At 39.2% G+C, this 144179-nt stretch overlaps 6 protein-coding genes and 1 long non-coding RNA gene across 10 annotated transcripts; 2 read left to right on the forward strand and 5 right to left on the reverse strand.

Annotated features, from left to right (window-relative positions):
• The first annotated feature begins 911 nt into the window (after window positions 1-911).
• Window positions 912-83473, forward strand: LOC148865244 (putative serine/threonine-protein kinase PBL26). 4 transcript variants are annotated; one of them, XM_088978444.1, is made up of 6 exons: window positions 956-1965; window positions 19385-19584; window positions 19697-19886; window positions 20103-20494; window positions 45194-45539; window positions 82779-83473. In XM_088978444.1, the coding sequence occupies exons 1-5, from the start codon at window positions 1818-1820 to the stop codon at window positions 45527-45529; spliced, it is 1266 nt and encodes a 421-aa protein (XP_088834570.1). In that variant the 5' UTR covers window positions 956-1817; the 3' UTR covers window positions 45530-45539; window positions 82779-83473. The 4 variants fall into 4 exon arrangements, with proteins under 4 accessions (XP_088834571.1, XP_088834570.1, XP_088834572.1 ...); XM_088978448.1 differs by having other exon boundaries at window positions 991-1965; window positions 19388-19584; XM_088978445.1 differs by lacking the exon at window positions 82779-83473 and having other exon boundaries at window positions 912-1965; window positions 45194-45840.
• On the forward strand, window positions 71958-73049 carry LOC148865245 (uncharacterized). The gene is made up of 2 exons (XM_088976368.1): window positions 71958-72342; window positions 72475-73049. Exons 1-2 carry the CDS (start codon window positions 71958-71960, stop codon window positions 73047-73049), a joined length of 960 nt encoding a protein of 319 aa, XP_088832494.1.
• LOC148865246 (uncharacterized) lies at window positions 82667-83231 on the reverse strand. The gene has a single exon (XM_088978449.1). The coding sequence runs from the start codon at window positions 83229-83231 to the stop codon at window positions 82959-82961; it is 273 nt and encodes a 90-aa protein (XP_088834575.1). The 3' UTR covers window positions 82667-82958.
• A 3035-nt stretch (window positions 83474-86508) lies between the features above and the next one.
• Window positions 86509-87166, reverse strand: LOC148865247 (uncharacterized). The gene has a single exon (XM_088975274.1). The coding sequence runs from the start codon at window positions 86957-86959 to the stop codon at window positions 86684-86686; it is 276 nt and encodes a 91-aa protein (XP_088831400.1). The 5' UTR covers window positions 86960-87166; the 3' UTR covers window positions 86509-86683.
• Window positions 87167-98787: 11621 nt separating this feature from the next.
• On the reverse strand, window positions 98788-111852 carry LOC148865248 (uncharacterized). Its single transcript, XR_016109122.1, has 4 exons — window positions 111714-111852; window positions 111507-111614; window positions 102733-102830; window positions 98788-99332 (listed from the first exon to the last, which is right to left on the reverse strand). It is a non-coding gene; the product is annotated as an uncharacterized LOC148865248 (long non-coding RNA).
• A 7602-nt stretch (window positions 111853-119454) lies between these two features.
• LOC148865249 (uncharacterized) lies at window positions 119455-120034 on the reverse strand. The gene has a single exon (XM_088981563.1). The coding sequence runs from the start codon at window positions 119942-119944 to the stop codon at window positions 119690-119692; it is 255 nt and encodes an 84-aa protein (XP_088837689.1). The 5' UTR covers window positions 119945-120034; the 3' UTR covers window positions 119455-119689.
• An 18112-nt stretch (window positions 120035-138146) lies between these two features.
• Window positions 138147-139029, reverse strand: LOC148865250 (uncharacterized). The gene has a single exon (XM_088975588.1). It carries the CDS (start codon window positions 138966-138968, stop codon window positions 138480-138482), a length of 489 nt encoding a protein of 162 aa, XP_088831714.1. The 5' UTR covers window positions 138969-139029; the 3' UTR covers window positions 138147-138479.
• Window positions 139030-144179: the final 5150 nt, after the last annotated feature.

Raw genomic sequence — 144179 nt, forward strand, 5'->3', positions numbered from 1 at the left:
CAAATTTGATATTTCATTTTTTCCGTTAGTGTTTAGTAGCGTGTCAATTGTCAAAAAACTTAAGGTACTTTAAGACAATATGTAAACAGTGAGGATAGAGTTAGTCAATTTTGCAAATAGTAGGAATAGTTTAAGAGATTTACCCTATTATAAATAACATAAATAATATTTAATATTTAATATAATGTATATACACATATTTAATCCAATCCTCACCCTGTCTCGCTAACGTAGTTTCCATCCCCATTTCTGCTTGGTCGAGGAGGTTGGATACTCAGGGAGGATAGGGAAAATTGCCATCCCTACCCCCGTGTTGTATAACCCCATAGAACAATAAATTTTAGGGATTTTTAGAATGCACTCCATCTTAGAATTCTGATTTGAGCAATAAATCTACAACAATTCAAATTTATAAACAGCTCTACCTATAACACCCATACCCGCCTGTGAATTGACATCAATTACGAGCTGGCACCTACCCCCAACTGTACCGTAGAGCTAGGATTTCAGAGGTGGACTGAATAATAAAAACCCATAAATTTTAAAGCCAATAAACCCTAATATCTTTTTGCTATATGCATTTATTAATTAGAGATAATTTAGTAGAAAGTGAAATAATCATACCACATAAATAAATATAAAAAATCAACTCTATCTTTCTTTTATCTATTGGTTGTTTGCAAAATTGAAATGAAATAAAATAAAATGTATATATCTATATCTCTATATAAACATTTGACTTTTATAGTTTAAAAACTTTTATCTATTGGTTGTTTGCAAAATTGAGATTAACTAAAATAAAACGTATATATCTATATCTATATATATATACATTTCACTTTTATATTTTTAAAATTTAAAGAAAACCACAACATTCTAAAAAGCATGGGAATCAATACGTCAAATCTGAGGTGGGTTTGCGCCCTATATGAATATTCCAACCTCAGTCACATATATGACAATGGCGGTAAGACTATGCTGGACTATAATGTATATCGTCTCTCCCGTGTCCTCAATCGTCTCGGTCAAATGCGCCCTATATGAATATTCCAACGTCAGTCACATATGTGTTGGACAATGGCGGTAAGACTATACTGGACTAATGTATCTCGTCTCTCCCGTGTCCTCAATCGTCTCGGTCAAATGCGCGTGTATGGTTTTCGCTAGAGTTGGATTTTTTAATTCTGACTACCTTGATTAACCAGAATCTTCAGCGGCAATAACACAATGATTCCTTTCCAAACCCGCAAAATTGGATCCCTCGTTTTCGGTTAGACACCTTCAAAATGGCTCCCTTTTTATCCGGAGGACTCTCCGAAAGAAGAGTATCCCATTTTTTTTTCCTTATTTTCCATGCCCAAAAATGGCTATCTCGGATTCTCGGTTAATGATTTCTTGTTCTGAGTTCCACAATGTTCTTTCGGGGTCATTCATTCTCAGAAGGGCCTCCGCTTTGCTTTCCTCACTTGTTCTTGGTCTCCAGTTTCCGTGGTCGTCTAAAGATTGGTTAACTACAGCAATACATATTGAATATTCATAGCTACAAGGTAGTTTTGGCACCTGGGGTTTGGTGGGTTATGTTTTTCATCTCTTTGAATCGAGTTGCTAATCAGGTGGTCGATGAAATCTTGCCCTGTTTGAGTTCTGGATCACTGTTTGATTTCTCGTGTTCTTTCGGTGGTCGATGAAATCTTCCCCTCAATGTATTAAATGATTCAGAGAAATTGTTCGAAGGTTCCCCTGGTTGGATTGGACTTCCTGGCTTGTGGGGGAAGTGGAGATTGAAAGAGCCACATCAGAGAAATTGGTTATAGTTTATGGGTTTCTGGGTTCACTACTTTCAAGACATGGGTTGCTTCCCTTGTTTTAGGTTCCAACTAAAGAAGGCAGCAAAGAGAGCAAATAGCAGCAGGATAGAACCATCAGTGACTTCTAATAAACAACCTGATCCACCTTCCCAGTCTGGTAAGTATTTGTTTTCGTTCCTTCTTCCTACGGCTTTAATATTCATATGTATGATATTTTCTTGCTTGTCCCCTTAAACAGTCCATCAAATAAATGAAGAAGATCCTTAATAAATTTAGCCATCACAAGTTCATTTGAAAGGGCCCCATAGAATATGCTCAAATGTATTAAGAGGAAATTTATATTTTTGAATCTTGTCAACTCACCTAAATCATTATTCTGTCATCTTATCGAATCCCTCTTCACCTTCAGTCCTCTCAATTCCTAGCCAGCTTTGCAACCCTTGATATAAGACTGAAATTCATGGGCAAACCATGTGACGGTATAGTCTCATAACTAACAGATGTTTTGACAAATTTCCATAAAACAGACGTTTCAAGAGATAACTCAATGTTTATACTTCATACCAAAAAAGGGATAACTCAAAGTAACTTCTTCCCTTGGTTCAATGATTCATAGCAAGGAAGGAGGGATTGAGGATGTTACCCATAGAACTAGGACAGCATGAACAAAGTGGAGAGTTGCATATGGAGTCTTATGTAATAGGCGAATACATTCTTTAAAGAGTAGGACAGAATTGGAAATCCTGGAAACAGTAAAAATAAAAGTAGCACATTGGGTACAGTCAATGGAGGACTTTAAATCTTTCTCACTAAATGATATTCCGAGAAAGTGGAAGGAAGTGGCTATGTCAGCTTAAAACAAGGAAAGAACAATATTCATCAGAAAAAAAAAAGGAAAGAACAATGATGGAATAGAGACACCCAGCAGCCAACTGTGTAAACCTCAACTTCGATGGAAGCTAAATAGGCAATCAGGCAATAGCTGGGATGGGAGGGGTCTTTCGAGACTCAGAAGGGGAGGTGCTTGCATTATATTCAGGACCTATAGCCAATGGTGATGAGTGACAGCAGAGTTGTCTAGTCTACTTCAGGGTCTAAAATTTGCTAAGCAGTTTGGGTTTCTTAACTTGGAAGTGGAAGGGAATTCACAAGTGGTTATCTCATGGACAAGGAATAGTATCCAAATCCCATGGGTTTACAGGCATACAATCCATGAAATAGAATCCTTAGGAAGGGAGATGATGTTACTTTTAGATGGGTGAGAAGAACAGAAAATGGGATGGCGGACACATTGGCTAAACAAGGGACTACAAGACAACATATTTTTTGGGCAAAGATCTAAAGTCTCTTCTGGTGGAGAACTTTCCAACTTGTTCTAATTCCTTCTATTTGAAGTTTAATAAAAATTATCCTTACTGATCAAAACAATTCTTTAAAATGGTTAGCAATTTGTATGGAGCATAGTGTTGGGTGGCCAAAAAACATATCCAAAAAATGTGGTAGAAACATGAATGCTGAACTCGATGATTGGAAAAAGCAGAAAGGACAGGTTCAGAAATGACATCATTTGAAGGAACCTAGTAGTAGCTACACTAGGTGATAGAATGAGAGAAAGTACAGTAAAATTGTTTGATCATGTGTAGAGAAGACCACTTACAGCACCTGTAAGAAGAAGTGATCTGTTACAAGCTGAAGGGGCTAGAAGAGATAGGGAGAGACTGAAAAAGACATGGGTTGAAGTAGTAAATAATGAGTTAAGCTAGGGGTGTTCACAAGAAGAACCAAACTGATTCGATCCAACCCGATCTGGTCAGTTTTTCAAAACTTTTGGTCGGTCTCAGTTTATAAATATCAACAACCCTCGCGTTGGTTTCGGTTTTTCACTCTGAAAATCGAAACCAACTGGAACTGAACCAACTATGGATAGAAGTATGACACTTCTGGTTTTGGTACAGAAACAATGGGACTCTCCACTTTTAAGACTTTACATAATACTTTTTACAAATATAGACAGTTGGACTCCACTTTAATTATTACTTTTTTTACATTAGTCTTGAAGTTGGAGACAATTGGGCTCCCCTTCATTCATTACCTTTTTGTAATAGTCTTGAAGTTGAAGAGACTTACACAAAAATGGCAACTATCTTTGGGTTTGGGGTAGTATAGATGCAGCACTCAGCAGCCTATATGACAGAAAAAGATGGTGTTTGACTCAAATAGACAATGAGACAAATCAGCCAATAAGTATACAAAATAGGAAAAAGAGATTGCAAATCAATAAATCACCCAGGATGACCAATTGGCCATCCCAAAATGGCTTGACCAAACCAAAAAACCGACCCAAACCGACCCTTCATGTTTGGATCGGTTTTCCCTTATAACTGGTTGGTTTCGGGTTAGTTGTTTATCAAACCGACTAGGTCGGTTCGGTTGAGCAAAAAGCCAACAAACGACCCAACCTGACCCATGAACACCCCTAACTTAAGCACTCATAATTTAACAATGGATATTGCATCGAACAGAACAAATGGCGAAGCAGGATCCATGTAGCTGACCCTGTATAGTTAGGACAAGGTTTAGATGATAATAATGATGATATTGGTTTTGGTTCTTTGTTTGTGTATGTTAAAATTTATCCCTGTAAGGGGCATTTTTGTCTTTTTGTAAAAGTCTGTGTAAGGCTCCTGTTAAGAATCATTTAACAGGGGTATTTCTGTATTTTGTGCGACCAATTACAAGAGAAACAAAGTTTAGGTCGACAAAGGAGAAGACTTGTTTGAATCTTAATCCTTAGAGACCCTTTTCACACTTTTCTTCTCTCTCCTCCTCTCCTTGTTCTCTACTGTTACTAAACACTTTTCCTATCACTTTCCTCTCCTTTCTTCCCTTTTTATACTTTATTATAAAATCTAAATTTTCTATATGGTATCAGAGCTGTGAACTTGACTCTCACCGTTTACATCCCTTGTTTGCGCCCTAGGAATATAGAACTTCCTATATTCAATTCAAATAGGAAAAGGGACTTAAAAGACTGGTCGTCCCTTAGGAAAAGAGGCTTTAATGCCTCAAGTTGGTATGTTTGAGGAGTTTGTGGTGGTGTGCTCAGTCCTCACCTTGCTGCAGTCCAAGCAATGAAAGCAGGTATGTGTACTTGGTGCAGTCTCTATGACAGTTTGTAGTGTGTGATTTTGTGTGTTGTCATCTTTCTATGGTGTATTTGTTATTTGGTGCTTTACAAATGCTTGTGTGGCTTGTTATTCAGTTTTAGGGCTGCAAGTTACCGCAACAAGGTGCTTTATTCATCATTTTTGGGCTTAAAATTGCTGTAGCGAGTTGGTTGTCTTGTGTTTGGTGTTTGTAGTTATCTCCCTTGTTGGTTGGTACCATATTTTACCTATGGCTGCTTCCAATGGTAGTTCCAAGTTGGCTATAGTAGTATAATCAGACCTTATGAACACTCAGTTAACTACTGTTAAGCTCAATGGTACAAATTATGTACCATAAATATGTGGGAGTCTCCTTAATTGGAAGAGACAAGTTAAAATATATCAAGGAAGACCAACCTAAATATGGGTATGAAGGGTACAAGGAATGGGTGCAAGAAAACGCACATATTATGACTTTGTTATGGAGCAGTATGGGAAATAACGTCAGTGCTAGTATCATGTTTTTGGATACTGCTACGGAAATTTGGGAGCATGCCAGGTAGTTGTATTTAGGTTAGGACAATCTGACAAGGATCTACAAACTATATCAGGACTATTTTTCCCTTCAATAGGGTGATAAAAGTGTAGAAGAATATTATGCTACATTAAACAGTTTGGGGAATCAGCTGAATGTCTGCTAGCATTTCTCTACTATTTGAAGGTACAAGAAATGCAGAGAGAACATTTGGATATTACTAGATTCTTGTCAGGATTGAGGTCTGAGTTTGAGCATGTGAGAGACCAGATTTTGGGAAGTAGTGATCTTCCTTGCCTTTCTAAGGTGTTTTCTTGTATCCGAAGGACATCCCAACCCCAAAGTGATCATTCTACCGTTTCAGAGAGATTCTCTTTAGCAGCAACCAAGGGTGGTAGTGGTGGTTGAGGTGTTAGGGGAATGATTGCAGTTAGAGGTTCTGGCTGCGCTTTTAGAGGTAATCATGGTGGTATTATGGAAGGAAGAGGTGGTGGTAGAAACAATGGTGGTTGTGGCACTGTTAGAGAGTGTGGCTGTGAGGGCCACACAGGCACACAGTTGTTCAGGCAAATTTCCTCCTTACTACGATATGGAGGGAATTCATTTGTCTCTTAAATGAACTGAATTTTTATTGCCCATATAGAATGATTTTGAGAATTGTTTAGGATTAAAAATATATAATATATATGATGTAAAAAAAATATAAGGCTTGAGGGGCCAGATTGGACAGCTGGCCCACTTAACATAAATTAAAATTTAATTTATTTTACTTATGGGGGGAGTTAAGCAATCCCCACACGTATGAAGAGTGGGGAGGTTGCTCTAACCTCCCTACCCATAACTGTCTCCTCCATATAAGGGTGGGAGGAGAGGAAAAATGGGTGGCAGATAGAGAAAAGGGAGAAGAGAAAGAGATAAAAGAGAGAAAAAAAGGAGAAGAGAGGAAATAGAGGAGGGAACTTATAGTTCTGCCGATTGAAGTGATCAAGGATAAGTGTACACAGGTACAGGTCTTATCTTTTTCTTCTATCCCTTTAAATTTTATCTATTCTCAATCCTTATCTTATCTTACCTTCACTCTCTCTCTAGAGTTCTGTTAGAACTCAAAATCTTATCTCAATTTATATATATATATATATATATATATATATATATATATATATATATATAAACACACACACACACACACACATATATCTGGTGGATCCCATCCACCACAAAAAATGTGATAAAACAGATAAAAAGAAAAGAACCATTGTTATGTTCGGTGGATCCTATCCACCTCAAAAGAACTTTCAATGGATTAATCCAATCAATTGACAAATCTTTAGGTCCCACTGTCAGTGGATCTTATCCACTTAAAAAGGGGACAAATGTATTACTGTTGCAGTCTATATTGCCACTTGTAAATGGCAAACCTCTGGGACTCACTGTCAGTGGATCTTACCCACCTGAATAGGGGACAGATGTGCTGATTACTACCTACCTGTAACAGCACATGTTGCCACCTGTTACTGACAAATTTGGGACCCACTGTTTTCAGTTTGCTGCCAACTGTTACAGAGGAACCCACTGTCATATGATGTGGATCTTATCCACCTTGAGAGGATAAGTTACACTACCACCTGAATAAAAACTAAAATAGTGAAGACTCAGTTATAATAAAATATAATCTTATCCACCTCAGTTATATATATATATATATACCCCACCATTGACAGTTGTGAATTATCATGAATTAGTGGGTCCCACTATCAAATTAGTATAGTGGGGGCCACTGTTAGAACATTTAAGTTTAAAGTGGGCCATGCTCACTACTTAAACAATATATATTAGTGGGGCCCATTGTTTAAATATTTGAGTTCATAATTAGCATAGTGGGTCCCACTTGTCAGTTAAAATATTTAAGTTTAAAACATTAAAGTGGGCCACACCCACTATCAAATCAACCTAGTGGGTGTGGGTCCCACCTGCCAGTGGGGCCCCTTTTAAAATATTCAGTATAAAACATTAAAGTGGGCTACACCCACTATCAAATCAACCTAGTGGGTCCCACCTGTCAGCGGGCCCACTGTTAAAATATTCAAGTATAAAATGTCAAAGTGGGCCACGACCACTATCAAATCAACCTAGTGGGTCCCACCTGTCAATGGGGCCCACTGTTAAAATATTCAAGTATAAAATGTCAAAGTGGGCCATACCCACTAACAAGTCATCATAGTGGCCCCATTGACTATTAAAATGTTCAAGTTTAAAACATTAAGGTGGGCCACACCCACTTGCAAGTTATCATAGTGGGTCCCACCCATCAGTGGGGCCCATTGTTAATCAAAGTGGGTCACATTTATTTGTGGGGCCCATTGTTAAAACATTAAAGTGGGCCATGCCCTCTACCAAATAGGGGTGGATTCGAGCCGAGTCGAGCCAAATAGTACGAGGCTCGAGCTCGGCTCGAGACTGTTTTACAAGGCTTGAGCTCGGCTCTAGACTGTTCTACAAAGCTCGAGTTCGGTTCGAGCCAGAACCTTGAGCTTGAGCTCGGCTCGGCTTGAGTTCGATTTTGAGAAAAAATGTTTTATAAAAATAAAAAATTATATATAAAACTATTTTTTATTTGATATTTAAAAAATTAAGAATCATAATAATTAATAATTATAATATTTTTATTATATATATTGTTTTCTATAATTTATTATATATATATATATCTGTATTCGAACTGGCTTGCGAGCCTCATGAGCCGAGCTCTAGTAGGCTCGAGCTCGACTCCTTTCATAATCGAGCCAGTGAATTGGGCTCGAGCTCGGCTTGAAGCTCGGTTGAAACTGAGTTGAGCCGAGCTCGAGCAGCGCATGAAAAGCTCAGCTCATTGCCACCCCTACTACCAAATCAATATAGTGGGTCCCACTTTTTACCGATTAACGGGACTCACTATTAAGATGTGTAAGTTTAAAATACATAAGTACCCAATGGTGTATGGGTTCTATGACCTATCTATCAATTGTGGGGCCTGCTCATGGGTATAACCCACTAAGAATCCAAGCTGATGGGACTGTTTATACCTGCTATTGGGTTTAACCCTTACAAAGTAAATCTTTCATATAAAATCAAAATCAAAGGGTATTTCCTCTAAGGAATATAATTAAGGGGTTAGTAAACATAGTGTATACTTATACACCCTGAATAGGGAAACCCTAGTTCTACCCAAGTTTTTTTTTTTTTTTTTTGAATTATGATCAAAACAAGCATTTAAGTGAGTAACTGAGTATGTGAAGAACTTAAAATGATATAAGCTTCCTCAAGTGTGTGTTTTGTTGGAATAACACCCTCATTTTATTAGTTTGCTTCTTTTAATTAGCCTGTTATGTGGAGAAGACCTCCTTGTATGCAATTTCTTAAATAATGAGAACTACAACCATTTTCAAAGAAATTAATATTCCTGCTTTTTAGGTATCAAGGATGTATTGAGGTCAGCTGAAAAATTAGCAAACCTACACCAATCATTCTACAAAGTGATATTGCATTCTACAATTCTTATTGTGGGCCTACTTATTTTCTCCTTTTGTTTCTTACTCATATCAATTATGACTTGGCCTCTGGTAATCTATATCTATATCCATATATACTAAAACAAGGAAGTGTCTGCTTTTTTCTCCTTTTATTTGAATTTTTTATTTTTTATTTCATGTCATTTTTACAAAGAACCAATAGATAGTTCAATTTCCTTTTACTCTCTCCAACTGTATCTCCAAAAAACCAGACTTATTATTCTCTCCTAAATTATCTCTAATTCCTATTTATCCTCTCCCTTCACTAGAGCCCCACCCATATTTACACTCTGATTTATACTATAAACTCTTGATTATCTCCAACTCTCCTTTATTCTCTCCACTTTCCCATAAAAATAGGGCCCTACTTAGTAAGGTTTGGTTTAGCAACTAACATGAGGGTCAACTCAACTAATTAATACAACCATTTGTAGTTGTATACATTTTTTCTATTTCAGGTTAATATTTACCCTTTTAAAGACAAATTACTGTCAACCCAATCACCATACAAGTGATCCTTTTGACTATTTTTAATGTATAAACTACATAGTATTCATAAAAAAAATGTATAAACTACTTAGTGAATTAACCATAACATAATTAAGTCATTATTATATAATTCTTCAATTAGTTAACTTAAAAAGGTAACTAAGTTTTAACTCAGTTTATTTCACTGACTTACTTAAAGTCATTACCTTAACTAATTAACTTCACTACCTTAATTAAATTAAATTAATTAACTAAGATTAATTAATTAGTTATTAGTTAACTTTGTGTATGCCTAACATGGACAGGGTATTTAATCAGTTACTTTTGTTTAGTTAACTTTTATTAATTAAAGTAAGAAATTATTATTTTTCTTAATTAAATTAATTAACTTAACAAATTTAGTTAACATAGAAAATGATTTTATAATTAAATTACTAAAGCTTATTTAATTAGTTAACTAATTAATAAATTTGTTAACTAGTTAATTTAATAATGTAATAAAAATTGTAGATAAAAAATAATGTGAATTAATAAAAATGATTTTATTAATTTTTATTAATACAAGTTTTTATTTTAAAAAAGTTAATACAAATTAATACATGTTTAATAATAAAATAACAAAAAAGTAAGAAAATTTTAGTTTTATAATTAAATCATATAATTTGATATCCATTTACATTTCATTTAAAAAAAGTGATACTACAAATTTGTTGATAAAATTAAAAAGGGAAAATTTCTTAAACTACCCCTAGTATTTAGTTAATTAACAAACTGTACCCTTATTGTTTAACTATTGTCTTAAACCATTTCTACTATTTTTGGCAATTGTCATCACCGTTAAATTGCAACAGAAATGATGAAATGTCCCCTTTTCCCTTAATCTCTTCCTCATTTAACCTAATTCAAAATCTCCTCTTCCTCTAGTCCAGCTATTGTTGTCCCCAATCCATAGTTTTCAAGGCGCCAAGCGAGGCTAGGCAATTGGGGGGCACCTAGTCGCCACCTAGGTGATGGATTTTTTATGTTAAAAACATAGACCCTAGGGTAGTTCCCTAGGTACCATAACCATATTTCTTTAATAATTATTCATGATTTTCATAAGAAAAGTATAAATTTCATATTAAAGTATAGAAAACCAACATATTCATGAGAAGAAAAGGAAGAAGGAAAATAAAATTCAAAAAAATATAGGGGCTGAACCCTTATTTTTGTTATAGGAAAAGAAGAAAATAAAAAGTATTGGTAGTAGTAGTAGAAGAAGAAGAAGAAGAAGAAGAAGAAGTAGAAGAAGAATATATGGAAGAGGAAAATGTGCTGATTAGATAAAACTTTTAGTTCTTCCTTACTTATTGGTTCAGGTTTTTTAAGTCTTTGAGGGTTGAATACAGCATTTAGCAATGTTTGTGTTGATTAAACCCTAATAAATAAGAAAATAATAAAAAGGAATTAGTATATAAACACATAAAATGATTATTTTAGTTTAATAATGTCTATTTTATAATTATAATCTCAAAAAAGAATGAATAAAAAAGTTTTTTTATAGTAGGAAGTAGAAAACTGTTGGGCGATTAGGTGAGGCGAGCCTCAAAGGGCACCTTGCTGCCTAGGCGTCGCCTTGACAACTATGCCCCAACCTCACGATGTGAACATTGCATGTCAGCAACTCCTCCGATTTCTTTTCTTCCTCTCCTGAGACCCCCTTTTCTAATTCTTTCTCTCTTCGTTTCTCTCTACATTACCCCCAACTGCCCAACTCAGGTAAACCAACCACGGAGCACCATTGAAAATAGAAGATATCTGTAAAAGGTGAAAGCATTGGAAGCGGGTGAAAGGTTGAATTCTTCTTGGAAATGTCATGCAAAAGAAGTTGAATATTTCATTTAAATATCAAAATAGATTTTTAAATGAAATATTGTAATTTATGTCCGAATGGGGCGGTTCCCGTCCGTTCCTGGTAATGGACGAATCTGCTCTGCGGCCACCGGCATGGATGGAGAAGGCCATCAGTGCTGGTACAACCCTCGAGGGTGAGATCACAGAGGGCGAGGGCTCTTCTTGCAGTGGACGAGTTGGGAACACATGACGACACTCTAACTTGCACACCTGGTTGCTGGCAGCACTCTAACCTGCGCACTTGGTCACCGTCCTTTAGCCTACACAAGCACGTCCATTGAGATAACTACCTTGGTGGCAATGCTCATAAAGATATTTCCTCAGTTGATAAAGCCTTCCATAAATTATTTAATTAAAAATTTAACTTATGTAGCATATTTTTCTTTTATATTTATTTTTGGTAAAATAAGGTTTTACTTTCTCCTAGATTTTGTGTTTACCTAAAATCTTATATGCACTTGTCTCTGTCACTTATATTCTGCATTTTTGTATTTTGATTTTGCTTTCATGGTTGGGTTTTGAAATTGAATAAAGAAATGTGTTATATTTTCAAGCATGTATTTTAGCTGCTTTGCTTTGAACTATCCTATTGATCTTCCAAACCCGTAAAATATGGGCAAGGATCATGGATGATATTGGATTAACGTGCTCCATTTTGGTTGGTAGTCATGAAAAATTTGATGAGAGGGTTTGATTGGTCAAATCTCTTCTGCTGTCATGGTTTTTTTTTTTTTTTGGTGTTATGAATTACTGTATTGGGGGATCAAGGGGTGGGGATAGAGCAGGGTCCACCGACCTTCCAGAGAGCCTGCAACCATGCGGGTTTGATCCCATGCCTCCATAATCGGAGTGATGCTGAGTGACCATCTCAGTTACTGGGTCATTGGCCAGTATCATGGCTTTTCAGCATCGTAGATTTATGTACTCATACCAAATTTTTATTGAATCCCATGCACTGCATGGGTTACCATGCTAGTAGGATTAGATTTTGGGAAGATGTCTGGATTGGGGAGTCTCCCTTGAAAGATGTATTTCAATCTCTGTTTTATATTTCCATTTTTAAAGAAAGACCTGTCTGAATTCTTCCAGTCTCACCCCTTCCTCTCTTTGACTGAATTGGAATTTGGGCTTAACTAGGAACCTTAGAGAGTTTGAAATTTCCTGTGTATAACCTTTAGCCTCTTGGATGGTTTAGTGCTGGATGGTTGTGTGTGGTTTTGTAGCCTCACTGTTCTTTCTTTTTTCTTTTTCATGCAAATATTTTCTTGATGCACTTGTAGCCACATCCTCTTCTCGTTCCTTTCTTGTGAAGGAAGTACGGTGTCTCTTGTAACCCTTGTTTTTTTCATCAGTGTCAGATGGTTGTGTGTGGTCTTGTAGTCCAATAGGTTTTTTTTTTTTTTTTTCTAATCTCTGGATTTATACTGTTAAGTTATTTTTCTTGCTGTCTGCTGTTATGGGAGTTCTGTTTCTGCTTTTGGGTATTGTCTTATCACCTTTCTCTTGTAACCCCTTCTTTTCTTTTTTAATGAATTTTTTTTCTTTTACTCTTCAATAAAAAAATAAGCATAGTGTCTCTCTATCCCCCCCTAAAGTCAATACTTTCTGCTGGGAAGTTTTCATGGATGCATTAGTACTTGTGATTTATTGCAAGAGAAAGGACCAAATTGGGTCTTCTCCCCTAGTTGGTGTTCCTTGTGCAAGTTGAATGGTGAGACTGCTTACCATCTCTTAATATCCTATCCTTTTGTGCTTGGTATTTGGGAATGGTTTTCTTCTCTTTTTGGTTGCAGGTGGAGCCCCCTGTCTGTTTTTGATAGGTTGTTTTGCTCACCTGTTTTGAGGAGCACAAAAAGAAGGGGTAGAATTTTGTGGAGATGTACAAGGGTGGCACTGGTCTGGACAGATTGGGAAGAGAGGAATTTTAGAATACTTGGGGGAAGGAGAGAAGCAAGGAGAAACTAATTGAGTCTATAACAGTTAAGAGTTTCACATTGGGTGAAGACACTGAAACTCTCCTTGGACTTTACAGTAGAGGATTTCTTCAGGAACTGGGGGGCAATGGCCGACTCTTCCTCTAGGAAACAAAAATTCCTTGAGGTTTGGTCACCCCTAAGTGGTGGGTGGATGAAGTTAAATTTTGATGGCAGCAGCTGGGGCAATCCTGGACCTTGGACCTTTAGGAATTGGGGGGGGGGGTGATAAGGGATGAGGATGGAACTATTTGTGCTTTGTTTTTGGGTCCAATTGAAGAAGGTAATTCAGTAAAGGCAGAACTTCTGGAAGAAGTTTTCAGGTGGGAAAAGCTAAGGAAATGGGAATTGTAAGGCTGATCATTGAAGCACGGTTTCAAGTGTTGCGAAATGTCACTAATGTCGCCTGACATATGTCGATGTCGAGGCTCACCGACATGAAAATGGATGGTAATATAAAAATTACATTATTTCGGTTGACATTTCCTATATTTCGGAAATGTCGACCAAATCGGTCCAATTAACCAAAAAAAGTGCAGTTTTTCCTATTATGTCGACAGGATGTCAACTAATTTCGACAAGATGTTGACTAATGTACATTAATAATATTTCCATTAATAATTTCTATTTAATATTTCAAACAAAATATTTATAAAAAAGAATTAACAAAATATAAAAAAAAAGAATAAATTAATTACTTTATAATATAAAACATAAAATATTTTTCAAGTAATAAAATATTAACTAGTTAGTATTTTTTAAAATATGTATTAAAATTAGAAAATGTTTATTAAATTTTATAATAAATCATATTCTACATTTAATATAAAAGATCAGAATAAATTTAATAAATTTTATACTAAATCATAATTTATTATAAATTTAGTACTAAAAATCATAATAAATTCATTAAGTTTTATAAGAAATCAGAATTTATCATAATCTTAATACTACAAAAAGGAGAATCAGTTTATTAAATTTATAATAAAACATAATGTATTATAACTTTCTTTAATATTTAAAAAATCAGAATAAATGTATTTCTATTTACTAGTGTGAAATAAATACATTTGAATTTATAATAATATTTCAGAATTAAAAATAAGAAAAGAAAATATCAGATAACCTTGTAAAAACATCAAAATGCATAATAAATCAGTAAATCATCATTTTCTAATTTGTTATTGATCTTAGTTTCTTAGCTTTATATAATGGTTGGGAATAAGATAATAGTCTAGAAATATGTATTCGTGCTTCTTTTATCATTTTACAAAATATCTTTGCATATTTCCACATATTTCATAATATTTCCACAATGTCTCTAATTTTTACAATATTTCCCCACGACATTTCCGACATTTCCGACATATGTCCTATATTTTGGTAAGCGACATTTCCATTGACATTGACATTTTAAACCTTGCATTGAAGGGGATTCAAAGATAGAAATAGGGTGGGTGAGTAGAGCTAAGGGGGTGGTGTGGCAATTCAGAAATGAAATTAGATGATTTAAGTGGTTCTCAAAAGAGATGAACATTCAAATAAGATGAGTAAGGCCATGTTTGGGAGTGATTATTTGGGCGGAGACCACACCATTAAGCACTTATTAGTGTTTGGGAAATAAGCCCGAAATAAGTGCTTATTTTAAAAATAAGGGCTTATTTTTTAAGCCCAAATTTTCAGCTTTTTTTAAGTGCTCATACAATAAGCACTTATTCAAAAATTTTCTCCCGTAATTGTCCCTGGCAAATTTTTAGAATATCAATTATACCCTTTTATAAAATCACTTTTACAAAGGCACTTTTATAAAAGTAATTTTATGAAAAGTACTTTTATGAAAGCATTTTTATAGAAGTACTTTCACGAAAGCACTTTTAGGAAAGTACTTTTACGACCACACTTTTAGGGAAGTATTTTTACAAAAGCACTTTTATAAAAGTACTTTTTATGAAAACACTTACAAAAATACATTTATGAAAGAACTTTTACAGAAGTACTTTTACAAAAGCACTTTTATAAAGCACTTTTATGCAAGCACTTTTACAAAAGCACTTTTACGAAAGCACTTTTTATGGAAGTACTTTTTATGGAAGTACTTTTTATGGAAGTACTTTTTATGGAAGCACTTTTCTCTTTTCTTTTATTGTCTTAGGAAGGATGGGCTCAAAAGACTTACTACATCTTGTGGGGGAGCCCATCTGCATCCAAAGAGATAACAAACAACATTTCAAATACCAGAAACAAAAGAGCAGGACAAAAGTAAGTGGGTTAGGGTTTCATCACAATCCATACAAAGGACACACACATGAGGAGAGAGGCAATTGTTTGGCCTCTTTTTCTATAGCACACCACAAGTGTTTACCTTCCCTAGAAACACTTCCCAACGGAAAGCTTGTACTTTTGGAGGGATTGGTTTACACCGGATTTCTCTCACTAGGAAGTTCACCCTCATAGGATCAGTGTGAGACGCAAACCGAAGAAAGATGCATAGGAAAATACATCATCGGGAGTTGGGGACCAAACTCTACTCTCGGCTATAGATTGGTCCAAGTAGACCCTCTCAAGTGTTAAGATCAAAAGCACTAGAGACTTGCATTCGTTTTTTTTTAATCAATAACAGTAACTTTTATTAAGAAAAAATATTATAGAAAAATACAATATGAAGGGAGGGGTAAAAGCACTTAACCCTCCCTAACATTAAAGGTCAGATTACAACACAGCCCAAAAGAGATTTGCTCTTCCCACCCCTTGTTTGGCCAAAGAGTCTGGTAGAGAATTGGTACACCTCTTGGCCCATTGAACCTGAATTTGCATGTTTCAAGTAATCTGGTTGATTTTTTATTTTTTTTTTCTTTTCATTTGAGAACTTCCACAGACTAGAATCTTCCTCCTGCAACCAGCTTACTGTCAGCCTAGAATCTCCTTCCACCAACAGATTTCTGATTTTCAATTGCTGGGCTTTTTTGATCCCTTCCAGAGCTGCCAAAATTTCAACCCTCAATGAATCCCCCCAGCCTATAGGTGCTGAGAACATGGCAGTAATTCAACCTTTTTCATCCCTAAACACTCCACCTATACCTGAAGGGCCTGTGTTTCCTTCTTTGCTGCCATCAAAGTTCAATTTAATGAATCCCGAAGCTGGAGGAGTCCAAGCTGGACTAGGGGAAGAAGTCTAGGGAGCAGACCAAGCCACTTGTTTCCATTTTCGAATGATGTCTCCTGCTGAATAACCTTCAAATATCTTCATAGACTTGACCCAGTGAACCACCCTAACATGTATTAATTCAATGACGGCTTCCCTACTTTTTTCTTTCTCATGAAAAGTTCTTTGATTTCTTTCCTCCCACACAGTCCAGCATACAACTGCTCTAGCACATCTCCACAAAATTTTACCTCTCTTTTTTAAACCCCTCACTGATGTAGTACTAAACAAGCTCTGCACACTTGAAGGGAAGGTCTACCTGCAACCAAAAAGAGAGAAAAACCAACACCAGATTTCTGATACAAAGGGGCAAGAAACTAACAAGTGATAACAAATCTCACCCTTCTTCTTACATAAAATGCACCGCTGCAGGGATAAACACCAATTAGGCCTTTTCTTTTGAAGTAGGTCACAAGTGTTATACTTGTCTAGGATAGCTTCCTAGCAAAAAGCACCTACTCTAGGAGTAATTGGTCTACCTCAAACTTCTAAGACTGGGAAAGGAGAACCAAGGACCGGATTGGACTGTGTTAATTCTTTGAAAAAAGAAGAGCAAGAGAAAATATCCGACGGAACAAGAGACCACACCCTACTGTCCACACTGGAGGGGTCAATAACTACCTCCTCCAGAATCTTAAGCAAGTTAGAAATGGAATCCAATTCAGAATCTCTGAGTTCTAAAATCCTTGAGAGAGAAAACATAAGAGGGGAACTGCTCTTTCAAAGGAGTGTCACCCACCCAAATATGTTCCCAGAATCTCATAGACATACTAGAACAGAGGTCATACCTGATAAAAGGAAGAAAAGAAGGAAGGATGGCATGAATAGACTTCCAAGGAGAAGCCCTTGTAGTCCTAGATGAGATCCCCGTATCCCAACCATTTGCCTCTTGCCCATGAATACTTGGGATTATTTTAGCCCACAAATTCTCCCTTTCTTTATTCAATCTCCATAACCATTTCCGCAAAAGAGCTTCATTCTTCTTCTGTAAGTTACCCAAACCCAGTCCACCATCACTTTTGGCTTTTGTAACCAAGTCCCACCTAACTCTATGATCCCTTTTCTCCTCCCTTGGTTCCCATAAGAAATCCCTCTTTAATTTTTTCAAAATCCTACATACTCCCTCAGGAATTCTAGACACAAACAGAAAGTAAACTGAAGGTTTGCCAAGGTTGACTTAATCAGAGTTATCCTACCACCCAAAGATAGATAGTTTTTCTTCCAAGAGGCTAACCTTTTTGTGAATTTGTCAATCACCGGGTTCCAAAAGCTCCTCTTGGTAGGGTTATCCCCTAGTGGAAGCCCCAGATATTTCAATGGCCATTGAGCAGTCTCACAACCCAAAACTTGAGCCCTTTCTTCCACCTCTCTAACACTCATTGATGCCAATCACACAAGTCTTATCAAAGTTTACTTTGAGGTTAGTCACTTGTTCAAACACATTGATCACCAACTTTAAATTTCTAACCCACCTAATCTCCTCCCCACCACAAAACAGAATTGTGTCATCCGCAAATTGTATATGAGTGACTGAAACCCTGTCCCTCCCAACTCTCCAATCACTTATCAAGCCTCTAGAATCTGCTTTCTCAATAAGCTTCCCTAACACTTCAGCAATTAGGGTAAAAAGGAAGGGGGAGAGGGGGTCCCCTAGCCTAATACCCCTAGTAGCTGGAAAATGATCTATCGCCCTACCAGTATAGAATAATGGCATGTTCTGATACACCCTTTTATCCACTTGCACCACTTTTCCCCAAAACCAATGGACTCTAATACTTCTAGCAACAAGGACCAATCAACCAAATCATAAGCCTTTTCCAGATCCAATTTGCACACCAGCCCTTTCTTCCCTCTTCTTTTAAAATCTTCCACACTCTCATTTGCTATTAAGATTTGGTCTACAATTTGTCTATTCTTCACAAAAGCACCTTGATTAGGGGATATGATTGTGGGAAGCACCTCTCTAATTTTTCTGGATAACACCTTAGCAATGATCTAATAGAGGCTATTTACCAAACTGATGGGTCTAAACTCTTTAGGGTGACAAGCTCCCACCTTTTTTGGAATTAAGGCAATAAAGGTAGAGTTCAGGCCTGGATTTATTACCCCTCTTTCAAAGAATTCTGAGAAAACCTGTTTCCTCAACCCTCTTCTAAATCCAAAATCCCAAGAGATACCCAAATCTGAAAGCCAACCAAACCTAGCAATAGGTTTGTTTTTATGGTTTGATAAGGAGTAGAAGTCCGGGAATTTAACCATAAGAGGCACATCCCCAACCCAAAGGTCTTCTTAAAATAAAACATTTTATGAAAGCACTTTTTTAAAAGTACATTTATAAAAGCACTCCTATCAAAGTACATTTATTCATTCACTTTGTATTGGGTATTTTGAAAATTTGAAAGAAAATGAAGGACAAAAGAGTCACAATTGCTTATTGGAGAAAAGGACCACCAAACGCCCAATATGAAATCTGGGTGCCAAATGTAAATAAGTACTTATTCGAATAAGCACTTGTTTTTAAGCACTTATTCAATAAGCACTCCCAAACATGGCCTAAGAAGATCGGCTAATTGTCTGGTGGATGGTTTGGCTAAACAAGGTGTTCACAAACAGCAAATGTATTGGACACAATTGTAACATGGTGGTGGGGTGTGTGTAATTTTTTGTTTTTTGTTTTTTTTTTTTTCCAGTGGCATTTACAGCCTCTTGTATCACCTTTCTCTTTAACCATTTGATGAAATCTTTTCTGTTTTGCTGATAAAAAAATACTTATTTCCTCCATTTATATAGCAGAGAAGCCAAAACCAAAGGCTTCAGTTGAAACCTTTGAAAAAAATGATGCCACTCACAAAGATGGTAGTGGTAATATTGAGGCACTGTCATTTACATTCCGTGAATTAGCTACAGCAACAAAGAATTTCAGGCAGCAATGCTTCCTTGGTCAGGGTGGATTTGGAAGAGTCTATAAGGGGAAGCTTGAGAATGGCCAGGTAAATAATATATCTATTTGGTGCCTACTGTAGGACTTATTTTTTCTTTTCTTTTCTTCCGTTCTTTTTCTGCTAAAAGAACTGTACACTGACTTTGGGACATTGTGATCAGCTGGTGGCTGTGAAGCAATTGGATAGGAATGGATCACAAGGGAACAAAGAATTCCTTGTTGAGGTTTTAATGCTGAGTCTCCTCCACCATGAAAATCTTGTAAATCTCGTAGGATACTGCTCTGATGGAGATCAGAGGCTTCTGGTGTATGAGTACATGCCATTGGGTTCTCTGGAGGACCACCTTCTTGGTACTTTTTCATTTCATTCTAATCATTTTGGCATATTGGTTCAGTTTGAAACAACTTGACATATATGCCTGTGAAAGTAAGCCAGATATTTCTCTATATTTGAAGTTTCTATTCCTTTGAAATAAAAAAAGCCATGTTGGTCCCAGCTATCTGGGCAGCATCTGATAGCCTGATAGTTGTCTTGTCTGTAACTAATATCTCACATATAATTTGCAGTTATTTCACCAAAGCAAAGGCCGTTAAGTTGGTATACGAGAATGAAAATAGCTACAGGTGCTGCCAAAGGCCTGGAATATTTACATGACAAAGCCAACCCTCCTGTTATATATCGCGATTTGAAATCATCTAATATTTTACTGGATGAAGAGTTTAATCCAAAACTCTCTGATTTTGGGCTTGCCAAGCTTGGACCTGTTGGGGATATGGAACATGTATCATCAAGGGTGATGGGAACATATGGGTACTGCGCCCCAGAGTATCTAAGAACTGGTCATTTGACTGCAAAGTCAGATGTTTACAGTTTTGGAGTAGTTTTGTTGGAGCTAATTACAGGGAGAAGAGTCGTAGACACAACCAGGTCGAATGAGGAGCAAAATCTAGTTACTTGGGTAACTTCTTGATTTCCCTTTTCTTTTCAACTCCCTTTGATTGAAGAAGAAATGTTTGCATGAATGCCACTTTAGAGTGTTAGATTTCCCTCTGTGTAGGTTGAAATGACAGAATTGGAATTACAATGAAGTCTTACAGATGATAAAAAGAACATCCACTGTTCTTCATGACTTTTTAGTTATATTGAATGGGTAATTTTGATGAAAACATATCCTGTTTAATGAAAAAGATTAAAATATTCTGGGTCAAGTAAAGAATATCTGGATCATTTTGCTGCCAAAAGATAGAATTTAACTTCTTTATAATATCCTTTGAGAATATGAAAGTTAATTGGTTGGTTGTTTAATTATCAATGGATATCAGAATAGGATTCTGTTAATTACCGTTTTGGAACACAACTTCATCTCAAATGACATTCTTCATAGAAATCTTGGTTACAAGTAAGGTGGATTTTGGGTGATCAAGTCATCTGGGTCCTCCAAAAGTTTTTTTTTTGATAAATAAAAGTTCATTAAAATTTCATTCAAATCAATAAGGATAAACAACTGTTACAAGCATCCCAAGGGAGGTGTGGCGTGCAACCTCCCTCTGAAAGAAAAAGCAGCATAAAATTTACAAGTGTGCCCAGTACAATTGATTCCTCATTACCCCTTAAAGAATCAACTAAAGTATTAGCTTCCCTCCCCACCCACTGTATAACCAGATTCATATGGTTGAAACCTTTTTTTTTTTTCCCGGGTCATGCTTTTCTCCATTTCTTCTGTGGAAAGAAAAATAGGAATCTTTAGTTCAAGACATCTTAATATGATGAATAGCATACAACATGATAGCCAATAGCTCTCTCTCTCTCTTCTTTCTATCTATATGCAGTTGTCCACATCAACCTCTTCTCTCTCCTTTCTTTGCTTCCTGACCCCTTAACATTCTCTCCTTGTTTTTCGTATTTTTGGACAATGAAAACATGAAAGAAATAGACTTAATGATCTCTAATGGACCAATATTATGTACAACCTTTAGGTCCAATGTCCTACTCGCCTCAAGCAATTTGTTTTCCTTTTCCTTTTATTCAGTATCAATTTCCTTTTACTTGAATCAATTTTGTCTCCACTCAAAATCTTCACCCTTCTCAATTGACCTCCATCATCTATTTTATGCAACTCAAATTCCTTGAGCTCTCTCTCTCTCTCTCTCTCTCACACACACACACACACTCTCATTCCTGTCTGGGATTTTGTTTTTATCCTTTATGATTGATTAATACAACTTCTGATTTTTATCTATCCTTTCTGTTTCATTGCAATTTGCATTGATCTTAAACAGCACCTCTCAATTTTCATCTCATCTGTATCTATGTAGAAATTAGTAGTGTAACATCACTATGTTACTACAGCAGATAAACTTCCCCATTTGTATAGGGGTGTAGTAGAAAAGTAGAATCAATGTGTTGGGGCTCAATTAGGTCACGTATTGGAATAAGTCATCTCTTCAATCTTTTCTTGGATCGACCCCCTACCGCTGGGTGAGATAGGTCCTTCCTATTCCTCAAGACACAACTATGTAAACAAACTGGTACTAGATGTTTGCTTGGGTATGTGTATTCAGTTTTTCAGAAAGCAGAACTTGTTCTTTTTCTTGGATTGCATAAAACCAGTTGGCATCCAAAATTTCCTAGGCATTTCAGTGGATACTCCTTTATAGGCCTATATCTGTGGTCAAAATTAGAGAATCCAATAAATAGAATTTTCTTTTCCTTTTCATAGATGAATTAGTATGACATTTATTTTGTTCACCCACCATTAAAACTTGCCAAGGCTATAACAGAAACAAGAAGTCCAATTCGTGGAGAATATTAGAATAGCTTGCAATCTGAAACAATGTCATGTTGACATTAGGCAGGTTGAGAAGATGAGTGAAAGGGTGAAGGTGTTGTAGGCAAGTCTCATTGGTAGATTTGTGGGAGTTGAGTTGGAAGAAAAAAGGTTGAAGCCTAGGCAATGTTAGTCTGGGGGAAGGAGAAGGTGATGGGGGTGAGGAGATTTGTCAGAGGATTATTTTTGTTTATGTTTTACAAGATATTGGATGCAGAGTGGGTTCTTGATTGGGAAAATTCAAAGCCAAGGAATTGCAATCTCATATTGGGTTGGTGGTTTCCGGCGGCAGGAACAATTCACAGAGAAAAGAGGAGTGCGTTGTGGATTGGGGTGGTGGGTATTCTCTTGCTATCAAAGAGATTAGGGTAATGGCCAGACTTCTGCAACTTAGGCTATGTTTGGTTTGATGGAAAAAAGTAGGGAAATGAAAGGAAAGGTAGGGAAACCTTTAGAAACCTTGTATGGATTTCCCTACCTTTTCCCTTCCTTTCCCTACCATTTCCTTCAAACCAAACATAGCCTTAGACTACATTTGCTAGTTCAAGCACTCGTTCTAGTGCTTCTGCAAAATTAGGTACCATGTTTGCTTGCCATGCCTCTTCTCCTAGCTCCTAGATTGTTGATTTTGTAGCTAATGACCACATGAGTGGTATGCCTTCTTCCTACTTCACTTCCTATAAGTTGTTCTTAGGGAAATGTAAAATTAAAGTTGTTTTTTGATCAATAACAGAATTCAATTTTATTAAAAGAAATCAAGAATATGTACAAGATTTCAGGGAGAGAAAAATTACTTAACTCTCCCCCAAAACAACAAGAAGATTACAGAATTGCCCAAAACAATTGACCCCTACCCACCCCCTGTTTTTCCAAGTTATCAGCAAAGGCATTTGCGGTTTGACTCAGAGAAGAGATTTGCTGGAGGCAGAAGTTAAGGCACAAGTGGATTAAGGAGAGGGATGGGAATACTAGGTTCTTTCATGAGTTGGAAAATGGTAGGAGGAAGAACTTAGTGACTAGACTAGAGCTAGAAGGCCAGGTAATTACCAATCAAGAGGATATAGCTAGGACCTTTGTAGATCATTTTAAAGCCATCTTTAGTAGGACTTTGAATGAGGGGATGCCTTTGGAAGGATTGGAATGGCTGAGATTAGATGGAGAAAAAGCAAGGTGGTTAGAAAGGAAAATTGAATAAGAGGAGATCAGAAGGGCAGTGTTTATGATGGATAGATCTAAGGCGCCAGGTCCGGATGGATTTACTATGGATTTCTGCCAAGATTTTTGGGTCATTTTTAAAAGAGGATTTATGTGATGCTGTTGAGGAATTTATTGAGAATCATATAATAAGTCCGGGAGTCAATGCCACCTTTTTGGCCTTAGTCCCTAAGAAATCAGATGCTATCCAACCTAAGGATTTCAGGCCAGTTAGTTTGGTAACTAGCATTTATAAAATCCTGGCTAATGTTGTGGATGCTTTTACAGCCGCTAACAACAGCAGTGATGGACAGCAGCAGTAATGGGCGATTAATTCAGAGTTTAATGGACAACAGCAGTAATGGGTGATTAACTCAGTGTTCTCATCTTATCTAATTCAGTGTACTCATCTTATCTAGCTAGATACAGTTCTATCTTATCTAGTAGGGAGTCTTATCTAGTAGAGAGTCTTATCTGTTCAATGTTCTTATCTAAATTCAGTAGTATAGATCAGTAGGGAGTCCTCCTAAAAGTGGGATTCTTATCTTCTTGTAATCTCCTATTTAAAAGAGCTAATGATATTCAATAGAGGCATCGAAATTCTCAGTCAAGACAGAGTAGAGGATAGTTGGTGATCTCTTGAACAAATCACCATTAAGGCGCCAAGATAGGTTCCTCAAGAAAAGGGAGGAACAAGGGAAAACCTGTTTTCCCTGTGGACCGATCCGTGACGAGATCCTATTCGCGGGTCTATAACAATTTGGTATCAGAGCAAGGCGTCATGGGTGACCTTGAGCAGTTGACGACTAGGGTTCATGAACTGGAGCACAAGCTCGTGGAAAACAGCACGGAGGTGCGCAAGATCAAGGAAGACGTCCGAGAATTAAGGCGCATGATGGAGCTCTATTTTTCTAGCAAGGAGAGGAATCCAGAAGGGGCTGCAACCACAAACGGCCACCGTCCAGACACGACAGAATCATCTGGCGAGCGGCAGGTCGTCGCCCAGGGAGCCGCGATCGTTCCCAAATACAGCAGGATGGAGTTCCCTTCCTATAATGGTGCAGGAGATCCGTTGGGATGGCTGTACAGATGTGAGTAGTTCTTCCGCAACCAACGGGCAAAGGACAGAGACAAGGTAAGCTTAGCCGCATTCCACATGACGGAGGAGGAGCAACTCTGGTTTTATAGATTAGAGTAGGAGGAACCCGGGCTCAGTTGGACCCAATTCAAATCCTACTGCCTTCTCAGATTTGGGCCCCCATTAACAAGCAACCCATTAGGCGAACTAATCAACCTCAAACAGACGGGAACGGTGGCTGAATATCAGCGTCAGTTTTAGACCCTCCTTGCAAGAGCATCATCGGTACGACTAGACCAGCAGGTCGACATGTTCACCGCGGGGTTAGTAGAAACTTTGAGGGTGGATGTGGAGATGCAAAATCCCCCCAATCTAGTTACTGCTATGAATTTGACTTGCACTTTTGAATGCAAGCTGCAACTCAACTGCGAAAGTATCAGTATGGGGAGGCCTCAAACAACATGGGCACCCCCGAAACCACTCGGCATGGCCCCATCTTCTGCAGCTAGCCGGGAACAGAACCACAGCCGAGCCACGATTCCAGATCGGCATCCAGTTTGGGAAGCAGCGTGGTGGCATCCCCTATTAAGCACTTGTCCAGGGCTGAGATGGCAGAACGTAGGGCGAGGAGACAGTGCTTTAATTGTGATGAGCTTTACTCAACAGGGCAGAAGTGCAAGAGACTTTTCTGCCTCCTGGTGGAACAAGAGGAAGATGAGGATGAACCCTCTTCATTGGAACCCGATCCAGGAGGGCAAAATCATTCCACCTATCCTGGATTCCTTTGATTGTGTTTCAAGACACCCATCCTGAATTCGAGCTTGAGGACAAGCTCTTAGTCCAGGAGGGGAGTAATGTTGTGGTTGCTTTTACAGCCGTTAACAACAGCAGTGATGGACAACAGCAGTGATGGACAACAACAGTAATGGGTGATTAATTCAGAGTTTAATGGACAACAACAGTAATGGGCGATTAACTCAGTGTTCTCATCTTATCTAATTCAGTGTACTCATCTCATCTAGCTAGATACAGTTCTATCTTATCTAGTAGGGAGTCTTATCTTATCTAGTAGGGAGTCTTATCTTATCTAAATTCAGTAGTATAGATCAGTAGGGAGACCTCCTAAAAGTGGGATTCTTATCTTCTTGTTATCTCCTATTTAAAGGAGCTAATGATATTCAATAGAGGCATCGAAATTCTCAGTCAAGACAGAGTAGAGGAGAGTTGGTGATCTCTTGAACAAATCACCATTAAGGCGCCAAGATAGGTTCCTCAAGAAAAGTGAGGAACAAGGGAAAACAGGAGGTTTTCCCCGTGGACCGACCTGTAACGAGATCCTATTTGCGGGCCTGTAACAGCTAAGGTGTTGTCTTTGAGGCTTAAAGTAGTTCTCCCATCCCTAATAAGCCAAGCCCAAGGAACCTTTGTACAAGGGAGACAAATAGCAGATCAGATCCTAATTGCTAATGAGTGCGTGGAGGATATGAGAAGATCTAAAAGAAAAGGCTTTGTTCGTAAGTTGGATCTAGAAAAGGCCTATGATTTGGTGGACTGCCATTTTTTGGTACAAGTATTGAGAAATTGTGGATTTGGGAATAAGTGGTGTAGTTGGATTTTTGGATGTATTAGTTCCTGCCATTACTCTGTCCTAGTTAATGGAGTGGTGAAGGTCTTCTTCCCAACCTGTAGAGGTATCAGGCAAGGGGACCCTCTATCACCTTTCCTCTTCACTCTAATAGCAGAGGTGCTTAGTAGAATGATCTCAAAGACTGATAGAGAAGATGTGATTAAAGGGTGGAGAATAGGTAGAGATGGTATTCCGGTCACCCATCTTCAATTTGCAGATGATATTATGATTTTCTGTGACGGGGGTGATATTGAGAAAGTGGGAAATCTCAAGGATCTGGTTAGAAGTTTTGAGAGATTGTCAAATTTGAGTGTCAACTTTGAAAAGAGTTGTGTAGCTGGTGTTAACTTGGAGGATAGGGACATGGAGGTTATAGCAAGAAACTTAGGATGTTCTCTCTCTCCCTGGCCTATGACCTACTTGGGGCTTCCTCTAGGGGCAAACCCTAGGGAGAGTAGCTTTTGGTGTTCAGTGGTAGAGGTTCCAAAAGAAGTTAACATCGTGGAGGAAAAACTATATATCCTCGGGGGGTAGAGTCACGTTGATAAGAGCCACACTTGCTAACTTACCAACCTATTTCTTGTCTGTGTTTAGGATACCACCTAGGGAAGCTAAGAAACTAGAGAAGTTGATGAGAGATTTTCCTTGGGAGTCGGGGGAAAGTAAGAAGGATCACTTGATAAAATAGGAGGTGGTATGCCAAAATAAAGAGGAAGGGGGGTTGGGGTTAGGGAATTTAATTAAAAAAATAAAGCACTACTAGGGAAGTGGCTGTGGAGGTGACCAGTGGAGAGAGAGAGACTTTGGCATGAGGTGGTGGGTAGTATTCACGGTTGCTTGGTAAATGGATGGGATGCTAGAGTATCACGGCCGACAACCTTGGCAACACCTTGGAAAGCTATTCATGGCATTCTTCCTTAGTTTCTCAGTTTTGTCAGGTATGATGTTTGCAATGGTAACTCAGTCCTAATTTGGGAGGATACTTGGGTTGGAGAGGATCCATTGAAGGGCCTTCTCTTCTTTGTTCTCTGTTTCAAGGTATAAAAAGTATGTTGTGTCAAAGTTTTTTTCCGTTATGAATAATCCATTAACACCAAATTGGGATTTTGGGTTTCGTAGAGGTTTAAGGGAAGAGGAAATTGTGTCTCTCACAAATTTGCTAAGTTTACTTGATACAGTATGTTTGGACCCTTCTGAACCTGATAATCGGATTTGGACACCCCAGCGGAATGGATCCTTTTCATGCGCTTCTTTCTTTAAATCCATTACTCAGTCTACCCCCAACCAGCCTTGCCCTTTTAAGGAAATTTGGTGTAGGCCTGTCCCCCCCTAAGGTTATGGCTTTTTCCTGCGAAGTGTATTATGGGAAAATAAACACCTTAGACATTCTACAAAAGAGAAAACCTTTTCTCTATCTCTCACTTTCTTGGTGTATTTTTTGCAGGTCACATGGTGAGGACTGTAGCCATATACTAATATCTTGTTCATGTTATGATTCGGCCTGCCTTGGAGTTCTATTTGTTTGAGATCAGTCATGTAGAAAGGTGGAAGAAAGAGAGAGAGAGAGAGAAAAGGAGAAAGTATGGTTCGAACTGGAAGTCAAAAAACCTAACTCCCATTCGGCCAGACATGTGCTTTTATTATTAAAATAATGGAAAAGACATATGTGCCCTTATTTAAATAAGGAGCACTGGTTCTAACATAATATTACAGATCAGCAACCTTAAAATAAGTATAAAGACAGAAATACTCCTACGCTAACACTCCCCCTCAAGCTGGTGAGTATATATCATATAATCCCAGCTTGTTACATATGTAGTCCACTCTTCCCCGACTCAAGCCTTTTGTAAATAAGTCTGCCCATTGGTTTCCTGTATTAACGTATGCAGTGTCTAGCTCTCCATTCAACACCTTCTCCCTCACAAAGTGATGGTCAACCTCAATGTGCTTGGTTCTTTCATGAAACACCGGATTAGAAGACATATGAACTGCAGCCTGATTGTCACAATAGAGCTTCATTGGAGTATTGATGTTGTACCCTACTTCCTGTAGAAGGTTCCTTAGCCACACTAATTCACAAGCAGTATGCGCCATAGCCCTATATTCTGCTTCTGCACTACTTCTTGCCACGACTGTCTGCTTCTTACTTTTCCATGTCACCAGGTTACTCCCCAAGAAAGTGCAATAGCCTGTGGTAGACCGCCTATCAAACATAGAACCGACCCAATCAACATTAGAATACCCTTCTAGTTCAAGGTTTCCGCCACTTTTGTATATCAAACCGCGACCCAGAGCCCCTTTTAAATACCTCACAATTCTCAGAACTGCATTCCAATGAGGAATCATAGGTTTCTGCATGAATTGACTTACTACACTAACCGCAAATGAGATGTCTGGCCTAGTAATGGTTAGGTAGTTCAGTTTACCTACAAGTCATCGGTATCTGCCGGGGTCTTCAAACACTTCACCCATATCACTGCTTAGCCTAGTATTTGTGTCCATAGGTGTTTCAATTGGTTTAGCACCCAACAAGCCTGTTTCTTCTAGCAAATCAAGCACATATTTCATCTGTCACAGATTAATACCATACTTGGATCTTGCTACCTCTATCCCCAATAAATATTTCAGTTTACCAAGATCCTTTGTCTGAAAATGATCCTGTAGATAAGTTTTCAGCCTGTCAATACCCATGTTATCATTCTCGGTAATAACAATATCATCTACATACACCACCAACAGTATTTTTCCTCTCGGAGAGTCATGACTGAATACAGAATGATCAACTTGGCACTGCTTCATACCAAACTTCTTTACCACCACACTGAACCTACCAAACCATGCTCGAGGAGATTGTTTAAGCCCATATATAGGCTTCCTTAGTCTGCACACCTTACCATCCTCCCTCTGAGCTCCATGTAGACCTCCTCGAGTAAGTCACCATGCAAAAAGGCATTCTTGATATCAAGCTGATATAGCGGCCAATCATACATAGCTGCAAAAGAAATCACAACACGAACTGACCCTATCTTAGCAACTGGTGAGAAGGTCTCTATGTAGTCAATACTATACATAGGTTTGGGAGTACCTTTTTGCAACCAATCGCGCTTTCAGGCGTTCAACACTACCATCAGGCAGATACTTAACTGTATAAACCCATTTACAACCAATAGCTTGCTTCCCAGGAGGAAGAACGGTGAGGTCCCAAGTATGATTATGATGAAGGGCTGAAAGTTCTTCCATCGCACGACACCACCATGGAGAGGCAAGGGCTTCCTGGACATCTTTAGGGACAACAACTGATATAACAAGGTGACAAACTGGCGATGGGAGGCGGAAAGGTGAGTAAGTGAAACATAATTAGAAATAGGATGAAGGGTGCAAGTACGTTTACCTTTCCGCAAGGCAATGGGGAGATCAAGCTCAGATGCAGGGTTCGGGTTTGGAGCCGGATTTGTCGACAGTGATGTAGCCGGAGGAGTAGTAGCTGGTATGCGTGGGCGATGTGTATACACTTGACAGATAGGTGGGCGGTCAACAGGTGGTGGAACTGGAGTCAAGGATTTGGTCACGGCTGGAACAAGGGGAAGAGGGTCGGCAACGGGAAGTGGAAGAGGAGGAGGTGACGAGGAAGAAGAAGCATTACCGGACCCCAAAAAGAACGGAGTAGACTCAAAGAAGGTGACATCAGCACACACAAAGGACTTCGAGAACTGGGATGGTAACACTTATACCCTTTCTAGGTCCGAGAATAGCCAAGAAAGATGCACTTGAGAGAACGGGCATCGAACTTATCATTCCCGGGACCCAGATTATGGACGAAGCAGACACACCCAAATACCCTAAGCGTAAGAGGAAACGGAGACAAGGTGGGAAACAAGATTGTAAACGGAGAATGACCATCAAGGATGGACATGGGCATCCGATTAATCAGAAAGCAAGAAGTAAGCACCGCATCACTCCAAAAGGGTTTGGGAACATTCATGTGATGCATGAGGGATCGTGCTGTTTCCAAGAGATGGCGGTTCTTTCTCTCAGCCACCCCATTTTGTTGTGGGGTGTAGGTACATGAGATCTGATGTATAATGCCGTGTTGGTCCAGGTATTCTTGAAATGATGAGGATAAATATTCACGACCATTATCAGAACGGAAAACTTTAATGTGAATACCAAATTGATTACGAATCTCAGCATAAAATTTCTGAAAAATGGTAAACAGTTCACTTCTTTCTTTCATTAGATAGAGCCACGTCATCCTTGAAAAGTCATCTACAAAAATGACAAAATATCTATATCCATTATATGACATCATTTTATAAGGACCCCAAACATCGGAGTGAATCAAAGAAAAAGGACTTGACACACGATTATCAACCCTAGAACTAAAGGGAACACGATGGTGTTTCCAAAACTGACACGACTCACAATCCAAAACAGAAAGTTGACTCAAAGACGGAACTAAAGACTTCAAAACTTTTAGCGATGGATGACCAAATCGGTAGTGCCATTGGAGAGGAGAAAGGGATGACTAGAGAGCTGTTGAAGTTCTTCCACCACCGTCAAGGTAATACAGTCCACCGACTTCATGCAATCTTCATCTCCGTCTTGAGATCCTGATAAACACACATAGAAGGATAAAAAGTAATGGAGCAGTTAAGTGATTTGGTCAGCTTACTAACAAACATAAGATTAAAAGGCAATTTAGGAACATACAAAACTGATGAGAGGGATACAGGGTCTAGGTCAACATTACCAACACCACAATCTGTCACCATGTAGATCATAACAATAGTTAATGGTATGTCCATCCATACCACAATGAGTGCACCTCCTCGGGCCTGAGCCACGTCCTCTACCACGGGCTCCCCCTGAATCTTTTCCCCCAGTACGACCACCACCATGATTATAAGTAGGCCCACCACTGCCAATTCGGCCATACACCGGACCACTACTACCACCACGGCCAGACTGAGCTCCCCGAGCTCCACCTCTAGCACCACGGCCTCTGAACACTGCAAAGGCAAATCTATCTGAGATATTAGAGTTCTCAGTAGATCCGGTAGAAGTCCTTCGGAGTTGAGCAAATACCTCTTCTAAAGAAGGGAGAGTTGATCCACCTAGTATCTAAACCCGTACTGGTTCATATTCAGATTTCAGTCCCACCAAAAATCGAGTCACATCAAGCTGTTCTCTCTATTGTTGCTGAATTTTGACATCAGAAGTGAGAGGGTGATAGACGCTCAACTCATTACGTATGTTTCTCATATTGGCATAGTACTCCTCAAGACTCTGATTGCCCTGTTGCAGATTAAAGTACTCCTGATACAACTGATACACTCTGGTTGTATTGTTTTGGCCCGAATACAATTTCTTCGCATGGTCCCACACATCTTTGGCAGTGTCAAGAAACATGAAATTTACACTAATCCTGGGTTCCATACTACTCCATAACCATGTGATGATCTGAGCATCCTCTTGCTCCTAGTCTTCATACTCGTGAGATTCAGTGGAGGGTTTCTCCTCTCTTATGTGTTTTACCTTCTTCTTTGCCTTCAGAAAGACTTTGACGGATTTAGCCCAAGCCACATAATTCTCTCCATTTAGTTTAATGGAGGTCATTTGAACATTCAGGTAGTTTGTAGGCACCATTATATTAGGTTTACAATCACTGTTATCTCCCATTCTATTATCACCAATTCTGCACACTTGCTGAATTCTATTATCACTGAATTCTGCACACTGTACACGACTAGATCACACTCATCACACTGATTTCAGCACTTGTTGTTGCTGAAAATTGTACTCTTTAAACCACAAACCCTACTCCTACAGCTACTTGAAATCTCACCACTATATGATCACAACTCTTCCTTCGAAATACACAAAAAACAGCATAAACCCTAGCATGCTACTGGCTGAAACCTCAACATATGATCTGAAACATGCTTCCTAGTTGATCCACAACAGAAATCATGCATAGAAATCTCTTACCTTATCACTGAAGGAACAACCACACGAGAAGAAAATCAGTCCACACAAGACACCCACTGCACCACACGAATCAGCCCTACATTGATTAGGGGAGGGCTTAGAAACCACAACAACCGACCACACAGAACACGACTGGAGGCATAGAAACCTCCAAGGGGAGAGGGCGATCACTCATTTTCAGCCCTTTTCCTTATCTCTAGTTGAATGCAGGAAAAACAAGAGAAACCCTAGATTGGGTGCACAGAGAATAGAAATCTAGGCAGATTCAACCTGCTTTGATACCCTAGATTTCAGCCCTCTATTTGTCTGAGATCAGTCATGTAGAAAGGTGGAAGAAAGAGAGAGAGAGAAAAGGAGAAAGTCTGGTTCTAACTGGAAGTCAAAAAACCTAACTCCCATTCGGCCAGACGTGCTTTTATTATTAAAATAATGGAAAAGACATATATGCCCTTATTTAAGTAAGGAGCACTGGTTCTAACATAATATTACAGATCAGCAACCTTAATATATGTATAAAGACAGAAATACCTCTATGCTAACAGTTCATTTACTGCAGAGTTATGGGAGTGGCTCTTCTCATTGTTTGGGTGTAGGTTGGTTAGGCCAGCAGATGCAAGTTTGATTTTTGATCCTGCTTTCTTCCCTTGGCATCATAGAAGAGGAAGAATTATGTGGAGGTGTGCAAGAGCAGCGCTGATCTGGTCTGTGTGGGAAGAAAGGACCAGAATTTTCCAAGAGAAGGAGAGAAGCCCAGAAGAGATGAAGGATTGCATTCTAAATAGGGTGATCTTGTGGCTAATTGTTCATCCATAAGGACTAAAGTATGGCTTGGGAACCCCTCCTGACTTGAAGCTGAATTTCGACGGAAGTAGTCTTGGTAATCCAGGTCCATTAGGGGTGGGATGGGTACTGAGGAATGAGAGTGGGAACGTGGTTCTTATTTTCTCAGGACCCATAGGAGTTGGAAACTCTACTAGTGCGGAACTTGCTGCCGCTATCCAGGGAGTACAGTAGCAGTGCAAATAGGTGTGGAACAGTTGATAATAGAAGGGGACTTCAATAATCAATTTTTGGATGTTCAGGTGAAGTCAAACTTACCAATTACCTCTCTTTGAGCTCTAGCTTGAGATTAGTTTTTCAAGAAGAATGTAGTGTTGAAGCTTGAGAGAATCAAAGAATTAATGTGTAGAGAGACTGGGCCGAATAGGCCCTAGTCCTTTAGTGTCATTTTTATTAGATCCTTCTTGTTATGTTTTCCTATTGGGCCTTCTTTCTTTATGGGCCTTTAGCTTCTGTTTTGTTTTTTAGGTGTATTGCTGATGTGGACGCCTACTTAAGGGCCTCCTTGTAAATTATGTAACTTAAGTAAGTTTAATAAAAAGATTAGAGTAGGGGAAAGAGGAGATTATCGAACTCCTCCTTTCTTTCTCCTCTATTTTTCCTTCTTCTTCTTGCTGTCTTCCTCTTCTTCCTTCCTTCTTTCTGCTCTAATCTAAATATTTCTGCTAATTTTATTGGTCTGAATCACATCTTGGTATCAAAGCAGGTCCTCCTTCGCTTTTTCCTTTTTTTTTTCCTTTTTTCCCATACACTTTATTCTAATTGAAAGGTGTATGGAGAGATAAATTGATGATCAATCAGAGATCTTGTTTGCCTAGTTGGTAGAGGGTTTGGAGAGTCAGAACCTGACCGAAGATTGCCAAGAGTAGAAGATCAAGACTGTAATCAGTCTTGAATCCTAATAGGTTTTAGGTTTACAAAACAGAAGAAAAAGAGAGAAAAGGAGAGAGAATAGAAGAGAAACATGAGAACACAAGTGGTTGAAAGGAAGGACAGATTCTTACTGGTCTGCTGCCGCCACTTTCTTATTATTTATAGGTTATGTTTAGTACATAATGGAAATGACACATCTGCCCTTAGTACTTACATAATAAATAAAGTAAAAAAAAGCTGAAATAAATAACAACTGAATTAACAAACTAACTCAAACTGACACTACTATAACTGGAACAAATAACTACACATGCTGTCCTATGAACACAGTGGGGACCACTATAGTGGGGCCCACATCAGTGTTCTCTACACTCCCCCTCAAGTTGGGAGTAGATATCTATCGTTCCCAACTTGGATAGGTCTGTCTCTAACTTCTTCCTTGGTACAACCTTGGTGAGGATATCTGCGAGCTGCATATTAGTTGTGATGTACGGAAGACACACTTCTTGTGATGTGACCCTTTCTCGCACAAAATGTCGATCAACTTCGATATGTTTAGTTCTGTCATGTTGCACTAGGTTGTGGGCTATATTAATAGCTGCCTGATTATCACAATACAACATTAAGGGCTTTTCATAGTCAATACCCAACTCTTCAAGTAGTGACCTCAGCCACAAGATTTCAGCCACTCCATTAGCCATTGACCTGTATTCCTCTTCAGCACTGGAGCGAGAAACAACACTCTGCTTCTTACTCCTCCAAGAGACTAGGTTACCTCCCACAAGGGCACAATATCCAGAGGTAGAACTTCTGTCATCAACACTCCCAGCCCAATCGACATTTGTATAGACTTCCACCCTCATGTGATTATTGTTCTTGAGCAGTATACCTCTACCCAGACATCTCCTTCAAGTATGCTAATATTCTCTCTGCCGCAAGAAGATGAGAAGTTCTAGGGGAGTGCATGTACTGGCTAACAACACTAACTGCATAGCTGATATCTAGCCGAGTGAGGTAGAGATATAGGAGCTTTCCAACCAACCGTTGGAACATAACTTTGTCTTCAAGAGGCTCCCCACCCTCTGCACTAATCTTGTGATTTTGTTCGATGGGTGTATCGGCCGGCTTAACACCCAACTTTCCAGTTTCTGCCAACAGATCTAGAACATATTTTCTCTGAGAGATAAAAATCCCCTGCTTGGATCTAGCAACCTCAATACCCAAAAAGTACTATAGTGCACCAAGATCTTTCACCTCAAACTCTTGATGAAGGAACTGTTTGAGGGACTCAATCTCATGACTGTCATTTCCTGTCACCACAATATCATCAACATATACTGCAAGTAGTGTCAGAGAGGACTCCACCCTTTTGATGAATAGTGTATGATCTGACTGGGCCTGTACATAACCAAACTTTCTAAGGGCTAATCTGAACCTATCAAACCAGACTCTAGGTGAATGCTTCAAACCATACAATGCCTTGTTCAGTCAGCAAACCTTCTTACCTGTCTTTGTATCATAGAATCCAGGAGGCAACTGCATGTAAACCTCTTCCTGTAAGTCTCCATTCAGAAAGGCATTTTTAACATCCATCTGAAACAGGGGCCAAGAATGATTTGCTGCAAGGGATAACAGAACTCGAATGGTGGTCATCTTGGCTACTAGGGCAAAGGTCTCCAAGTAGTCTATACCATAAGTCTGAGTGAACCCCTTTGCAACCAGCCGGGCTTTGTACCTTTCAATAGAGCCATCAACATTATGCTTCACAGTGAAACACCCATCTGCATCCCATCGGTTTCTTTCCTTTTGGTGGGTCAACCAGTGCCCAAGTATTATTCTTCAACAGGGCATCCATTTCGACTTGCATTGCATCTTTCCATTCTGGAACTGATAAGACTTCTTGCACTGTTCTTGGAATAGGGACATCGGCAATGGAAGTGAGATAGGATCGGTAAGATGGAGACAAACGATCATAGGATAAGAACTGTGAGATGCTGTGAGCTGTAGAGGTGGTGCAATGTCGTTTCCCTTTGCGAATGGCAATAGGGAGATCAAGGTCATCCACAAGAGGGGAGGTGGCAACAGTGAGAGGTATCTCAGTAGGCTCTGGATCTGGAGCCGCGGAAGGAACTGGAGCTGGCCGGGACTGCCGATGACTAGGATCAACTTGCCTGCATCGCGTAGGCTCTGGATCTGGAGCCGCGAAAGGAACTGGAGCTGGCCGGGATTGCCGATGACTAGGATCAACCTGTTTGCATCGCCTGTGATAAACTCTCAACTCCGGCTCCCTCTGACCACCCTCACCACTACAACCTTCATTATCCAGTGGAATAGGTAAAGGAACAGCCCCACTCAAAACAGCCCCACTTTTACCAGCCCCACTTCCACTCTCACTGCTCTCCCCCCGAGGAAAGAAACTCAAAACAACCCCATTCTCACTGCTCTCCCCTTGAGGAAAGAAACTCAAAACAGCCCCACTCTCACTACTCTCCCCCTGAGGAGAAACCCTAGGATAATAGGGTGTCTCCTCAAAGAAGGTGACATCCATGGAGACAATGTTTCCCTAAAACCGGATCATAGCAGCAATAACCCTTCTGATTTTGTGCATAACCAAGGAAAATGCATTTGGAGGCCTTAGGTTCAAACTTGGAATGATGAGGCCCGAGAAGCTGAACGAAACAGGTACAACCAAAGGTTTTAAGGGGAACAATGAACAACTCCTCATCTGGATATAGAAGGGAAAAGGGGGTTCTCATATCAAGAACCCCAGAAGCGAATAGGTACATTGGAGGTAAACATAATGCTTCTAGCCACCTCCAAAATATGCCCATTCTTCCTTTCGGCAACACCGTTCTGTTGTGGTGTATAAGGGCAAGTGCTCTGGTGAATAACTCCATGGCTAAGAAGGTAGGAGGTCAATGGCTGAGCAAAGTATTCCTTTGCATTATCAGATCTAAGGACTTTGATTTTGGTCCCAAACTGAGTGAGAACCATCTGATGGAAGTTTTGGGTCAGAGCAGGAACCTCATCCCGAGAGCGTATAAGATAGACCCAAGAAAAACGGGTATGGTCATCAACAAACAATAGAAAATATCTGTACCCACCCATAGAAGAGAGATATGATATGCCCCCCAAACATCAGTATGCACAATATCAAAAGAGGAATTACTCATTTTATTACTTAAAGAATAAGAGGTTCTACAATGTTTGGCAAACTCACAACTCTCACACCTCAACTTTGATAACTCAACAAACTCAAATAAAGCGGGAAACTGTCTCTTCAAAGACTTAAAAGACAAATGACCTAATCGGTTATGCCAAAGCATAACCGAACTCACAGACTGGGAAACAAAAGACTTCTTATCCACTAACTCCTCCCGACGAGAACTCTCTCCAAGCAGATAGATCTCGTTCGTCTCACGACCAATCCCAATCACCTTCCTCGTCTCCAAATCCTGAAAAACACATCGGTCAGGGAAAAAGGTTACTGAACAGTTCATGTGTTTGGTAATACTAACTGAAAGCAGGTTAGTATCAAGCTTAGGAACATGCAAGACAGAAGATAAAGAGATAGTATCCGATAGTTTGATGTCCCCTTGCCCGAAATGGGAACAAGGGAGCCATCAGCAATGGATACTCTATCTTGGCCAGAGGACAAGTGATAAGAAGTGAACAAAGATGGCAAGCTAGTCATGTAGTCAGATGCACCTGAATCTATTACCCAGCAGTGGTCAGTATTACCTGGAGTTGAAGCATGGTAAGTTGAGGCTTGAGTACCTGAATGTGCAAATGCAGATGTGGCAGGAGCTGATGGTGACTGAGATGGCTGAATTGAACTCCCAACTTCCTTTTCCAACTGTATGAGGGCAGTCTGAACAGCAACTAAAGTCTCTAGGGATGTGCCTGATGAGGATGCTGAATCATTCTTAGTTTTGCTGGGACCAAGTGAGGATGTAACTTCCAACAAGTATCTTTTGTGTGCTTGGGTTTCTTGTAATGTTCACATGCCAGATCCCGTTTATCTTCCTTCCTCCGGTCCCTTTCTGAGTCACCCCCTGGCTTAGGTTTAATAGCTGTCAAGGCTGGGAAAGAGTGCTGAGGCCGCATCATGACTTTCCTCCTGGTCTCTTCACTATGCACCAGGGACTATGCTTGAGAAAGGGTCACACTATCTCTTGTCAATATCTGTTGTCGCACAATGCCATATTCTAAATTCAAACTAGCTAGAAACTCAAATACCCTATTCGTCTTGACTTGCTTTCTGTGAGTCTGTGCATCTTTGGGACTCTCCCACTCAAGGGTTTCTAGATGGTCAATCTCATGCCACAAGGATTTCAAGGTAATGAAGTAGACAGAAACTGGCTTCTCTCCTTGTTTAAGGCTATTCACCTCACACTTCAGTTCATAGGCTCTAGCAACATTAAGGGGTTGGGAATAGGTTTCTTTCACAACATCCCATATCTCTTTGGTTGTCTTTGCCCACAAGTAATTGTGGCTGATATGTGGCTGCATAGAATTACACAGCCACGCAATAACCAAATAGTTCTCTTGAACCCACTTGGTGTATGTTGGGTCCTCCTTGGAAGGTTCTTTCACATCTCCCAAGAGGTAAGCCAGTTTTCCCCTTCCTCCAATAGCCATCATGGCTGATTGAGCCCACTCCAAATAATTTGATCCATCAAATCTCATAGTTGTAATCTGAAACCCAGATACACTACCATAACTGTGGTTTCCAAAACTACTTTCTACTTGACCCTTAAACTCCATCTTTGATCAAGATTCAGTGGCTACAAACTGTTAGAGTCACTATACCAGAAAACAGAGTCAAACAAGCAGGTCCGAAAACTGATCCGAAACCAACACAAATCTGATCTGATCTGAAACCAACCCAAATCTGATCTGAAATCAATCGCCTATCACAGTATAGGCAAGGAATCAACTCAAATCTGATCTGAAATCAATCGGCATGCATAGTACCAAGCAACCTGTCAATCTGAGATGCTATTTTTTGAAATCACTACTGTGGGGCCCATTGTTGCGAGAGCAAAATTAGGGTTTCAACTGTGGGTCTGAAATAAGTGCTCAGCTGCACTTTCCAAGCAGTCCGCACAAGTGGGACTTGTCGTGGGCAATATGAAACCCTAAAAACTAATCACCTCTAAGAGGGAAGGGGTTCAGCCCAACAGTCAACCCTAGAAACAGACTTGAACACAGTTTGGCCCCTACTTTTAGATAGGTCCAACCTATCTCGACTGATTGCAGTCTCTGAAACTCAATAAAAAAAACTTACTTATGTACCTCGGTTTATTGTCTTCTAGGGTTACCTGAACCCTAACCTTCGTTGCTTCTTCCTGATTACCAACTCTTTGCAAGCTGCGGCAAGTCTTCTACTATTGCGAACCTCTCCTGGTAATCTCCAAGATTCAGCCACCGAATACTTTTGCAAAGCTTCCAGCCCTAGCTAGTCCTCATGTGGTCGGCTGGACTAGACACACATGAGAAGCCCTAGATAGGCTTTGATACCAAGTAGAAGATCAAGACTGTAATCAGTCTTGAATCCTAATGGGTTTTAGGTTTACAAAACAGAAGAAAAAGAGAGAATGAGAGAGAATAGAAGAGAAACAGGAGAACACAAGTGGTTGAAAGGAAGGACAGATTCTTATTGATCTGCTGCCGCCACTTTCTTATTATTTATAGGTTATGTTTAGTACATAATGGAAATGACACATCTGCCCTTACTTACATAATAAATAAAGTAAATAAAAGCTGAAATAAATAACAACTGAATTAACAAATTGACTCAAACTGACACCCACATTAGTGTTCTCTACACCAAGAAAGTGGGACTGCAGATTATTTTCCCAAAACCCTAGCCGACTAGAGAGTTTCCAGTTACTGGTTGAAGAGGTTGTTTCGGTGTAGCACTCAAGGCTTGGAGGGTTCCTTTTTATCTCCAAAAGTGGGTGGCTGCAAATGGAAGTGGTTTGGATTGCTTTGGTTTGAGCAGCTACCTCTTATCTCTTTCTCCCTGGAGGCCAGGTACGGTGAAACCCTAGTTTTGGGACTCTTGAGTGTTTGACTGACCTTAGTTAGGTTTATAAAGGTTGAAAAACATTGTTTTTTGATTTCGTTTGATCGATGGAGCAATCTGGAAGTGAGATGAAGTAGATCCTGGTGTCGGGGGTTGGTTCCATAGATTCCATTTTGACAGTAGTGACTACAATTAAACTTGATGGAACAAATTACTTTGCTTAGGCACAATCCATTAAGATCCAGGTTTGTAGTAGCGTTTAACTAGGGTTTCTCACGGGTAGTAAGGTGATGCCGAAAGAGATTGATCCTACATATGAGAAATGGATGCAGGATACTACATAGTTATTGGGTGGTTGGTAAATTTTATGCAGCCCCACATAAGTCAACACTATCTGTGGATGACTTAAGCCAAAGAGATTTGGGATAGTGTTACAGAAACATACTCTAAAAAATTAAATGTTGCAAGGGCCTACAAACTGAAGAATGATGTGAAAAATTTAAAACAGGGGAGAAGAGTGGCTGTTTACTATTCGATGTTGAAGTCACTATGGCAGGAGATGGATGTTATGGAAGCATTTGTATGGGAAAACACCAAAAATGCAAAAATTTTCAGAAAATTTGTGGAAAGAAATAGTGTTTGAATTCCTTACAGGACTCAATCCTGAATTTGATATTACAAGGCAAAATATTCTGGCCAAGGATGAAGTGTCACTTGCTCAGGCATACTCTATGGTGAGTAGTGAAGAGAGCAGGAGGTAGGTACAACTACAGACCCCACCTCCGCTAAAGCATTTTGCACATGTTGGATTAAAACCAAAGGGGGTAATTGAAAAAAAAGGAGGTGATATGTGAATATTGCAAGAAGCCGAAACATACAAAGGATTCTTGTCGGAAACTTCATCCAGATCTTCTTCTAGAAAGGTTTCGGAACAACAATTTTAAGAAGGGTGGTTAGTCTGCAAAGCGCAAGAATGCAAATGTTGCTACAGTATCTGAAAGTGAAGAAAAATTTGCTGTGGAACAACTGACAACAGTGAAGGTAGATTTTGCTGTGGTTAGTCTTCCTCCTCAGGCACCCCCTTTACATGCCTTTGCCCATTCAGGTATTCGTGCTTTTGCAAATCATGCTACAACCTCATGTAATCGTATAATTCCTTGGATTATAGATTTTGGTGCATCGGACTATATGACTAGCTTACTCAACCTTTTTTGTTCATACCAGCTCCTCTCGGGTAGAGAGAAGATTTCTCTTGCCGATGGGTCTCTTGCTTCCATCTCTTGTAAGGGGGATGTTAGAGCCTCTGACTCACTTGTATTATCCTCTGTCCTTCATGTTCCCAAACTCAGCACTAACCTTTTATCTGTTAGCAGTTTGACAAAAACAATGAACTGCAACATAACCTTCTTTCCTACTTATTGTGTTTTTCAGGATCTGAAATCTCAGCGAACGATTGGGAGTGGCCATTAGGCGAATGGGATTTACTTGCTGGATGTCTCTGATCAAAGTTCTGGATTACCTAGTGCAATAGCTTTGGAGTCTGTTTTATCAGAGTCAGTTGATAGAGTCATGATATGTCATTTTAGATTTGGTCATTTGTCTTTTTCTGCTTTGAGTCATTTGTTTTCAGAAATGTTTAAGGGAATATCCCTATCGAGTCTATCGAGTATTCATTATGAGTCATGTGAACTTGCAAAACATTGTAGACAATCTTTTTCAATGAGTAATAAAAGATCTGTTTCTCCTTTCCATATTGTGCATTCTGATGTGTGGGGGCCATATCATTTACCTATTATGGGGGGTTACAAATATTTCATTCTTTTCATTGATGATTTCTCCCATTACACCTGGATTTACCTCATGAAATCCCATGATGAAGTACCAAATATTGTACAAAAATTTCATGAACTTATACTTACCCAGTATAACACTCGGATCCAAATATTCTGATCTGGTAATGCAAAGGAATATTTTGAGAAGAGTCTTTCCTCCTACTTTGATACCTTTGGAGTTATTCATCAGAGTTCCTGTTCCTACACTCCTCAACAAAATGGAGTGGCAGAAAGGAAGAACAAACATGTGGTTGAGGTTGCAAGGAGCCTCCTTTTTGCTTCCCAAGTTCCTGTTAAGTTTTGGGGGGATGCTGTCCTTACAGCTACATACTTGATAAACTGAATGCCTTCCTGGGTTTTGAGGTTTAAAACTCCCTTTAGCTTGCTTTTCCCAAATGAGGATCTCTTCTCTCTTCCTCTCAGAGTGTTTGGGTGCACTTGCTATGTTCATGTTCACAATCATCAAAGACATAAGTTTGAGCCTAAATCTCACAAGTGTCTTTTTGGGATATGCCTCCATACAGAAGGGATACTGTTGTTTTGATCCGGTTCGTGGCACTCGCTTTGTTTCCAAAGATGTCACATTTGCAGAGTCTGTTCCTTTCTTTGGTACTTCTCCTGAGGGGGAGCATTCAGAGGAGTTGTTTGCATTGTCACCATCTGTGTTTTCTTCCAAGTTCCATTGAATCTTCTATGGAATCTCCTCCAATCGAGTCCTTTATTGACTCTTCTTCTCATGTTCCTGCTCCCCCTCCTCCTCCTGCTCCTCCTCCCACATTTCCTTCCCATCCTATTATCCAAAGGTGGTACTAGAGACAAAGACTCAGAGGCATGCAAGTTGTTTCCACGCCTTTAGATGTGCCTCTTGTTCCTCCCATCACTACTGAGGTAACAGGTCAACCCTCTTCTACCACTTCGAATACCTTCCCTGACCTTGATCTCCCTATTGCCCTTCGCAAAGGCAAACGGAAATGTACAACTTATTGCATTTTCAAACACCTTTCCTACAACCTTCTTTCCACTTCCTACTATTCCTTCCTTGCCTCTATTTCCACACATGTGACTCCCAGATCTGTCCTAGAAGCCTTGTCCAAACCAGAATGGAGGGATGCTATGATGACTGAACTAGATGCTTTGCATAAGAACAATACCTAGGAAATTGTGGATTTGCCTGAGGGAAAGGAACTGGTTGGCTATAAGTGGGTGCTGACTATTAAGTATCATTCTGATGGTACTATTGAGTGATATAAGGCCCGTTTGGTTGCTAAAGGGTATATTCAGATGTATGGTATTGACTACCTGGAAACTTTTGCCCCAGTAGCCAAGATGACTTACAGTTCGAGTTTTGCTCTCTTTAGCTACTGCTTTTGATTGGCCTCTTCATCAATTTGATGTAAAGAATGCTTTCTTGAACGGGGACCTACATGAAGAGGTCTATATGTCTTTACCTCCAGGGGTGTATGGGAAGGAGATGCAACGAAAGGTTTGTAAACTGAAGAATGCTAGGATCTTCCAGGAAAAAGGGGAGAAGCAGTCATGCCTTGAAGGACTGCATTTTGTATAGGGCAATACATTGGTTAAAGACTCTGGATTTGTTTGATCATTTCTCCTTTATTCACTGTTGGAGGGATTGATTATCAGTAGCAAGTTGTTCCTCCTCGAAGATAAAGGTGTAATGACAAGCCGAGTTCCCCCCTCATGGTCCTTTGAAGCTGAATTTTGATGGAAGTAGCCAGGGCAACCTGGGTCCCTCTGGTTTGGGAGGTGTACTGAGGAATGAGACTGGAGAGGCTGTCTTACTATACTCTGGCCCTTTAGGTGTTGGTAACTCTATTAGGGCAGAGCTGTTAGCTGCAATACAAGGAATAATTCTTGCAAAAGAAATGGGTGTGGAGCAGCTTCTGGTTGAAGGGGACTCTAAGTGGTGAACTGGTTAAATAATCCGGAGAATATCACGTGGGACTACAAGAATGAGATAAAGAAATTCAAATGGCTGACAAGGAATATGTCTGTAACAGTACATTGGGTTGGGAGATCAGCTAATGCTTTTGCTGATGTCTTGGCAAAACAGGGGACAAACATGGAAACATTGTTCTGGGCGCAACTGTAATTTGTGTCTTTTGTAACAGCCATGTTTTTTTTTTTATGTAGTTTTTATGTTTTCTGTGTTTTCTGTATGGAGAGGCAGCACCTCACGCCTCTCTAAGGGGATTCTCATGTAACCGATCTTTGAATTAAAGGAATATGACTCTTTACTTATAAAAAATTAGTCTCTTCTTTGATCAGGTTGACGCTTCTTTTACAATGTTTGGTACTGCCTGCTTGAGTTTGGTTGGGCGTTGGTTGGAGTTTGAGTTTGGTAAGATTGGTGGTTTGTTGGGGGTCTTTATGTATTTGGGCCAAGTTGTATTTTTTCTTTTGTGCTTCAGGAGGTTGGTTGGAGGGGGTTTCACTTTTCTTATTTCAGTGACCTTTGGTCGCTTGAATCTTTCTTATTTTTTAATAAAAAATATTTTATTACTAAAAAAATGCGTGTTTCAAACTTTGAATGTCACTGAAATCCCAACCACATAGTACTTTGATATGGAATAATATGGAGTGTCCAACAGCTGTTAAATACTCTATTATGTTAGTTCTGAATACCCTATTTTCATATGAAATACCTCTATTCCAACAACAAGAATAAATCTAAGAAATGATAGCACCACACATATAGAAAATAAAGAAGTAAATGCAAGAACACAATATTTCTGTGATTTATCAAAAAAAAAAAACACTCAAGATTTATGTGGTTTGGCAAACTGTCTACATCCATGGGCGAAGGTGAAACAAATTCAATCTACTAAAACCAAGCAATATTACAGCAATAATACAAACCAGAAAGCTAAAAGACAACCTTCTTCTTCGCAAAAGAAACACTCTTTTAACCTTAAGCAAACCCTTGATAAAGTTTCCAGAAACAGTTATAAAAAATGAGAACCCATGAGCTAAAAACCTCTCACAAAGAGAACCCCAAGAATGGTCTCTCCAAAAGTCTCTCACACACACGTCTCCCTCTCACACTGTTTTTCACACAAAGTGCTCTAACCACACCAACACATGTACTCACATTGGAGACCAAAGAAAAAGACAAAAGGACTACCCAAAAAGAGTTGCTTCCCAAAAAAGATCACCACACTCTAAAAAGGTTACTTTATATTTCTCTCTTTTTTGCTTGGTGTGCTTTTCAAGCCATACCCCAACAAAGCCTAACTTAGAGTGTTTATTACTATGTTATTTTTAATGAATTTATCTCTCCTTTTTTCTTTTGGCTGTTTCTCTATTCATGCTTGATTGTTCAAATGGACGTTCTTGTTTTGTTAAACAGGCACAACCTTTTCTCAATGTCCCAAGTAGGTCTACAGAGCTGGCTGATCCACTTCTTCAAGGGAACTTCCCTGTTAAAGGTTTGAATCAAGCGGTTGCAGTTGCTGCGATGTGCCTTCAAGAGGAAGCAACTGCCCGTCCTTCGATTGGTGATGTTGTCTCTGCTCTAAGTTGCCTATCAGAGGATCCTGATCAGGAGATTTCTTCACACCTTCCTGTTCAGCATCTAGCTTCTCAGGAGAAAAATTCAAGTAAGGATCTAGATATGGACAGTGCAGAAGCACGCAAAAGAGCTGTAGCAGAAGCCATTGAATGGGGTTCAAGGGCAAAACAATAGATCTTAGGGTGTAAGTTGTTCATTCTAACCTCTCTGCTCTGCTCTGTGATCAAGTATATCTAAGTTAGCTTTTACTGAGCCAAAAGTCTTGTGGCCTATGGATATCTTATATATCTGTTCCACATTAAGAATGATAAGATGGCCACAGTGGCATCACATTTAACTGAGGATTACACTATATATGAGGGAAGCTTGATTTTGAATGAGGTTAGTTTCTGAGACTATTTCCTGTTTGTTTAAAGTTGCAGGATTGTTGTCTACCCTTCTTTTATAGTGAATGATTTCAAAATGGCTTGCTTTTTGTATACTAACCAAATGTCCATGGTCCCCAGATACATGTTGTGATGTATCTAATGACATGCATTAGCAGAAAGTTACTGAAATTGGTACTTAAACAGAGTATGAAAACGTTATGATATGATAAATTGCTGATATATGTAAGCTTACTGACAACCAGTTACATAAAGATAAGAAAAACAGTTGATTTCACAAACATCCAATAAAGTAAACTATAATTCTATTCTCATAATGGCATGGCTTAGAACTGAATATCTGGAGATAAATACTCTTAAAGATAAAAAATATATACTCCAAGAATTCTTGGTGAACATCAATTTAAGGTACTTAAGCAATTTGGTGAGCATAGCTTACTTCACTACCTTTGTGCTAGATCAGTCAAGTACTTGCTATATATTAGCTTTAAACAGAGAATTTTAGATCCAATACAGGTATTGGAGTTGCTTGTATGATGACAGTCATCATGCAAAAGCATAAGCATGGATGATGGCTTTTTGAGGAATAGATCAGGCAAGTCCAACGAGAATGTGTTACTTGTACATGTTTGTAAAACATTTATGATTGCTCTAGATCCTTCAAATAGGCTGATAATTTAATACTATTAAACTTGATTACGTCGAATGCAGATTCAGGCCTTGAATTGTTAAGATTGAAAAATTTTCTAATATGCTAGTAATAAGATGAAAAGTTGAACCACCAACTCCTAGCCACTCGTGGCCAAGTTGCATATAAATCCAAGGATAGAAACCACATCTCGTTTTCTTTGTTTCGCCTTTTTCTTGTCTATTTTTTCCCTTTTGACAGGTGGAAGAAGGGATGCCTTGGTACACAAGTAAAAATTAGTAAAGAATTGAAGAACATAAGTGATGTTTTACATTTAAGTTCTTTGAGATAAAGCGACAAGTGGCTGCTCAGATGTTGGAAAGAACAGAAGATGAGTTTGGATATCACATGTTTATTAATATTGACAAGCAGTAGTTGTAGAGAAGATGGGGGTTAATAGTATAACATTGTATTATCATTCTTTTGTATCATAATTCTTGTATACTCTTGTACACTGTTGTATTTTACTTATTCATGTAAGGACAGAATTGTCCATTCACACATTAATATGCATTCCTTCTGTTTGAGTGTGTGGCTCACTGAACACACCCCACCATTGATTTTCTCTCGTTTTCTCACTTTCTCAATTGGAACTTGCATATTATCAGAGCAGGTTGCTCTCTGATCGTTTTTTTCTTTGTTTGGTCATTGTTGAATGCATTAATCCTAATCTCCTACTAAGATTTTGCCCATTTTCTATAAATGCCTCCTCTTCCAACGAGTGGGGGACATTTGGCTAAGGAATTGTGAGTGACCTATAAGCTTGAGAACATAACAAACTTGTATGCAAGGCTTCTTTAAAGGAGAGAATTGCTAGCAAATCCTAGGAAGCTGAAAGAACACCAAGGAACTCTTGCAAGTTGAGTATCGGGTTGACCACATTCTTTAACAGGTAAGCCTTCAACCCCATGTTCTTTTGAGCTAATTTGTGGTGGAATGACACCATTAGTTGTGTAGGTAGTTAGCACATTGCTTGGGAGTAGCCAAGTTCTTATCCTATTCACATATTTCACTGTTTGCGTTCTTAGTTTTTCTTGTTCTTCATAGTGTTTAGTTTCTTTCCTTTCTATTTTCTTGATTTTCATCCTAGTTTCCTAGATCAATTTCACATCAAATTTAGGTCATCCATTAGCCTAGGGAATCATTTTTTTTCATTATATGTTCTGTTTTGCGTGCATCATAACTAGGTTAGATTCTAGCTTCATGTAATTAGTTGTCTTATTTCTTCTCCATCTTCTTGGAAACTAAATTCTTATTTGCATTGAATAGTTTCCACTTGCATTTGTTTTTAGCATTTATGTCACGATTTAGGGCTTTTATAACATCTCATATTAGGTAAAAGTTAAGTTTAGTTGGACAGTCATCCACTCATTTAGGTCGTGCATATATCTGCATTTAAGGTGTTTGCATTACAGTAATCTTGTAGATTTTTGAATTGCATCTAGAATAGCTATCCTTCTCTTAGGTTGTTGATAGTCTTCATATCACTCTTTTTCTCTAGATTTTCCTGCACCTTTTTGCATAAAATTTATCATCTTCTTTATGCCTTAGGAAATTCATTTACCATTAGATCCATTCATAGTGTTTTGCATTGTTCTCTTCTTCTAGTTGTCTTATTTCCCTTTTAGAATTCTGTTTTGCACTTGTTGGAAGTTCTAGGCATAGTCCTTGCATTTAGGCATTTAAGCCATCATTTTTCTTCAATTTCATCATCTAGGTTCATGCTTTTGCAATGTCCATTGTCAGTAGGTGCATTTACAGAAACCTTCTTGCTTATTTTGTTCTTGTTTTCTTCAATTCCTAAAGTTGTAATCATTAGTCCATGCTTAGCCGAGCATTCTTTCGAATATGCTAATTTCCTCTGAACTGCAAGGAGGTGAGTAGTTCTAGGAGAGCATATACTGACTAACTACAATGATTACATAACTGATGTTGGGTCGTGTGAAACAAAGATAGAGAAGTTTTCCAACTAACTGTTGGAACGTAGCTTTATCTTCAAGATGCTCTCCACCCTCTATACTGATCTTGTAGTTCTGTTCAATAGGTGTGTTAGCAAGCTTTAACACCCGACTTTTTTGTTTCTTCTAGCAGGTCAAGAACGTACTTTTTTTGAGAAACAAAAATCCCATGCTTGGACCTAGCTACCTCAATGCCCAAGAAGTATCGTAGTTCTTCCAGATCTTTTACTTGAAACTCTTGATGAAGGAGTTGCTTAAGGGACTCAATCTCACTAATATCACTCTCTGTTACTACAATGTCGTTCACATATACAACAAGCAAGGTTAAGGAAGAATCCACTCTCTTAATAAACAAGGTGTGGTCTGACTAGGCTTATACATATCCGAACCTTTCAAGAGCTTGTCTGAATCTATCAAACCAAGCTCCGGGGGACTGTTTTGCTCCATACAAGGCTTTGTTCAACCGACAAACCTTCTTTCTTGTCTCTATATCATAAAATCCAGGGGGCAACTGCATGTATATTTCTTCTTATAAATCTTCATTGAAAAATGCATTTTTAATATCCATCGGATACAATAGTCAAGAGTAACTGGCTGCAAGAAATAATAGGACTCTGATAATGGTTATCTTTGCTACTGGTGCAAAAGTTTCTAAGTAGTCAATACCATATGTCTGAGTAAATTCTTTTGCAACTAATCGGGCCTTATACCTGTCAATGGAACTATCAGCATTATGTTTTACAATGAACACCCATCTACATCCAATCAATTTCTTTTCTTTAGGATGATCAACTATCTCCCACGTATCGTTTCTGATGAGGGCATCCATTTCTTCTTTTATTGCACCTTTCCACTCAGGAACTAACAATGCCTCCTATACTGATCTGGGAATGAAAATATCATCAATGAATGCAAGAAAAGACTTGTAGGAGGGAGACAAATGATCATAAGATAAGGATTGGGAAATGCAGTGAATTGTGGATGTGGTGTAATGGTGTTTGCCTTTACGAACTGCTATGAGAAGGTCAAGGTCATTCAATGAAGGTGAAGGCTCCATGGTTGGAGGTCTATCATTTGTAGTATCTGGTGAAGAGACTGTGGTACTTGGATCTGGATCTATAGAAGGAATTGGGTTGGCCTGGACTACTGATAACCAAAATCAACCTGCCTCCACCGTCTGTGATAAACTCTCACATCTCTGCACCTTTGACAACCCTCCCCACTACACCCCTCTTCACTTAATGGGATAGGTAAAGGAACTTCTGATGAGTTAATCCCAACCACACTACTCTCCCCTTGAGGAGAAACCCTTGGATAATATGGTACATTTTCAAAGAAAGTGACATCCATTGAAACAAATCTCTTCCAAAAAGTGGATTCATAACAATAATATCCCTTTTGAGTTTGTGCATAACCAAGGAAAATACATTTTGAGGCCTTAGGACCATATTTGGAATGATGAGTTGCACAACTATGTCATTACCAAATAATTCTCCTAAATCCACTTAGCATAAGTGGGATTCTCCTTAGTTGGTTCCTTCATATTCCCCCAACAAATAGTTCTGTTTTCCTTTACCCCCAATGGCCATCATGGCTAATTGGGCCCATTCTAAGTAGTCTGATCCATCAAACTTAACAATTGTAATCTGGAAAGTATTCTCAGTCATGTTACCTGAACCAGTCCCAAAAACGTCCACCCCTTAGCTCTTAAATTCCATTCTTGGTTAGGGGTTAATCAAAAAAAACTTTCTAATTAATGTAACAACAGGCCTATTGGGTCTGAAACTAATAGCAGTAGGTTTAGAAGCAGAATTCAGATACCAAGTAGTAATTAAAAGACACTTTTTAATGTTCCGTAGCCCAATCAAAAAAACCTTCTAATTAATGTAACAACAGGCCTATTGGGTCTGAAACTAATAGCAGTAGGTTTAGAAGCAAAATTCAGATACCAAGTAGTAATTAAAAGACACTTTTTAATGTCCCGTAGCCCATGATTATGCAGTCGTGCTAGAAGGAGGGCTCTCCGATGAAGGGGAGAGGGGGATGAAGGAAAGTGGAAAGGTGAGGGAAGGAAGTTATAGGAGTGAAAAAGTGTGGGAAATCATTGAAAAAGTGTTTAAGGAAGTGAAAGGAAAGCTGATTTAGAGGAAGGGGAGGAAGGAAGAGGGGAGGGGTTAGTGAAGAGGAGGGAAAGGATTGAGGGTAGAGATGGAAGGAAAGGAACAGGGAATGAGGAAAGTAATAGGAGAGGGAGGTTGGATGGAGAGAAAAGAACAGAGGTGGGACCAAGGGAGAGGAAGAACTGGTAGATGGACAGAGTTGGAGGGGTTTCCGTAGGAAGGGTAGGGGTGGAGGACTCGGTGAGTGAAGACTTGTTAGCAAAATTTGTAGAGAAGTTGGGCTGTAGGTTCGAAGATTTAAATGTGTTGAAAGAAAGATTACAGAAGAAGAAGAAGGAGATCAGAACAAAGAAGATGAGATTGAGTGAAGTAGAGAGATTGAAGAGAGATCTAGGAGACAAGATTCTTGGGGTAAAAGGAGATAGGAGGAAAGGGGAAAGTAGTGGAAGGTGGCAAGGGGTTAAAATAAGAAGTGGAATGAAGATTTTTAGTTGGAATGTGAGGGGATTTGGGAGTGCAAGGAAGAGAGCGACAATAAAAGAGGTAATAAAACGGTTTGACTCAGACATTGTGCTGTTGCAAGAGTCTAAGAGAATGGGGTTTAATAACAATTGGGCATGGAGTGTTTGGAAAGTCAGGGGGATTAGTTGGGTGGCTGCCCCCTCTTAGGGTGCATCCGTAGGGATTGTAACAATGTGGAAGAGGGATGTGGTTGAAGGCCTGGAGGAGTTGATCAGAAAATATTCGATATCTGTAAAGTTTAAGCAGCATGAGGGTGATTTTATGTGGGTTCTCACAAATGTTTACGAACCGAATAACTATAGAAAGAGAAAGGAATTGTGGGAGGAATTGGCGGATGTTAAAGGGTTGTGGGATGGGCCTTGGTGCATGGGTAGGGACTTCACTATGATTAGACTCTTGGAGGAATCCAATAAGGTTAACCAGAGGGTGACAAAAAGCATGAGGAAGTTTAACAGCTTTGTGGATGACTTTGAGCTTAAAGATCCCCCTAGCCCGTAAGACATTTACTTTGTCAAATCTCCAATCTAGACCCATTTGCTCTAAACTTGATAGATTCATATTCTCTCTGAATTGGGAAGACCATTGGGGAACCTTGGCTTCTAGAGCTCTTCAAAGGGTGACCTCCGATCATTGGCCCATAGTGTCATGTAAGGGGGAAAGAAGGCGTGGAGGTCCTACCCCCTTCAGATTTGAAATATGTGGTTACTCTACCCAGGGTTTACTAACAAAGTGAGAGAGTAGTGGTATGAGTGTAACCCATTGGTGGAATGGGAGGTGATGAAATTTCATAAGAAACTTTAACTTTTGAAAGCAAAAATCAAGGAGTGGAATCTAATGGAGTTTGGGAGGATAGAAAAAAGAAAGGGAGATCTGTTGGATAAGATTGAAAGCCTGGACTCTAAAGAAGAAGGGAGAAGTTTGAGAGGAAGACAATGAGCTTAGGAGAGATTTAAGAAGACAGTTAGAGGATTGTCTACACAAGGAGGAAGTTAGCTGGATGCAAAAATCTCGGTGTAAATGGGTGCAAGAGGGGGACAAAAACACTAGGTTTTTCCACTCTCTAGCAGATGGCAGGAGAAGGAAGAACCTGATCTCCAAATTGGTAGTAGATGGAGTTGAGCTTGTACATCAAGAAGAGATTGCTGGGGCTTGTGTGGAGCACTTCAAATCTATTCTAAGAAGGCCTGTGTGTAGAAGGGTGTGGGTAGAAGGATTGGATTGGCTAGATGTAGGGGTGGAGAACAGGAGAAGGTTGGAGAGAAGCTTTAGTTTAGAAGAGATCAAGGAGGCTGTATTCTCTATGGATAGAACAAAAGCCCCAGGGCCGGATGGGTTCACAATGGCTTTTTATCAGGAATGTTGGGATATTTTGAAAGGTGATCTTTTGCAGGTGTTTGAGGAGTTTTTTAGGAGAGGAGTTGTCAATTTGGGTGTGAACTCTACATTTATAGCCTTAATTTCAAAAAAGAAAGATGCTTCCCACCTGAAGGATTTTAGGCCAATTATTCATGGGCTAGAAGGAGAAGCTATGGGCTAAAATAGTGGCAAGTATTCATGGGCTGGAGCATAATGGATGGGACGTTGGAATCAGAGCTAGGACCACAAGCAATTCTCCTTGGAAAGCCATTCATGACCTGCTACCAGTTTTCTCCCCTAATATCAGGTATGATTTGAATTCCGGTAACTTCATAAAATTCTGGGAACAAATCTGGGTGGGGAGTGCCCCTCTCAAGGATCGGTTTCCTTCTTTATTTGCTCTTTCTGATCTGAAAAATGAGCCAATCTCGTCTTTTACCACCCCGTCCTCTTCCACTTATGGGATTGGGTGGAACTTGGGTATAATAAAGGATTTGAGGGACGCAGACTTTGACATTATTTTGAGCCTTATTGCAATTCTTGATAACGTTGTCTTAGACCCCACTAGGGCGGATTCTAGAATTTGGACACCTTCTCCCAACGACATTTTTTCTTGTGCTTCTTTCTTCAAAGTCTTAAGTCAATCAACCAGTCCTACCTTCCCTCATTTTCCTATTGATGAGGTTTGGTGCAGCGCAATACCTCATAGGGTTGGTAGTTTTTGTCGAGAAGCTTATCTGGAAAGAATCAACACTGGTGATCTACTCCAAAAGAAGAGACCCAATACTTGTTTGTCACCTCAGTGGTGTGTTCTTTGTAAAGCGGATGGGGAGACTGGTTTTCACCTACTGGTGTTTTGCCATTTTGCGATGTCAATTTGGGAATGGGCTTTGTCCCTATTTGGATGTAGTTGGAATACCCCATCAGACTTGCAAAGCCTTTTTTCCCCTTCTCTTTTCAGGTGGAGGATAAAAAGGGGAAGGACAATGTGGAGAGGACTAAGGGTTGCGGTATGTTGGACACTTTGGGAAGAAAAAAACTTCAGGATATTCTCAGAAGCTTAGAGAGGAGCAGCAGATCTGAGGGCTATCATTCATATTAGGGCGGTACAGTGGCTGAAATCCTTGGAGCTTTTCACAGATTACACTGTAGATGACATGTTGAGGAAGTGGGGTGAAATTGCAAATTGCACACAGACTAAGTCAGTAATGAGTGTGGCTTGGATCCCTCCACCTAGTGGATTCGTGAAACTAAACTTTGATGGGTGTAGCAAGGGAAATCCGACACAATCGGGGATTGGGGCTGTTTTTAGGGATGAAAATGGGGTCATTTCTGCTATGTTCTCAAGCCCAATTGGAGTGGGTGACTCCCTTAGAGCTGAGATCTTTGCAGTTATGAAAGGAGTACAGAAAGCTAAGGAGTTGAACATCAGGAAACTCTTAATTGAAGGGGATTCAGAGGTGGTGATAGGGTGGCTGATTAAAGATCACAATGGCTTATGGAAGTACAATAATGAGAGGAGGAAATTCAAGTGGCTGGTGCGGGAGATGAAAGTTAAGATACTTTGGGTTAAAAGATCGGCTAATTTCCTAGCTGACGGTTTAGCTAAACAAGGGGCAGAAAGGGATTCACTATTTTGGGCTAAGCTGTAATTATAATGTGTTTTCTTTCTTTTTTTTCTTTTCTTGAGGTTCTTTGTTGCTCTTGGATGATAAGCGTGTTTGTCTTCCTATTGTAAATCTTCTTTTGATGAGTTAATGAAAGTGTTATTGATAAAAAAAAAGACACTTTTCAATTCTCTGTATCAGAGTATCAGTCAGCCTACCGAATCTAATAACAGTTGGCCTAGGAATAGAAATCAGATTCAACAGTACTGGTTTTTGAAAGAACAGAGAACAGAACTTCTAAATAGAGAATAAAGAACAAAAATCTGATATACAGTAACAGTCCTGGATCTCAGGGTTTTCTTCTTAAACCCTAAATCAGAAAAAAAAAATTATAGTTGTACCTCTCAGATTAAGCTATCCTTGCTGCCCATCTCAAGAAGGAATAAAACCTTGCTTAGAAATTTCTGAAAAATCTAATCTTGATTCAAAAGTTTTCCTGAAATTCTGATCGCCAACTTCAGTTTTGCTCAAAAAACTGATATTGATTCTGATCAATCCCAGAAACTTCTGAAAACGAATTGATCTTGAGAAAACCCTCTTTGAAAACTTCAATCTTGATCAAAGAACAAAGAAAATCTGATCGGCACCTCCGATCTTGATCAAAGACCTAACCTTGATCACTTAATTCTTCTCCGATTCTTCCTGATTACAAGGAGCAGTCTCCAATCCCTGGACAGTTGCTGAAGTCTTCTTGCAATCTCCAAGAATCAGCTGAATGAAAAAAAAAATTCTAAACTTTCAGCCCTAAATAATTTTCATGTGGTCGACTGATTAATTCCATATGAGAAAACCTAGATCGAGTGCTTTGATACCAAGTAATCGTACAAGATTGCAACTAGTCTTAGGTTTTGAACAGAAACTAAAAGAGAAGAAGAGAAAGAAAGAGAAGAGGGAAGGAGAGAGAGCACGAGAGAGATTTATGAGAAAGAGAGAGTGGGTTGTTATTGAAATAGCCGCCCCAGTCGTTAAATTTATATACATAGTGTTCTAATTGTAAAAAGACATATTTGATTACATGGCAAGATAAGATAAAAGATAAGATAAACATAATTAAAAGACTAATCCTACTAAAAGACTAATCCTAATCCTAATCATAACTTATTGCTGTCATACAAACAGTAATGTAGGGTCCACATTAGTTTTTTCTACACTTACTAAGGCCATACTTGTCTTTGTATTCTCTTTTATTTATGACTTTTTGAATATATAATCTAATGAAAGGGGTGGCCAGACCTAATTATGAGCTTCTCCCATTCTCATCTATCTCTCTTCTCTCTCGATTGAAACCTTTTATTTTCTTTCTTTTTTTCTTTCTTTTACAGTTTTTATATCAAAACGGGTTGTCCAAACTTTTTTACTTGGTATCAAAGCAAGTTTAAAGATTTATTGAGCTGTTTCATCATGCAACCCTAGATCAATCGACTACATGATAAGGTAAAGGGTTGATTGAAGACTTAAGGTAAGCCCAGGTTTTGATTTTATTTGCAATCCCTTGTAGTTGGTTTAGGGTTTTACACCAAAATCAAGAAGAATTGAAGAAAGGACGAGAGTCTTGTTTTAGTAAGACTATTCAATTTTGACCTAGGAAGTGGCACTCTACTTTTCTAGGGTTCCTTGAGGTTTTCTAAAGGGGGTGGTTTAAGTCCCAACCTTTTTGTAGGCCTCTGGAGGGAGCGACAACCATAGTTGTCAAGGCAATGCCTAGGCGGGTGCCTAGGTGACAAGGCGCCCTTTGAGGCTCGCCTTGCCTAATTGCCAAACAGTTTTCTACTCCCTACTATAAAATACTTTTTTGTTCATTCTCTTTTGAGATTATAATTATAAAATAGACATTATTAAACTAAAATAATCATTTTGTGTGTTTATATAATAATTTCCTTTTATTATTTTATTATTTATTAGGGTTTAATCAACACAAACATTCCTAAATGCTGTATTGAACCCTCAAAGACTTAAAAACCCGAACTAATAAGTAAGGAAGAACTTAAAATTTTATCTAATCAACACATTTTCCTCTTCCATATATTCTTGTTCTTCTACTACTACTACTACCAATACTTTTTATTTTTTTCTTTTCCTATAACAAAAATAAGGGTTTAGCCCCTATATTTTTTGAATTTTATTTTCCTTATTCATTTTCTTCTCATGAATATGTTAATTTTCTATACTTTAATATGAAATCTGTACTTTTTTTATGAAAATTATGAATAATTATTAAAGAAATATGGTTATGGTACATACTGAACTACCCTAGGATCTATGTTTTTAACATAAAAAATCCATCGCCTAGTGACTAGGCGACAAAGTGCCCCCTAGTCGCCTAGCCTCACCTTGGCGCCTTGAAAACTATGGCGACAACCCCTTCTCTATCTTTTTCCGCTCTCACGAAAAAATGAATCTTTGGAGGGAGGGGCTTCTAGGGTTTCAGGAGGGTGTTTGAGGTTTCTAAAGGAGATAAATATATATATATATATATATATATATATATATATATATATATATATATATATATATATATATTTTCATTTCAAATAGATTTCCTAATCTATTTTGGGAGTTATTGAGGGTTGTGGAGTTGAAAACAAATTTGTAGGAGAAATGAGATCCTAGTAAGGAGGTGTTAAAGACCTCTTCGGGGTTGAAACTATCATTGTAGTCAAGTTGGATGGTACAAACTACTTAGAATGGTCACAACTTGCAAAGATGGCCCTTGGTGTTCGTGGAAAATTGGGGTATGTCACCGGTGAGGAAAAGAAACTTAAAACCAACCATTCCTGATGGGTATAGGAAAACTACATGGTGATGACTTGGTTGTGTAATTTTATATTGCCCCATATAAGTAAGAACTTTTTATGGGCTAGCATAGCTAAAGAGATTTAGTATGGAATTGTTGGACAATTTTGTATGCCCTTAGCTTCAATCAGAATGATGCATTTTATGAGTTTATTATAAATGAACAAAAGTTCATATTTGATTTATGTTTCCTTGGTATGTTTCTGTATAATACCCTTAAACTGGACACTTAATGAGATTCGTGTTAGTTTAGAATATTCACAGCCAGTGGGTCTCTAGGGAGATCTATCCTTATAAGGCTGACATTGTGGTGCCACAAAGTCGTTGGGGTGGCCTGTCTCAACTTCCAGGGTGAAACCCTAGGCACATACAGTGTATGATTAATTGAATCTATGAACTAGACCAGATTTCTAGTATTGCTCTGGACCTTGGAGATTGATGGAAAAAATTGGAAAGTTACACTCGACTCCTAGACTCGATTATGTACTGTATTTAAGTGTCGGATTGGGCTGTCTTTGATATACCAATCAGTGAGATCCTTAGCAGGAGTCAAAACCTGGGTATGTTGGGACAGTCTTAGAATTCATTTGAGTGGGTGATCATAGTGATAGGATCAACCCCTTTGTCGGACAAAGGTAATGATCGGGGATGCACTCTCACTCATGGAAACCAAGACTACCGGCAGCTGATTTCAATCGTTGATATTTGTTTTGCAAAATATATTTTATATGAGATATAAAAGTATACATTATGGTTTCTAAAATGTTTGCAAAAGGTTTTAATTCCCGGGATCCATATAAGTAGAGAGTGTAACACTATTCCTAGCAGCCGAGGGAGATGTCCTCTCTTGTCGGGCAGTGTATGATCATTATGGGCTGAGAGGTTGTGTGTAAGACCATTTGGAGTAATACCTGATGGGCTAATCTTGCATCTGCCCACAGTCCCTACGTGTTACAAGGTGGTTTGGCGTAGGGACCACTTAGGGTAAGTGTTGGGCCCATAGAGCCCATTTGATGGGTTTCAGAGGGTGCACTGTCCATAGTAGTGTATTCGGACAGGCCTTGTAATAAAGGCTGGGCCAAACCCATGTGACTGATGTGTAGATCAATGATTGGGTCACATGCCATACAAGGAAGCCCAATTGGGTAGCAGTTAGGAAGCTTAAGTGAGCACATAAGCTTAATGGGTTTAAAGCCCATTTCGAACTAGGCTATTTAATTAGTTAATTATGGGACGAATTCTGAGATGGATTAGCAGATAGGATAGGGTATTGACCCTATCCACTCAGAGAGTCCAGATCTGAATGTGATTCAGATCTAGAAATATCCTAATGAGATTAGGAGAAAGCTAATCTAATCTGTAGATAAGATAAAGGTTTATCTTTATCACCTAAAGAGAGGGCTGATCCAAATATGATTTGGATAAGCAGCTCCTAATTGGATTAAGAGCTGATCTTTTAGGTTTACAAAAGAAGGAGGGGGCGACAATGAAATTTTCACATCCTCTTTAGTGCTGAAAAACATAGAAGGAAGAATTAAGCAACCCTGCAAAATTCTTTCTTGTCGCTTCCTTGTTCTTGCCACCTTGTTTGCTAGTTCGATCTTCAGTTGTGGGAGAAGTCAAGATTCGATCTTGACATCAGTTCTTTGAGAAAGAATTGATAGGAAGCTCTGCTCACGTGCCATCCTGTTGTTTTTTACGAAAGACAGAGTTCTTGGAGAAGAACACCGTTGATTCTGCTTCATCCTACACTGTGCCATCTTCAGTGGGAGCAGTCTTTGGATTCTTCATTGGGCGTGAGCACCTTCGTTGGGAGATATTATTTCTCCGTATCAGGTATAATCCTCTCTTTCTTTTGGTTCAGTTTATGGTTCAAGAATGATCATTGAAAATATGATTTTCTAAATAGGGAATGCGATTCCCAGTTGAAGGGAGAGAAAAATTTTTGAAATTCGCCCCCTTTATTCCATAGATTTGGGCATCCATACGACGGATCTCTCATCCCCTCAGTGGTATCTGAGCCATGGTTCAAATCTTGAACCAATTTGTTTCAGATCTGAACCTGCGCAAATGGGTAGAAGGGTTTTGGGAAATTTGTTCCCAAAATTAATGGGTGAATAATATAAAATTAATTTTATATAAGTCTGATTATTATTTAGAATCGTTCTTTATGATTTTCTTGATTTATGGGCTATTCGTATAAGAGGAGATCGAAATCTTGGTTTGCGCAGGGAACCTGCGATTTTGCAGATTTTGGATTGCTTTATTACATTTGGTCTGTAAAATATTTTTTTTAGACTGAATGTATAGGTATTCGATTTGATGTAATTATTAATATAAATTAGGATTTCTATTTATTTTATTTTTGGATCAAAGATGGCGGCGCAGAAAAGCAGATTTCGTAGAGGAGATTTTGCAGATGAGAAAATTACAATCTGCGATTTGTAGTTTATGAAACTGCAAACTGTGATATAACCTTTGTTTTGCAGGATGGATTGTACGAACATCCTTGTTTGATTGATTCTTGATTTTCTTTTATTAGTATTTAATTTTAGATTATTTTCTTGAATTAAAGATTTAATTAAAGATTAAACCCTAGACCCATTCGAACCAAGATTGGTTCTAACTGTTTGGACCAAATCTAGGGTTTAATCGAGGCTGAAAGTCAGCCCTAATTTTCCCACTAATGGGCCTGAGGATTGATATTTAATTAAATGATTAATTCGGCCCAACCTGTAAAGGCTCGGTTTTAAATAGTTAAAACTACTAAAAGCCCACTAAACACAAAACTATATGGGCTGGACCATTTGGCCCATATACCTAGATAATATTAATGGTTAATATTATGGATTCAAATGGGCTTTACAGATAATTAATTGATTGGATCAATTTATCCCTACATGAGATGTATGGATGTGTGATGTGCTATGTACATGGGCCATAAGTGCTTGGCCCATGCTCAATCGACAGTGGCTCTTGCGCACACCATGGCTGAATGCACATCATTGCCATGGTGTCCCTTTTGGTCATTGGGTGACCTTCCTCAGTGGTGGGCCCCACACCTCATCAAGAGGTTACGTGCAGAACCCTATCCGATTTAGGCCCATCGAAATCTGATTTTATGAAAGTCAGTGGGAGTCACTTTGGTTTGACCTAGATCAAACTATGGCGTAATTAACCGTTCCCTCCAGCTAATATGAGTGCATGTGATGGGGAGATTCACATGATGAATTCTCTAAAGGCCTTCCATCATTAGCATGATGATGGGTCATTCAGTAATGAGGAAACACATCAGAAAATGGGCTATTCATTTGCTGTTGGGCTTTTTTAAGTGTTTCATAAGATGATAGGGGCGTCATAGACCTATGTGGGAGGGGTTTCACCAGAAAATGGGAATTTTCTCACGGTACCTTGGCGTCCACAAATATGATGAGTAAGCACTCACTGGACAGAAAGGTTTACCTGAAAACGGTTCTGAACCTTGTCTGACAGAGGCCAAAGGGAAAACTCATATGATGAGTGGATATGATCCTTCACAGAAAGATGGTGGGGGTTATGCAACTGAAGCAGTTGGTTGTATTTACCTTGTGTAATTTCTCACATTTTCAGAGACAACCCGTAGTCTCCGTCACGGAGAAATGAGGGAAATCTCAGAGATGAATAAATGGAAATGGAACGTTGATTAAAATCCATATCTATGAAATGAACATGAATCAAATATGGTTTTGGACTAATGTTTGCTCTTTTATCAAAAAACGGCAAACAAATAATTTGCAAAATTGCTTGATGACAACAAGTTGAAGGGCCCAAACTATGCCGATTGGTACAGAAACTTTATGCTGGTCATAGCTTCTGAAAAGTTAGATAATGTGGCAAAGAATTCTGTCTCGGAGCGTTCGGGACAATCCAATACAGAGGCAGTTCGATCAGATCGAACTTGCCAATGACATATTGGGCAGTCTTAGGACAATGTATGAAGAGTAGAATCATTCTACTCGACAAAAGGTCTTGAAACAGTTCATGATCGCACAAATGACCAAGGGCCAACAAGTTCACGACCATTGTCTTCGGATGATGGGATACATCAACGAATTGGAGGCTTTTAGATCTGGGCTGGACCTTGTGACCCAGATAGATGTTATCCTTAATTTTTTGCATCATTCCTTTAATCCGTTCATCATGAACTATAACATGAACAAACTGAATGTCAGTCTGCAATAGTTCAGCAATATGTTGTAAAGAGCTGAAAATTTGATTAAAAATGATGAACCCGTAGCTATACTTGTTGAACCTAGCAAGACAGGCAAGAGAAAGAGGAAGACAAAGAAGCTTTAGAAGAAATCCACTAAGGGCAAGAAGCAAAAGAAAGACAAAGCATCGGATGCCTGTCACTTCTACAAGAAGACCGGTCATTGGAAAAGGAACTGTCCTTCCTACCTGGAATCCAAGAAAGGTAATTTCAAAACTTGTGTTATAGAAACCAATTTATTGGTAGATTCTGCGAACTGGTGTATTGAATCTAGGGCTTCAACTCATGCGTGTAACTCACTGCAGGGGTTCAAGGTAAGCAAAAATCTGAGTGAAGGGAAGTCACACTCTACTTGGGGATTAATGCAACTGTTGCAGCCGCGATACAGTTAATCCCACGTGTCTATGGCATTACCGACTTGGCCACATCGGTGTTGACCGAATCATATGGTTGGTAAAGGATGGTCTTTTGGATTTTCTAACTGTAGAATATCTTTCCACCTATGAGCCTTGTCTACAAGGCAAGATGACGAAACGACCATTTAACGATAAGCCTGAAATATGTATAGGCACACTTGACCTAATACATACTGATGTATGTAGTCTCCTGAGTGTTAAGACACAGAATCAACACGTGTATTTCATCACCTTCACAGATGATTTTTCACGATATGGTTACGTGTACCTAATGAGACACAAGTCTGAATCATTTGAAAAGTTCAAAGAGTTTAGACAAGAGGTCGAGAAACAATTTGGGAGAGAAATTAATGCCCTTCAATCAGATCGAGGTGGCGAGTATCTCTCTGACGAATTCAGGGACTACTTAAAGGACAATGGGATAGTATCACAATTATCTCCTTCGGCTATACCAAAACTTAACGGTGTTTCAGAGAGGAGGAATATGACCTTTTTGGATATGGTCCGGTCGCTTCCCATACACTCAGAGTTACCCACATCCTTTTGGGGTTACGCATTAGAGATTACAATTTATGTGCTGAATTGAGTTGCAACCAAATTAGTTCCGAATACTCCATATGAACTTTGGACCGGAAAGAAACCAAGTGTCAGACACTTGAAGATTTGGGGTTGTCCAACACACGTTAAAAGAACAAGTGCAGACAAGTTGGAATCCAAGACTAGTCGTTGCGTAGTTGTAGGCTACCCAAAAAGGCTTTGTAGGTTACCTATTCTATGACCCAAATGAGCAGATGGTGTTCTACAGTCGAAATGCACAATTCTTGAAAATCGATTATATCTTGGACACCTATCATCAGGAAGTTCTTGATGAGGAGAGCTCAGGAGTAGTGGGAGATGTCCCACAAGTTCCAGGTAGTGACTAACCTAGAAGATCCACTCGGGTATCCAGGCCACAAGTCCGTTATGGTTATGACCAGGATAGTTACTTGGTGGAAACCTTGACTAGTGAGGAGGATCCCGTGACTTACGTGGAAGATATGTTGGACATACATTCCTAGAAGTGGGTGGAGGCCATGAGAGCAGAGATGAACTCAATGGAGACCAATGGAGTCTGGACTCTAGTAGATCCACCCTCTGGGGTAAAAGCAATCGGTTGCAAATGGATTTACAAGAGGAAGAAGAGCCCCGATGGTAGGGTTGAAACCTTCAAAGCTCGTCTAGTGGCGAAATGGTATACTCAAAAAGGGGGCATCGATTATGAGGAAATCTTTTCGCCTGTGGCCATGCTTAAATCACTTAAGATCCTGCTAGCTGTAGCAGCATACCATGATTATGAGATTTGGCAGATGGATGTCAAAACTGCATTCCTGAATGGAGATTTTACTGAAGATATCTATATGCAGCAGCCGCAAGGCTTCATTGCTGTAGGTCAGGAAAACATGGTATATAAACTTAATAGATCCATTTATGGAATTAAGTAAGCTTCTAGAAGTTGGAACAGTCGTTTTGACTCTGCTATCAAATTGTTTGACTTTGAGCAGAATTCGGATGAACCCTGTGTGTATAGGAAGTCCAGTGGAGATAAGGTTAACTTCTTGGTTCTGTATTTAGATGACATTCTACTCATTAGGATTGATGTAGGAATGTTAATTACGGCGAAAATATGGCTTTCACAGCAATTCTCCATGAAAGATCTTGGAGAAGCCTCCTATATACTAGGTCTTCGACTCTATAGAGATAGATCGAAGCGGATAATAGGATTATCCCAATCTGCTTACATTGACAAAATAGTCAAAAGATATAGCATGAAAAACTCCAAGAAAGGAAATGTTCCTTTCAGGCACGGAGTCACTCTCTCCAAGAAGATGTCTCCCAAGACTTCTGAGGAGATTGATGGCATGAAAGACGTTCTCTATGCCTCTGCCGTAGGGAGCATCATGTATGCCATGCTGTGTACTCATCCTGACATTGCTCAGACAGTGAGTGTAGTAAGCAGATTTCAGGCCAACCTAGAGCAGGAGTATTGGACTACTGTGAAAAACATACTTAAGTACCTTCGAATGACAAAAGAGTTTTGTCTAGTATTCGACGGTAGCTCACTACAGATCCAAGGATATATAGATGTCGATTTCTAGTTGGATCCAAATAATAGAAAGTCTACATCTTAATATGTTTTCACGATAGGATCATGTACTGTTTGCTGGAAAAGCAGCAAACAGGGGTCCATTGCAGACTCCATGACCGAGGCCGAGTACATTGCCGCAAGTGAGACTGCCAAAGAACTCGTGTGGATGAAGAAGTTCATTCATGATTTGGGAGTAGTTTCCATCCAGTACATCACGCATCCCATTTTTGTGTGACAACAATGGAGCCATTGTTTAGGCTAAGGAACCACGAGCCCACTCAAAGTTAAAACACATCAAGAGAAAATACCATGTATTGCGGGAGATTGTTGGTAGAGGGGACGTCCTGATTCAGAAGGTAGCATCAGCAAAAAATGTAGCAGACCCATTGACAAAGCCACTATCACAGAAAGTGTTTGAGAAACACGAGGAAAGCCTGAGATTCTGACTTGTACCTGATTGGACCTAAGTGCAAGTGGGAGCTATTGGACAGTTTTGTATGCCCTTAGCTTCAATCAGAATGATGTACTTTATGAGTTTATTGTAAATGAATTAAAGTGCATAGTTGATTCATGTTCCCTTGGTATGTTTCTATGTGATACTCTTAAGCTGGACAGTTAATGAGACTCGTGTTAGTTTAGGATGTTCACAGCTAGTGGTTCGGTCTGGGGAGGCCTATTCTAATAAGTCTGACATTGTGGTGCCACCAAGTCGGTTGGGGTGGCCTGTCTCAACTGCCAGGGTGAGACCCTAGGCACATACAATGTAGGATTAATTGAATCTATGAACTGGACCAGATTTCCTGTATTGCTCTAGACCTTGGAGATTGATGGGCAAAACTGGAAAGTTACACCCGACCCCTAGACTCGATTATGATACTGCACTAAGTGTCGGATTGGGCTATCTTTGATATACCAATCAGTGAGATCCTTAGCGGGGGTCAAAACCTGGGTATGTTGGGACTGTCTGAGAATTCATCTGAGTGGGTGATCATAGTGACAGGATCAGCCCCTTTGTCGAACAAAGGTAATGATCGGGGATGCACTCTCATGGAAACCAAGACTGCCGGTAGCCGATTTCAATAGTTGAGATTTGTTTTGCAAAATATATTTTATATGAGATATAAAAGTATATATACATTATGGTTTCTAAAATGTTTGCAAAAGGTTTTAATTTCTTTGATCTATATAAGTAGAGTGCAACGCTGTTCCTTGCAGCCGAGGGAGAGGTCCTCTCTTGTTGCATAGTGTATGATCATCATGGGCTGAGAGGTTGCGTGTAAGACCATTAAGAGTAATACCTGATGGGCTAATCTTGCATCTGCCCACAGTCCCTGGGTATTACAAGGTGGCTTAGCCCAGGGACCACTTAGGGTAAGTGTTGGGCCCATAGAGCCCATTTGATGGGTTTCAGGGGTGCACTGTCCATAGTAGTGTATTCGGCCAGGCCTTGTAACAAAGATTGGGCCGAACCCATGTGCTAATGTGTAAATCAATGCTTGGGTCCCATGCCATACAAGGAAGTCCAACTGGGCAGTAGTTTGGAAGGTTTAGTGAGCACATAAGCTTAATGGGTCTAAAGCCCATTTCGAGCTGGGTTATTTAATTAGTTAATTATGGGGCGAATTCTGAGATGGATTAGTAGATAAGATAGGGTCTTGACCCTATCCACTCAGAGAGTCCAGATCTGAAACACATGAGATTAAGAGAAAGTTAATCTAATCTGTAGATAAGATAAGGGTTTATTCTTATCACCTAAAGAGATGGCTGATCCAAATATGATTTGGATAAGGAGCTCCTAATTGGATAAGCCGCTCCTAATGGGATAGTATCATAATTAGGTCATCCTGCTACACCATAACTTAACGGTGTTTCAGAGATGAGGAATATGGCCTTATTGGATATGGTCCGGTCGCTTCTCATACACCCAGAATTACCCACATCCTTTTGGGGTTACGCATTAGAGACTACGATTTATGTTCTTTCCTGGGACAGTGTAACTCTCTCTCAGGCATATGCTTTTGTGTTTGGAGAGGAGAGTAGGAGGAATGTGATGTTGAGGAATATCGGCCTTGAGATTAGTTATGATTAGCACAATGAAGCCTAAGCCGAGTGGGGACAAGGGTGGAAATGAACCAAGGAATGAGGACAAAAGGGATATGGTCTGTGACTACTATAAGAAACGCAAATATACCAGAGATACCTGTTGGAAGCTTTACCCACACCTTGTACTGAGCCGGCTCAAAAATAAGAAGGGAAATGTGAATATGGCAGTGATTGGTGATTTACTAGCCACCCACTACAACCTATCTAGAATTTGTTACAACAGTTGCAATGAGGGCCGAATTGGAGAGATATGGGCAGTTCTTGAATTAGAAGGATACAACTAGTTACAACTCATTATCAGGTGGGCAGCAAGGTGCAGGTGGATCAGGATGTAGTCATTCTACCACCTATGCTCTGGTAGAGGTAGAGTTTCCATAGCTGATGGATCACATGTTCCCATTGCTGGGAAATGATCTGTCAGGATAACTGATATCATTACTTTACCTTATATCCTTCATGTTCCTAGATTGAGCGCTAACCTTTTATCTATTAATAACTTGACAAAGAATTTGAACTATTCTATGATGTTTTCCCTTGGTTATTGTGTTTTGCAGGATCTAGAATCAAAGAGGACAATTGGGAATGGTCTTGAGGTGAATGAAATCTATTTTCTTGATGCGCTTTCCAATCATTAAAGTCATCATGCTAGCATGAGTATTGAGTCATAGTCAATGGGTCAGATTATGCTTTGCCATAATCGATTAGGGCATTTGTCTTTTGCTTCTTTGCGTTTTTTATTTCCCAATTTGTTTGAATCTGTCAGTTTATCCAATTTGGAGTGTGAGGGCTGTCAACTTGGAAATCATTGTAGACATTCCTTTAAAGCAAGTAATAAGAGATGTTTTTTTGTTTTTGATATTGTTCATACTGATTTGTAGGGGCCATACCATGTTTCCTCTATGGGTGGATATTGGTATTTTCTTTTGTTTGTGGATAATTATTCTCGGATATTTGATGAGATCCCATGATGAGGTACCGCCTTTGGTTCAACAATTCCATCAGATGGTGCTGACACAATTTGGGATACGAGTGAAAGTGTTTAGATTACACAATGCTAAATAATACTTTGAAAAAAACCTGTCATTATACCTATTGGAGCATGGAGTTATCCATCAGAGCAGTTGTACATACACTCCACAACAGAATGGTGTAGCAGAAAGGATGAACAAACATATTGTGGAAGTAGCAAGAAGCATGATGTTGAACTCTACAGTTCTAGGTCATTTTTGGGGTGATACAATTCTTACAGCAATATTCTTAATTAATCGGGTGCCTTCTCATGTTCTTGGATATAGCACTCCATTCAGCCTTCTTTTTCCTAAGGGGGAGACATTCTATATTCCTCTAAGGGTGTTTGGATGTGTATGCTTTTGTCCATGTTCTTGGTCCTCACCGCTCAAAGCTGGATCCTAAGGCAAAAAAGTGTCTTGGGTATACAGGAAATCAGAAGGGGTATTGTTGTTATGATGCAGTCTCCGGGAATCGGTATGCTACTATGGATGTCACATTTTTTGAGTACGCATCTTTTTTTTCGGGGGGTTCTTCTCAAGGGGAGTATTTTGGAGAAGGAAGTCATTCCCTATGGAATTGCAAAAACTAGTATTGCACAAGGGTTGAACTAACTCCTTAAGATCATGGAAAGATTGCCAAAATGGACCAAATGGCCCTTGCATTCATCCCACACCAGTCCATTGTTGGACTTGAGAACCACGTCAACCAAGCCCAGTTCCAATGGCATCCATCCAATCCTAACATAATCCATCTTCAGATTGAAAATTCCCCTCCAAACTGTCATTGCCAGTTACTCCTTTTCTATGGTCATCCTCAGAGACATCGTAGAAAAGAAATATGGAGATATCTATTAGACTCACAGGACAGGAGTTCTTTTCCTTGAGTTCTCGGCAACATGTATGGCATTTACTTGTGGCAAGACCAAAAGAATTGAAATAGCAATCCAAAGATGTCCAAACCCATGAGGAACTTTATTACAATCTCATCAGCTTACAGATTTATTTGTGTTCTCCCTTTACTTGGGATAATGGGCAACAAGGAATTTCAAAAGTTTTAGAAAGATTTTACCAAGTAGCAACCCAAAGTTTCATTCAATTTTTTTCTGACTCTCTAATTACTTTGATCATGATCCGATCAAATTGGACACCACCGTTTCATCAGTCCATTGCAAATCTGAATTTCACTTTCTTCAATTTTAGATAGATCACCTGAAATACCAAGAAATAATAGCAACCAACTAGGGTGAGTTGATCCATGAAACTTCAGCATTTCAAGTTCCCTCAAAGCTTACAACAGATCCTTGATTTTTTGGAATAAACAGAATTTGGTAACATGCAAGATCATCTTAACAGGTTATCAATTCAGATTTCATCACCACAAATATAGTTTTCTTCTTTTGTAGTTGAAGATCAAATAAAATCTCTATAACAGTAGTATTGTTACTGGTTGTTGAAGGAAGAGCAACTACGGATATTAAAGTCTCGTGAGCTATGGCTGCAAGAAGGTGACTAGAACACAAAGTGCTTTCATCATATAGGGGGTGTAACTGAAACTTTTGATCCATCCATGCTTTACTCCCTCAATGTCCCTCAGATATCATATGGACAAAGTGATAATTTTCTTCTACCCCCCACCTTTTATAAAGTCACTCAAGCGATACAATAGAACAAAAGATGCTTCCACACAAAGAACCAGGTCCAAAAGCTATTTAGCTTTCTTTTATCAGAATTCTTGGCATTTGATTGGTTAAGATATCTTCAATATGGTGCTCCATTTTCTTAACTCTGGACATTTGCCAAGAGAGATGAACAGTACCAACATTGCGTTCATCCCAAAAATCAATCTCTAGTAGATCCATCCAGCTACAAACCAATTGGTTATTGTAATGTAGCTTACAAAATCATTTCCATGTGGATGGTTTTGCTTCTTCAAGAGCTCATCTCCCCTTTTCAATCTAGATTCCTAAAGAACATACAAATTATAGACAATGTTCTGTTAGTGAAAGAAATCTTTCACTTGATGAGAACTCAAGAAAAAGAAAAGGGTTGGATATCTCTTAAGTTGGACATGTCCAAAGCCTTTGATAGAATGGGCTGGAATTTTCTCAAAGATGTCCTTCAGAGGATGAAATTCCCTAGCAAATGGTGTCAAATGATTTATTAGTATATTTCAACTCCTACATTTTAAATTAAATTAAGGGAGAGAACCATTTGTAAAGGGGTCTTCGGCAAAGAGACCTAATATCACCAATATCTCCATATTTGTTGCAAGGTGCCAACCAACTGAATTGGGGTGCTACAAGAGCTCGGTTGGTAGTTATCCTCCTCCCCAGATGTGAAAGGTGAACGTTTCTCTGAAGAAGATTCATGTAGGATGAAATCATACTAAAGTGAAGTATGGAGAGGAAGTACAAGCTGGCGGGGAAATGGAGACTGGAGTTGTTCATTGAAGCCAAATCTTTTCTGTTTGAGTAGGGAAGGACAAAGGGGAAGGCTCTCTTGAAAATCAGAGAAGGGAGCAGGGCGTCGATTCTCCTACCAGAGGAGGCCTGTGTATGGTTGAAAGGTTTTGTAGATGGAACTGTAAATTCCTTATGGGAAGAAGGTTGGAGAAACTCGTTGACCTGTGAGAACAAGAGGTTCGAATCTGTGCTAAAAAGGAATGGAAAAGGTTGGTTCATAATGGTTACCGAACTCTTTGGTAATAACAAAAGGCAAGTGTTGTGTATTCCAGAAGGCCTAAAGCGGAGAGGGTGGGTTTCTTTCGCTTTTAATCTTCAGGCTTTTCTCTTGGAGGTCGAAGGGAGAGTAGAAGAAGCCTCTGGTTCGAAGGATTGTTCTGTCTTGTGTAATCAAGTGCCCTGCTCTAAGCATTACCCTGAAGTTTTGGTGTCTATCTCGACTGTCCTCCGACGAGTAGCTTTGGAAGAAGGGAGTGGGAGCTGGGAGAAGAGGGTGGTCCTAGTGGTAGAAAGGGTGATAGAAGATTGGACGAAAGTTTTAGAAGTATTAGCAGAGAGGTTGGGATTAGATGAAGATGTAATGTTGTTGCCTTTTACTGAAAAGAAAGCTTTATTAGATATTGGAGATAAGAAATTGTTCTTCAGTACTTTCCTTGTAAAAGGAAGTTTGATTCAGGTCCAGAATTGGGCTCCAGATTGCAACGAAGTTGAACCTAGTGCTGGCAGCTTTTTGATTAAACTTCTCGATCTTCCCTTCAACCTTTGGAATGATCTTTTACTGAGGAAAATTATTAGAGCGTTGAGTGGAGTTCTGTTGGAGGTTAACTTAAGAAACTTGAGAGCGGTGGAACTTAAGGTTGCTGGCATCAAACCGGAGAACTTGCCGTAGGCCTTCGAAGTTCTTTCAGAAGGTGCTTGGTTCAAGGTTTGGTTAGCTTCAGAAGATGAAGCCTTGCTTTGGGGAAGACGACCAAAGGTTGAAGGAACTGACGAGCTCGCAGGTTGGTGTACATGTGGCCTTCAGAGGCTGGCGGGAAAGCCTGTTGCGTGTGGGCGAAATACAGAGGAAGGGGAACAGTCGCAAGGGTGCCCCAAGTCTCGAAGCTTTCCTTTTAAGGCTTCTAATTCAAATTTTTTTGAAGAGGGGTTGTTTAAAGAGGGTGGCCCGTCCTATGCTGACGTGGCTAAATTGGGAAAGAGTCATTTGTGCTCTAAGTCTTTCTCTGAACCGGCTTTAAGGAAGGTTGGGCCGGTCAGGTCATTGGGTGAGCCTTCACTCGGTTTTAATAGCCCACGTGACAACTTAAGTCATCACGTGGGGCGGAGCAGGCTTGGGGCGATCATAGATGGCAACATTCATCTATCATCATCTAAGTCTCGCTCTCTCGACTGTGGAGGGGCGAAGTTAGCGAGCAAGGTAGAAGGATGCCGGCCTTTGTGTTGGGTTCGAAGGGCAGCCGGCGATGCGTAAAAACACAACATTCCTGATCGCCCGATCCCACGCTATTCAAGAAGCAGACCAGAAGAGAAGGAAGAGGCTAATCAAGGTTGGATAAGCTGCGGTTCAGATTCTGATTATGATGAAAGTTCAGAAGCCTATGGGAGTTTAGGCAGTGCGGCAGATGAAGCTCTATCTAAAGATTAGAACAGGGATACTTTTATCCTAGATTGTTTGTTCTTAGGGGATTCAGTGGGGGAAGGAAAGGAGGAGGGGGAGGAGCGGGTGATTGATCTTAACTGAAATTTGGCTGAGCCCCCCTAGTTTTAGTGCTTTGCAAGAGGCCGAAAAGGAGGTAACTCGGGTCTTCTCAGAGCTGAACAAGGGTACCTCACAGAGAGGTACATACTTGGGTACAGAAAGAGGTCTTTGTATTGATATAGCGACATGGATTTTCTTCCCCCATCTCTAGGAGATAGAGTGCTCTAATTTTTCAAAAAAGAAAATGATTACCTCTCCTTCACCTTTGCTCTCTCCTCACTTCTCTACCTCAGGTAAATCCCTTAACTCTGTCAATACAGTTTTGGATACTGATGAGCGCTCTGTCTCTTGTTCCGGATCTCTTCCCAACCAAGAGTCGGAAGCCCTTGGTCTGAAAGCCACAGTGAGTCTACAAGGGGGGGAAGTGGGTGAGGAAACTTGCAGAGAGACAATAATATGGGAAATCTTAGAAAGCCTCTTGGGTGAAGTGAAAATGAAGGATTTGCAGAGAGGGAGCCTGGAGGGGACAGAAAAGGCTGTGGTTGGAGGTAATGTGAGAAGGAACAAGAAGTTTCCTAGGAGTGAGGAAAGTGCATCTTTAGAAAAAGAGGAAAATAATGGGGAAGAGTCAGTTGTAGAGTTTGTGAAAAAGTTGGGGTGCAAGCTGAAGAACCCGAAGGAACAAGAAGTTTCCTAGGAGTGAGGAAAGTGCATCTTTAGAAAAAGAGGAAAATAATGGGGAAGAGTCAGTTGTAGAGTTTGTGAAAAAGTTGGGGTGCAAGCTGAAGAACCCGAATGATATTGAGGGGGACAAGAAGTTTAGAAGGCTGAGTGAAGTGGAGAGGTTAAAAAAAAGATATTGAGGGGGACAAGAAGTTTGAAGTGAAAGGGATTAGAAGAAAAAGGTCTAAATAGATCTTGGAGGAGTTAGGGTTAAGGCTTTTAGTTTTCAATGAGAATCCTAAGTTGGAATGTGAGGGGGTTGGGTAACATTAGGAAGAGAGCAACAATCAAGGAGGTAATTAAGAAGTTTAATTCGGATGTGGTAATGCTTCAGGAGTCCAAAAGAATGGATTTTGATCGCAGATGGGCAAGGGACGTGTGGAGTTCTAGAGGTATTAAGTGGGTGGCTGCTCCTTCGTGGGGTTCCTCGGGAGGGATTGTGACCATGTGGAAAGAAGAGATACTCTTAGATGTGGAGGAGCTAATTGGTGATCATTCTGTTTCCCTAAAGTTCAAACAGGTGGATGATGGATATGAATGGGTACTAACAAATGTGTATGGCCCCAATGACTATAGGCAGAGAGAGAAATTATGGGAAGAATTGATTGGCATTAGAGGTCTTTGGGATGGATGTTGGTGTGTGGGAGGGGATTTTAATGTAGTGAGATTTATGGAGGAAACCAACAACCCCAGACAGAGAGTGACAACAAGTATGAGGAAATTCAACCAATTTGTGGACTATTTTAATTTCAAAGAACTTCATTTGCTAAATAATTTTACTTGGTCCAACCTTCAATCACGACCAATTTGCTCTAAGTTGGACAGATTTTTGTTTTCAACAGGTTGGGAGGAACATTGGGGCAATATTACTTCTAGGGCTCTCCCTAGACTTACTTTAGACCATTGGCCTATAGTGTTGGTCAAGGAGAAAATAAGAAGAGTAGGGCCTACCCCTTTCAAGTTTGAAAATATGTGGTTGACTCATTCGGGTTTCATTGAGAAAATCAGAGAGTGGTGGGAGCAAGCTAATCCGGTAGTTGATTGGGAGGGAATGAGGTTCCACAAGAAACTCCAATACTTAAAGTCTCAATTAAAGAAGTGGAGAGAGATGCCCCTTTGGAGAGGAAGAAAGGAAATTGAGTGGGTTTTAAGGAGGCAGATGGAGGACATCTTGATTAAGGAGGAAATCAGTTGGAGGAAAAAATTTAGGTGTAAGTGGCTAAAGGAGGAAGACAGAAACACAAGGTTTTTCCATTCAGTGGCAAATGGAAGGAGAAAGAAGAATTACATCTCTAATTTGGAAGTTGATGGAGCAGTTTTGTCTCACCCGGCTGAAATTGTAGAGGCTCTAGTAAACCACTTCAAATATACTTTTAGAAGGCCTATGAATGAGAGTGTGGTTGGAGGGTTTGGATAGGCCGACTCTAAGTGTAGAGAAGAGAGAGTGGTTAGAAAAAAGGTTCGATATGGAGGAGGTAAAGGAAGCAGTATTCTCTATGGATAGGACAAAAGCTCTGGGTCCAGATGGGTTCACAATGGCCTTTTACCAGGATTGTTGGGATATTTTGGAGAATGATCTTACATCGGTTTTTGAGGAGTTCCACAGGAGGGGTGTAATAAACCTGGGCTTGAACTCAACTTTCATTGCCTTAGTCCCAAAGAAGAAAGATGCTTCTCAACCAAAAGATTTTAGACCTATTAGTCTGGTGACTAGCTTGTACAAAATCATTGCAAAGGTGTTGTCTCTCAGGATAAAGAAGGTGCTCCCCTCTATTATTGCACCCAACCAAAGTGCTTTTATGGAGGGAAGACAGATCACCGATCAGATTCTCATTGCAAATGAGAGCTTGGAGAGCTTTTGAAAGTCAAAGAAGAAGGGAGTGGTTTGCAAATTGGATTTGGAGAATGCTTTCGACTTGGTTGATTGGTCTTTCTTGATGGAAGTGTTGAGGAGTTTTGGTTTTGGTGACAGGTGGTATAAGTGGATCTGGGGCTGTGTTAGGACTTGCCATTATTCTATCCCGGTGAACGGGACTATGGTTGACTTCTTTCCGGCATTGAGAGGTCTAAGACAAGGAGATCCTCTTTCCCCTTTTCTCTTCACCCTGATTGTTGATGTGTTTGGGAGATCGATCCATAGAGCAGACTCGATGAATCTGATAAGAGGGTGGAGAGTAGGAAGGGAGGAGGTTCCTTTAACTCTTCTACAGTTTGCAGATGATACTATCATTTTCTGTGAAGGAGGGAACCTCAATTGGATCCGAAATCTATAAAGTCCTTGATCTCCTATAGGGAGGGACATGGGTCCTCCACGCTGCAACGTATTGTTCTTAACTACAATGTTGATGAGACCTGGAACAATAAGCATAATTGTTGATGTTGATTTTATCATGAAAGAAAAATACAAGAGGGTAGAGCCCAGGGGATTCCTTGGGGGAACCCTAAGCACTACCATTCCTTCTACTGATCGCTATTGAACTCGTGAATTAATTAATAAAATAAGTGGGAAGAAGTTGCTTTGCAAATTAAAGATACTTCTAGTAAGGAACTCATCATTGTTACATGTAGTAGTGTGCCATGAATGAGAAGCTTGAGATACCTTAGCAATAGTGCCGCTTGCATATTTTCATTGTGTGTTTACGATTGGAGAAAGTCAATTTGGTTTTTGAAAGTAAGGGAGAAATTTGCCAAAGCTAGCTAAATTTCCAATATATCAACAATTTTAATAGATTATTACAATGATAACAAATACCTAAACTATTTTAAATTGTTGCAATCTCCAAGTAATTGTACATAATAGTCTTGATTCAATGGATGGAAAAACTAAGCATAAATTAAATGGAATTTTATATGATTGTGGAGAGACAAATGCCAAATGTGGGATTATGGATATATATATTCAATGGTAAAGAGGTAAAACACCGCCAACATTTACAATGAGACTTATGATAAATGATAAAACTAATGCCTTGTGGCACATTAAAGCTTATTTTGGAAAGAGTACAAATACAAATATGTATAGTACAAATACATATAAAATAATATAAAATATAAGGTTTTGCACTCTACATATTTGTATTTGTACTCCTTCCAAATGGAGCCTAAGAAACAAAATAGCGTACACTCTCAAGGCCGAAGCATGGGAGCTTGCAAGAGTAATAATCAAACCTCACATGGTTATACAAATCTGGCCTCGAGAGTCAAGCCTTGTGAGGTGTAGGGCAGACCTTGCAAACCAATCCTTGTGAGGCAAGACTAATCTGATATCGCCTCATGAGGAAAGGCTAATTTGACCTCTATCTCGAGGGGAGAAATGGATGGGATTTGTTCCTAGCCATTACCTGAGTTGGAGAATATTCCAAAATTATTACTTCATGCAACATAGCATGTCCCCTTGCTTCTATAAAGAGGGGAGCCATTCTATATGATGGGGATCAGAACATCATTCCATTCCTAGCTAAGTTCTATTTTCTTTGGTGACATCTTCCTATCTGCTTCCAAGACTTTGAGTTCATCTTTATCCCTATTGGTTTAATATCAAGAATCTTTGGTTTAATTTTTGGCTGGAGAATGTGAAGATGTCATTGCAAAGAGCACATCAACCATGAATTACGGAAAGTATACCAACTCCTTCACCATCACTAGAAGATCTAGCAGAAGTAGATCCACTAGCTCCGGAGGTGGAGATCCTGTTGACAAAAGAAGAAGAAAAAGAAGAAGAAGACACCATACAAGATGATAACCGGGGCTAGTCTGGCAAAAAAAATGTATGAGTTGCAAGACAGACTTGATGGAGCAAAAACAAGATTATCTATTCTAGCTCCTATAAAGTCATGTCACAACATCAAAAACTCAACCAATAACACCAACAATCCAGATACCACTGGATTCAATAAATCTAATTTCAACAATGTTGATAGGAGGCCATCCAGCATTGGGAGTGGCCAAGGTTCATCAAGAAACAAGAGTTCCACCAAGAATTTCATCACCTTAGTAGCCTTCACCAACAACACGTCATTTACTGTCCTCAATTGCCACTAATCTGGGCTTAGGGCCAAAGCAGTGGAAAGGGAGAGTCTTAACATCCCACCAAAGAAGAACCAACTATAGTAGAGTGCTTATAGTCAGTGGTTTTTGGGAACTTGCCAAAGCTTCTATATCCTACTAGTTAGGGACCCTATCCCACCATATTGCATAGAAACCTTATTATCCACTTTGTTACCAACAAGCACCATCAATAGCGTTGACAATGCAACCTTGACAGAGATGTTCAATAAGAACCAACATTTACAACAATTCTTTCAAATAAAAGCCATTTTGGAGGAGGTGCATGCAACAAAAAATGTTGAGGTCGAAGGTGATGGTGAGGTAAAGCAAAGAGGGAGATAAGGAGGTGATCATGTTCGACCTAGAAGACATGCTAGTTGAATTGGAGCATAAGTCATTGTATGTCATATTGAGGTTAAATGGCTATGAAGCTAGGTGAGTCCAACTAGATCATAGGAGTTTAGTTAACATAGTATCAATGCATCCATACACCTTAAATCAAATGGGAGTGAGCCAAAAGATGTAAGAGCCCCGTATCATCAATGCATCAAAGGCATGCATGCATAAGGGGAAACATATTCACATTCACATTCTAAGAATAAGAGCCCTGTTTGTGGTATTAAAGGCATATTTTCATGACATAGTAGTGTATTCTTACAGAGCTTGCCATGAAAACTAGAGATTGGTTAGTGAATTGAAGGTTACTAGCCAATAGCCATATTCTACAATTGTAAAAGCCCATGCCAATTATACATGTCCCTATTGTTTAGGATTATAGGAGCCAACATTCAAGAGGAGGATAAGGGGAACTCATTATGTGTAGATCACCAAGACAAACGATGAGTCCTATTATACATTGTTGCTAAAAGAAGTATATGAGAGTCGAGATGTTATTTACTTGAGGGAGGAAGGCCAACAATAACAAGACAAGCCCACCTCCACATATTGTGTTTATCAAAATGTATTCAACCATCCTTGGCAGTAAAGCTACAACCCCACTCTTAGTGATGTTTCTCTTGCTCCACTTTCCATTGTAGCTCAACTTTTTAGTGATACATTATCATTATCAAATGTACTTATTTTTCTATTAATAAATTTTCTTTTTGATTTACTAATAAAAACATATTAAGCATAGAATGTGCTATCTCTCGAGTACTGTTATATTATGGACAAGGCTTAGAAAATAAGAGGACAAAAGGATAAAATCAAAGAACATGCACATGAACAAGAGGGTACTTACAAACATGAAATTTAAATTTAATAAAAAACCAAACTTTAAAATCCCAAAAACTAAACTTTTAACAAATCAAAGCCTTGTAGACACTCAAGCATATAACTTGGAGTATATGGGATGAGGTCTGCCTCGCACCCAAACAATTACAAGAAGAGATCAAAAAGTTAGTCTTCTTAGCCTACAAAGAGATACAAGAAGAGTGTAGTAGCTACTTGATTCAAGTAAATACACATTAATGTCTAATAATTTAACAAGAATATGGAGGCAACCTTATGGTCTACCTTAATGATGGAACACTCCCCTCATATACAAAAGTAGCAAAAAAACTTGAAAGAAAAGAAATGAGGTTCATGATAATAGAAGGATGATTATTCAAAAAGTCATTTAGTGGGAAACCTTTGAGATGCCTTACAAGTAGTGAGATCAAAGTTGCACTCCAAACCCTACTCGTGTGCCCTATTTCCATTTGGCCTAACCTTCCTCGAATACTCGGTTCCACCTGCTAGTTATTCCATTCCTCTTCGTAATTCTACTCATATTTTTTTTTGCTTATTGACTAATATGGTTTCTTTTTAAGCAATAATTCATTTTTTGTTCTTTTATCCTCCATAAATATTCCTCGATCTTACCAGCAAGCCACTAGTAATCTTCATTAAAGAGAAGCTCTGGATGTTGAGCTTAAGGCTCTTCATGAGAATGACACTTAGGATCTTGTACTTGCTCCTTCAAATGTTGTCATCTCGGGAGCCATTGGGTTTACACCATCAAGCTAAAATCTGATGGATCCATTGATCGATATAAGGTTCAATTAGTTTTCCAAGGCTACAATTTGAAACATTCTCCCCATGCTTAGTTTGAGTACTTCCAAAATATTGTAGTTGTGGCAGGATATAGCTAGAGCTCTTCTAATCACTCCCTATTTGTTAGGTGAAGACCTTAGGGAATTACCATTTTTTTGTTGTATATTAATTATATGCTGCTAGTTGGGAATGATTATGAAGGTATTCTTGAATTGAAATTCCAACTTCATAATTCCTTCCATGTAAAGGATCTTGGACCTTTCACTTATTTTTTGGGATTAAAAGTTCATTATACTGATTGAGGATATTTTGTTTGTCAGCAAAATTATATTGATATACCTTCGGAGTTGAATGTTAAGTTATCTAAATTTGATGGTCCATTAATTCCATATGCTACCTTAAATTGCCAACTTTTTGGGTCCCTCATCTATCTCATTATGGCCTGGCCTGATATTTCATATTCCGTTCAGGTTGTCACTTAGTTTGTTTCTAATCCTCTTCAGCTTCATAAGACTATTGTTCATTGCATCATTTGTTATGTTAGAGGCATGACTTCATAGGGACATTTTTTTTCTCTTTCTCTTCTCCCATTCAGTTGAAAGTGTATATTGGTGTTGATTAGGCTTGTTGCCTCGGCATCCATATATCCACTTCTAAATGGTGTATTTTTATAGGTCATTCTCTCATCTCCTAGAAGTGTAAGAAGCTGTTAATAGTATCCAAATCTTCCATTGAATCTAAGTATAGGGCAATGTCTTCCTTATGCAATGAAATTGTATATTTACAATCTCTCTTTATGGACCTTAGTATTCATTTTTCCACTCCTATTCATCTCTATGACAACAATACAGGTGCCATCAAGATTGCCTCAAATCTTGTCTTTTATGACAGTTTTAATCATATCGAGATGGAGTATCATTTCATCCAAGATATTTTCACTAGTGGTTTCATTTCTCTTCCTCATGTTGCCTTGGACATGTAGATTGCTATCTTCACCAAGGCCATGACTTGGGCTTGACATCTCTATCTTGTGGGCAAACTGATGTTTATGTCTACACATCAATTTGAAGGGGAGTATGGAAATTCCAAGACTAATGTATAATTTTATCTTAGTCCCTTTTGTATAGTACTATTATAATCTATAGTATTTGTATTTATTCATTTTCTCTTTTAGCCCTTTGTGGACGTTTCTATAATTATACATATCATTTAATTTAATAGAAACTCTTTGGTGTAGGAGTCGATTATTCGATTAACACCTTAAAACTATTTGTCTTCCTTCTTGTTCAAACCCTCTTATTGTCATATGCAATAGTCTAAACAGGAAACAACAGGATGCAAGGCAGTCTCCGAAGCCATATTAGGTGTCTAACATGGCAATGCCCAGATTGTTGACATAATATATCTCATTCATCATTGTAAGCACTCAGCTTTTTGTTCAATCCGCCACCTAAACCCCCAATTCACCCCAAAATTTGGTTCAGACCCTTTCGATCCTTCTAAAACACAAAAACCCAAAAAATCCAACTTTCAACCCTAAAGGCCCTTAAATTCACCGTTAAACCCATCCAATACCAATCTGACAGCCTCGATTAACCCCTGTCTACACTTTTACCCTCAAATCAGACACCACCATCAGACTCAAGACCTCTCAAAATACCTAACCATAAAATTTCAGCTCAAGATTTCTCCGTTTACCCTTTCATCAAGTGAAGATTCCATTCCGATGCCTCTTGTTAGCCTAAATACTAAGAACCTAGATTTCCTTGATCTTAACACATCCTAACCGATCAAACCACACCATTAAACTCCGGATACATCAAAACACCTTCCCATAAAGTTTCAACCTCAGATTCCCCCATTTGCCCTTCCATTAAACCAAGATTCCATTTCAAATCATCCTCTTGACCCAAATTCCTACGATCTTGACCCTCTAAGACTACCAGACATCACCATCAGATCCCGAACATCTCCAAATCCTTGCTTGTAAAATTCCAGCCCAAAACACACTTTGTTTACCCCTCCTTCGCACCTAGATTCTGTTTTGAGACTTCATATTGATTGAATCATACCCCTTTCAGATTTTCCCGATCCTGGCCCAATTGGGCCAATCTGACCTCACCAACCAATTCAGAATGTACAAAAACCTCATCTTGCCAAATTTCAACCCAAAATACCCCTGTTTGGTAACTTGTCCAAAAAGATTTGTTTCAGCCAGTCCCTTTGACCCGCACACACAAAACGCCTCTCTGTGACCAAAAACCCATCCTGGCCCTCCGTTTTCCAATTCAAAATCTCCTTCGTCCATCAGGAACCCCCGGTTTGAACCAACTTTTCCAAAATTATAAAAATACCCTCAGGATTCCTAAAATTTACGAAAATGCCATTATGCCCGAATATAAGTTTCAAACTAGTTTCTTATTGAACCTAATCTACTGTTCATCTCCTCGCTCCTTCGAACGAAACCTAAGCCGCGGCGACAATCTCTTTCACCTCTGAGAGATCTCCGGCCTCTCTCCCTACAAACATTCCGCTCATCAGCTCCGTGAAACTCAACCTCGGGAATAGATCCCTTCGGACCATCGTTTCTGAGTTAGACTGGTGTTCGAACCATCATCTTCCCCATCCAGCTCTGGGATCATTCCCGAGCATTGCGTCTGTTACGGTTTGATGCAGAGCTAAAGGGAATCTCACAATGGCGTAGGTTTGATCGGATGTGCCGACCATAGTTGCCATTGCCAAGGAAGAAGTGAGACGCCTCCTAACCTGACCAGATTATAATTGGTGTGTTGATGGAGACACCTCAGAGCATAATTCCAGCTGCAGTCCTTCAATGCTTCAACTGCTCCAATGCTGGATGCTACAATCCATGCTCTACTAGTAGATAAAGATTATGTTTGATAGTTCTAACTTCTAGTAAAACCAGTGGCGGTTTTACCGATAGCTTGAGCAAACTAGTGGCTTTAGGTGTATTGCAATCAAGGTATCTCTGTTTGTGTGATCAAGGACACAAGGGTGAAAGCCTGAAAGAGAAAGGACTCTCCACTAACCACCACCACAAGGGTGAAAGTCATGGGGCCCATCTTCATCATAGTGAAATCGCCTTTCTTTTTTTTTTTTTCATGGGACTAAACCGCTAAACCCTTCCAATTAGGGATATTCACTGTTTGGTTAACTGAACCCTATGCCTATTTTTAAAATCGAATTGATATTATTGGTTTCTAGAATACCGTTAACTAAAACCGAATTAAAGCCGATTGGATAATCAGTTGACCACTTTGATTAACTGGCAGTTTGGTTTATTGGTTTTAAATAATAAATAATATATTATATATTATAAATATATATTTATATATAATACATATTTATTTGTTTATAATATATAGAAAATATAAAATATTTATATATAATATAACATGTATACATCCATAAATATATAGAAATATATGTATAGATTAATCATCAATTTTTTATATACCTTTATTTTTTTTAAAATACCGAACTGAAACCGAACAGACCGATTCAATTAACCTAATTTTCAGTCTGATTTCTATCGGTTTTTCGATTCGATTCAGTTATTCAGATTTTCTTGCTCACCCCTACCCCCAACTGATCCCAAGTCTCAAGTAAAACCTGCCAAATACCATACCCATTGAGGTAGTTGGCACCTTCGAAATTATTTATTTATCAATTCATCAAGATTCTCACTATTATCAGTTGGATGTAAATTACAGTGGAAAGATTGATCTTTCCTTTCCTCTGTTTTTTTATTTTTTATTTTTTTTCTCTTTTAAATGCGGCTTTATGGCCCGCAAAAGGGATGATGTTACAGTGGACCTTGTTAGTGTATTAAAGGACAGCAGTGTGGAGTTCACTGACAATTATGATGCAGAGAACCTTCCTTTCTATGGATTTGAGCCTAGGACTCAAAAGGGAGAAATGCCAATTAACCACCAAGGCTATATGGTCATTGGCCCTCCATATACGGTTGAGATTTGAAGGCCCCAAGGCTGATCCCATTCATCAATAGATCAGTGCATCATCTCTCAGAAAGGAGAGTAGAAAGTCTAAAGGGTCTTAGACAGTTACACACTTGAACTAGGTTATTGACTTTGGTTTTACTTTACCTAATGAGTTCATAATTCCATATAAAATTTACCATATAGTTTATAAAAATAATCATTTAAATTAATTCGATCTCTCTTTGATTTCAAATTCTTGAGTAAGAATTAAACAAAGACCATATAAAAAAAAAAAAAAAAATACTGACTTCCTAATTTCGAATGCATGGACTGAGAAACCAAAAGCCTATGGTCTTTGGTTTTGTTATTTTCCAACAATTCATCTAAAGTTTGCTATCTTCTTGATCTTCTTGACAAAATTAATTCCTTAGAGATGATTTGTTCAATAGATGAATTGTTGCTTAAAGCTTTGGTTATGACCTTGAGACATGATGGCTTCCAAGCAGGTTTGATATAATCCTTTCTGGCAGACTTGAGATCTGTTGGAATTGTAAAATCAGTTAATTTTGTTCTTGGGATTCCCAAAAGTGCAAATGGCATTCTTTGGTATCAGTTAGAATTGGAGAATGTCAATTGCACAAAACGCAAGTGATGAAAAATGAATTTGGAGTCCCTAATTTCCACTACCAATTGCCAATTCCACCACTATTCAAAGTCGAGGTAATATTGGTATGATATGGCAAATAAAATTAAAAAGAAAACCATCCATGATTTTAGGACTAATTATACTTTGAAGCCAAAAATTGAAACCCAAAATTGTGGAAATTGTTCAAGTTTGTTTCCCCACCCAATTGCATTGTGTTAATAAGACAGAACCAACCATTTAGATATTGTATTCTAACTCTATTTACATGGTAATAAGAAATGATTTATATGCCCATAACTTAATGATGGATATGGTATGATGTAGATGATCCCATGATCATGATGATGATTATAAATCAGTTAACTTGAAATGTTTGCATTCAATTCCAATCTGACATCAAATAGAATGTGCCTGAAATTTACTTTTTTCTTTTTTCCAAAAAAAATGGCATTTACAGTAATTTACGACAGCGAAACATTAGATCTCATGCCAAGCCAAAGAGACATTTGGGCAATTCCATTAGGACTTCATCTCCAATTTTGTCATCATGTTCTTTTCCTTGCGCAATTCAAACACTCCAAAACTGTAAAGAGGGGTGTTCTCTCTACCAGATCACAGTCATCATTGAGAGGATGGATCAGTTGGGACCCCAGCAGCTCAAGTACATAACTTTCCTAAGTGACTCTTCAGATTGCTTCATCTGCTCCTGGGCTCTCAGGGTCTTGTTATTAGCCATAGCCAAGGAAGAAGTGAGACTCCACCTAGCCTGAGAAAACAATCCCATATTGTTCTTGGCATGTTGGTGGAGACACCTAAGGGTATAATTCCACCTGCAGATCCCTTGATCCTTCAATACTTCGACGGCTCCCACACTGGCTGCTACAATCCATGCTCGGCTAGTAGAAGTCATTTTGTCTTTCTTGTTTCTTGTGTGAAGATGATATGGATAGAAAGTTGTTAGCTTCCAATATATAGAGGGTGAGGTAGATAAAGATGATGACTTGGGGGGTTTTAACTTTTTGTGAAAACCAGTGGCTTATTTGCCATTGGTTTGGAAATTGAAGTGGTTTTGGGTTTGGATGCATTCAATTATATGAAAAGAAAAGGTTAAAAAACAGCTGTGTGATTGAATGGAAATGTTTATTTATTTATTTTTTTGTTTTGTCTCTTTTGATATATATGGGGGAGATTCACACCGACCTTACAGGCACATTTCACCGTGCATTTGAAATATTTCCTATACATATTATCATACACCAAAGATAATTCTTATTTCTCAATGTAAGATGTGCCTAAGAGAGAGGTGTGAGGCGCCTTATGTGAGGAGAATCCCAATTCTACATGGGGAATCGTGGGGTGGGCCATGGGGCAGAAAAAGGTCCACGTGTGGTCTACCGTCTACTGACCATACTGGTGTCCGCTGAGAGCATGTGGTTTTGCGGGTTTTTTGCTATAACTCCAATTTAGAAGGGTAAATGATTAGGGAAGTCCAATGACTTTTGCCTCTTGTCCAATGGGTTAAACATATATTTTATCAATAAAGTTGTATAATTAATTTTTAGTTGTAATATATGTATATAAAAATATTACTTTATGTTTAATTTATTTTTTAATTCAGTTTTAAATTTTGATTTGTAAAAATATTAAAAATTGTAATTTGAAGTTAACAAGTTATCCAAAATGATAATAAAAAAAAATCATCTCAATTGGACAATTGAGCACAAAGTTGTGGTTTCTGAAAGCTTGTACATGCAACATGTGACCTGGTGATTAGGTCGAATGAGTGGCTGGTTCAACCACCCAAATCAGATGATTTTTAGCTAGGTCAACATTTTTTTACCAAATGCTAGTTTTGGGAGAACTAGACCTAGAATCAAGGTCGGGTAAAGGTTTAAACAGTTCAATCGATAAGGTCAATAGGGGTTTCAAAACATTGGGTAATAGAGTGCCGTGCATCCATATGGGTTTCATTGGGTTCGAGCTTCACTGTAATGAATTGCCTCCCCTTAAAAAAACATAGGGGCTAAGGCTAGAAGAACCGATGGGTCCAATCAAATGTGATATAGGGTACATCTGAATTTGATTCTTTATATTGTTGAGGAATAGAATCCTATTCCGGAACTTCAACTAACTTAATTTTTAGGTTAAACGGCTCCTTAAGATGGTATTTGAGTTTTTTTTGACAAAGTAGTGCAGTATTTGATCCTTGTCATCACCGCTATAATTAATTAAATTTCAGCACAAGATATTAGTAGGCCTATACTTGTCCACTCTTCAAGTTCAATGGGCTTTTTTCACACATGATGGGGTACATTAGAGAATAAAAATGTATTTAGAGACCTAACCTAACAACTTAAGTTTTTAGGTTGAATGATTCCTTGAGCTATATTTAGAATAGTCAAATATGAATTAGATTGTAATCAGATATTGAACAGAATTACTAAGTTCAATTAAAAACTATCAAAATTATTATATATTATAAATAAAATGAACTAAAATGACTTTACTTGTAGTAATGAGTGGTCTAAAAAGCAAAAGCACTCTAAAAAAGTACTTTGAAATTGGTATTTTTTGCTTTATCTAATATCTAAATGTAGAGAATGTTGAGTTGAAAGCTGAATGTCGAATGCTGAATATGGTTAGGTTACAATTTTGCCCCCACAATTGATTAAGAGAATGGATAGATGTTAATTATAGTTAACAAAAATAAAATGATATTAATCATTTTTTAAACTAAATAATTTAAAATAATATAATTATAATAAATAATTTAAAATAATAAAATTAATAATGAAAGTAATAATTAAATATTAAATAACTATTAACATACTAAAATAATATAATCATCACATAATCATAAATTATTATTATTTTATTGATAAATCACTAAATAATAATAATAATAATAATAATAATAACAATAACAACAATAACAATTAAGTGCATAATAAATAATTAATAACATCAAAATAACAAAATAATTACTAAAGTTAATGTAATAATAAAATAATATTAAACTACTATTATTTAAATAATAAATAATTAAAAATAAAAATAATCATAATTAAACAAATAAGAATAAAATTCATAAAACCATTACAGTATTTAAAATATAAAGAAAAATAATAAAATCATATATAAAATAGTATGAAATTCATATCATTTTAATAATAAATAATTGAATAATAATGAAATAAATAATAATGATAATAAAATAATGGAATGATAATTAAAATAATAAAAATATTAATTAAATGAAAAATAATTAAAAAACTTAAAAATATAATTATATAAATAAATCATAAAATATAATTAAATAATTGAAATATTTTGGAGTTCTTACTATTTTACTACTACTAATAATAATAATATATCATATTTTATTAATAAATATTATTATGCTAATAATTAATATTTGTTATTTGAATAATATTTTATGAATATGAAAATATTATTTTAGTATTATTTTTTATAAACTTTTAGTATAGTAAGAGTTGTGTTACCAATAATAAATAATGAATAAGAATGCACAAAGTGTATTTGGGGGACAAATAATAAAAATGTAGTCAAGTCTAATATTTGATGTTTGAAAAAAAGGAATTATAAAAAAAAAAATTAATGGTTGAAGTCTTTTGCTTTTAAGATATTAGAGATTGAAAACAGAATAGGGGTAGATCGATATTAAATTCAATTATAAACGGATTAAATCCAGATCACACTTAACAGGATTGAATTCAAATTTGGATGAGCGACTGAGCGAGTATCATTTGCAGCCCTAGTCGAAATGATTTTATTTTTTGTTTCTCGAGTTTCTAGGGAGTACTTGGATTAAATGATTTTATTTTACCCCAATTCTAGTCCATTTAATATAGTGTAAAACGGATTCATCATTTACAGCAACTTTTGAAATGAGAATGGCTGGACTTTAATTAATAATATGGTCATGGTTCATGGTTCATGTCTTTGTTGAGGTATGTTATTGGTGTGGTAGTAAACTTTCTGGATTAATTTGAACAGTCTACCAGGATACTCAAACGCCCAAGACCCAATAAGAAACCGATTATGGATCTAATTCCAATTAAATTCTACCATAGAATTTTCAAATTTAATTGAAAATTTGATTAATGGTTTTATGTATGGAGTATGAACTAATCCTTTAAAAGTTCAATCTTCAAGAACAAACGCCAGATGGAACATTTTCGGTCTCAACTTGATATAGCGAACAAATTGCTTCAGTATTTCTCTTTTACAATATAATTTTTCAATGGGTTCTTCTACAGTTTCATTGCCCCTATTTCCCATTTCTCAATTTGTGGCCAAAACTTTTATACAAACTCTCTCAGTATGTCGATTGCAGAAGGATCAATTGGGACCCCAACAGCTCAAGTACATAACTTTCCTGAGAGACTCTTCAGATTGCTTCATCTGCTGCTCACTTCTCAAAGACTTGTCATAATTAGCCATTGCCAAGGAAGAGGAGAGGCTCCTCCTAACCAGAGAGAAATATCCGAGGTTGTTCTTTGCGTGTTCGTGGAGACATCTCAGAGCATAATTCCATCTGCAGATGCCTTGGTCTTTCAATGCCTCTACAGCTCCAATGCTTGAAGCCACAACCCATGCTCTGCTTGTTGAATTCATCCTCTAATTCTATCAAAATATTTTCTTGAGAGATCCTTGTTTTTTCGGTAGATAAGGCGGTAAATCTTTGATGATCTGACTGAGTTTAGTTTCAAGAGTTGTTATATATAGACGAGGAAGTGAGGTAAATAAGCTCATGAAATTAGTTTTCAAGAAAACCAGTGGCTGTTATTCCAGTGGTTTCAGAAAGAAACCAGAGTCTGAAACCATTACCAGTTATTTTTTGAATGGGACAATTGGGACGAGAGAGACATGGGAATTAAGAATTGGGTGGGTTCCGAGGAAAATAAATAAAAAAGAGCCGGAGGGGAAAAGCCAACCATTGAATTCACGTGACGTCTAAAACAAGCGAGTACGTGGGAGGTTTGGGGGAGGGGTACCACCTGTGACCTGCCCTCCTGTTTGCTTTTATCCTGACTTTTTGTTCTTATCTTATAATCCACTTTTGCCCAATATTATCTGAGCGATACATATCCAAGATCAAAGTAAAAAATTTAGAAAATAAACAAGTATCTGTTTCTAAAATAGAAAAAAAAAAAAAAAAAAAAACAACGCAAAGCCGAGGGGCAAGTTTGAAGTTTGAAGGGGTGTAGAGGTGTAAATCGGGCTGGGCCGTCGGTAATAAGGCACACGGACCATGCCAGGCCTAGCATGATCGTCTCAGCCGTGTTGGGCCTAGGGTTTCAGGTCTATGGGCCGGTACAGAATGACTATTAAACAGTTTTTGTATGTCCTTATCTTAAATCAAAATGATGTACATTATGAGTTTATTATAAATAAATAAAATACATATTCGATTCATGTTCCTTTGGTGTGTTTCTATGTAATACCCTTAAATTGGATACTCAATGAGACTCATGTTAGTTTAAAATGTTCACAGTTAGTGGGTCGGTATGGGGAAATCTATCCTGATAAGGCTGACACTGATGTGCCACCAAGTCGGTTGGGGTGGCCTATCTCAGCTGTCAAGGTGAAACCCAAGGCACATGCAGTATAGGATTAATTGAATCTTTGAACCGGACCAGATTTACAGTATTGCCCTAGACCTTGGAGATTAAGGGGAAAAAATGAAAAATTACACCCGACCCCTAAACTCGATTATGATACTACATTCGGTGTCGGATTGGATTGTCTTTGATGTACCAATCAGTGAGATCCTTAGCAGGGGTCAAAACCTAGGTATGTTGGAACAGCCTGAGAATTCATCTGAGTGGGTGATCATAGTGACAGGATCAGCCCCTTTGTCGAACAAAGGTAATGATCGGGATGCACTCTCTCTAATGGAAACCAAGACTACTGATAGCCGATTTCAATCATTGAGATTTGTTTTGCAAAATAAATTTTATACGAGATATAAAAGTATATACATATTATGGTTTCTAAAATGTTTGCAAATGTTTTAATTCCCGAGATCCATATAAGCAGAGAGTGCAACATTGTTCCTTGCAGCCAAGGGAGAGGTCATCTCTTGTCGGGCAGTGTTTGATCATTATGGGCTAAGAGGTTAAGTGTAAGACCATAGAGGGTAATACCTGATGGGCTAATCTTGCATCTGCCCACAGTCCCTGGGTGTTACAAGGTGGCTTGGCCCAAAGACCACTTAGGGTAAGTGTTGGGCCCATAGAGTCCATGTGAGGGGTTTCATTGGGTGCACTGTCTATAACAGTGTATTCGGCCAGGCCTTGTAATAAGGGTTGGGCCGAACCACGTGGTTGATGTGTATATCAATGTTTGGGTCCCACGCCATACAAGGAAGCTCAACTGGGTAGCAGTTAGGAAGGCTAAATGAGCACATAACTTTAATGAGCCTAAAGCCCATTTCGAACTGGGCTAATTTAAGTAGTTAAATAAGGTGCAAATTCTGGGAATGGATTAGCAGATAGGATCATGGTCTTAACCTTATCCACTCAGAGAGTCCAGATCTGAATGTGATTCAGATCTGGAAACCTCCTAATGAGATTAGGAGAAGACTGATCTAATATACAGATAAGATAAGGATTTATCCTTATCACCTAAAGGGATGTCTGATCCAAATATGATTTGGATCAGCAACTCCTAATGGGATTAGAACCTGATCCCTTTAAGGTTACAAAACAAGGAGGGGGCGGCAACCTTTAGAAGACACACATTCACATCCTCTTTAGAGCTGAAATCATAGAAGGAAGAATTAAGCAACCCTACGAAGTTCTTTCTTGCCGCCTCACCTACCAGTTCAATCTCCAGTTCAGTGGGAGAAATCAAGATTCAATTTTGACATCAGTTCCTTGTGAAGGAACTGATAGGAAGCTATGCTCATATGTCATCCGGCTATTTCTTGCAAAGGACTAGGTTCTTTGAGAGAACATTTTTGATTCTGCTCCATCCTACACTGCGCCATATTCAGTGGGAACAGTCATTGGATCCTTCATTGGGCATGAACACCTTCGTTGGGAGATATTATTTCTCCATATCAGGTATAATCCTCTTCTACTGTTTTTGTTCATATCTGGTTAAGTTTATGGTTCAAGATTGATCCTTGAAAATATGATTTTATAAAATAGGGAATGTGATTCCCATCTGAAGGGACAGAATTTTCTTTTGAAATTCGCCCACCTTATTCTGCAAGATTTGGGTGTCTATACAATGGATCTCTCATCCCTTTAGTGGTATCAGAACCATGTTCAAATCTTGAACCAATTTATTTCAGATCTGAATCTGCGCAAATGGGCAGAAGGCGTTCTACCTGATTTGCGCAGATACGGGTTTTGGGAAATTGTTCCCAAAATTATGGGCGAATAATCTGAAATTAATTTTTATATAAATCTGATTATTATTTAGAATTGTTCTTTATGATTTTCTTGATTTATGGGTTGTTCATACAAAAGGAGATCGAAATCTTGATTTGCGCAAGGAACCTGCGATTTTTGCATTTTCATGATTATTCTATTACATTTTGTCTGTAAAATAATTTTTTTTTATTTTTTTAGACTGAATATATAGGCATTTGATCTGATGTAATTATTAATAGAAATTAGGTTTTCTATTTATTTTATTATTTTGGATCAAAGATGGCAACACAGAAAAGGAGATTTCGTAGATGGGAGAATCGCTATCTGCGATTTGCAGTTTGTGAAACTGCAACCTGTGATCTAATCTCTGTTTTGCAGGATGGATTGTACGAACTGCCCTATTTGACTGATTCTTGTTTTTCTTTTATCAGTATTTAATTTCAGATTATTTTCTTGAATTAAAGATTTAATTAAAGATCAAACCCTAGACCCATTCGAACCAAGATTGGTTCAAATTGTTTGGACCGAATCTAGGGTTCGATCAGTGCTGAATGTCAGCCCTAATTTTTCCCAAAATAGGCCTGAGGATTGATAATTAATTAAATGTTTAATTCGGCCCAACCTATAAAGGCTCAGTTTTAAGTTGTTAAAATTGCTAAAAGCCCACTTCGCGGATTAAGCTATATGGGTCAAACTGATCAACCTTAATTCAGCCCATATACCTAGATAATATTAATGGTTAATATTATGGATTCAACATGGGCTTCATATGGACTTTACAGATATTTAATTGATTGAATCAATTTATCCTTGCATGTGATGTATGGATGTGTGATGTGCTACGTACATGGGCCATAAGTACTTGGCCCATGTGGAATCGATAGTAGCTCTTGTGCACACCATGACTGAATGCACATCATTGCCATGGTGTATCATTTGGTCATTAGATGACCTCCCTCAGTGATGGGCCCCACACCTCATGGAGAGGGAGTCACTTTGGTTTGACCTAGTCATTTTGGGCCCACCGAAATCTGGCTTTATGAAAGTCAGTGGGAGTCACTTTGGTTTGACCTAGAACAAAGATAGGGCGTAATTTACTATTCCCTCCAGCTAATATGAGTGCATGTGATAGAGAGATTCATATGAGGAAACGCACCAAAAAATGAGCTATCCATTTGTTGTTGGACTTGTCTAAGTGTTTCATAAGATGATAGGGGCGTCATAGACCGATGTGGGAGGGGTTTCACCAGAAAATGGGAACTCTCTCATGATACCTAGGTGTTTACGAATATGATGGGTAATCACTCACTAAACAGAAAAGTTTACCTGAAAATGGCTCTGAACCTTGTCTGACAGAGGCCAAAGGGAAAGCTCATATGATGAGTGGATGTGATCCTTCACAGAAAAGTGGTGGGGTTATGCAACTGAAACATTTGACTCCATGCACCCTATGTGATTTCCCACATTTCCAGAGACAACTCGCAGTCTCCGTCACTGAGATGGGAGGAAAATCTCAGAGATGAATAAATGGGAATGGGATGTAGATTAAAATCCATATCTATGTAATGAACATGAATCAAATTAGGTTGGAGACTGATGTTTGTTTTTTTACCAGAAAATGGCAAACAGACAATTTGCAAAGCTTCTTGATGACAACAAGATGAAGGGCCCAAACTATGCCGACTGGTATAGGAACCTTATGCTGGTCCTAACTTCTGAAAAGTTAGACAAAGTGGCTCAAAATCCTGCCCCAGAGCGTCCGGGTGATAGGGCTTCTGAGGCCCGAAGGAGAGACTATCAGGATTGGGAGGAGAAAAACTCCATTGCCCGGTGTTACATCATTGCCTCCTTGGACAATCCAATACAGAGGCAGTTCGATCAGATCAAACTTGCCAATGACATATTGGACAGTTTCAAGATGATGTATGAAGAGCAGAATCGTTCTACTCGACAAAAGGTCTTGAAACAGTTCATGACCGCACAAATGTCCAAAGGGTAACAAGTTCATGACCATTGTCTTCGGATGATGGGCCACATCAATGAGCTTGAAGCTCTTGGATCCGTGCTGGACCTTGCAACCCAGATAGATGCTATCCTTAAATCTTTGCCTCATTCCTTTAATCCATTCATCATGAACTATAACATGAATAAGTTGAATGTCAGCGTACGAGAGCTCAGCAATATGTTGCAACGAGCGGAAGAACTGATTAAAAAGGATGAGCCTGTAGCTATGCTTGTTGAAGCTAGCAAGACAGGCAAGAGAAAGAGGAAGGCAAAGAAGCCTTAGAAGAAAGCCACTAAGGGTAAGAAGCAGAAGAAAGACAAAGCATCGGATGCCTGTCACTTCTGCAAGAAGACCGACCACTGGAAAAGGAATTGTCTTGCCTACTTGGAATCCAAAAAAGGTAATTTTGAATCTTCTATTATAGAAACCAATTTATTGGTAACTTCTGCGTCATGATGTATTGACTCTGCGGCTTCAACTCATGCGCGTAACTCACTGCAGGGGTTCAAGGTAAGCAGAAGGCTGAGTGATGGAGAAGTTACGCTCTACTTGGGTACTTCTGTAAGTGTTGCATCCGCGGCCATAGGAACCGTTGAGTTAATTTTTAGAGAATGAACTATTGTACTGAAAGATTGTCTTTATGTACAGAATTTAAGAAGAAATTTGATTTCTGTCTCAAAACTGTGTGCAGATGGTTATTCTGTCTTCTTCAGTAATATGATTACCATTAAAATAAATAACAGATTCATCACATACGGGGAACTGGAGAACGGTATCTATGTTCTACATCCTTCTCTAGAAACTAACATAACCGAAACTACGTCGGCTAAAATTCTCAAGAAAAGAGTCCATGATACAGTTAATCCCACGTGCCTATGGCATTACCGACTCGGCCACATCGGTGTTGACCGAATCACAATGTTGGTAAATGATGTTCTTTTGGATTTTCTAACCGTAGAAGATCTTCCCACTTGTGAGTCTTGCCTACAAGGCAAGATGACGAAATGACCATTTAACGGTAAGCCAGAAAGATGTATAGGCACACTTGACTTTATACATACTGATGTATGTGGTCCCCTGAGTGTAGGACACAGAATCAACACGTGTATTTCATCACCTTCACCGATGATTTCTCACGATATGATTACGTGTACCTAATGAGACACAAGTCTGAATCCTTTGAAAAGTTCAAAGAGTTCAGACAAGAGGTTAATAAACAATTAGGGAGAGAAATTAAAGCCCTTCGATCAGATCGAGGTGGCGACTATCTCTCTGACGAATTCGGTGACTACTTAAAGGACAATGGGATAGTATCACAGTTGGATCCTCCTGCTACACCTCAACTTAACGGTGTTTCAGATAGGAGGAATAGGACCTTATTAGATATGGTCCAATCACTTCTCATACACTCAGAGTTACCCACATCCTTTTGGGGTTACGCATTATAGACTATGATTTATGTGGGGTTCCAACCAAATCAGTTCCGAACACTCCATATGAACTTTGGACCGGAAAGAAACCAAGTGTCAGACACTTGAAGATTTGGGGTTGTCCAGCACACGTCTGGATATTCGTTGGTAGCTCACTACAGATCCAAGGGTATACTGATGTCGATTTTCAGTCAGGTCCAGATGATAGAAATTCTACATCTGGATATGTTTTCACGATAGGATTGTGTGTTATTTGCTGGAAAAGCAGCAAACAGGGGTCCACTGCAAACTCCACGACCGAAGTCGAATACATTGACGCAAGTGAGGCTGCCAAAGAAGCCGTGTGGATGAAGAAGTTCATTCACAAGTTGGGAGCAGTTCTGTCTAGCACATCACCCATCCCGTTGTTGTATGACAATAATGGAGCCATTGCTCAGGCTATGGAGCCACGAGCCCACTCGAAGTCAAAGCACATCAAGAGAAGTACCACGTACTGTGGGAGATTATTGGTAGAGGGGACATCCTAATTCAGAAGGTAGCGTCAACGGAAAATGTAACAGACCCATTGACGAAGCCACTATCACAGAAAGTGTTTGAGAAACACGTGAAAAGCATGGGACTCTAGCTTGTACCAGATTGGACCTAAGTGCAAGTGGGAGCTGTTAGACAGTTTTTGTATGCCCTTAGCTTCAATCAGAATGATGTACATTATGAGTTTATTGTAAATGAATAAAGTACATATTTGATTCATGTTCCTTTGGTGTGTTTCTGTGTAATACCCTTAACTGGACATTTAATGAGACTCAAGTTAGTTTAGAATGTTCACAGCCAGTGGGTTGGTATGAGGAGATCTAACCTATAAGGCTTACACTGATGTGCCACTTGGGGTGTCCTGTCTCAGCCGCCAGTGTGAAACCCAAGGCACATGCAGTGTAGGATTAATTGAATCTTTGAACCAGACCAGATTTCCAGTATTGCCCTAGACCTTGGAGATTAATGGGCAAAACTGGAAAGTTACACCCGACCCCTAAACTCGATTATGATACTACATTAGGTGTCAGATTGGGTTGTCTTTGATGTACCAATCAATGAGATTCTTAGCAGGGGTCAAAACCTGGGTATGTTGGAACAGTCTGAGAATTCATCTGAGTGGGTGATCATAGTGACAAGATCAGCCCCTTTGTCGGACAAAGGTAATGATCGGGATGCACTCTCTCTAATGGAAACCAAGACTGCTGGCAGCCGATTTCAATCGTTGAGATTTGTTTTGCAAAATATATTTTATACGAAATATAAAAGTATATATGTATTATGGTTTCTAAAATGTTTGCAAAGGTTTTAATTCCTGGAATCCATATAAGCAGAGAGTGCAACATTGTTCCTTACAGCCGAGGGAGAGGTCATCTCTTGTCAAGCAGTGTTTGATCATTATGACTGAGAGGTTAAGTGTAAGACCATAGAGGGTAATGCCTGATGGGCTAATCTTGCATCTAACCACAGTCCCTAGGTGTTACAAGGTGGCTTGGCCCAGGGACCACTTAGGGTAAGTGTTGGGCCCATAGAGCCCATGTGATGGGTTTCAGGGGGTGCACTGTCCATAACAATTTATTCAGCCAAGCCTTATAACAAGGGTTGGGCCGAACCCACGTGGTTGATGTGTATATCAATGTTTGGGTCCCACGCCATACAAGGAAACCCAATTGGGCAGCAGTTAGGAAGGCTAAATGAGTACATAAATTTAATGGGCCTAAAGCCCATTTCGAACTGGGCTAATTTAAGTAGTTAAATAAGGGGCAAATTCTAGGATTGGATTAGCAGATAGGATCAGGGTCTTAACCCTATCCACTCAAAGAGTCCACATCTGAATGTATTTAAAATCTGGAAACCTCCTAATGAGATTAGGAGAAGACTGATCTAATCTGCAGATAAGATAAGGGTTTATCCTTATCGCCTAAAATGATGTTTGATCCAAATATGATTTGGATCAGCAACTCCTAATGGGATTAGAACCTGATCCCTTTAAGGTTACAAAACAAGGAGGGGGCGGCAGCCCTTAGAAGACACACATTCACATCCTCTTTAGAGCTGAAATCACAGAAGGAAAAATTAAGCAACCCTGCGAAGTTCTTTCTTGCCGCCTCCTTCCTGTTGCCACCTCACCTGCCAGTTCGATCTCCAGTTCAGTGGGAGAAATCAAGATTCGATCTTGACATCAGTTCCTTGTGAAGGGACTGATTGGAAGTTGTGCTCACGTGTCATCCTGCTATTTCTTATGAAGGACTAGGTTCTTTGAGAGAACACTGTTAATTCTGCTCCATCCTACACTGTGCCATCTTCAGTGGAAACAGTCTTTGGATCCTTCCTTGGGCGTAAACACCTTCGTTCGGAGATATTATTTCTTCGTAGCAGGTATAATCCTCTCCTACTACTTTTGTTCAGATCTGGTTTAGTTTATGGTTCAAGATTGATCATTGAAAATATGATTTTCTAAAATAGGGAATGTGATTCCCAACTGAAGGGAGAGAATTTTTTTTGAATTTCGCCCACCTTATTCCACAAGATTTGGGCGTCCATACGATGGATCTCTCATCCCTTCAATGACATGACTATGCGTAACATGCCGCCTGCGACCTACATGCCAACATAGCCTGTGGGCCCATAATGGTTCACGCTCGGCCTGCCCAATGAATTAGCCCCAATGGCTAGTTTCAACTTTTTAGGGGGGTTTTTAATGAAATACCCCCCAACAGTTATAAATAGCTATATATAGGGTATCTATATATTTTGGTTTGGGGGGAGAAGAATGACACAAATGCCCCCCAATAGCTATATATCAGATAGCTTCGGAGGCATTTTGGGTAAAATGATAAATAACTTTACAATGACCAATTCAACATTTTTATGGTATTTTGGGCAATTAAATCATTTTCAATTCCTATAAATAGCTCTATCCTTCATCATTCTCATCACACCAATTCAACAATTATCTTAACCTCTTCTCTAGTTCTCATACTCTCTCAAGTCTCAATCTCTCAATCTCTCATACATTCTTTGATTCTCCAATTCTCAACTTTATTGAAGTTTCAACAAAATGAAGGTTTGTTCAATAGCTCAAGTATCTCAAGTTTATAATTTGGGAGGCTTTCTTAGAGTTGAAAGGCTTTAACCATTGAAATCAAGTTGGGATTCTGAATCAGCAATCTAGGTAAGTGCAATTAAATTGATTTTTATTTTTTTTAGAATTAAGAAAAAATTGTCGGCTCCTCCTGAAACCAATTCCCCAATATGTTCAATGTCAACGATATTCAGTTGCAACATGGTAGTAGTATTAGCACCGATATGGATGCTATTGATATTAACAGAACTTCCACCCCTAGTACTTTTAGCCTGATTTGAAAAATATTTAGAATAGAAGAGGTTCAGAGGAAGGAAAATGAGCTATTTGCCAAAAATGTAGGAAAGTCTTTAGCTATTGTAACAAGGGTGGTACTGGTCATTTGAGCAAACATTTGCTCACCCATGAAGAAGAAGAAGAAGAAGAAGAAGAAGAAAAAGGGAGAGAAACAACACAAACACAAATTGAGCGGGGATTTTGGTAATTTTAAAAATTCTTAAGAAAAAATGAGACGATAATTAGCAAAGTATATTGTACATGCTAAACAACCATTTTTGTTAATTGAAAATACTAAACTTGAAAATTGGTTACATAATTCTGTAATTCCACAATTTAAAAAAGTTTCTAGGAATACTATTAGATCAGATGCTTTAAAAAAAATTTATTCATATAAACAAAATTTAGTTTATATGTTATCAAATCTTAATTTTATAGTTACAATTACTTCTGATATTTGGACTTCTAAATTTAACATAAGTTATATTTGTGTTACCGGTCATTTTATTGATGAAAATTGGTTTTTAAATAAAAGAATTTTAAGTTTTATTAGACTTGAATGACCACATACTGGCTTAGCTATTGCTACAAGTATATTAAATACTTTACATGCTTATGGAATTAACAATAAATTATTTTCTATTAGTTTTGATAATGCTAATAATAATGATTCAGCAATAAAAATTTTAAAATCTCAATCAAAACCATGTTTAAATGGTAAATTATTTCATATCAAATGTGCATGTCACATCTTAAATTTATGTATTCAGGATGCTTTAAATATTATTTCTACTCATATTTCTAAAATTAAAAATTGTGATATATATATTAAAAATTTTGGAATAAGAAAACAAGAATTTAAACATTTATATCAAAATTATGGTTTAAAATATAAACATTTTATATTAGATGTTAAACATAGATGAAATTCTATCTATGCTATGTTAAAAAGTTATATTTCTCACAAACAAATTTTTAGTGATTTTTATAATATAAAAATGCCTATTGATATTATATTAGGATTATAGCAAATAAGGGCAACTTTTCAATCTTATTACGATATGTGACTTTCTCTAGAATAGTGAAAAACACGGTCCCCTCAGTTGTAGTGCGGAAGAACCGATCAAAGAGGGCAGTCAACCAACTCAGGGAGAAAGGGAGAAATGGAGATGATGAAAAATAACACCTCAATACTCAATAATCCCCATTACTTGCAATCGAATACAACTTATAGAGCCTATTACATGGCTGTTATAACTACCCAAAGATGGTAGGTGCTAAGCCATGATTGGTAATGATGGATTGTTATGATAGGAATATCAATACAACACCCAATACTGGCGTTAACCGACTCTGGAATTGGTTATGGTTGAGTGGGTGACATCCTTTAGTGGGCTAAGCATCTCTTGGCTCGGGTTGGGTCTGGGTACGTAAAAATAATCTTTTTAACATAATTTTTAAAATAAAGTAACTTTTTTTAAAAAATATTAAAAGGATAATAATATTGTTTATCTTCTTCCTTCTTCGGACCATTGAACAAATCTCCCCACCTCCTATAATCCCTTTTATTTATATACCTTTCTTCGTATCTGCAAGGAATTTCAACTAATTCAACATGATTTTTCAGTTTTGGCTCTTCTCATTTCTCGCCCCACGATTAGACCTAGCAAAAAGTTGACCCAACCCGTGAACCCGACCCAGTCCAACCTGAAAAAACAGGGTTAAGGTCTCATATTTAGCTACCCGAATGTGAAAATGACCCGACCCGACCCAACCTGAAAAAAATTGGGTTGGGTTGTGTTGAGTCATGGGTCAACCCGCTGACCCAATTGTCAAGTCTAATTGGGATTATTTATGCACTGTTAGAAGTTTTCCCTCTTTAATTTTTTCTATTTAGTCTTTACTTTTTATTTTTTACTCTTTAATTTGTTAAATGCTCAAGTTTTTTATTTTATATTTGAATTTTAAGGTTAATTCTTTTAATTTTGACATTTTTCATGTAACTTTTTTTAATTTTAATTATTTTTTGGAATGACCCGAATTGACCCATGGGTCAACCCTAACCCGAACATTTAGGGTTAGGGTCTTGCATTTGACAATCCAACCCGAGATTCAACCCCACCCAAAATCAACCCGAAGTACCTTGGCCCAACCCGAACCCGACGCACCCAACCCAATTGCCAGGTCTACCCACGATCGAATAACAACATTAAGGAAAAGAAAGAAGCCGACAATAAAATGTTAAACCAAGTCAATAACCTTCATCTGTGGCTAAAATTGAAAAGGAAATTACTGATAAAAAATGAAAAGTAAATTATAAAAACCACAAACCTCATCATCGCTGATGGGAACCAAGTCGTGCACAAGGTTTCCAACAACTTCCAATCTGGAATACAAGGCTGCTCTTGCCTCCTGATCTTCAATCTCTTTCTTTGCCTTGCAAACAAAAACCGCAACCCACTTCTAACATTCCAGCATGCCACAATTTGATCTCAAATAAGACGAGTATAATCGAAGGAAAGTGGGAAGGAGATGCACGGAAGGTAATCAATTTCTTGATGGACGTCAGCATTGACGCTCCTTGGTGGCTCCACTCAGTAGTGACGGACTGCAGGGGCCTTCTGAATTCTTTTGATCATTGTATCATCTCCTTTACTCCTCGTACAGTCAATCAGGCAGTTCATTTTGTCTCTAAATTTGGTTGTTCTATCTCTAGGACTATCACTTGGTCTCACCCTCCTGATTTTCTCAGGCCTGTATTGAAATTGCCTTGTTTTGGCTTCAAAAATAAAAAAGAAACATGATTTATAAACAACCTAAATAATATCAAATAATAATTATTAATCAATAATTTAATTTTACATACATTTTACCATTTTAGTTATATGCAATTTCAATCAATCCAAATAATACACCACAATTAACACATAACCTGTCATTCAAATAAATACATTGAGTTGAAATTACACTCAGGCTGGTTCCACCAAAGGCAATTAAGTTCGGTTTTCCAAGCTGGTAGGGTAAACCCCCAAACCTTGGAATCGATTTGGGTGGGGATGATTCGAAGAATTGAGAAAGGACCCTACCTAAGAACCAATTGGAAGCTCGTTTTAGGATGGTTTCAATCGGTTTTAGCCTTTTAGGTAGAATTGACCCATTTGCTCACTCCTAACTACATTCTAAAATATTTTCTTAGTCTCAGTTTGGAAGGAGTACAAATAGAAATATGTAGTGTAAACATATACAAAATAATACAAAATGCAAGGTTTTGCATTCTACAAATTTGTATTTGTACTCTTTCCAAACTGAGACTTAGGATAAATTATTTACATGTTCCACTATGATGCTGAAAAGATATGACATGGAAAAACTTATACGTGGCATATAAAAGTGGTAAGGAATCAAGTGCGTTTTCATCAAATTTCATGAGGGGTTTTGATCAATGTTTTCAACCCGCTAATGACCTGATCTGTCAAACTGTTTGAATTGTCACTGGGACAGGATTTTGGGTCCGTTGACTTGGTCAAGAACCATTCAACCCGGTGACCGGGTCGTGGGTTGCACACTCCAATGCATGCAAATTTTCGGAGGCCATAACTTTGCACTTAGATGTCCAATTGGGATATTTTTTATTTTGGGTAATTTTTCGAGATCTGCATCCCAAGCACCTTGCCCTGCTATTTTCGCAAAAAAAACTCTTTTTGTCCTTAAATTGCAATTTTTAGTATTTTTATAAATAAAAAATTATAAACTAAATTAAAAAGCATAACTCAAATATAAAATAATACATGTAACATATCTATAACATATTTATACATTATTTATTGCTAAAATAAATATATTTATACACACACACACACACACACACACACACACACACATATATATATATATATATATATATATATATATATATATATTGGTCAAGAACCATTCAACCCGGTGACCGGGTCGTGGGTTGCACACTCCAATGCATGCAAATTTTCGGAGGCCATAACTTTGCACTTAGATGTCCAATTGGGATATTTTTTATTTTGGGTAATTTTTCGAGATCTGCATCCCAAGCACCTTGCCCTGCTATTTTCGCAAAAAAAACTCTTTTTGTCCTTAAATTGCAATTTTTAGTATTTTTATAAATAAAAAATTATAAACTAAATTAAAAAGCATAACTCAAATATAAAATAATACATGTAACATATCTATAACATATTTATACATTATTTATTGCTAAAATAAATATATTTATACACACACACACACACACACACACACACACACACACACATATATATATATATATATATATATATACAGATGTGGTGTCGATATCTATAACATATTTATACATTATTTATTGCTAAAATGAATATATTTATACACACATATATGTATATATAATACATATACAGATGTGGTGCCGCAAATAGAAAATCAATGGTCAAGAGGATCATGCCGCTCTAATAACTCGTGGGCAAATTTGAATTTTAAAATTTGAATGCCCGATTTAAAATTTAAACTTGTCACACACATTAGTCCGCACTTGAGCTAAGTCAGGCAGACAGGTCGAGCGAGTTGCGAACCAACCAGATGAGTCACCCCAGGCCGAGGATTGGCAGTAAGCTACTCCCTTCGTCGAACCAACATCAACTCAGGAGGGGGGCAATTGATGAGGGGTGATTCAACCCTCTAGTGACATTAAGATACGTGGCTCCACAAACTCGTCAAATGACAACTCAACTACACATACTTAGGCTCCAGAAGTATGACGGACACCTCGCATCTATCACAAACTCCTCGACCTGTAGATAGATCGGCCAATGTCAAATCAACGTATGAGGGAACCTTCCTCCGCCAATCTATTAGATACGTGTCCTAGCTGAAGGGATGGGAGATCCATCATATGGATGGCCGAACACTACAGGAAGGTTGGGCAAATTTTCAAAAATTTCTTTACTCCCATCTGGGAATCCTATTCCCAATTTAGAAAACTATATTTTCAAGGTTCATTCTTTTAACTAAACCAGACCAAATCTAAAATCAAATTAAGGGAGGGATATACCTGATACGGAATCCACACAAGAATGCTCCTCCCAACGTAAGTGTTCACGCCCAAAGAGAGTACTAATTCCTCCCTCCACTGAAGATGATGCAACTTAGGGTGATGCAGGATTACCAGGTAGTTCTTCACCAAGAACTAGTGATTCTTCAGCAAGAATCGAATGGGACAATGAGCATAGCTTCTAAATTGTTTCTTCTGACAAGAAACAATATCAAGATCAAATCTTGATCCAATCCAAGAACAAGAGATCGAACAGGGTAGGGCGGCAAGAGCAGGAAGAAAAAGACCAAAAGGCAAGAGCAATCTAACTGTGTTGTCTTCTCTCTGTATTCAGTGAATGTGTCTTTGGAGGTTCGCCCTGCTCTCTTATTTATAGCCTTAAAGAGAAAATTTCTTAATCCCATTAAGGGTTTCCTAATCCAAATATTTTATTTGGATCTAGACTCTTTAAGTGATAAGGATAATCCATTATCTTATCTGCAGATAAAGATTAGTCTTCCTAATCAAATTCGGAGTTCCTTTGGTCCAAATCTTTATTTGGATCTAGACTCTTTAAGTGAATAAGGATAATCCATTATCTTATCTGTTGATCCAAATCCCAGATCCACCCTTATTTAATTAATCTAATTAACTCAGTACAAAATAGGCTTTTAAGCCCATTAAGCTTTCAGGCTCACTTCCTCTTTAATGCTAACTAGCTTGGTTCTCTTTGTATGGCGTGGAACCTTACTATTGATCTACACATCAATCACATTGATTCAGCATAGCCTCTATTACAAGGCTTGGCCAAATTCGCTTGGTTCGATTACCTATCAAAAACATAATCATGTTGCCATGGGCTTTTATAAATTAAGACTTAAGATTGGGCATCTTTGGAAAGACTTATAGAGTTAAGCCATTTACAAATGCAAGACACTGGAAAATTTATGTTTTATATTTGGAAATCATAGAAACTGTATATTTAATGGGTTTCCATCATACAACTAGGATCACATTTCTTCGATTTCTACAATTTGTCTTACTACCTAAGAAATCTTTTCCAACCAATCAAAAAGAAAACAAAAAAAAAATAACTTCTAACACCTGTGAATACCAGTTAGAAAGGTAAACTCATGCATACCGTGATAAGGTCAATTAAAATTATGTGCTTTAAGGTTGTAGTTGTTGGTATTGCATAAAACTTGATTCCTTCTGCTAGTTTTTCATCCTGACACCAATCTACAGACAAAAGGAACAATGTTGAGATCACGAGTTTTGTTTTTAGTGCCAAATTAACTTGCAGTAAGTGCTAATGGAAATAAATGTAAATTCCAAACATAGCCAGATAAACAGTCTTAAACAAAACAACAGAAAAAAAAAACTTATTAAATATATAGAAATTAGAAACAAAGTTATATCTTGTTTCCTTTTTGACAATATGGAAAAGCTTCTGTTTTAAAGATCTATGGCTATGATCTGTTACAGATCAGGAAAAAAGATTATAGTACAAAGTAAACAAAAATTAAAGACTGCTTAGAGGGCCACTAAGCTATGTTGGCATGAGTAAAAATTAAAGAATGTTTAGAGGAAAAAAGATTTTGTTTCCTTGGACTATCATTAAACTACTTGCTGGATGGATGTCTCTTGGCATGAGAAGAAAGGTTTGATTGTCTGGGGATTGGTAACTGCTGCTGTGGTTTGGACAATCTGGATTGAGAGTTACAGTAGAGTTTTTAACAATAAGTCCAAATCCAAGGAGGAACTGATCAGGATAGCTAGTTGTAGGATTGGGACATGGGCCGCTGCTCCTAAAGACTTTAATCATCTATCCACATAGAAATTCCTGCAACCTGTTTGTGAAATGGTTGATTTGTACCTGTGTATTCCAAGGTATGGTAATGCTTTGTTCTTACCCTGTGGCCATTGCATATTGTGATCTTATAATAATTTTTTTTTGGAGATAAATAAAAAAAAATTATTGCTAAAAGGAAAAACAATACAAATAACTAGGTGACAAGATGTCACCCCCTATTACAACAATGAAAAGCCAAAATACAAAAAGAAACACCATTTCAGAAACAAGACAAATCTCAACACTCCTATCAAGAGTTTAAAGTAGACCAAAATTCAGCTCCAAAGTCTTTTTTTTCGCAGTCCTTGAAACTCTGGAAGTAGTAGCACCCAGCCAATAACTGTTGAACTAATAACAGCCACCAATTCTTCCATTATTTTCTCTTTATCCTCAGAGCTCCTTCTATTTCTTTTCGTCTATATTTCCCAGCAAACAACAAAAGAAATACATGTCCAAAGGATTTTGACTTTAACTCCACCTTGGATTCTTGGTTAGTTGTCGATAATCTCAACCGGATCAGCCAAATGACTCTTGACCACCTTAAATAACTTAAAAAATAGGAGCAAATTGGGTACGAAAAGTTGCAATGGAGCAAAATATAAGACACATCTTGCAGCCTTCTGAGTTTCAAGCTATCTTGTGTTAGAATGCATCCTCTTACAATCAACCAATCAAAAGCTTCAGCCCTTAGTGGTACAGGCTTCCCCCTAACACCTCTAACTGGATTATCCACCACCTGATTTCTAACCAGTGTCAATTGATGTAGTGCGATCTAACTACTCCCTGTTGGAAGATGGTCTGGCTTCCAGTCGGGCAGCGAGCTAGGTGAATCTACAAGACAACGGATCAGAGAACTTGGGGTGGCTAACCCGGCGAGCTTGTTCCGATGCTTAAGTCAGTAAACTATGATGCGAGCTGAAAAGCTTTGAGAGCTAGAGAGTAGAAAAATCATGCGTACCTCGTGTCATTGGGGTTGGTGCCTTTGCTGAGCCCTCACGGGTTCTGTGGATCGGTTCTTGGATCTTTGTCCTGATGGAATCCGTTTCCGCTTTAATTGGAGAGTAATGTTATCAATTAATAAAGATTATCAGTTCCACCCAAACCGGGCAGGGAGAAGATAAGGCCTGCCGTTACGCGGCGTGATCCCGTGAGGTTCGAAGTTTGTTGGAGAGACTTCCGGGATCGTTACATGGTGATCCGAGTCAGCATCCCCAAGATGATACTTCAGTCTTTTAGTTCCGAACTGGATTGAATGTCGAGGTGCCTTGATGCTGAGGTGACCCTGTGCCGAGGTGATTGAATACCCGAGCTCAATTGTTGTGAAATAGACTTGTCGGGCTGAGCTATCATCTCTTACTCAAGTCATGTCCACATATCCCTTTCTCGCTAGGTCGCGCCAAATCACCCTTCATCACTAAGTACAAGGACTTGACAGAAAACTTCCCATGATCCCATCCTTACAGTCTTTCCATAATCTAGCATTTGTGGCTAAGGGGTTGACTAGATACATTTTTGTCATTTTTTTGTAATGTTTTCTCTTAGACTCAGACAGAACCTGTGTTCTCAAGATTGACAAGTTGGGATTTTACCACCACACCATGCAATGACCCCTTGCAACTAGCCTGACTCTACTAGTATTTTGTAGTTTACATTGAGCACCAATCTACTCATTTCCAAGGATGCAATTACCAATTTCAGGAAGACGAACAAGAAGCAGATGAAAATTGGTTGAGGCACTTGGCAGCATCACTACATGGTAACAGAAAGAAACCTTTTATATAAACCAATGGATGAATCTATTGAAGGGACACTGATTCAACCATATGGTGTGTATTGATGATTGATGCATGTCAGTCTTGGAGCCAAGCATAAACTAAACAGGGTCAATCAGTTCTAGATTCAATTCTAAATTCGTTCTCCAATGACAAAGTTGAGTCAAGAAGTGAAATTGTTCATAAACATGCATGATCCAAAACACAAACACAAAAATACAATTTGAGTTACCTATGGCTATATGTACGAACCAAAAGAATAACTATAGATTTAAATCAAAAGCAGCGACGGTATTTACCTTCTTCATATCACCTCGAGTTTTGATGTTGTGGAAAGAAAACCAAGCCAATGAGGGCATGCAAAAGCAATCAAAGACTTTGGTGAGCTTATTGTGTTCAGAAAAAAATATATATATCTACAAGATGAGATAAGATGAGAAGGGAGATGGAATCAACAACCGGTGGTAGAAAATATGAGAAGAGAGAGGAAATAACTGCCAGCTGAAGAAGAATATACCTATGGAGAGTGAGAGATGATTAACCAGTCGAATACTGATCAAAGGCATTGTAGATTGACCTTGTTGATTTAAACTGTACTCTGAGATGGAGAAGTGTGGCTAGAAGAGGAAACCAGAAGAAGATGAATACGAGTAACGGATGAATCAGATTAACAGATGGGTTAAAACATCTATTTAGTTTTTTTGGATATTTTAAATTTAATATAAAATAAATAGTTATCGGTTACTTAAAGTAAATCCCACAATTGTTGTAAACGTGGCATTACCAAAGATTTTCCATAGGATATGGTTTTCAATATCATAGTCAGACCCAAAAAAGAAAAAATGGACGAGGGGACCATAGTGTCATACCAGTATGTGGTACCACGGTTTTTGCTCTTATCCAACAAGTGCAGATCTCTTACCAACACAATACCATCCCAAATTCCCAATATGATCTAACATATGAGTTCACATCAGCATCCGCAAGGGCGCCCCACCACACATCCCAACCGTGTATTGGGAATATATACAGATACAATATTCGGTTGGAATGTGTTGTGGGGCATTGATGTGAGCTTCCAACATGATTGGCGTCCTCCAGATCTGTTCATGACCGGATTGGGTTCGGTTTAGATTTTGTTTCTAAATTAATAGAACATATTCAGGCCAGAGTCTAATGGTAGTTCGACCATCAGATCTAGATCTTGAGCCTAAGCCCGACCCTCATATAAGGCATGAAGTCAAGGCCAAAGCCCAATGTTTGGTTAGAAAATTGGAAAAAAATATTTTTTTTTCTATTTTATTCAATAACAAAACTGATTTATTTATATTAAAAGACCTTAAAACCTAAAAATAATAAAAGATCTCACAATGACTTGAGAAAATAGAAGATGAACAAAGAAAATATGTTATATAATATATATATATTTTTTTTATTATATAATATATTATCAAGTCGAGCTCAAGATTGAGCCAAGCTTTATTGGAAAAACCTGATACTAGCCCGGAAAAAGCCGAGGTGGTGTTTTGCGCCCAAGCCCAAGCCACATGCCTAAATTGTTGTCCAAGTTCGACTAAAAATGAGTCGGGCTGGGCTCACCTATTAAGCTTCCCGACCCATGATCAGGTCTATCCATGCACCTCATGTGAATGGGCTCCCCACAGAGGGTGCCCCATAGCACATTTCCCCATGTATTGGGAATATCTCCCCATGACAAGTATGGGAGATGATCAAGGGTAATGTGCCATGAGACATGCTCTATGGGAAGTACATATGACCTCATCTCATGTAGGTCGGTTCTGGTCTTATGATGAGAGGTGTGAACATAAATCATGTTGGAAATGCATTGGAAAAGTAATTGTTTGGAGGAGTTTCCCAACTCATACATAGCAAAGGGTTGTATTTCACTCCTACCATACTACCATGGTCTGACGAAAGTGTCCAACCACCTCTTGATTTTTATATCTAAATCCTAAATTTTATACCCTAACCCTTATTCTAAACTCTAAAATCAAACTATAAAATGTAATGTCCCTCCATTAAGTATGGCTTTATTGAGCAAATGCAAATTTATCTATATATATTAGTTTAAGAGTATGTGATATTAGTGGTGGCGAATTTTGTGGGAATTTTTCGTGTTTGACCATCCCAATCCTAATAGGACCTACTTATCAAAACTATATAGGGTTTAAGATTTTAGATTAAAACCCATAGGGTTTGATTTTATCCTTAGGGTATTCAATACTCAAACCGGATTATATTTAACACAAGTACCTACTCCCATTACCTGATTATAAACATGTGATTATTATTAAGCATGAAAAAATCTATGCTAGAAAGTCATGATACCAAACACCCATGAATTTTAATACAAAGAATCTGATTTTTAACCACTTATATGATACTAGATGATTGGTTATAAGTTCTTATTATATCCTAGTCAAACCCTAATAAATATACCTTATATGTTTGATTATATATATATATGAGGATTCAAATTATTCCCTTTGTTTCCCAACATAAGTGTCTTCATCATTAGCCTACCATGCCATTTTTTCTTAAAAGGGACACCACATTTCACTTTTGTGATGATAGGTTTGGGATGGGATAGGTTTGGAAGGTGTTTAGGTGGGTTTGGGTGGGAAGGACAATTTTCATGGGTACCCTACTCGTTGTCATTCCTATGTAGCACATGTGCAAGTAAGTCTTTTCCTTTTTTTCTTTTTCTTTTTTGTTAATGCTTGCAAACAAATATTACCCATATGATATATGGTATTTGGATTTAATTTTTATGATTTTCATGGAACCCAAATCAAGTACCCATTTTATATGTTATAAATAGATACATGATATTTGGATTTAGCTTTTATGGTCTTTGTGGAACCTAGGCAAGTATGCACTTTCTATATTATAGATAGAAGAAGAGCTACATCAAAGGCTCTCTCCTTGCTCCATTCTCCCTCTTATTTCTCACTTTTTGGATTTTTTTTCTTTTGTTTTTTTCTTTCACTTGATCAACCCCACTTGATTAATTTCCTAAAATGTTATCCACTCTTAGTTGGCATGTTTCCTATAGCAATGCTTCTCCCACTTATTTTTATTTTTCTTTCCTTAAAAGCCTCCTTTTAAATCACCCCCTCTCCCTCTAAATCTCCGCCCCACCACCTGTCGCCCCACAAATGCCCCACACAACGAGTGGTTGCCAGATGTCTAGTTGCACGGTGGGGTGGTCCCACATGCAAGGCTAATGGACGGCCATTAGCTCGTCCAATTAGCCCCAAAACGAGCCCAAAAACCTCTCCATTTTAACATTCCCACCCCCTCAACCTCAAATTGTGTCTGAACCCCGTTCTACTCCCCTTCGCCCGAGCTCGTTTCCAACTCCCTCTCTAGCACTAGCGATCGCTCCGGCCAGTTCACCATCACGAGGTACTCTCCAACCCTCATATTTTGTTTTTTTCATTTCAAATTAGAGAAACCATCAGCCATCTACAACGACCACCGGCAACATTGCTTTTTTCCCCTCTTCCATCTCCCTCTCTAGCACCGATGATTGCTCCGACCAGTTCACCATCACCAGGTACTCTCCAATATTGTTCATTTCAAAGTTGTGTTGTTGAAAGGATCCTGGAAAATGAAGTAATAGAGAACAGACCATCTTCACACCGGCCATTTCATCATTTTGAACACAACTACCCCTATTCAAGCACTATAGTCTATTCCCATGAGATAGTAAAATCAGGTCTACAACCTCTATTTTGTGACAAACATCAAATTATTAGGCACCTCTATTCAAGCACTATAGTCTGAAACTGAGTTCCTCGTGGTTATTCTTCATCCAAAAGATGAATTCATTTTAATTATTAGTTTTGTTTTCAGAGATTTGGTGAAAGCTAAATGTTTCTCTTGAACAAAAGTTTGTCTCAAACATGACATTGGTATCAGAATGATTTAATTTTGAGAAATGCCTTCCTCCTTCTCCTCCATTTCCTTTCTTTGGTTTCTATAGCCCTTATTTTTTATTCATGTGCAGCTGAAGCTGTTTTATAGCACTCATATTGCTAATATCTACTTTTGGTTTCATGTTTTCTACTGTGTTGAATTCATATGCACTACAGTCGATATAAGATGTCTATCTGTGCATGTTTGTTTCTTGGTAACTAAGGCTCTATTTGGATTTTCGATAAGCATTTGCTTTTAAGCTTCAAGCTTTGGGAGATAAAATTGAGACACAAGCATTAATTTTCATCTGTCAATACCAGAATGAGTTCTCAATCCATATCTACAAGTGTGGAAAAAAATGTATACTTCATGTGTCAGACACATGTACTAACCCTCAAAGGTTATTTTGCACATGCCCTAGCAAACCTGTAAATACTACTATCCTAACATTGTGTGTTTATATTCACAATCATACACACAACTACTAAAATCTTTAGAAAATGATTTACATTTCTCAAACACACCACTAAGATGTTTTGTAGCACTTTGGAACATATGCCATGCACATAACCGATGATGTGATTCTGGTAGCACTAAACCAATTGCTTTTGACATAGTTGCATCATCATCATCAATTAGAATTATTTTAGGCTTTTTATCCTCCCATGGTTTTGACAAACACATTAAACAACCACTCAAAAGTATTTGCAATTTCATCGTACAACAATGCGGCACCAAAAGTTATTATTTGCCTATAACTATTCACCCCAACAAATACTACAAATGATCTATTCTCTTTGTTTGTTCTACATGTTGTGTCAAAACATATCACATCACCAAAATGAGCATAATCTACAATCATTTGAGCATCTTCCCAAAACAGATTTATAACTAATTCAGCTTGGTCAAGTTATATTGCATAAACAAACGATGGATCTTGTGATTGCCTATCTTCAAAATATTTCAAAACACCACCTGCCTCCCCCTTCTCCATATTTCTAGTCCAATATGTATGCAAGCAATTCATCAAGCCCACTAAAGTAAACCCAATATTTTCACACCCACCAGCCTCGTTGGCCATCAACTCCATTACTGCTCTTGGAGCAATTCCTGCATCATCAGCCATTATAGCTTGATTACCTTGTGCTTCATTGATTTTTCTTTGTGACCTCAACATATGCAACTTGGAAAGGGTTATGACTATATGATTGTGCATCTCATCAAAACCAATGACACGATAACTATCTTTCACATGACTTATCTTCATAGTTGCCATACAACCACATCTTGTCATTGGTCTACTGGTCTTTACACTAACCGTATGTTTATCTATTCTATGTTTGCCTTCTCTAGAGTAACAAAACTTGCAATATCTTATTTGGTTAGTCTGCTTGTCAACAACTATATTTTCTTTTCGAGTACTAAACCCCACCTTCCCAACGTATCTATTATAGAACTCATATGCTTCCTCTATTGTTTCAAATATCATGCCAACCTTTGGAGTACACTCTTTAGGAATAGCACTTAACTTTTCTTTCAAACTTGCATCAATGCCTTTAGTTTCCTCACATGTAGGCAAATCATTAGTGAGTTTATCAAGTTCTTCACTTATGTTAGGTAAAGATCGCATAGAGTTTGGTGTGCCTTCCATTTCTTGTTGAAAAAACTATGGAATTCAGATAGCACATAAATCAACAAAAAGATGCACATAGTTTTTTTCAAAAGCAAAAGAAAAAAGTTTCTACTCATGCATAATTATACAAGAAAAAGGAGAAAAAAAAACATCTCTTCTTGTTGCAGACTCAAACATGGATTGTTTCCTAATGAGCAATGAAACATCAAAGAACTATTGATCATTTTCTATAAATACAACCAACATGTCAAATAACAAATGATATGGTCCTTGTAGAAGCATTCAAATACCCAACTGCATACAGGTGGTTTATTAAATAACTTACGACATAGAAATCTATATGAAATATGGTACTACACTATTGGGCTAAAGAAGCAAGAATGCTCTGTATATTTACAGATCTAGCAATGGTACTATACTATTGAGCAATCTCTTCTTCAAAAGAAGAAAAAGATTTTATTTTTTAAATAGAGGAAGGAGATAAATATATAAAGAGAGCAAACAAGGTTGGACAGAGACACACACCAACGAATCTTTCTGTTACACTGGGTATATGTTGCCTTTTGATTTTGAACTCGGCTGTCTCCTCTTCCGCTCTATGTTCGCAACATATACCCAGTGTAACAGTTTGGGGACAATACAAATGGGAAAAAATGAATAGATGGAAGAGTACTTTTCAACAACATAACTTTGAAATGAACAATATTGGAGAGTACCTGGTGATGGTGAACTGGCCAGAGCGATTGCCGGTGTCGGAGAGGGAGTTGGAAGAGGAGAAAAAAAGCACTGTTGTCAATAGTCGTTACTGATGGCCAGTGGTTTTTCTGATTTGAAATGAAAAAACAAAATATCATAAAGAGGGTTTCTCTTATTTAAAATGAAAAAATAAAATATCAAAACAAAATACGAGGGATGAAGAGTACTTGGTGACGATGAATTGGCTGAAACGATCGCTGCTGCCGAAGAGGGAATTGGATCCAAGCTCGAGCGGAGGGGAGTAGAATGGGGTCAGACACAATTTGAGGTTGAGGGGGCAGGAATGTTGAAATGGAGATGTTTTTGGACTCGTTTTGGGGCTAACAGGACAAGCTAATGGCCACCCCGTTAGCCCTGCACACGAGACCACCCCACCGCGTGCGACTAGACATGTCGCAGCCACTCGTTATGTGGGGCGGAGATTTGAACTCTCTATCCTCCTCACTATTCTTTTAAAAAGTATCAATTAAACAAGTATCTATGGTACAATTAAACATCCAATTAATTAATTAATTATGATATATTAATTAATATTATTAATTCAAGTTAAAATTAACTGTTAATTAATAATAGTAATATTTGATTAGATTAGGGTGATCATAGATTCGGGTGGGATCTGACCTGATGCCTGAATTCAAGCTCAACCCAAGTTTAGATTAAGCCCGAATTTTCTTGCAGTCCTAAATTTGGGCCAATTTACTCAGACTGGATCGGGTCAGTCTTTTGGTTGGCCCGCTAAAGTTGCATCCCTACGGTTTGATTTCATTCTTCTCCTAGATTGAAGCCTCAGGGCCCAACTAGTTTGCAGAAAACTAGAAAAGAAAAAAAAAATAATAATGGATAAGTACACTATTCCAAGATCACTCACTCTATGCTACCTTCTTCAATGGTTTCTCCAAGAAATCAAAGTGGAGAAATAACTAAATGCCCATACTTATGTGACTTGTGAATTTGTCACTTATTTGGCATTACTGATCCTATCCTACTGCAAAGAATGAGATATGGGGTGTATTCAGTTCTTATGGGACTAGACATATGTTGGAGCCAAAATAAATGAAACCCAAAAACATTCAAAATTGTGGGAGTTGAATTGCTCAAGTTTGTTTCCCCTCCCAATTGCATATTCTCTTCGAGACAGAATATAGGATTTGTATATTGTGTTCTAAATCTCTTTACTGAAACAGTTGTATTGGAATCTGGTATCAAGCCACAAATTCTATACAACTTATCAGTTCTGAAGAATAAAATTTTCCAATCAAATGGATTTAGGGTCTGTTTGGTTCGAGGGAATAAGACCCTGGAATCGGAATTGGAATGGATCATTCCGATTCTGGATGTTTGGTCGACTAGAATGAGAATGAGTATGTGAAATGGGGGAATGGCCATTCCCGACCCCTCCCTCGCAATGTGATTCCCATTCCGCCATTAGTTTCTATTTTTTGTTTTTTTTTCTTTTTGGACATAAAAACCCCTGAAGAATCACTTGCCGTTACCGCCGTCGGCCCCATCTCCGGTGAGGTAAGACCACTGCCAACCATCTTTCTCCTCTTCCTCCTCTCCTTCTTCCTCCAAATCAGCTACCACTCTTCTTGCTCCTCCTCATCCTTTTTATTTAACTATTGTAAAATATGGCGGTTCATTTTATAGATCCGCCCCATCTCCACTTCGGATCTGCCCTGCTGTGATTTATTTTACAGAGCTGCCCTATTTTTGTTCGTTTTAATCTGCTTCCTACTCTGGTGAGACATATGTTCTGTTTGGTTTGATTATAGCTCTGGGAGATCGGCCGATACATATGTTTTAGGATTTTCCATACATTTGTTTGGTTTGATTATAGCTCTGGTTTTATGACCTATTTTGCACTTTATCCTCTTGACTGTAAGCCTGAACGGCTCCTTCTGATAGACTCCAAAAGCGGCAAATAGCAGTGCAGAAGGGTTAGCAAGGGATAATTGGCAGGCTCAAAAACGACAACATTGGAACATGGCAGTTAGACATATATTGTGGGAAGTAGAAAGTTTAGCTAGGGAATTAAGAGTAATTTTCGCATAGACTTTGAGATCAATGAACAGAATTGATGTAACCGTTCCAGTCACGTATCTTTTATTTTTTTCGTAATGTGTCAATTTTTTTGCGACGAGCCCCCTAGTGTAGTGCAACCCGACTGCTACCGGCAAGAGGTGATCTAGCTACCAGTAACCACGGGAACTGAATTGGCTATTCCCTACTAGCGATGATCTGCTCATCATTGTAAGCGGCGGGAGTTGAGGGACCCGCAAGAACTAAATCAGAGAACCCGGGGGTGTTTATCCAGTGAGGTCACTCCTATGGCTAAGTTAATACTCTCATAGTAGATTCGAGCTAGAAGTCATAATCTGAGAGCTAGAGCTTGCTTACTTGTTTCTGAGGCTGGTGCCTTTTCAGTTCGTCAGTTCGCACCTGGGCCAAGCCGCCAGGTCGCACCAAGTCGACGCATGTGCCAGGCTGCCAAGCTACGCACAGGCCACGCCAGGCCTCCAAGGGGGGGGGGTGCCTTAGAGCTATGATTGCGCTGCCTCCGCCTCATAATGCGTGAGCTTCAGCTTCTTTGAGTTCATAAAAAAAAATGAAACTATAAAGCGGGAGCTTTTGTTTCCAAAAAGGTGAGGACTTAGCTTTTTGTAAGATGAGAACTTAGCTTTTTGTAGGATGAGAACTTAGCTTTTTGTAGCGTGTTCCCACATACGGCGCCAATTGATGTAACCGATTCCGGTCACGTATCAATTTTTTTTCGTGATGTGTCAATTTTTTGGCTAAGTACCTCGTCATCTCATCTACTCCCAAGTGGCCTATGACTCAGAGGCTGAAGTGGAGCTCCCTGGTGGCGAACTGCCTGGTGGTGAACTACCTTGATGAGCTGCCTGGAGGTGAGCTACTTTGATGACGAGCTCCCTAGTGTAGTGCAACCCGACTGCTACCGGCAAAAGGTGATCTGGCTACCAGTAACGACGGGAACTGAACTGGCTACTCCCTGCTGGCGATGATCTGCTCATCTTTGTAAGCGGTGGGAGCTGAGGGACCTGCAAGAACTAAATAAGAGAACCCGGGGGTGTTTACCCGGTGAGGTCACTCCGATGACTAAGTTAGCGCAGTATAGTAGTAGAAAGCTTGAAGACGATAAGAGAATGAGACCTTTGCCCCTGGGGGGTGAGGTCCTTATATATTGGAGTCCTTGTGGGTTAGGTGGAGTAGTTCCTGGATCCCAGTTGTGATGGGACTGGCTTGCGTGTTAGGTGGGTGAAATGCCATCAAACGGTAAAACTACCCCTTCTCGTCAGAACCGGGGAGTGGGTGAGCTAATATAGCTGTTACAAGTCACAATCTCGTAAAATGCAGGATACGGTGGTGAGCTCCTCGAGGTTGTCAGGTTGGCACCTGTGTCAGGCCGCCAACTCGTACCAGGGCCAGGTCGCGCCAGGGTCAGGCTGCCAACTCGTGCCAAGGCCAGGCTGCCAGCTCGTGCTTGTGCCAGGCTATGCCTGTGCCAAGCCGCACCCGTGCCAGGCTACGCCTAGTGGGACAACATCAACTTAGCAAAGGCAAGTCGTTGTCAAAGTGGTCCCATGTGTCACCTAGTTCTTCTGAGGTGCCAGGCTACAAGATGGCGAGCTGCCTGTAAGTGGCGAGCTCGAGCTGTGTAGTTGTCGAGAGGCTACACTTAATTGTCATAAGGTATCAGGTGTCACAATGTCATTGGAGGGCCAAATCCGCCCTCATCAAGAATGACATGCATTAGCTAGGTAGGAAGTGAGCTGAAGGGTTGGAGTTGCAGGAATGTAAAAATTGGAACTTTTGGGTTAGCCATCAGTGCTGGTCTGTATCTTTACAGGTTATAGGCAAAGTTTCCTTTGTAATCAAACCTATTCTTTATACATCTCTTAATAAATCTGAACAATTAAACAATAAGAAAGATAACAAAGGAAATCTGATTTTGGGGGCCTGGTACTGTTGTATTTGTTCCCTTATTTGGAACATTGTTTTTCTATATTTCTTTGTTAAGGAAATTTTCATTTACTGTTGTTGATACAAATAAGGCACACAAATAGTTCGAAAACAGTCTTTTTCTTGTAATAATCTATCAAAGATAACACATGTTTATTCTTCTGCGAAGGCAAACATAAGCACACAATCAATAAGCCAGTGCCATCGCTAGTAGAACCCAGACTTCTTTCAAGCCACCATTCAAGTTTATTGTGTCAAATGTGGGTGAACTCTGTAAGCTTCGGCATCCACCTTTGTTTCCACATTCATATAATTGGTCTCCACAGTATTGAACTTTTAATAGAAGGCGAAATCCATAGTACATGAAGGATATATACTTCAACCACTGCATAAATGCTGGTATGTGCTGCAAAAAAGGATAACAAATAAAATAGAAAGCATGGAAGGAGTTGACCCTTAGGCATTTAAGGAATGGGGAATGATTTTTTTTAACCTTTAGGGTTTCAATAGGCCAAGATAGAAATGAATTTTCATTGATAGGTCCAAAGTTTTTGTAAGGCCATGGATGAAATCAATGGAAAACAACAGTAATATTGGAAAATTTTAACTGGCATAATAAGAAGCGGAATGGTATATCTAAACAAGTATGACTGAATACCTGGACATAGTAACCTCCAGTGAGGAGAAACAACATTAGGACCAAAGAGGCAATCATCCCAGCTCTTTTGATGCTTAAAACAGCAGCACCAAAGAATTCCCCTGCTCCCTAAGTACAGAATTAGATCGGATTAGTTGTTGACTTGACAGATGACGACCAGTTAAATTATTTGTAGGTTCTCTACTTGGCTTGTTATTACAATCAATAGTACTGAGAATAATGTCATGAAGAAGAAAGGGACTGTTCTCTTGAAGTCAGCCATGAAGTATAAAATGAGCATGAAGAGTGTAGGATACAAAATACTCAAAAGAACAGAAAAAGCATCCAGTTCATTTTCAGTCCAGTCTCTAAGTCTCCTACTTTTTCTGTTTATTTCAGCACTGCTAACTTGTTCAGGATCAGATCAAAGGAAGTTCAAAAGAATGAGCTTTCTGGGGTTAATTATCTTTCTTGACAAAGAAAATGCTCATTATGATGAAGAGGATGATAACCTACTGCAGAATTCATGGGCTTTGATATTACTGCATATGATAAAACTGCTCCATTTAGCAACAGTTTGTTTTATCTATCACTGGCTAGTACTATATAGTATATTCTGAAAGCTTAGATGCAACTTGTGGAAACCCAAGCTCAAACTTATGAAGATCAAGCCAGCAGCCTTAACATATCAACTCACAGGCTGCAGATGCTATTTCTTCAATATCTCTTAGAGAAAGTCTTGGAGATATAGAAGGTTATTATCTGTATAGTTCAGCATCCCCACCCAAGGGTTTGAATTGTTGGAATTTTAGAAAATCTTTGTTTATTAATTTGGTGTTTCTTAGGCAGCAAGTTTTAGAATGCCACATAGCAAATGGTTTGGGCAGTTCACGAAGGGTGTGTCTATTACTTTTCTCTATGTACATCACTGTATATCTGATGAGAATAAGTGGAAATAAATAAATAAACTTTGAAGTTCTTGGTTTTAATGTCTGCTGCTTCTAATTCTGTTTCCTTTACTGTTGACTCTTTGTGTCCTTTGGTGCCAACCCCAACTCCTGATCTACCGTGTTGGTGTAGGACTTATTATCCCAGCTCCTGATCCTGAGAGTATGTGACAGCAAAAACTTAACTAATTAGATGGTTTCTGTAACACCCTTCAGTTCCAAAATAATGGAAGGATAATAACCATTTGGTTAGTGGAATCCTGTAAAACTGTAACTCCCTTACATTTGTAGTCGTTGCATTGTGGTTGGTCAGCTATGTTTGGTGCTTGTAGTGTAATATAGTTGGTTATATTTATCAAACGTATTCTTGGTCAATGTTCTAGAATCTATTCCACTTTGACATTACTAGTGTGGGATCATTTTGTTGGGTTGCCCAGTAAGAGCAAGAGTTACATTCTCAAATCATGGGCTATATATCAGTTAAGTAACAACTGACTGATCAATCAACTAGAGAATGCAGTTCAACAATGCTTCTTTTTGGAAACCGGGGATCCAGGGTGGATATTCCACCTGAGATTCCAAAACTGGTATTAGCCTTTTTAATTCCTTTTGTGGTCAAGATCCTGATTGAGTGGTTGTCCTTCACATATTTCCATTTCTCAATTTCAGAAATTGCTTTTCTGGCACAAGGTTTTCTTAGAAGCCCTAGTCAGTAGCTTTCTCTATGCTTTACATGGTATTTGTTGAAAACAATTATTTTGCAGGTTTGGTTGAAAAGTGTCTCTTGCACGGTTTAATGGTTAAACATTTTGTCACCTATGAAATCTGGATACCTGTATATGAGTGTTATGCCATGTTGGATATTCCGATTTTTGGTGTAAATTGTGTATTCAACAACTTGTCCATCCATTCTTCTACCGTATTTTTGTCATATCTTTACAACTCGATATACATTAGTTAACCCTTATTTGTTACTTTCCACACTTGACTTGAGTCTAGATAAAGATGTTTGTACCTCTTAAAGTTTCACTAAGTTGGGATGAAAGGAAATTGGAATATGCATTTGCTCATTTCCCTTTCTGCTTTTTTGGTAGGGTAGCTTGCACTTTATTGTTTCTTTCTCTGTAAAATTCTCTTGGTGATTGACAAAAGTAGCTTTGCCCGATATTTTTACTTACACATTACACATTTATATTTCTCAGTTGTACTTTTGAGTTTGTTCATTTCTCATTTAACATCCCTGTAGACTTCAAGAAACAATTTTTGTGTCCTATCTGATTTTGTAATTTGTAAAATCTTAAATTCCAATAACTTTCTGCAACCTTTCCCACCTCTAGGGACTCTGTTTGGTCTAAGTTTCATCTTCAGCATGTGCACCATTCCTCCCTTTTGTTCACCAATCATCAAGTTCCTATTAACACTACATTTTCATGACGGTCTGTCCATATGTATGATGCTGTGAATCTTCACACACACACACAGACATATTTATGTAATGATTTCAAATGTTTCACTAGCATCCTAGACATTTATTTTCATTCATTTTTTTGAATTTTTTTGCAAAATTATTGTAATTTCTGCAATTTTCTGATTTTCTTGCAATTTTCTACAAAATTCCTGATATTTTCATTCTTTTTTTTTTTGAACTTTTTGCAAAATTATTGTAATTTCTGCAATTTTCTGATTTTCTTGCAATTTCTGCAAAACTCCTGATATTTTCATTCATTTTTCTGATTTTTTTTGCGAAATCATTGTAATTTCTGCAATTTTCTGATTTTCTTACAATTTTTGCAAAGTTCCTGATATTTTCATTCATTTTTCTGAATTTTTTGCATAATTATTGTAATTTCTGCAATTTTCTGATTTTATTGCAATTTCTGAAATTTTCTGGTTTTTTTGCAATTTTTGCGATTTTCTGCAATTTCTGCAAAATTTCAGGTAGTTTCATGCATTTTTCTGCAATTTCTTGCAAAATTTCTAGCATTTTGATGCATTTTCTGAATTCGCTGCAAAATCGTTGTAATTTCTGCATTTTTCCTGCAAATTTCTACATTTTCTTTTTGCAATTTGTACAAATTTTGAGTATTTTCATGCATTTTTCTGAATTTGCTACAAAATTATTGTAATACATTTTCGTGAAATTTTTCTATTCCAGCCTCTAAGAGGAACCAAAGAGCATCAATCGGAATCCGATTCTGAGTCCTGTTTGCAGGTAGGGAATAGACCATTCCGATTCCGATTCTAAGGGATTCCAATTCCGATTTCGATTCCGATCACAATTCAAACAGACCCTTAGTGTATACAGGATAGAATTTGAAGGAGAAGAAGAAGAAGAAGTGGAGATATATAGAAGCATATATTTGTATTGGAGAAAAAGGAGCATATACAATAATTTACAACCGTGACACATTAGATCTCATGCCGAGTCAAGGAAGCTTTCGTTTTCTCATTGCAGAGAGCCAAGAAGGCTTTTGGGCATTTCAATTAGAACTCGTCATCTCCAATTTCTCTTCCTGTTCTTTTCTTTGCCCAATTTAAACACTCCAAAACTGTAAAGAGGGGTGTTCTCTCCGCCAGATCAGTTGGGACCCCAGCAGCTTAGATACATTACTTTCCTGAGTGACTCTTCAGATTGCCTCATCTTCTCATGGTCTCTCAGGGCCTTGTGAGAAGCGAGACGACTCCTAGCCTGAGAGAACGATCCCATATTGTTCTTGGCATGTTGGTGGAGACGCCTAAGAGCATAATTCCATCTGCAGATCCCTTGATCCTTCAATACTTCAACAGCTCCGACGCTAGCTGCTACAATCCATGCTCTTCGAGTAGAACTCATTTTCCTTTCTTCTTTCTTCAGGTGCAACCTCTCTCAAGTTTGTGAAACAGTCTTTGATGGGTGGTGATTGATATGGATAGAAAGTTGTTAGCTTGCTATATATATATATATATATAGATGGTGAAGAAGATAAAGATGATGATTTGGGAATTCTAACTTCTTGTGAAAACCAGGGGCAGTTTTGCCAGTGGTTTGGAAAAGCAAGCGGTTTTGGTTTTGGATGCATTCAATTATATGCCACAAAGGTACTAAAAGCAGTTGTTGTCTTTAAATGGGGACACAACTATCCACCAAAGCAGAGAAAGTCACATGCCTGAGCTTCACTTTAATGAAGTAAACCTCCTTAAAATATAGATTGAAGTGGGGCTGGCTTAGCTAGCAAATGGATTGGATCAATCGAATATATGTACATTTGTATTCAGATTCAAATTCAGTTTGGATACAAATGGGTATTGAATAGCATTGAAAAATCAAATTAAAAAATGACATTACTGCATATGCTATTGTTCAAAATTGATTCAAAATGACTTAGGGAAATAAAGGAGCAAGAGGGAAATAACCAGCCATTGAAAAGTGGCATCACAATTCACAAACAAACAAGTAGAGGAGGGGGGATCATGGTGTACTATTGGTATTAACTAGCTCATGGTTTTCTCTTATAATCTGCTTCTTTCCAACATTTTCAGGACGATTCATGTCCTCCAAAGGCCAATTTTGCAAAAAACCAGAACAAGGACAATGTCTATAAAGCCCTACAATAATACCAAGTTCATTCAACCATTAAATTTCTCAATTACAATTAAGACTGCATTTGGAAACGATGCAAATGGAGTGTAAATCTCAGTTCAGGGTAAATTTGCATTCTGATTCACTTTTGCTTGTATTTGACAGTATTATATTTTTGCATTGACAAATGACAGATTAATGCATATTTACATTGATAATAAGATGTAGAAGTACATCAATAAAAAAGAATTAAATTTGTATTCAAGTGGGATTTCCGCTTTTGATAAAAATAAAAACTAAGAAAACATATTTTATTGGTATTCGTATTTGCATCCATTACAGCTAAAAGTCTGTTTGGTAAGAAGGTGAATTTGTCAATGCAAAACTAACCCAATTTTACAAGTTATATGAACCATTTTACACATTACATATTTACATTCACACATATTTGCACTGTTTCCAAACGCAACCTAAATTACAAAGCCCTTGATATACTAGATGGTGTTCGGAATTGTAACTATTATATAACATTGCACTAAATCTTAATCAGCAAATCAAACATTCTGCAGAAAAAAAACAAAAAAACCGAATCCTGCTCATACAAGCAGATCTAGAGAGATGACAAACATTCTCCAGAAAGTAGAACTGCAGGAAAAACCAAATTGCATGTCCGTACGTATATGACTTATAATTTTGTTGATTATTTTAGCACTATTGATACTATCCTATTGTAAAGAGTGATGATTTAATGAATTCAACTCTATGCTGTTTGGTAAGAACAAAAAGTTCTCTATATATTTTCACCTTTTCAACTTTTACATCTAGTTGACTCATCAAAACACTTGAGATATAGATCATATTTGGAGTGCCCAATTCCTCAGAAATCAGTAGAGAGAACAGTCACTTTGAATTTCATATCCAAGAGCATTTCTTGAAGCACCAAAAAGATGGAGCTCTGGCAAATGTGGAAAACCCATATCAAAAAGTGGAAATATTCAGGAATCAATTGAAATTTTTCATACCAAACATGTTTCTCGAGAAAACACAGAAAAATGCCACATCAGCAATCCTTTCTACCAAATGTGTAAATATTTTATAAGGAAATGTTCTAAGGTTGCAACAGGAAATTGTGATTCCTGAGCAAATTAACATTTTCCCTTACCAAAGACCATCTAAAACATGATTGCCCTATGGTGTTCATCACTTGTTGGAAACAAAGCATCAGACAATAAAAAATTATGATATTTTTCTCTGTTATTTAACCAAGAAAAAAAAAATGGAACACATTGTCTTGTAAACACAGATAAGATGCAAGAATATATGTCCAACAGGTCAGTTTACAAGAAACCAATATTAACAAATTGGAAAATAAAATGGAGAAAAGTTAAGGGTTTCAATCGATTTGGTATATTTTGGTGCCATGAAATTAATGAAACCCCAAAATGAGAAAGAAATTGTGGAAAATCCTCGCTAAATTCTGTTTCCCTTTCAATCCAAGACCAATTTATCTGTCTGCACAGAAAATTATGTTGATGTTGTAAAATTTGAAGAAGAAGAAGAAAAGAATATAGATGTAACTTTTGTATATATTAGTAGAGAATCAAATTCTTAAAGAGAAAGGAGAAGACTAGCATTTTGCCTAGAACCATTCTAAGCGTTTTTTTGACAAAACTGAATTTTCCAAATTTCAAATTCTAAATCAGAACCATATGCTCTGGTACCACTGAAGAATGGGCTGATCTCACATAAAGATGGGATCTTTATGGGGAAAACATGGAATTTCAAATTTTCCAAAATCGGCCCAAGTAGAAAACAGTATTTCATGTAAGAAAACTGGTTTTCTCTAAAATTACTTTAAAACAATCACGCTAAATAGGTTTCCAACAAATTGGAAAATGTATTACCTGATTCAAAGTACACAAATGCAGCTCCCTAAGTGGTTAACATACTCAAAGAATTGGGTCCAAGATCTATCCCAAGCTGAACATAGCACAGACAAAGGAGATCTGACTTGCTAGCTATGAAGGAGAATCGATGTAGAGTTTTAATTTGCACTTCCAAGCTTGATCGAATTCAGTAATGGTATTCTTATTTTATCCACTAAAGAGGCTGTTAACATCTGAGATGGGAGAAGAAAAAAGCTCTCTTTTCCCTTTGGTAAATTTAATGTTGCAATTAATTATGGCAAGGATTGCTTAACCTATTCTCCCTCTTCTATAACTTCTACAGCTATGATTTCTTAAAATCCAAGTAGGAGTTTCCTAAATAGGAAACAACCCTAATTAATTACTTAGGATAAGGGAGATCTAATAGGTTTCCTAATTCAACCACAAGTTTCCAACTAACCATCTAATCTAACTAGATAACCATCTAATCAAACTAGGAAGTTGGAAATTAACTTACCTATTAAGTTGTCCCAACTCCCAATCCAAATCCTAAGGGTTCAGTCCACATATTAAAATAAATAGAACGAAATTCACTAGGTCATACTAGTGAGTTGTCCTACTACATGTTAGGCCCAAATTCAGCCCAGCAAAGTGTTATAACTTTAACTTGGGTTTCAACATATCAGCCCATGTCCAATAGTTTAAATTGAGAAATGCCCAATAGGTTATTGGCCCAATGAGAAATTTGTAATTAATCTCTCAATCAATAATATCCAAATACTATAGACAAGGAAAGGACATCTTCTTTGATTGCGAGTTGCAACTGCAAGATACAGTGTTACACAATCTACTCAAATGGATCTCATGATTATAACCAATTTGCATTTTTTATCAAAACAAAATATTTATTTACATAAGTACATTTTAGAAAACAATTTCAAAACTTTGTAAAATCCCGGTAGATAGTTTTAGGTTTCCATTAAAGAGAATGTACTACGAGGTATTCTCTTTGTCTAACAAAATAGTTGATCCCATCACATTGCCCAGTTGCCTTTCCAATCTACTCCAACATACCTAGTATTTGATCCTAGAATGATCTCACTAGTTAACATATCAAAAGCAAATCAGTCTGATATCAAGTAAAGTACCATTATCAAGTCAGGAGGTTAAATGCAACTTTCCAATTTTTTACTTTTGTCTCCATGGTTTAGGGTCAAATTAGAAATGATCCCATTCAATGTTTCTTAAACATCCACTTATTGTACCTTCTTAGGTCTAAATCAACTAATTGAAACCAACTGCTTCACCAATTGGATAGCATAAGAGTGCCAACCTTGGCATAATAAACTTCTCATATTTATCTACCTACCAAGAACTTTTAGTCTTATAAATGTATAGACAAGAACTACATAAAAACACGCCAAAATAAACTTGAAATAATAATTATTAGTATACATCATTCTTATGGAGCTAAGGCTATACACTTTCTAACATCTTAATAGTCCTCACTTCTTTAATCTTTAAAAATACCCATCTAAATATGATTTATTTTATAATTAAAAGCACTTGCTACTAATAATATCAATTTCTTCTATGCATGTGTAGATTCCATTCTACCAACAAACCAACCTATCTCCTTGCACCAAATAACATATACACAAATGGAGTTAAATCCCAACTTCACCACTAGATTCTTGTCCCTTGTTATCTATTCCTTTTTCTACATTTCTTTGGTCGGTACCTTTGTCTTCCCAAAGAAGCGCTTCCCACCAAAAGTTGCTACCTTCCAATAAACCCAAAGCCTAGTTTTTCCATGTTTTATGCATTCTATGAAACCCAAAGTCCAATTTCAACTCTATCTCAAACACCTCTCCTTACTTGGCTCCAAGGTGGCCCAGGTTGCAATTCCATGCTTGATAACCTTTATGACATCGTCCTTTGGATCATGGATTTTGAACAACCCAAGCAGAGACTTTCTACTATTTAATCCAAGTTTGAAATCAAATTCTAATGCTTGGAATTGTAAATTTTTGTCTTACTTTTTCCGTGATAATTCAATTGGGACAAGTTTAAGTATTACTTTAACATCGGCCTAAAGAAATACTAAGGGATATGAATAGTGTTGTCCCAATTTATATCATTGGTGAAAGCTACACTGGAAACTATATTTCTGCAATCAGGTCGAATATTCTACAACAAAATTCTCTTGTGACTACTTCCCACCAATTAAATTTAAGGTTATCTTTGGTTTGATAAAAATAAGTGAAACAAAAAGTTAAGAGAAAGTTCTTAACAAATTTTATGAAATTCCTTAAGAACTTTCCCTCAACTTTTTTATTTTCTTTCAAACCAAACATAGCGTAAGGGGAATTGTAATTGGTAATAAGTGGACAGACTCTATTACCCAATTGGCTGCAATTCCCACAACTATTTATTTCTCGATTTTAATTAATGAAAAACAAAAGATCGAGTTTAATTAATGGGTTTTGCCTTAGGAGGAATGATCATTATTTAAATAATTTAAAAAGCATGCAACATTGATGTATCTTAACTACCTTTGCTAGAAGATCATATGAAAAGTGCATAGTCCAACAAAGCATGGATTAATAATTCAAATGGGATGGTTAATCAAAGAAATTCTTAATGGTTAGTGATGAAGGAAGATTTGGCCCGACCTCGTAATTACGCAACACATGGCAAATGCAACAGTTCGGCACAACAGTGCACCTAAAGTGCGAGTACTAAAGGGAGGAACCAGTGGTCCGAACTCCCTACCAGCAATTCGAACTCCCTACTGGGAGCCCGAACTGGCCTACCCTATGGCAGTTTGGGACACACCTCTCCGAACTAGCCTGCCCTATGGCAGTTCGGGACACACCTCCGAACTCAAGACTTTACCTCGCTCACCACTCCAGCACTTCGCCTCCAGGACGCCAAACTGAACAACTGTATCATGTCTGACACCGAAGAAGTTCGTATCCAGGGGTGGCACACCTGACTGACTTGGGATCTGACGCTTGACAGTCGCACTTCGAACGGCCACCTGCCACCGCCATCTCCAGTTACAAAGACGGCTCCGACAAGGAGCAGTGGTGGTTCTATCCCAGTAGAAAGGATGACACCCAAACTGGTAGAAACACAGAAGTAATCATACCCGACCTGACAGAGAACTCGAAGTGAGTGTGCGAAGTGGTTATAAAAGGCCCCCTACCCCCAACAACAAGGTATGCAAACTTTGCGCCATCTGGTTTCATCTTGCCTTTGAAAGAATACTGCTTCGGAGCAATCTCACCGGGTTCCCCCTGGAGTTCCCTCATCTTCTCCATTTCAGGCTCCCCGTTGCTCCAATCAGAGGCAAGGTCGTTGACAACTAGGACCGGCCGGATTGCGCACCATCAATTGGCATCGTCTGTGGGAAACGCTTCTAAAAGCCTCCCTCTAAAACTCTCATAACCTCCTCTTCTTCCAAAAAACTCCAACACCCATAGCTTCTTCCAGCAATGTCGGACGTGGCACAGAAACGAACACCACCGGGGAACAACTCCAAGTTCCCGTGGTGTGCATCGGGCAGTTCACCATCCCCCTTCCAATGGATGGGATCCCCAGCTTGAATGCGCCACAAGCAGTGGCGCCCCTGAACCTCCCTACCTTGAACGTCCCTCTTCCACTCCCTATCGAAGCAACCTTCACTGAACCAACTGTTGTCCCACTGGCGACCTGCCAGAACTAGCTGGACGACCTAATGCAATGCATGCGGGCAATGCAAGCCCAAATGCAACAATTCCAGTAGCATCAACTCCAACAGCACCAAGTACTACACCACCTCTCTCAACACCATTATCAGTAGCAGTTCCCTCAGCTACCCCTGAATCAGTCACTGCTTCCACCTCGGCACCCTGTTCCGAAGCTGGTTAAGGCCTCCCCTCGAGGTGGATGCCCTCACCGAGGAAAAGCCTCCCAACTCCAGAACCCCCCTAATAGCCAGGCCTCATCCCCAGGCCGAAAGGAAAGAAAAATTACCCCCGCCTCGCAGCTCGCAGGTGGGTCGGGAACCTCGCCCACAAAGTCAGCACCTCGGCTCTCCAAGCCTGAGTTCCCGCTCACGGAGAACCGGTTCAGTGCCCTAGCGACAGACCAACATTTTGGGCCCATCGAGCTCGGCAACACAGAGGCTAGCAGCGCCAGTACTAGGCCCGCTCAATGAAGGTGCCGGTGAAGTCGCCGAACTGCCACCTGTGTCCTGCCCGACCTCAGAGGTAAGGAAGAGACGAACTCGGACGAGGTAAAAGCTGCCCCAATTCTCTCAATTTCTTCCCCCCTCGCATCAAAACTCCTGGCAGTCTCCATGCCCAAAGACTTCAAGCTCTCACCTTTGGACAAGTATGATGGGTCCTTTGACCCCAACGACCACGTCGATGCTTTCCAGTCCAAAATGCACCTCGCTAGAGCCAGTGATTCATGCATGTGCGTGGCCTTCACCACCACCTTCAGAGGGCGGCCCGCACCTGGTACCGGAACCTAGTCCCCAGATCAATAAGAAACTGGACCCAGTTCATGCAATTCTTCACCGCACACTTCGTTACCAGCAAGCAGTGCCCCAAAACTGAAGAAAGCATCTTCGAGGTAGTCCAAAGGGAAAGAGAATCCATTAGGGGCCTACATCAAGCGATTCAATGAAGCATGCTTGCAGATACCGCGATTAGACCCCGCAGTACAGCTCGCGGCGGCCAAGAGAGGGGTAATGCACAAAGAATTCAAATGGCACATGGTGGCTAGCCAGCCCGCAACCATGGCCGATTTCCTCAAGCTCGCAGACAAGTTCATGAGAACAGAGGAATAAATCAACCAAAGAACCAAAGGCGGGGTCGAGAAAAGAAAAAGAGAAGGTGAGCCCTCCAACTCAGGCGACAGAAGAAACCAGGCCCGAGAAGCGAAGCCAAGCCAGCCGTCCCGAGCTCCCTTAGCAGTTTGGACGGATTACACGTCGTTAAACACAAGGCGGACCGAGATCTTGATGACGATCAAGGACGCCCCATACGTAAAGTGGCCACCTCGCCTAAAGAGTAATCCAAACGAGAGAAATAAAAATCTATATTGTAGTTTTCATAGAGATCATGGTCATAATACCGAACAGTGTAACAATCTCCGGGAAGAGATAGAAGGACTTATCCGTCGCGGATACTTCAGAAATTTTGTACAACATAATGATAATAATTATAAGGCAGGTCGGCAGGGGGAGCATGGAAAGGATGCCCCCGAATTCAGCAGTAGACCGGCCAAAGCCTTGCAGCGACCGCCTCCAAAAGGGAGGCCAGTTCTGGGAACCATCCATGTGATAGTGGAAAGTTCGGTGGTAGCAGGGTGCACTTCGGCAGCAGCTCGGACGTCAGTTCGCGAGGCAGCCCGAGAAGAATAGAACCCTCCAAAGAGGCCGAAAACAGAAGAATCGATCTTTTTTGCGAAAGATGAGGCGCGAGGTGTCCACTACCCCCACCATGACGCGCTCGTCATAAAACTAAGGATCAGTGACTTCGAAGTCCGGTCGTACTTGTGGACTCAGGTATGTCGGCGGACATCCTCTTCAGGTCGGCGTTTGACCAGCTACAGTTGCAGAGAAGCGAGATGAAAGCCCGCAAACACTCCTCTGGTGGGCTTCAGCGGAGAGGAAGTCAAGCCCCTCGGGAAGATAACAGTACCTATGGAAGTCGGCACATGGCCTTGCGTGGTCAGACTCAACCACGATTTCCTAGTGGTCGCGACCCCCTGCCCATACAATGCCATAATAGGGCAGCCAATTACGCATATTCTGCGGGTAGTGGTCTCCACCTACTATTTGGCAATGAAGTTCCCCACAGACTCCGGTGTGTGGGGTGACCAGCTTGAGTCCCGCAAGTGTTATGTTGCCATCATGAAGGGAAAAACCAAGGTAGCTGACGACCTCGAATTGGAGCGGCCTACGAAGCAGGGTGAGGAATGAGCTTCGCCCACAGACGAAACAGCCGTGATCCCGACCTCGACTACAGATCCGGCTCGAACACTACAGATCGGTGCTTCCGTCAAAAAGCCTCTACGAACCGAACTGGTGAGTTTCCTACTTCAAAATTTAGATATTTTTGCATGGTCCGTGGCTGATATGCCCGGTATTGACCCTGGCCTTATAACTAACAAACTTAACACTGACCCTGTAGTCAGACCCATTAGACAGAAGAAACGCAACTTAGCACCGGAGCGCTGGAGGGCGGTCGACAAGGAGGTCGAAAAGCTCCTCGCAGTGGAGTTCACAAGGGAAGTTCATTACCCGAGCTAGGTAGCCAACCCAGTGCTGGTGAAAATGGCAAACGGCAAGTGGCGCATGTGCGTCGACTACACCTGAGTCGAGCTTGCCCAAAAGACTGCTTCCCCCTTCCCCGAATTGACCGCCTAGTGGACGCGACCTCGGGACATGAGTTGCTAAGCTGCTTGTACGCCTACTCAGGCTACAACCAAATTAGGATGGACCAGTCCGATGAGAAAAAAACCAGCTTCATAACCAAATTCGGCATGTACTGTTACAAGGCCATGCCCTTCGGACTGAAGAATGCTGGGGCGACCTTCCAAAGACTTGTAAATAAGCTTTTTCAACCCTTAATTGGAACAAAAATAGAATGTTATTTAGACGACATGGTCATCAAGACGCAGTTCTCACAGGAATTAATACAAGACTTAGATTCTGTCTTTCAAATTCTATGTCAATTTAGGCCGAAATTGAACCCCAACAAATGTGTCTTCGGTGTCACCTCGGGTAAGTTCCTAGGGTACATTGTCAACTGACGCTATATTGAGGCCAACCTGGACAAGATAAAGGCCATCCTAGATATGAAACCACCCCGAAAAGTAAAAGAGGTTCAGAGGCAAAACGGTAACATAGCCGCTTTGAGCCGCTTCATATCCAAATCGGCATACCGTTGTCTGCCTTTCTTTAAAGCAGTCAAAGGCAAAGGATTTGAATGGACCCGAGACTGCCAGCTCGTGTTCGATGAGCTAAAGAGCTACCTCGCCATTGTGCCAACCTTAGCCAGTTCCGAGGAGGGCGAGGTCTTAGAACTGTACCTCGGCGAGCGACAAGGTGGTCAGTCCGGTACTAATAAAAAAAGTAGATCGGGTCTAGCGGCCCGTCTATTACGTTAGTAAAATTCTGCAAGGAGCAAAGACAAGATACCCGTAGATAGAAAAGCTAGCATACGCACTAGTAATTGTAGCTCGAAAACTCCTCCCATATTTCCAGGCTCACACCATCATCATCTTGACTGACAAACCTCTGAGACAAGTCTTACTCAAGCCCGAGGTTTCCAGTCGGCTGACGAAGTGGGCCATCGAGCTCAGCGAGTACGACCTCCAGTACAAGCCACGTACTGCCATTAAGGCCCAAGCCTTAGCAGATTTTATCGCCAAGTGCACATTCAGCCTCGAAGCCCCTGGGCCGGTTGAGCCCAAGATCCCCAGTTCGGGTGAACCCAGAGCTCCCAAGCCAATAGAGTCTGAACCCTGTGAAGTAGCAGCCAGTGTGGCATCTCTCCCGGTTAGGCCAAGCGCAAACTAGGATGAGGAGCCCAGGATCCTTCACGTAGATGGCTCCTCGAACCGGTAGGGCAGCGGGGCTGGAATAGTCCTATGCGGCCTGGGTGGCACAAAATTGGAATACGCACTATGCTTTGATTTCGCGGCATCCAACAACGAGGCAGAGTACGAGGCACTGATAGCCGGGTTGAACCTAGCGCAAAAGGTAAGAGCAAAGCACATAGTCATCTACAGTGATTCTCAGCTCGTGGTCAACCAGGTTACAAGCGAATACGAAGCATGCGAGCTCTCTATAATCGCATACTTGGCGAAAGTAAAAGAGGCTCTGCTTAACTTTCAGTCACACTTCTTCAGGCAAATCTCGAGCTCAAAGAACACTGAGGCCGACGCCCTATCCCGGTTAGCCAGCACGAGTCACAACACCATGAGAACCTTGTACATAGAGGACTTACCTCAGCCTAGCATTCTCGTTGGGGTAGAGGAGGTCGCTCCCGTCCTTGAAGTAGAGCCGAGCTGGATCGACCCACTCGTGAGCTTCTTGCTAGATGGAACCCTCCCTGTGAACCGCAATGCAGCCAAGAGGGTGCAGCGCCAGATAGCCAAATACGTCATAATAGACGAATGGTTGTACCGATGATCCTACACGCTCCCCTACTTGCGTTTCCTGCGACCTGCCGAAGCCGAGCTCGTACTCCGCGACACTCATGAAGGTATGTGCGGCGGACACTTGGGGATAGAGCCCTCGCCCAAAAGGCACTTCGACAATGATACTACTAGCCAACGATGAAGACAGAAGCTGTCGAGCTCGTCAGGAAATGCGACAAGTGTCAGAAGCATGCCAACATCCACCATCAGCCTGCTTCCGACCTCAAATACCACACCAGCCCATGGCCCTTTGCGCAATGGGGCATCGACCTCATAGGGCCATTCCCACCAGCAATAAGTGGGAGAAAGTTCCTAGTGGTGGCAGTAGATTACTTCACAAAATGGATAGAAGTTGAACCTCCAGCAACAGTTACAGCCCGAAACATACAGAACTTCTTTTGGAAGAGCATAGTATGTCACTTCGGACTACCTCGAGTACTGATCTCCGACAACAGAAAACAGTTCGATGATATCAAGTTCCAAGAATGTTGCTAGAATATGAGAATTCGTCAGAACTTCACATCGGTCGCACACCCGCAGGCAAACAGTCAGATAGAAGTAATGAACAGAAACATCCTACGCGGACTGAAAGCACGACTAGACCGAGCTAAAGGGTTGTGGGCAGACAAGCTACCAAGTGTTTTATGGGCTCACCGGACTACAAAAAAAACCACCACGGGAGAGACCCCCTTCAACCTCACCTATGGCACTGAAGCGGTAATCCCAATGGAAATCGAAATACCTACACTACGACTAGAAGCATATGACGACCAGACAAACGGAGACGAGTTACGTACCAACCTCGACCTACTGGATGAGGTTAGAGACCTTGCGCACATCCGGACAGTGGCCTACCAACAGAAAGTAGCTCGGTACTACAACGCCAGAGTAAAAAAGTGGAACTTCCGAGTCGGCGACCTGATTCTTCGTAAGATTATGGTGCCCTAACCGACCGTGGGCAAACTTGGACCAAATTGGGAAGGGCCCTATAGAGTAAAGAGGGCGCTCGAGGGGGCATACGAGCTCGAAACCTTAGAAGGCAAACAAGTACCCCAAGCGTGGAACATCATCAACTTAAGACGATACTACCTATAGACCGCCAAGCGAAGTGGACGAAATCGCTACCAGAGCCTAAGGGCCAGGATGCCGAGCTAATGAAGGAACCTCGGCATAGGCAAGAAAAGAATAGTCAGCTAAAGACAGGCAAAGCGGAGTATTAAACATCGAAACAGGTCGCGCAAGATGCAGTGACCCGGGCAAGAAACAGATCGGGCATATGGTCAATTCGGGAGAGAACAACCAACACTTGACCAAAAGAGAAGTCCATTCCATTACAAGATAAGAGTACATTTGATAAAAAAATTGCATTTCACTAGCCCAGAGCTACTTCTTCATCATCAGAAGGCACTTCAACGATACCCAAAGGTCCTGCCTCGCCCTCGGAATCTGGCTCACCATCAGCAGCATTGGCCATCTCCTGAGTTATGCGTGAAGTGGATATGGCACTGATATCGAGCTCGGGGTACGTGTTCCGAATCATCCACCGGCTCAGTTTAAATCCCCTTCTGTACGAGTCAACCATCAGGTCATCAAAGCGCGGCGAGGCGATGTACTCATCAACGGCCTTCTTCTTGGCATCTTCGATGCCTTGGGAAAAGATCTACGTTTTCTCCCTTATGTCCTCTTGAAGGTATTCGACCTGATGCTGCAGATCCAGCCTCAGGTCCGCCATATGCTTCACAACCACCCCCCATGGCCTCGGCATCCCTCTGAGACCTCGCCTGCCTGGCCATAGCAACGTGAGCTGCCTCCTCAGCAGCACGAGCTGCTGCCTCAACAGCTCGGGTAGTTGCCTCTACAGCACGAAAAGCCTCTTCAGCAGCTCACGCCTGCCTCGAGCTCCTCTCCACCTGGTCCGCCAAGGCATGAATAGAAGATTTCACCTACCAAAAGGAAAGAACAAGTGATTAAGAGAACGACAACAAGAGGGATAAAAAACAAAAGCCCGACAAGAAATCTGACTCACCACCATAGCATGAGTAGTAGCACGACAGGCGATCTGGTTCAAAGGAAGATCGGTCCAGGCCACGATCTCCTCGGGGAAGGTTGCCTCCCTACTCTTCTGAAAAGCGTAATTCGGCGACAGCACGCTCCTAAATTCCCCTTGAGCTCCCGAGCCTGAGGGCCCAGCTCGCACATGAGCTGACCTAGAGTAAGCAGGAGCACTAGAGTAGGTGAGAGCCCCCGTGTGAGTAGTCTCGGCATAAGGGCCCCTGCCGCTTCTTGCATTGAAGGAGCCACCTCGGGCTCCCTGGGTGGATCTTCTGACGTGTAGTCTGGTACATGAGGCTCCGCATCCTAGGGCAGCTCGGCACGAGTTCGCTTGGCGACCCGCTTCCTCCTCTTCATGCCATGGAACAGGTGCCCACTGCGAGTCCTTTCTAAGTCCATCACACCTGCAAAAAGAGTTCGACATCAAAAAATAAATAAAAAACAACAAAGCGAAACAAGAAACCCTTGAGCAAGGAACCTACCCGAACTCAGGCCGGCCGCAATGAGCTTGGCCTCTTTCAGGTACTGATGGCATTTTAGCCCTAGTCGTGCCCATTGTCGGAGGCCCTTCACCGTCACTTTATCAAGCGTGACACTGGAGTCAGGGGCGGCCATCCCCCACCCGGTCTGAAAATGCCACCCTTGTACACTTCGCACCCCGAAGTAGTCCCACTTCCATGTCGGGACCTTGTTGGGAAGTTCATGCAAGAGCTTAAAACCCGGGCGAGGAGACAGGTAATACGCCCACCTACTCCCAAGAAGAGGACCCGCTTGTTTCCTAAGCATTAAAATAGAGGAGAATATCTCCAAGTCTAAAGGAAAGCCTTGTTCGCAAAAAAGGGAGTTTGTCCCCACCAAGTTACGAATGGAGTTCGGGTGAAGCTGGCTGACAATAACGCCGAAGTGGTTTATGATCTCGACTAGAAGGGGGTGGAAAAGCAGTCGTAGCCCTGCAGCGAGCTGCTCCCGGAATATCATGATCTCTTCAGGACCGTGTTCCCAAGGAAAGCTACCCGAAGGAATGAAATAGGCATACTCCCCAGGCAAGTTGTTATAGGTAATAAGGGATTGGAGCCCCTCATGCGTCATGGTCGAAGGATCAAACCTGTCTAACATCCGACCTCGATGAGAGGTGGACGCCAGACTGCCCGAAGTGGCTCGGCCTACGGGTTCAAACTCTTCCTCAAGCTCTACCTCAGGTTCGCTAAGGTCATCGGAGGATGCAACTCAGTTCGTAGAACCTGCATCTAACCCACTTGAAGAACCATCTGAGCTATCCAAGCTAGACATAGAGGAGAAAAGATGGATTCCGAGAAAGTACTCACCCAAAAAAAGGTTTGAACAAGACTTCAGAAACCGGAACAAGCAAAAAACCTTGAACACGAACTGAAAACCTGGACGCGAGCTGAAACTTGGACGCGAGCTCAAGAAACAAAACGCAGAAGTGACAAAGTGGCTGGGGTCCCCTACTATTTATACCCTCAGTAACCAAGAACCAAAAGTGCAAATCAGAGCCAATCCGACGGCCCACATTCGCGCTGACCACACATTCCCTGAGACCAAGATGTGATTGGCGCACGTCTTTCTGAAACTAACGAAACGGCGGAGCACGTCTTTCTGAAACTGACGAGACGACAGTGCACGTCTTTCTTGAAACTGACAGAACGACTAGTGCACGTCTCCTCGCCTTCCAAATGGCAGCAGTGCATTTTTTCAAAATCGAAAAGACCCGCTATCACGTCTCCCAGGGGCGCGCTTTTTGAAATTTGAAATAAGCACACGTCGCCATGTCTGTCAACATTTTTAAGCAGGTAGGCGCATCTCCCACCTTTTGGGCGCTCGAGAAACCCAAAGAACCCTGACAACACACCTCGCGCTATCAAGATTTGAAGTACGGGACAAAGGCAACAACTCGGCACAACAGCACGCCTAAGGCGCGAGCACCAAATGGAGGAACCAGTGGTCCGAATTCCCTACCAGCAGTCCAAACTCCCTACTGGGAGCCCGAACTCCCCCTTAGGCCTGACCTATGGCAGTTCGGGACACACCTCTGAACTCAGGACTTCATCTCGCTCACCACTCCAGCACTTCGCCTCTAGGACACCAAACTGAACAACCGTATCATGCCTGACACCGAGGAAGTTCGTATCCAGGGGCGGCGCACCTGACTGACTTGGGATCTGACACTTGACAGCCGCACTTCGAACGGCCACCTGCCACCGCCATCTCCAGTTACAGAGACGACTCCGACAAAGAGCAGTGGCGGTTCTGTCCCAACAGAAAGGATGACACCCAAACTGGCAGAAGCACAGAAGTAATCATACCCGACCTAACAGAGGCCTCGGAGTGAGTGTGCGAAGTGATTATAAAAGGCCCCTACCCCCAACAACAAGGTATGCAAACTTTGCGCCATCTGGTTTTATCTTGCCTTTGAGAGAATACTAACTTGAGCTTCGGAACAATCTCACCGGGTTCCCCCCAGAGTTCCCTCATCTTCTCCATTTTAGGCTCCCCATTGCTCCAGTCAAAGACAAGGTCGTTGATAGGTAGGACTGGCCGGATTGCGCACCATCAGCTAGGAAAAAGATTTAATTAGAAAGTAGATGGATTAGTTATGGGTTATAAATAGGGAAGCTTGGCTCATGTTGTTTTGGAGGCTGGGCACTTGGTCCCTAGGGTTCAACCTATGAGTGCTCAAGAAATGTTTGAAGATTGGGTCTCGTTTGTCTATATAGAGGTCGATAATGGTATTGGCAATGCAACATCTCATCAACAACCTGATTGTGTAAGTTTTACAATTTGTAGTACTTTTTTTTTAATTAATATCAGCACCATAAAGAAGAGATGTTTGTACACAACAAAATAATCAAAACCTTCCACACTCCATGCGAGATTTAAAGATTGTACTTTTCCACTTAGTCATGTAGTCGATCTTATATGGTTAGACAATGAATGATGAATTTCCTTGTTTGTCCATATATAAGACAAGGGTTGGACTTTCATATGCCAAGAGGACCATACAAAATAATCTGTTACATAAAATGTGCCACACCTAAAAAAAGGGGGAGAGGGAGAGATCCTTTTGAAACCCTAATTTTATACATCATGCAATAACAGCTTCCAATCCACAGGCAATTTACCATGAACATGACATACATATAAGCAAGGTTCTAAATAGCAACATGCTCGATACGCCAGTAGGGGTGTGTATCAGGCATATCGGGCAGTATTGATACTTTTTTTAATTTTTTACAAATCCAATTTGGGAGGGGGCATTTTAAGGTTCATCCACCTCCTTAACTAGTCAAAACCCCGATATACCCTCTATAAGGACATATCAAAGTATTCCCAATATGATACATATCGATTGATACAGGTTAATACATATCAATTTTTTGAACCTTGCATGTAAGAGAGATATTTCTTGAAAGAATGGTAGGATCCATCTAATGGACGCCATGAAGGGTGCGGAATGGGTGGGCTAATTTCAAAAATTTCCTACCTTCTTCCAACTGAGAATCATATTCCCTAAATTTAGAACATAATATTCAAGGATTCTACATGAACCATAATCAAACCAGATCTGAACCAAAAGGAAACATGAAGGATTATACCTGATCCGGAGAAACTATATCTCCCAAAATTGGTGTTCACACCCAAAGAAGAAACCAAGATCCGCTCTTGCTGAAGATGACATAGCTGTGGATGGAACGGAACCAGCAGGGTGCGTCCTACACACTGGATTCTTCGCAAGAATCCTCTGGAAACCTTGAACACTGAACCTTTTTGGTCTTTCTTGCAAGACTGTTGTCAAGAACTGATTTCTTGACTTTCTAATGCTGCAAAGATCCAATCTTGCAACAGGGAATGGCGGCTGCTGGAGGAGGAGAAATCCAGGGACGAAGAGGGATGAACTGTGTCTCTTCTCTCTGGAGTCTATGAGAGACCAAAAATCTCAATTCGCATGAGGTATCTCTTGCATACAAACCCTAGTTCGAAATCCGATATTTCTTAGAGGGTTTTCTCCTCTTTCTTCTTGATTAAGAAACCTCCTAATTTTTTAGATTTATCCCAATCCAAATCAGTATTTGGATAGGGGATAATCTTAATCCTATCTGCAGATTAAGTTAGCTGAAAAACTCAGTGACCCCCTTGAGACCATGGGTTCGGCCCAACCTTTATTACAAGGCCCAACCAAATTCACTGAAAGACTCAGTGACCCCCTTGAGACTATCACATGGACCCTATGGGCCTAACACTTACATTAAGTGGTCCCTGGGCCAAGCCATCTTATAAAAACCCAGGGATTGTGGGCAGGTGCAAGATTAGCACATCAGGTATTATCCTAAATGGTCTTACACTTAACCTCTCAGCCCTTAATGATCAAGCACTGCCCGACAAGAGAAGACCTCTCCCTCGGCTGCAAGGAACAGTGTCGCACTCTCTACTCACATGGATCCCGGGAATTAAAACCTTTTGCAAATCTTTTGATCACTCACTTAGAGAGAGTGCATTCCCGATCATTACCATTGTCCGACAAAGGGGGTTGATCCTGTCACTATGATCACTCACTCAGATGAATTCTCAGACTGCCCCAACATGTCCAGGTTTTGACCCCCACCAAGGATCTCACTGATTGACACATCAAAGACAACCCAATCCGACACCTAGTAATGTGTCATGATCGAGTCTAGGGGTCAGGTGTAACTTTTCAGTTTTGCCCATCTATCTCCAAGGTGTAGGGCAATACTGGAAATCTAGTCCGGTTCAAGGGTTCAAGCAATCCCATACTGCATGTGCCTTGGATCTTACCCTGATGGCCGAAACAAGCCATCCCAACACTTGGTGGCACATCAGTATCAGCCTTGGCAGGATAAATCTCCCCAGACTTATCCACTGGCTGTGAACATTTAAAACTAATACAAGTTTCTATAAGTGTCCAGTTTTAGGGTTTTACACAGAATTATACCAAACAACATGAATCAAACATGTACTTTATTTATTTACACTAAATGTCAAAAGTACATCAAAATTGATTGAAGTTAAGGGCATACAAAACTGTCTAACATTTCTAATGCATAGTTGAATGCTATGCGAATAGATCCAGATTCGGGGTTTATTGCACCTCAAATATATAGGATGCAAAACCTTGTATTTTGTATTATACATATTTTTGTATTTGTACTCTTTCCAAACTAAGCCTTGCAGCAGTTACCACAACTGCATTTTCTATGAATAGCCATAGTTAGTGCAACTGGATTCACAAACCAAACTCAATCCATCTTGCCATAGAATCACAATTAATTAATCTTTAAATCAATGAAAAGTAATAGTAATTAGACAAAAGATTAGAGGCACTAATTTATTGATGATGAAATGGATACATTTGTTACAGTTTAGGTAATTCAACCCATCTCACAACAAATTTCTTTCAAACACTCCAAGTAGAAGGTCAACACATAATATGACATAATTAAGATGAATTCTATGACAAAATGCTGCTGGAAAGTTTGTGGGGGACTTGTCATCATGATTGATGACCTAATTTTCCTAGATATCTAACGACGACGATTAATGAATTATTCGTAGGAATCATGCATGCATGCATCTACTTTACGTATCTTTAATTTCTTCACATAATATGGCTGATATTTTAAATGACGAAGAAGTCAATGACGACCACCAGCACCAATACCAAAGCCTGCTCCACCTCCAAATCCAGCACCAATACCGGCACCTCCACCACCACCTCCACCAAACCCACCACCACCACCTAGGCCCCCGCCAGCACCTGCGCCACCTCCAAAACCTCCTCCAACCCCAAATCCACCTCCTGCACCTGCACCACCACCAAGTCCACCACCTCCGCCAAGACCACCACCACCACCGAAGCCACCACCTAAACCTCCTCCTCCACCAAGACCGCCACCACCACCTATACCTCCCCCTAGTCCACCACCCTTACCAAACCCCTTAAATCCCTTCTTATAAATCCCATGGCCTAAACCCCCCTTGTACCCAAAGCCAAACCGACGTCCAAAGAAGTGCTTATCATCCCCAACACCATTAGCATCAGCAAAAGCTACGTCGGTAACAAGAAAAGCAAGGAAAACAAAAGCTGCAGCATAACGACCGACCCTCATCTTAATTAGCACCATCCCCACCACCAAGCACAAAGCCCAATTTCCCTAGACAAGAAAGCAAAGTAATTTTAAGATGTGATGCAACTGTGGGTGTCTTACAGTACTATTTATAGAGGGCAAAAAAGAAAAGAGAGATGGACGCCTTTACTACCACACACACACTCACACACTGCGAGAGTCTTCTATCACCCACCAGTACTGAGTAAATGAATTTTCATCTGTTAACGGACAGGTAATTATTTTCCAACCGTCCTACTCCACTCCAAACACTGAGAATTAAAAACGATCTGTATTGGGGGTTCTTAAATTCCACATACCCCTCACTGATGGATCCAGTAGTTGGCCAATTTTCACAAAAAGAGACATGGAATTGAAGCTGAACACACTAAAGCTTCGCTCTCCTAACTGACTTTTTTAATGGCGTTCGTGATCATCCAACAATCTATCACCTTTTTTTTCTTTTTTTTATTATTAATTTATTTATTAAAATGGGATTTGAAAGTTAGTAGAGTTGGTAGTTCACTCATAGTGTATGAGATTGCACCACACATGCATTGATAATTTGGTCCCACCTAACAGTAATAAGTAATAGATTAACCAAGACGGAGCATGTTGAATTAACAGACCATAACTATTACAAAATAATTAAATTTCTAGTCTGGACAAACCAAAAATAATCATAACAGACCATAACTATTTCAGGATTAATGGAGAGTACCCCCCCCCCCAAATATAAAAGTACTATAAAATATTACAAAATAATTAAATTTTATGAAAAATTACCATAAATAGTTATTTTTCAATCATCTTGGACCATAATTGAAACATGACCGAAATTCCAATTTTCAAGGCCTCGGTTTATTGCTGGTTATGTTGTATAAATTTAGGTTGGAGTTTGAAGGAAAAGTTCTATCAAAGCTCAAAATTAGCCAAATGCTGAGTATATATAATAAATAGTGATGAGGGGTAATTTGGCCCGATCCGTTGAGATACGGATACGTGGAACAACTTAATGACAGGATGATTTCAAACTGAGCCTAAAGAATAAATGCTTTTTAGTCGTTGCCATCTTATAGTGAGTGATGAATGTAACCACGTCAGTTTGCTATGTCATTCTCAATGTAGGTGGATGAATTATTTAATTACTCAATTTTACAATATTAAGATGAGGTGCAGAAGTGTGAATAATCTAATATGCATGTAAGCTTTTTCTTCATTCATGTTGTTTATTTTTGGATAATAATATATAAATTATTCTACCAAACAAAGTGTTATAGCTTTTATCTCACCTAAATAACAACTGAAATTCTATAGAATATTTGCATAAATGTAATTCGATAAGTAATTACACGTGGTTATTATGCTATTTAAGCATGCATGAAGCATATCTTTTATCGTTTCTATAGACTTCATGATTTTTTGTGGTAATGGATTTGGTATTCAAAGTTTAGATTTGTAATAATTTTTCGTTTTAGTCAAGACAATGGCGAACTGATGATTCTTAATGTAATTAAGGATCTTTTGCTTAACATTTCATTTTGTTACCAATACGTAATAGTTATGGCAATAACAAATGATAAGGAAAGGATGAAACTGACTTTTTTGGTCATGAGTATCCAGGTTTTAAAATATCGGAAGTACAACGTGTATCGTAAAGAAAATTTTAAAAGACCTATTGGAATACGATTTGGATACGCATAGATACGGATGAAAAATTAAAATACGTATAAATATGTTAGAAAATTTAAATATATCCTAAAAATATATTATTAACAATAATTACAAGTTTTAAATAATTGTAAATAAGTTACTTAAATGTAAAAATCCATATTTACAATCATTTAATTGTAAATAATTACAATTAATAACTATTGAAAAATGATGGAATAAATAAAATGTAAGAAAACAAAAAAAAAACTAAAATATGAATGTGTATACATCATTTTTCAAATAATCAATATAAATGTTATGTGTGTACTGTTACACAGTTTTGTATGCCCTTAGCTTCAATCAAATTTGATGTACTTTATGAGTTTATTGTAAATGAATAAAAGTGCATATTTGATTCATGTTCCCTTCTTATGTTTTTATGTAATACCCTTAAACTGGACACTTAATGAGACTCGTGTTAGTTAAGAATGTTCACAGCCAGTGGTCCGATCTGGGGAAACCTATCCTGACAAGGCTGACACTGTGGTGCCACCAAGTCGGTTGGGGTGGCTTGTCTCAGCTACCAGGGTGAGACCCTAGGCACATACAGTGTATGATTAATTGAATCTTTGAATTGGACCAGATTTCCAGTATTGCCCTGGGCCTTGGAGATTGATGGGAAAAACTGAAAAGTTACACCCGACCCCTAGACTCGATTATGATACTACACTGGGTGTCGGATTGGCCTGTCTTTGATATATCAATCAGTGAGATCCTTAGCGGGGGTCAAAACCTGGGTATGTTGGGACAGTCTGAGAATTCATCTGAGTGGGTGATCATAGTGACAGGATCAGCCCCTTTGTCGGACAAAGGTAATGATCGGGGATGCACTCTCACTGATGGAAACCAAGACTGACAACAGTCGGTTTCAATCGTTGAGATATGTTTTGCAAAATATATTTTATATGAGATATAAAAAGTATATATATTATGGTTTTGAAATGTTTGCAAAAGGTTTTAATTCCCGGGATCCATACTTGAGAGAGTGCAACATTGTTCCTTGCAGCCGAGGGAGAGGTCCTCTCTTGTCGGGCAGTGTATGATCATTATGGGCTGAGAGGTTAAGTGTAAGGCCATTGAGGATAATACATGATGGGCTAATCTTGCATCTGCCCACAGTCCCTGAGTGTTACAAGGTGGCTTGGCCTAAGGACCACTTAGGGTAAGTGTTGGGCCCATAGAGCCCATTTGATGGGTTTTAGGGGGTGCACTGTCCATAACAGTGTATTCGGCCAAGCCTTGTAACAAAGGCTGGGCTGAACCCATGTGGCTGATGTGTAGATCAATGTTTGGGTCCCACGCCATACAAGGAATCCCAACTGGGCAGCAGTTTGGAAGGCTTAATGAATACATAACCCTTAATGGGCCTTAAGCCCATTTCGAATTAGGCTAATTTGATTAGTCTTTAAGGGGCGAATTCTGAGATAAGATCAGCTGATAGGATTGGGCCCACACCCTATCCACTCAGAGAGTCCAAGATCTAAATGAGATTTAGATTTGGAAACTTCCTAATTAGATTAGGAGCTGGCTGATCTAATCTGTAGATAAGATAAGGATCATCCCTTATCTTAAAGGGACTTCTAATCCATATATGATTTGGGTTAGCAACTCCTAATGGGATTAGGAGCTGATTCCTTTAAGTCTATAAAAGGAAGAGGGGGCGGCAGCCTTTAGACATCCAAGAGAATCACCAGCAACAGTCTTGTCTTTAGAGCTGAGATCACAGAAGAGAGAACTTTGCACCCTGCAAATACTCTCTAGCCGCCTCCTTCCTGCAGTCGCCGCCTTTTGCAGTTCGATCTCCATTGCTTGGGAGAAATCAATATCGGATCTTGATTCCAATCTTTTGGAGAAAAGATTGGTAGGAGTTGTATTCACTAGCCGCCTAGGTGATTCTTGGGAAGAATCAAGTTCTTAGGAAGGACACTGCTGATTCTGCTCCACCTTGCACTGCGCCATCTTCAGTGGGAGCAGATTTTGGTTTCTACCTTGGGCGTGAACACCTCCGTTGAGAGATATTATTTCTCTATATCAGGTATTATCTCCCTCTCCTCCTTTTGGTTCAGATCTGGTTTAGTTTATGGTTCAAGAATGATCCTTGAAAATATGATTTTCTAAATAGGGAATTCGATTCTCAGTTGAAGGGAAAGAAAAATTTTTGAAATTCGCCCTCCTTTATTCTGCAATCTTGGGCGTCCATATGATGGATTTCCTATCCTTCATGTACATCAATTTATATTAATATTTATTAGTATATAAATTTTAATAATTAATTCTAGCATTTATTAAGAAAAGAGAAAATTTACTTAAAAATAATAATTTATATAATTATAACAAACGAATGGATGTGGCCTAGTGGTGACTTACAGTTGTTGAAACCTAATGACTAAGGTTCAAATCTTGCCATTGTTTTAGTTGCAGTTTACGCATACATAGCCCATGTTGGCTTTCTAAATTTTCACAAATGATGGCTTCTAGCATCTCAATGTGGAGCCCAATTCAGAATGTTAGAAGCCGCATCCCAAAAGCCCTCCCAAACGGGCACTAAAACAAGTAGAAGATTAGATGTTTGAACTCCAAATAAACCAATACTCCCACCTATCGAATGTAAATTTTAAAAGAACAGAATCTACTACATTTTATGCTTCATTTAAAACTTTAAACCATGGTTTTTAAAACCGGATAAGACAGGATAGTCAGACCAGAAAAACCGTGGTGATAGGTTCTATTTTTCCCCAAAACTAGATATTTGCAAAAAAATGTTGATTCGATCAACAAACCACTGACCCGGGCGATTGAATTGTTTAAACCGTTCAACGGTTTTGACCATTTTTATTTTTTTTATTTTTTTATTTTTTGTCAAAACGGACCAACCGTTCAGTTTGAACGGTCAGACCACTCGACCCAAGAACCGGACCCCTCATCAGTTCGTTCTCCGGGTCAGTTTTAAAAACCTTGCTTTAAACAACCAAGAAGAATACTCATTTTTCATGCAAGGACTAATTAAGAAGCATGTCTTTTGCACATGCAGATGGAAGAGCACTTCTTATATATCAGAGTAGATAAGCAGAAAGGTTGTGACTTGTGATTATATGTTTTGCTAATTCTTTCTCTAATCCTCTTCCATAGCTGAGAAGATTGGAATAGGGATATATGTCTTTGGCAATCTGTGGATGACAACCACACCATTGTTTCTCTATGCGTTGTCTTCTATGAGAAGCATGGTTTTAAATCTCAAAAATTTCGGCTATTTCAGACCATTAGTTCATAAATTATATTTTCAAAAGCTAAATTTTATAAATTTTAATTACTTTTTATTAATACTTTGTAGTACCTTATAGTTTTTTATGTTTAGATTATGGATTTTATATATTCTAAGAATACAAATCCGAAATCCCAAATGAATGGAGCAAACCTGTTCCCAATATCTCTAAACAGCAAAATCGGCAGTGGAGATTAATTTTAAGAACAAAATACAGAATTTAGAGTAGAATTAATTATGTATAGGAACAATAA

This window comes from Nelumbo lutea, chromosome 3 (genome assembly GCF_056320005.1).
Source record: "Nelumbo lutea isolate HS-2025 chromosome 3, American lotus-T2T, whole genome shotgun sequence".
In the NCBI taxonomy this organism is placed as follows: Eukaryota; Viridiplantae; Streptophyta; class Magnoliopsida; order Proteales; family Nelumbonaceae; genus Nelumbo; species Nelumbo lutea.

Excerpts from the sequence above, each read along its gene's own strand:
- LOC148865246 (XM_088978449.1), bottom strand. The coding sequence starts at position 83,231 with ATGACTTCTACTAGCCGAGCATGGATTGTAGCAGCCAGTGTGGGAGCC.
- LOC148865247 (XM_088975274.1), bottom strand. The coding sequence starts at position 86,959 with ATGAATTCAACAAGCAGAGCATGGGTTGTGGCTTCAAGCATTGGAGCT.
- LOC148865244 (XM_088978445.1), top strand. The coding sequence starts at position 1,818 with ATGGGTTTCTGGGTTCACTACTTTCAAGACATGGGTTGCTTCCCTTGT. Across the intron at positions 19,887-20,102 it reads TCTGGAGGACCACCTTCTTG|TTATTTCACCAAAGCAAAGG; the intron begins GTACTTTTTCAT and ends TATAATTTGCAG. Across the intron at positions 20,495-45,193 it reads AGCAAAATCTAGTTACTTGG|GCACAACCTTTTCTCAATGT; the intron begins GTAACTTCTTGA and ends TTTGTTAAACAG.
- LOC148865250 (XM_088975588.1), bottom strand. The coding sequence starts at position 138,968 with ATGGTGCTAATTAAGATGAGGGTCGGTCGTTATGCTGCAGCTTTTGTT.
- LOC148865245 (XM_088976368.1), top strand. The coding sequence starts at position 71,958 with ATGCTTCAGGAGTCCAAAAGAATGGATTTTGATCGCAGATGGGCAAGG. Across the intron at positions 72,343-72,474 it reads CAGACAGAGAGTGACAACAA|GTTGGGAGGAACATTGGGGC; the intron begins GTATGAGGAAAT and ends TGTTTTCAACAG.
- LOC148865249 (XM_088981563.1), bottom strand. The coding sequence starts at position 119,944 with ATGAGTTCTACTCGAAGAGCATGGATTGTAGCAGCTAGCGTCGGAGCT.